Raw genomic sequence first — 131,990 nt, forward strand, 5'->3', positions numbered from 1 at the left:
TGCCCGCGAGCTACCTACGAGTCTCGACCAACTCATTGATCTCGCTATCCGGGTGGAGAAGAGGTTTGATCAACGTCGCCGCGTCAGAGGCGCTGACTCCACCTCCCGTTCTACGGCTGCAGCGACTTCTCCTCCCCGCTCTACTCCGGTTCCAGAGCCGATGCAGCTGGGCGGTCTGCGTATATCAGCGAAGGAGAGAGAACGGCGCCTTATCCATCGACTTTGCCTGTACTGCGGATCGGCCAGTCACTTTGTTTTGAACTGCCCCATAAAAGCCAACGCTTGCCAGTAGAAGAGGGGGTACTGGCGAGCGCTACTTCCTTGATCTCCTCGTCCACGTCCTGCACATCCATTCCTATAACCTTGAGCTGGGCTGGTACCACCGTTTCATGCAAGGCTTTAATAGACTCTGGAGCTGAGGAGAATTTCCTCGACGAAGCTTGGGCACGTAGACAAGGTATTCCGTTGAGGAGCCGTAAGCAGACCACACCCCTTTTTGCTTTAGATGGTAGTCCTCTGCCCAGTATCGACCTTCAGTCTATCCCGTTAGCTCTAACCGTTTCTGGTAACCATCATGAGACCCTTTCCTTCCTAATTTTTCATTCCCCTTACGCCCCGGTAGTTCTAGGTCACCCCTGGTTAGCCAGACACAATCCTCACCTCGATTGGTCTAGTAATAGTATTCTGTCATGGAACCTGTCTTGTCATGTCAATTGTCTGTTATCCGCTAACCCTTCTGTCTCTCCCATCTCTGTCTTTCAGGAGGAGCCGGCCGATTTGACTGGGGTTCCGGAGGAGTATCAAGATCTGAGGGCGGTCTTTAGTCGGTCCCGGGCCACTTCTCTTCCTCCACACCGTCCCTATGATTGTAGTATTGATCTGTTACCCGGTACTTCGCCCCCTCGTGGTAGTTTGTATTCTCTAACGGGTCCAGAACGCAAAGCTCTTGAGAGTTATCTGTCTGACTCGTTAGCCGCGGGAACAATTGTCGCATCGTCTTCGCCTGCAGGTGCGGGGTTTTTCTTTGTAAAGAAAAAAGACGGCTCTCTTCGGCCCTGTATCGATTACCGGGGGCTAAACAAGATTACTGTTAAGAATCGTTATCCCCTGCCGCTTATGGCATCCGCGTTCGAGCTTTTACAGGGGGCTAGGGTCTTCACTAAGTTAGATTTGCGTAGCGCGTATCATCTGATCCGCATAAGGGAGGGGGACGAATGGAAGACCGCTTTCAATACCCCTCTTGGGCACTTTGAATATCGGGTGCTTCCGTTCGGCCTCGTCAACGCACCTGCAGTCTTTCAAGCGTTTATCAACGACGTTCTGAGAGATATGCTTAACGTTTTCGTCTTCGTTTATTTAGACGATATTCTGATTTTCTCGCCGTCTCTCCAGGTTCATGTCCAGCATGTTCGCCGTGTTCTCCAGCGCCTCCTGGAGAACCGTTTGTTCGTTAAGGCCGAGAAATGCACGTTTCATGCCCACACCGTCACCTTTCTTGGTTCCGTAATCTCAGCGGGGGGGATAAGCATGGACCCCGGTAAGGTACAAGCCGTTACAGAGTGGCCCATTCCTGAGTCGCGAGTCGCGTTGCTGCGTTTTCTTGGATTCGCCAATTTCTATCGGCGCTTTATACGCAATTTCAGCCAGATAGCCGCGCCCCTTACCGCTCTCACATCGAATAAGACCAGCTTTAGGTGGACTGAGTCTGCTCAGCGGGCTTTTGATCGTTTAAAGCATCTATTTACCTCCGCGCCCATTCTCATGACTCCTGATGTATCCAAACAGTTCATAGTAGAGGTTGATGCGTCTGAGACGGGCGTTGGGGGCGTTCTCTCTCAACGTTCAGACTCTGATAATAAGATTCATCCGTGCGCGTTTTTTTCTCGTCGCCTCTCGCCTGCGGAACGGAATTATGATGTGGGGGATCGTGAACTCCTGGCCATTCGTTTAGCGTTAGACCAGTGGAGACAATGGTTAGAGGGCTCTACCGTTCCGTTCATAGTCTGGACTGATCATAGAAATCTAGAGTACATTCGTTCTGCCAAGAGACTCAATGCGCGCCAGGCACGCTGGTCGTTATTTTTTGCTCGTTTCGATTTTACTATCTCCTATCGACCTGGCTCTAAGAACGTCAAACCAGACTCCTTGTCTCGTCTATTTGACCCCTCTGGCGACATCCCCACGCCCCGGGAGATAATCCCTCCGGGGCGAGTGATTGGTGCCGCTGTCTGGGGTATAGAGAGGCTCGTTAAGCGCGCACTGTCCCATTCTATTTCTCCGCGTAACGTTCCTAAAGAGCTCCTTTTTGTCCCGGTTTCCGCTCGCTCGGCTGTAATTCAGTGGGCCCACTCTTCCAAATTGACTGCCCACCCCGGCGTTAGGGGCACGTTAGCTACGGTCCGTCAACGATTTTGGTGGCCCACTTTAGAACCCGATGTACGTCGCGTCGTGGCCTCTTGCGCTATTTGCGCTCAGACTAAGTCTGGTCACTCTCCGCCTGCCGGCCTCCTTAGACCACTTCCCATTCCTTCGCGTCCTTGGTCCCACATTGGCCTTGACTTTATTACCGGCCTTCCTCCCTCGGCTGGTAATACTGTTATTCTCACGGTGGTAGACCAGTTTTCCAAGTCCGCTCACTTTATACCGCTCCCTAAGCTCCCCTCTGCCAAGGAGACCGCTCAAGTACTGGTATCTCACGTTTTCAAGAATCACGGGCTTCCCTCTGACGTAGTTTCCGATAGGGGACCCCAGTTCGCGTCTCAATTCTGGAAGGAATTCTGTCGTCTGATTGGTGCGTCCGTCAGCCTCTCGTCAGGTTTTCACCCCCAAACCAACGGGCAAGCGGAGCGCACAAACCAGATAGTCGGCCGGTTGCTGCGCAGCCTGGCGTTTCGGAACCCCTCCTCGTGGGTCGAACAATTACCTTGGGCAGAATATGCTCACAATTCGCTCCCGTCCTCTGCTACTGGTCTATCGCCGTTTCACTGTTGTCTGGGATACCAACCCCCCCTGTTCTCCTCGCAAGAGACCAAGCCCAACGTTCCCTCCATTCAGGCTTTTATTAAACGCTGTAAGGGTACATGGAGACGGGTGAGAGCATCCCTGTGTCGGTCTAGGGCTCGCACTCTAAGCAATGCTAACAAACGTCGCGTCAAGAGTCCTAGGTACGTGTGTGGTCAACGGGTGTGGCTTTCCACTACCAATTTGCCTCTCCAGGCACCGTCTCGTAAATTAGCTCCCCGTTTTATCGGACCTTTTCAGATTTCCAAGGTCATTAATCCTGTCACGGTAAAGTTGAGGCTTCCTCCTAAGCTCCGGCGCATTCACCCGGTTTTTCACGTTTCCTGCATTAAATCAGTCGTTCGCGTTCCTTCTCGTGTTTCCGTTCCTCCTATTCAGGCCGTTGGCACGTCTGTCTACACTGTACGCAAGATTCTTGATATGCGTCGTCGCGGTCGTGGCCATCAATTCTTAGTAGATTGGGAGGGTTACGGTCCTGGGGAGAGAAGCTGGGTACCCTCCCGGGACGTCCTGGATCGCTCTCTCATTGATGATTTCCTCCGGAACCGCCAGACCCCTCCCTCGGGAGCGCCAGGGGGCGCTCGTTGAGGGGGGGGCACTGTTATGAGTCTGGTTCTCCCCATTGTCTCTCCTTTCCTTTTCCTCCCTCTGCTGGTCATTACCTCACTCTTTCCCTTTCCCTCTTCAGCTGTTTCTCATTTGTAGCCTTTTCGCTGATCCGTTCCACCTGTTCCCTCTCTAACTCGCTTGCTATTTAATGTCCTCTGTTTTCTTGCCAGTTGTCGGATTATTTCATCGGAGTATGATGCTGGTGGCTTTCTACAAACCCTGCTGTATCCGTCTTGTCTTGTCACAGTCCTGTCTACAGTCAGGTTCAGGTCAGCTACACCTTATCACTGCCTATTAACCTCTCTTCTACTGTGTCCAGCCCTCCCGCTGTCGAGGATCTACCTGAGCAGCGCTCAGATCATAGCGGCCGCCCAATACGTGGGGACGAGAGGTCAAGGCTCCGCTAGCCGGTCTCCCTGTTAACCTGCTGCATTCCAGTCGTTTACTAAATCAAGAGAGAGCCCCTGACCCATTCATCGAGGACCCTCTACGGAGACCGTCCCGTGATCTATCCTTTGTTCTTAGCTATTTGCCGTTTCTGTTATGAGTGACCTTTTCCCTGCATAACCTACAGCAACCTGTGTTCCCGTTTACAGAGACTTGTGTCGTCGCTCTCTCAATAAACTCTTTCATTGCACTTGGATCCTAGCTCTTCGTTATTACACTCTATTCCTCCGCAAACTGAGGAGAGCCAGAGCCCCGGCCCCCATCATGTACACCTTCTACAGAGGCACCATCGAGAGCATCCTGGCGAACTGCATCACTGTGTGGTAGGGGTGTAACGGTACGCAAAAATCACGGTTCGGTACGTACCTCGGTTTTAAAGTCACGGTTCGGTTCATTTTCGGTACAATAAGGGGAAAAAATGCAAACATTAAACTGCAGGTTGTTTATTACTATAAACTTTTTTTAACAATTTGTTTACACTTTTTTAAATACTTTTTAATAAAATATATATAAAATAAAAAAAGAATAAGAAATAAAATACTGCTGCAAAGTTCTCCACTATATAAAATACTCTCAGTCTCAAACCAATATCATTTAATAAAATATAATGAAAAATATAAATAAATAACTAAGATTACAGTGCAGCATTACCAATCCCAGCTTGTAGGCCTGCTCATATTTAAAATATATATATATAATGTAGTGTTTATTGATCAAACACTCTGAACAAATAAATTGTTTGAACTGGCGTGTAGCCTCTTTATTATCAGAACATACAATTCTAACCTGAGCTTAGCTCTCTGTCACTTCTTTTGTGACCCTTTTAGGTAATTGTTCACTCTATTAGGTATTACTGCCATCTAGAGGACGATCATAGGACACACACCTAATCACCACATCCCCTTTCCTTTAGAAGAAAAATATAAACTAAAATGCATGAAACAATAGAAATAATATAACACAATTATCCATTTGACACTAAACAGAAATTTCAAAACAACACATTTGTTTATCACATTTCAAAGGTAACTGAGCAGAGTTATTTACAAATTAAGTCGATCAGGTTTCTTTATTATGCGTGATGATCTTCTTATTATAGGAGGGTCATTTGTTTTTGCAGAATGACCATTTTCCAGGGGAATGGAAGAAGATGAAGAAGACTGCATGCTGGGTGGTGTTACATCTTCAGGTGAGACCAGAACTTCTTCTCCTTTAATGTCAGTCAGTGTCTGGCTCGTTTCTTGCGTCTTAAGAAGACTTCTGCGATTTCTCCGAAGGACCTGCCCATTCTCTGTTCTGACAACATATGATCTCGGATTCACCTCTTCCAAAACAACAGCTTTCTTGTCCCAGCAGTTGGTATCTTCCACTCTCACAATGTCATTCTTTGATAACACTTTCATCATTTTGGTTTGCTTGTCATAGTTTGTTTTTTGTCTCTTTTGAAGAGCCTTCTGTTTCTGCTTTATTGCTGCACTGTTCATCATGTCTTGTTTTGTGTCAATCCGGCAGGGAAGTGTCGTTCTTATCTTGCGATTCATTAAGAGCTCTGCAGGAGATGCACCATGTTCCAGAGGGGTTGCTCGATAGCTCAGAAGAGCTAGATATGGATCTGACCTTCCTTCAGATGCTTTCTTCAACAATTGCTTTACTATATGCACTCCTTTTTCTGCCTTCCCATTAGACTGAGCATGATGGGGACTTGAGGTCAGGTGTCTGAAATCATAGTGAGCAGCAAAGTCCTGAAATTCCTTTGAGTTGTAACATGGGCCGTTGTCACTCACTACAACCAGAGGAATGCCATGCCTGGCAAAAATCGACTTCATCTGCTGTATCACACATGCACTTGAGGAGCTAGACAGCAGGGCTATTTCTGGAAAATTTGAAAAATAATCCACTACCAGCAAATACTCTTTACCATGGAAATGAAACAGATCAGTACCTACTTTCTGCCAAGGATGCTGAGGTAGGTCTGTTGTGATCATTGGTTCTCTTGCTTGCTTGTTTTGATGCTTCAGAGAAACTTCACAAGTACTGACCATTTTTTCAATGTCAGAATTTATTCCAGGCCAATAAACTGAATCCCTGGATCTCCTCTTGCACTTTTCCATCCCAAGATGTCCCTCGTGTATCCTGGAAAGCATCTCTTTTCTCAGCGCTAGTGGAACAACTATTCTGTCCCGTCTCAGAAGAATGCCATCTGCCACACTGAGCTCATCTCTAACATTGTAGAATTCCGAGCAGGAACTTTTGACCCAGACATTGTTCAGATTTTCAATTACAGCCTGGAGAACTGGATCTTTTGCTGTCTCCTCAGCTATTTGCTTGAGCTTCTGATCAGACACGGGAAGAGATTCAACAACAAGATTCACATGTGTGTTCACATCATCTTCTGTGGAACTCGCATCTGAGGATGTGCATGTTAATGGTGCACGGGACAGCGCATCAGCTAGGACTATGTATTTCCCTGGTGTGTAGACTAATTCGAAATCATAACGTTGCAGTCTCATCATTAGACGCTGAATACGTGGAGACATCTGATTCAGATTCTTTCTGATGATTGCAATTAAAGGCTTGTGGTCCGTCTCTGCTGTGAATGACGATAAGCCATAGACGTATTCGTGAAATTTCTCAAATCCAAAAACAAGTCCAAGACATTCCTTTTCGATCTGAGCATATCTGCACTCAGATTGTGTCATTGTTCTAGAGGCATAGGCTATCGGTTTCCAGCCATCAACATCTGCTTGGAGCAAGACTGCACCTAGACCATCTTTTGATGCGTCCGTGGATATTTTGATACACTTAGAGGAATCAAAGTAGGTTAGCACTGGTGCATTTGTCAAGGTTGACTTGAGCATTTTCCATTCTTGCTCATGCTTACTTGTCCACTTGAACTCAGCTTTATGATTCAACAGTTCCCTGAGGTTCGCAGTTTTTGCGGAGAGGTTTGGTATGAATTTGCCAATGAAATTTACCATTCCCATTATCCTCAGCACACCTTTTTTGTCCACAGGACTCGGCATGTCCAGAATCGCCTGAATTTTGCTTTTGTCAGGTTCAACACCACATCCAGACAACTTGTCACCTAGAAAGGTCATTTCAGTGACACCGAACAGACATTTAGCTCTGTTTAACTTGAGGCCATATTTCCGAACTCTCTGAAGTAGCTGGAAAAGTCTCTGATTGTGTTCCTGCAAAGAGGATCCCCAAACGACTATGTCGTCGACATATGCACGAACTCCCTCCAGTCCTTCTATGATATGCTCCATGGCACGATGAAAGATTTCTGAGGCTGAAATTATGCCAAAGGGTAGACGAAGAAATGAATACCGTCCAAATGGAGTATTGAACGTACAGTACTTGGTACTGTCTTCATGAAGCTTCAATTGCCAGAATCCCTGTGAAGCGTCCAACTTGCTGAAATACTGTGCACCAGTCATTTCACTCGTGATCTCCTCACGTTTGGGAATCTGGTAGTGCTCCCTTTTTATGCTCGCATTCAAGTCTTGAGGATCCATGCATACTCTCAGATCACCATTTTTCTTTTTCACACAGACCATCGAGTTCACCCAGTCTGTGGGTTCCTCCACTTTCTTAATTACTCCTAGAGCTGTCATCTTATCCAGCTCCTTTTTTAGTTTCTCTTTCAGTGGCGCAGAAACCCTTCTCGGAGCGTGAACTACAGGGTGAGCATCTTCTTTGAGATGAATTTTGTAAATGAATGGTAGAGCTCCCAGTCCCTTGAAAACATCATCAAATCTGCGAACAATGTCATCTGTAGTTTCCTGCTGTGTTGCTGTTACACCATGACTATTGATACAGTACACTCTTTTTACCAGTCCTAATTCCTCACAGGCTTTGTCACCAAGGAGAGACTGATGATTATCTGGAACTACAACAAAGAGCAGGTGATGAATTTTGTTCTTGACACATACTCGGAGTCTGCACACACCTTGAGTCTTTATTTCCTGTCCATTGTAGGTTTTGAGCGACACAGTGTTTCTTTTTATCTGAGGCTTGATTTTCATTTCCTTTATGTCACTTATGCTTATGAGATTGGCCTTTGCTCCTGTATCAAGTTTAAGAGGCACAATTGTTCCATTGACTTGTAGTGACACAATCCATTTGTCATCAGATACACAGTTCACATCGGAGTCATTTTTTTTATTTTCTTCTTGTTTTTGCTGAATATTTTCTGTGTCTCCACTGACCATGCCCACAAAGAAAGTGTCAGACAACTCTGTCTCATCCACAACATGAACAAATGACGATTGCTTTGTTTTATTCTTCGAAAAACACTGCTTAGCGAAGTGGTTCATGCCTTTGCATTTTGCACATTGCTTTCCATATGCTGGGCATTGTTTAGGCTGATGCTTTGAGCCACATCTTTTACAGCAAAATGAATCTGTGCCAGCCTTAGGTACTGCTTTTTGACTCTGCCTTTTCATTTTGTGGGTAACAGCACCAACTACTGGACAGTCAGCACCTGTAATGCCTTCTTTACCGGTGAAAGTCCTAGAATGCAACAGAGCGAGCTCACTCGCATGACAAATCTTAATAGCACTTTCTAATGTCAGCTCTGTTTCTCTGAGCAGTCTTTCTCTTATTTTCTTGTCATCGATTCCGAAAACAATTTGATCTCTGATCATTGATTCAGCTAAGACTCCAAAGTTGCATGTTTTTGCCTTTAGCTTCAAGTCCGTCAAGAATGAGTCAAAACTTTCTCCCTGAGATTGAATGCGTGAACGAAACACATACCTTTCGTATGTTTCATTTTTCTTGGGTGAGCAGTGCTCGTCAAATTTCTTTATGACCTCATCATATTTTTCTCCGTCCGCAGCGTCCGCGAACGTAAAAGTATTGTATACTTCAATCGCCTGAGGTCCAGCAACAGTCAAGAGCAACGCTATTTTCCGTGAATCCGCCTTACCATCCAGACCAACAGCCTGCATATATAGCGTGAATTGCTGCTTGAATGTCCGCCAGCTGCTATCAACACTCCCGGTGAGTTTCAGCGATTGCGGGGGTTTGACAGCATCCATCTCTGTTGTATCACAGGACACCCCACTCCTGGTACCATGTAGTGTTTATTGATCAAACACTCTGAACAAATAAATTGTTTGAACTGGCGTGTAGCCTCTTTATTATCAGAACATACAATTCTAACCTGAGCTTAGCTCTCTGTCACTTCTTTTGTGACCCTTTTAGGTAATTGTTCACTCTATTAGGTATTACTGCCATCTAGAGGACGATCATAGGACACACACCTAATCACCACATATAACTTTTCCAAAGTGTAAAATGCAGCATCAACAGTTTCAGTTTTTAGACCTGCTCAGATTTCGTTATTGCGTTGGACCGATCGGAATTAAGAGCAAAGGTCTGTTTAAATGAAACAGTGTGTACGATTCTGGTGTGTAAAGACACAGAAAACGTGAAGCAGCCGTCATGCAACCAGTGTTGGGGAGTAACTAGTTACATGTAACGGCGTTACGTAATTTAATTACAAAATAAATGTAACAGTAATCAGTTACAGTTACTAAGAAAAAATGAGTAGGCCTAATTAAATTACAGTTACTTATGAAAATTGTAACGATTACAAAGAGGATTACATTTGAATATTTACACACATCCACATACAGCTTATTTCTTTCCATATAAGACATATGGCCCATAATCTCCGAGACGGGGAAAACACATTCGTAGAATCCAGTCACAAAAATGGAATTCAGCCTATAACGCGGACGCAATATGCCACATTTTGGACGAATAAATCAAAAGTAGGTCAGTACACTTGAATCAAACCCGATATGGACTGATGTCTGTGAATATTAAGCCGCAAAAAGACTGAATATGAATCATACACGTTCTGCGTGTCTGTGGAAATCAGGCGCTGACTGGACATCGGGAGAACCGGGACTATTCCCGGTGGCCTGGCAGACGATTTGGCCTTCTACTTTAATATTGTTATTGTATAATTGCAGGCCGAATATACTAAAGCGATTATTTCCGAATCCGCCATTCGATAATTAAATCTCTAATAAATCATGAATCGGTTAGTCGTGACTGGCAATGGTTGGGCTCGCGCGCTCTCTGCGCCTCCGCCGAACGGTTTGGATCAGACTCCGAGTAATCAATGCGAGAGAGAGAGACCGGAGTGAGATGTGTAAGCGCACAGCTGGAGCAGAGAAGCGACACTTCTGTTAAGGGTTTCAGGTGCAGGTCAGTTTCATCTGTAAAGATGCTAATGTAGTTTTGTCTTTGTTTACTTAGTCAAGCAGCAGCAGCACATTGCTCGCAATCACTCAAAATACTGTATAAACGACGTCATTATTATCTTTTGTAATGTTACAGTAGTAAGTTAGCAGACAAATCATCATATTTTATCATAGGTTTAGGGGGAGCTAGTGCATACAAAAACACAACGCTTAGGAAAATTAATGTAGCCTATGGTATGGCACTAACCGTGGTTTAACTATGGAATTTGTAGTAAAAATAAATACAAGTGGTAATTAATTTGCCAAAAAAACAAAATTGCACTTACAAAACATGGTAAAAGTCAAATAAAAATCTTCAGTATTAAATTCATGAGAGAGATGGATGGATAATGGAAGTGAAGGTGCAGTTCAGGAGAGAACTCTTAATTATGTTGCAAGTCCCCCAACCTAAGGATTCAAATCTTTTTCATGTCAGGTCCAAAAAAAAATAGGGTTGTCCATGTATCAGAATGGGTTGTGGGTGTATGAGTGTGAGATTTCCCAGCCTATTTTTTTTCCCAGTCCGCCCCTCATGGAAATTAATCTCTAGAACAGTCACTTCATGAGCATTTTTTACTTATTTTGAGAAACTATCATCATATCATACAAAGAGACAGCAGTGTTTCAAAAAGACACCAATGTTTCAGGAGTTTAGTACACAAAATATGACACATGCTTATTAGATAACCGTATTTGAGTTGATGTATATGCTTTTATTTTTTTATTAACTATTTTTCCCCAAACCATTGTTAGATGCAGTTAGATGCCTGTAGTTATGCAAAGATTTGGTTTCAAAAACAGTATCTATAAACTATTTCTTTTGATTTTAGAGAATTAATTAAATTAATTTAGATTTTTTCTTTTTGATTTTCTTCAGATCAATCTCTAAGTAAAAGGCAGTACTAAAGTCTGATTGTGTGGTGGATGTGTTCAAATGTGATCATCTTAATTCAGGTGATGAAGGATGGTGAAAGTCTTACAGTATTGAGCACTACTGTAAGGTTAAACCTGCATGGTGTAAAATGGTTGAAGATGATTAACAGTTGCAAATTAACATTCATTAGAAATTTATAAAAGTAATCAAAATGTACTCAAAAGTAATTAGTTACATTACTTTATTAAAGTAATTAAAAAAGTTACACTACTATTACATTTTAAATAGGGTAACTTGTAATCTGTAACCTATTACATTTCCAAAGTAACCTTCCCAACACTGCATGCAACTGACACGCAGCAGAAACGTCACGCTCACGCCACGCAGCCGGTGTGTCACCGGCCTTAGAATAAGCTGCAGGGCGGGATTTGCGCTGAACGCGGAGACTTCCGCCACTTAATATGTTCGTTTGGAAACACGAAAATGTACCAATGTTCCGCATACAAAATATTGCATTCGGTCATTCGGTACACACGTGCACCGTACCGAAAGCCCTGTACCGAAACGGTCCGGTGCGAATACACGTACCGTTACACCCCTACTGTGTGGTATGGCGCCTGCAACGCGTCCTGCCGAAAGACTCTGCAACGCATAGTGAGAGCAGCTGAGAAGATCATTGGTGTCTCTCTCCCCTCCCTCCAGGACATTTATGGAACCCGTCTCACCCTCAAAGCCCTCTGCATCACAGGTGATCCCACTCACCCATCACACAGCTTCTTCAGTCTGCTGCCATCAGGGAGGAGACTGCGGAGTCTCCAGGCCAGGACCAGCAGACTGAAGGACAGCTTCATCCACCAGGCTGTCAGGAAGCTGAACTCCCTCCTGAACTTGCCCCCCCTCCCCTCTTCTGCCCCAGGCACCACTGAACTATGACCCCCCACAGACACACACACACACACACACTAATTATATGATGGCATGCAGTAGTCACTTTGTGCAGCATTGGTCTGCTCACTACCTAAAAAAAATAGGGAAGTCGTGGCCTAATGGTTAGAGAGTCGGACTCCCAATCGAAAGGTTGTGAGTTCGAGTCCCGGGCTGGCAGGAATTGTGGGTGGGGGGAGTGCATGTACAGTTCTCTCTCCTCCCTCAATACCACGACTTAGGTGCCCTTGAGCAAGGCATCGAACCCCCAACTGCTCCCCGGGCGCCGCAGCATAAATGGCTGCCCACTGCTCCGGGTGTGTGCTCACAGTGTGTGTGTGTGTGTTCACTGCTCTGTGTGTGTGCATTTCGGATGGGTTAAATGCAGAGCACAAATTCTGAGTATGGGTCACCATACTTGGCTGAATGTCATGTCACTTTCACTGTCACTTTCACTTTCACTTTTCACCTCATTCAGCATGGAACTGACGTCATTCCACTACCTCATCAGTCAGTTAAATAAAATAACTGCTCTTGAGCCCTTTGTCACTTGTCACTTTAATCAGACTTAATAAGGTATTTTTAATAAGGGATTTTTTTGCACTAAAAATCTTTTATCTGCACTGTTGTTCACTTCATTGATTTGCACTATATCTGTCATTTGCCTTGCGCTGCTTTATTTAACTTTATTTTAAATTTTATTATATGCCTTTTTTTTTAACATTCCCTTATTTTATAGTTGTATCTACATTTTATATTTGATCTAGATTTTTAGGCTTTGATGTTAATTTTATCTGTATGCACCGGGGTCTGAGAGTAACGCAATTTCGATTCTCTGTATGTATGTACTGTACATGTGGAAATTGACAATAAAGCACACTTGAACTTGAACTTGAACAAATCTGCAGATATTCAAATTCAGATACTTGTAAAGAAGATATATTTATCAGTTACCTTGTTGAAGTCACCATCACTTTCAGTTTCATTATGTTCTAATTTTCTAATATATAATAAACACAACAAGAAAGCAAATATTATATATATATATTATATATAATTGGTCTTCCAGCTGTTCCTTATATGTACATTTAACTTTTACGGCCTATTATTGCAACCTGTCCCAACTTTTTTGGAATGTGTAGCTCTCATGAAATCCAAAATGAGCCAATATTTGGCATGACATTTAAAAATGTTACACTTTCAACATTTTATATGTTATGTATATTCTATTGTAAATAAAATATAAGTTTATGAGATTTGTAAATTATTCCATTCCTTTTCTACTCACAATTTGTGCAGTGTCCCAAATTTTTTGGAATCGGGTATGTTTCTATATATATATATATATATATATATATATATATATATTAGGGCTGGATGATTAACCGAGATTCAGAACCTCTAACTGACTTAATTTTCCCATGTCGGTTATTTCGGTTTTTTAATCCTGTTAATACTTCCCCCTTAAAAGCATACTACCGCGTGTGTAGCCACATGACTCTGCCCCGTCCAAGTCAGTGGCATAAAAGCAAAACACGGAGGTGAACGCCGGTCCAACACATAGTGATGGCGCGCGAGCGGTGAGTCTTGCGTCTTCACTAAACTTTGTCAGTTGTATTTGTTTCATGGTTTGGACGTTCAAGCGATTAGACGATCGGATGTGTGTTATTATTTCGAGCTCCCATGTTCGCGCAGCTGCATTGTGGCACGAACACTCATATAAACAGTAACGTTAGCTGTGAAGATCGCGCACACAGAGGAACGCAAAAACTAGTTGTCAGCGCTGTCCTGTAATTTATTACTAAAATAGCTTAGAATCTCGGAAACAAAACGGAAACAAAATAATCGTTCATTAATTGCAATTGAGGTAAAATGTTCAATTAATCGAGGTTTTGATTTTAGGCCATAGACGTCCAGCCCTAATAGAGGTCCTTCTCAAAAAATTAGCATATTGTGATAAAGTTCATTATTTTCCATAATGTAATGATAAAAATTAAACTTTCATATATTTTAGATTCATTGCACACCAACTGAAATATTTCAGGTCTTTTATTGTTTTAATACTGATGATTTTGGCATACAGCTCATGAAAACCCAAAATTCCAATCTCAAAAAATTAGCCTATTCCTTATCTCAAAAAAAGACTTGTCAGACAAGAGGTGAGTTAATCACAGACTGAAGACCCAGGTAAAGAATTAATTAATCTTTTCTGTATCTTATAGCATTTTAGTTTTGTATTGTTTGTAGTGTGATCAACGTTTACGTAAGTACTAGATGTGTTGGCGAAATGCTAAAATGAACGAAATGACTCGAAAAAAGTATCCTTCATTTTGCTGAACGCGACTCAAAAGTCCAAGTCGGTATAATGATCCGAACTTCCCATCACTAGTGTCTCGACTTCCCACACTTGATAAGTAGCCTAAAGTCCGCGACGAGCGTTGTTTCTCTGACGATGCTGCACGTCTTTGAATCGCGAACTTCAGTAGAGTCTATAAAATTATTTGCCATAAAATGAACCAATCACAAGACATCTTATAGGGGGGGCACCTGGGGTGGCCGATCGAATTTCACAGGGGGCCATTGCCCCCCCCCCCCCCCCCCAGTTTTGTCTGTGCTTTTTCTGTCCCTTTAGAACTGCTCACTTGACACAGGTACCAGCCTGCATTCTTTGGTCCAACTAAAGAGGGATTTCCTTTACCAAGCTCTGAAATATACTATGAGGTCTGAATGTGGTATAGCCTCTTGTCAGTAAATTAATTGGAACGCCACTGAATCTGATGGAAAAATAATAATTTTTAACATTTAAAAAAAAAAGGTAAAACATTTACATCACTTGCTTTTCAGTAGCTTATTTGATTTGAGACCATATAGGAATAGTTCAATAGTTCATACAAAACTGTGGGTTCGAGTCTCGGGCCGGCGATACCATGGCTGCATCCGAAAACTTAGGCAGGTGACTTGCTGCCTTGCTGTCTAATCAGTCAATGACTTTGCAGGCAGCGTTTTTGCCCAAAGGCACCTCATGAAACGGATTTCGGACAGGCTTCTGAGGCAGAGTAATGGTTTAATGATCTACAGCAAAATATAGAGAGCTTTAGTAATAACTAAGTGGATATTTCATTACTGCAATATTAATTTCTCGCTAGAAATTACATAAAAAGTGGAAAACGTTCAGAAACATACATTTACACACAAACTGACCACCGACCGCAACTTTCAGATGCCATCTTTATTTTTTGGCTTGACTGTCGCAGAATGGAACGCACAGGATTGTGGGATATCAAAGGCAGCGAAGTATACATCTATGCTGCCTTCAAAAAACCGGCCAGATCAAGTCATCTCAGGAGACAGGAAATGAAGCTGACATGATTTCGGATGTGCCTTGATGCCTTCCTACCTTGGAATGCGACCTCCGAAGGCAGCATTTTTCAGTTTTCGGATGCACCCCATGACTTAGGTGCCCTTGAGCAAGGCACCGGACCCCCAACTGCTCCCCGGGCGCTGCAGCATAAATGGCTGCCCACTGCTCCGGGTGTGTGTTCACGGTGTGTGTGTGTTCACTGCTGTGTGTGTGCACTTTGGATGGGTTAAATGCCATACTTGGCTGAATGTCACGTCACTTTCACTCACTCACTCTTTAAGTTTAAGTTTAGTAACAGCAGCACCCTCTGTACTTCACATTAAATTTTACACCATTTACGAAAACTAAATGTAGACTTTAATTTGTAGCAGACAAACGTGGGATTATTATATCCAAATTGATTTGGTTAACAGACATTGAGACAAAATATGTTACAGCCCCTTGGTCTCCACATGTTGTAACAAAAGATCAAGTGTGTGCCAAGAAACACATTTACAAATATTGGCAAATGAATGCAACCTCGGTTCCCTGAGATAAGTAGTGATGGGTCGTCCTTGAACGATTCATTCATTTTGAACAAATCTTTAATGTGACTTAAGAAGAACGAGTCGTCTCGTGGAGCGATTCGTTCAGTCGCACATGCACAAAATTCTATAGGTTCTGTACTGGATTTAGTTTAGTAGTTCACCTGTATCAGCCAGTGCAGTCTTGAGCCGGAAAGATAATTTATTAGTTCATCTCTTGAGTCTCTGGGTTTTTCGAGGCGTTCATTCATCCTGGGACCGACCTATAAGCTTTAACCTATGCAGTCTGAGTCGGAAAGAGATTTAATATTACCAACTCTTTATTACCTTTGTTACAACATTCAGTGTATGGAAAATAACCACCATGACAGAAATTCACACATTTATAAATTGTAAGAAGTAAAAAGCTACAATTTGAGACCAAAAATGCAGTAACTGTAACAGTAAATAATAATATAATAATTAGTAAATAATGATGATGATAATAATAATAACTATGAACCCATTTGTAACGAAGCTTGTGAATTAATTTCTCTATTCAATGCTGTCATGCCACAAGACAAAAGAACAAACATAGGTTAAAGCCTTTTTTGCAGTCTTTTTTTAATTTATTTTTATTAAACAATACAAACATTATAACGTTAAGACAGTATGCTTAAAATCATAAAGACAAAAACATAAAAAAAAGAATATACACACAGATTTGTTGCCAGAGTAACTCCTTTTTATACAGTCTATGGTCAAAGCTTAAGGGGCTGTCACGTGATGAAGGAACGACTCAAACTAGATTAATAATTAATAATATCCATCTGTGGATATTAGATTAATAATATCCATCTTGATGTGACATAAACTCAAACACTTCTGGTTTAACATATTTAACCAAAGTATCAAGATTTGCACTTGTTTTCTCAGTGGTTTGGCGAACTGTGGAGGTAAAGCTGAGCTCTTTCCCTCTGATGAAAGTTAATGAGGGTGGTGTTGCTATGTGTAAAGCTTTGCATGCATGTTTCATCTTGTTACATGGTTATATATCCAATGGAATGGCATAGCATTAGATTTTAGCAGGGGGTGCCACACTGAGCCAGTTGATTTGGTCAGTCACACTTTTAAACACATTTTAGCGTTTCCATAGTAAGTGTATTGGAGCATTTATGTTTTGTAACAAACAAGAAAGGGCTTAGAAAATAATTGGTCATGCCATCCATGCATTACAAATCTAAGCCAAACCGCCCACATTCCAACTGTTGCACTCTGTCATTACACCTATTTCAAATAAGCGTCCTTCTAGATTATCTTAGAAACTACAGTATTATCTGTTGACCGTTTAAGGGCTTTTTTTTCCTGGAGCCGTCTGTGTTGACACAGTAAATGCATAAATTCTATGTTCTCTAGGAACTTGTCCTCAACTAGAAATGAATAGTGACGAGACTGCAATGATGACAGCATAAGCAACGACTTTGATGAATTTTACAAAAAATATATCATGGATGATAAATAATATTTGTGTGTATTTAAGGGTTTATGAAAAATTTCTACTACTTTATTTTGATTTAATATTTAAATGAGCAATGCCCCAAGTAATGCCAGAAGTTTTATTTTGGAGTAATGATGGATCGACATGCCAGAAACGGCCATGGTGATGACAGAAAGAGATTGGAGGTTCATAGCGAATACTTTATTTGTTTTCTTAACAGTAAAAACATCACAACAGCAAAAAGAATGACAACCAGTATTGAAAGAATAATGACTGTAGTGCTTCCATCATCTCCATCTGAAACTGAAAAAGACAAATTGTTAGTTATAAGCTGTACATCAAAGCTTGCGTCAATTCTACCTCAAGCCATAATAATTGTTGAACTGGGTTTAAATCATTTAACCCCAAATTGAAATCAAGCTGCAGATAAAAAAAAAAAAAAAGTTATTACTTGAAGAGAGAATCATAATTCCCGGAAAACTACTAACTGAAAATCAAAGACCCTGCAGAGACATTAAAATTAAAATTAAAAAAAGAAACACTAAGATAATCTGCCACAACTAGCTTATGTATTGAACAGCTAAAATCACCCTTGAATAGCAAGTGAGCTTATAGTTTTTATTCTCCCAAGAATCCAGAAGTGAAAAAGGTAGTGATAGATTTCATAAGTATAATTTGATCATTCAGTCAAAAAAAAAAAAAAAAGAAAAGAAAATTCAGTAACCTGAGAGAATATTTGTTTTCAGTTGACCTTCTCAGGATTCAAATTAGAGACACAATGTAACCTAAATGGAGGTTACTACACAAACTAGGTTTTCAAACCAATATGACTTACATGTAACATAATCATTCACAGTAACCTGATACTAATAAGAGTTACCCCACCCCTTGTGTTTTTAATTTTACATAATGTATTTCTAGCTGTTTGTTGAGCTTGTGTCAAGCCCTTAATTTATGTTTCCAGTGTGGTTGTCTTTATTAAGCCAACAGATAAAAGTTTTTTTTTTTTAAATGTAGCAAGTTCTTTTATCATCTTTTCTTTTTGTAATTGTAATCTTATAAGCCTGCTTTTCCGTTTAAGTGGTAATGTGGTATGAGTCTGAATTAACCAGCAAAACTGGTTAAAAACATACCAAGAATGAAAAGATTCATTCTTTTCTTCTAGAATCTGTGCCTGCAAAAAATTTGCTCACATGAAAAGTCCCTCACATGTTTGGGCAATTCTGTTGCCTCAGCTGCATTTAGCTCTTTTTAAGTAATTTTACCATATTTAAAGGGATAGTTCACCCAAATAGAAAAATTAAGTCATTAGTAACTTACCCTCATGTCGTTCCAAACCCATGACACCTCCGTTTATCTTCGGAACACAGTTTAAGATATTTTAGATTTAGTCCGAGAGCTCTCAGTCCCTCCATTGAAGCTGTGTGTACGGTATACTGTCCATGTCCAGAAAGGTAAGAAAAACATCATCAAAGTAGTCCATGTGACATCAGAGGGTCAGTTCGAATTTTTTGAAGCATCAAAAATACATTTTGGTCCAAAAATAGCAAAAACTACGACTTTATTCAGCATTGTCTTCTCTTCCGGGTCTGTTGTGAGAGAGAGTTCAAAACAAAGCAGTTTGTGATATCCGGTTTGCGAACGAATCATTCGATGTAACCGGATCTTTTTGAAACAGTTCACCAAATCGAACTGAATCGTTTTAAACAGTTCGCGTCTCACATTAATCCACATATGACTTAAGCTGTTAACTTTTTTAATGTGGCTGACACTCCCTCTGAGTTAAAACAAACCAATGTCCCAGGGTAATTAATTTACTCAAACAGTACACTGACTGAACTGCTGTGAAGAGAGAACTGAAGATGAACACCGAGCCGAGCCAGATAACAAAGAACAGACTGACTCGTTCATGAGTCAAGAACCGTTTCTGTCAGACGTGTCCGATTGGAGAACCGAGGAGCTGATGATACTGCGCATGTGTGATTCAGCCTGTAGCAGACTGACACACAGAGCGTCTGAACTGAACTGATTCTTTTGGTGATTGATTCTGAACTGATTCTGTGCTAATGTTATGAGCCCAGGTAAACCGAAGGCTTGAATCAAGGGCAATCATCGCCAATGAAGCCATTACGTCGAGCGCAAAAAAAAGAACCGGTGAACCGTTTCAAACTGCTTTGTTTTGAACTCTCTCACAACAGACACGGAAGAGAAGACAATACTGAATAAAGTCTTAGTTTTTGCTATTTTTGTACCAAAATGTATTTTCGCTGCTTCAAAAAATTCGAACTGACCCTCTGATGTCACATGGACTACTTTGATGATGTTTTTCTTACCTTTCTGGACATGGACAGTATACCGTACACACAGCTTCAATGGAGGGACTGAGAGCTCTCGGACTAAATCTAAAATATCTTAAACTGTGTTCCGAAGATGAACGGAGGTCTTACGGGTTTGGAACAACATGAGGGTAAGTTATTAATGACATCATTTTGCTATTTGGGTGAAGTATCCCTTTAAATCCATTCAGTCATATAGCACCTATTCAGTGTTATTTTCACAGACTTTGAACATCTAATTCTATACAGCATGCATTCATTTGAGAAAAACCACACATTACAATGGCTGTTATACTTCCATAATTATGGTGTATAGATTTGATTTTAAATATCACAATTTTACATTGCTGACCTCGTTCTATAGTGAATGCCTTCTGACATGCACTTAGTTCAGAGTGAAAGAAGGTCTTTACCAAAGCTGAGGCACACTGTTCTCTGCAGGTTCTGGTTCAGGAGGTGATTCTTTAATGTAAATGTGACATTAACCACTGGCTTCTGGGCCTCATAACTGCTCTTTATGTAATAAAGTCCATCTTCTGTTTGGTCGTGGATCTCCAGGTGATAGGTGAGATTCTGGTTATTTTCCCCCAGCCAGATCACCTCAGGTTTAGGGAAACCTTCTGTCTCAAACTCCACTGTCACAGTAGTAGAGTTCACATAAATGTTGAGCCTAGGCTCTGAATAAAGGGCTAGAAAACACACAAACATGCACACATTCAGAGAGTAAGTATACAGTTGTACTGTAAATAACAGTGAATTCTACACAACTCTGTACCGAATAAGCTGTCGGTGTTGGATACTTTATTATTTTGTGAGCTATCCACAGATGCAAATATTTGTATGGAAGATAGGCCTATATATGATTAATTAAGTTACCTTCACTTCAGGTTCATCTATGTTCTTGTTCAAGCTATAATATAAAACACATGTATTTTTATATATATATTCTGTTTATTTTAAGCTTATAACATACCCCCATAGTCCAGCTCTATCAGAGCCTTTCCAGTCCCTTTAGCATTGCTCACTTGACACAGGTACAGGCCTGCATCCTTTGGTCCAACTGGATTTATTCTTAGAGAGGCATTACCTTTACCAAGCTCTGACATATACAATGAGGTCCGGTTGTGGTATTCTGGACTCTGTCTGTCCAAATTGTCCTGTTGATAATAGAAACTGTGGACGACTTGTGAGTCCTCCTGACGTTGCCAGGTAACAACCAGACTGGACAGGTCAGGATCAGATGTGAACTCACAGCCCAGTAGAGCTGGACGACCTTTGATTGCCACCAGACACCTTTCAGGAACATTCACCTTAAAAGAGGCTATAAAAATGTGATCAAGCAGTTAAAGTTTATGAACAATAGTCTTTTAATTCAAACAAGTTACAGTGTATCATCTTTCATTATATCATCAGTTTTTTGTTTTGTTTTTATGGTTTCAGTGTGTTTCTTCTAAACAGTGTTTTCTTCTAAAACACCTCTTACACAGTGAGTGAAAACATTCTTGTATAAGAGGGCTATAAGAGGTCACACAAAATGATATTCAAACTCAAATTAAACCCTTTTAACATTAAATAAAGCACATAACCAGTGCCTGGGATTATCATTGTCATATGTTGTTGTTCCAGCCGTGACGTTGCAGAGATAGAAACCGAATAGGCTACTGAACACTCATGTTCGAAAAAATAGGTGTTTAGACACAGGTATAGCCTACTCAAGATACAAGGGTTCACTTACTTCTACATACATGTAAGCCATAGAATGTTTGAAACAGAATTAGTCAATCTAATAGGCAATCTAGTCTAATAGAACACATGATTAAAAAGCTGTAGGATACTATAGACAGTTTGAGAAAATAACATTCAAATCAGACTCTCCACCCATCAGGTGCTTTACCACCGTGCCCGGGAGATGACATGGTCGGTTCACTTAGTTTTGTCATGGCCACAACATAATAACTCGTGGGAACGTAATAATATGTCATGGCCACGAGATATTCATTTTTCATTTACAAATGAAGCTACGTGAATGATTGATTCTTCAACGACACACTACAGTATTTATATAATTATGGTCTAATGATTAGCTGATATATAAAATTAAATATATGTTACATTTAAACTGCAGTCCAGCAAAAATTCCAGTCAACATATTCAATGCTTGATTTGCATGTTAAGTATTTACAGTAGGCTAATATTTACAAAAGTATTCAGAACGTTAAGTAAAGAAATGAAAATGAAGCAAAAAATTTATATAAATGGATATAAATATAAACAATAATAATAGTCTAATAATAATAATATACAAATATTATGGGGGAAAAACGATCAGTTAATGGACTACTCTTGTAGGCCTATTTTATATTATGCACTTTATGTAACATTTATTCATGATACACTTCATTTGAATGCTGACTATTGCATGTAATAAAGTCCAGTAGCCAAGGCATATGGTTAATATAATAATTTAATAATGAAATATTTAATATAATAAATAATATAATTTCTTAATTCAAAATAAAATATTAATGAATAAATCTCTGATAATCCCGAGTTGCTATGGTCATGCAGGTTTGTTTACAAATTAAACTCGTGGCCACGAGAAAAACATGTCATTCCCTCAAAGTAAGAAATCATGGCCATGAGAAATGGATGTCCCTCAACATAGCATCTCGAGGCCACAACATAAAGATGTCTTTACCTTAACAAAATTATCTCATGGCCACAATATAATATGAGATTCCCATGGATTAATATCTCGTGGCCATGACATATTATCACGTTCTCACAAGTTATTATGTCACTGCCATGACAATACTAATGAACCGACCATAGCACCGTAAAAGACTGAAGAAAATAGGAGAAAACATAATCTTGCACCAGCCCATATTCAACTACTCATGACCACCTTTACTAGAAGAATTTATCACGTTTTATTGAAGACTTATTTATTGTGGTGCATTTTGTTGAACTTGATGTAGAATTTATAATAGGTAATCTGTTAAGGGACTCGACTTCCCTGTTGTTTCTAAATGTGCAGGCTGTTGTTTTTCATAACAAAGGCTATATAGATTAACAACAACAAAAAGTAATTATTGGCCTGGTAATGAATAATAGGCTAGCCTTATTATAACGAATGCTGTTAAGAACTATGGTACATTTTCATAAGAGCAAGCACAAGTCAGAATCATTAAGAGCCTGATGAACTGTTAATGAGTAAGAAATAAACTACCGGTATATTAATATAAGAAAATGATAAGATTGACTTCCTTTTGCATGTTGAAGTAGAACATTCTGTCAAACTATGAGTGCCTATAGGCTTTCTGTAAACAAGTAGCCAACTGTTAACTAGGTTATTACTTTATTGCAGTTATGTTATTAACCAACTTTGCATGTGTGGATGAAAGCACAAAAAATGTGGGGCTACTTCATTTCGAAACTTAATTACTAAACTACTTTAATTTGTAGCAGACAAATATAGGATTGTTATATCCAAGTTTATTTGGTTAACAAACAAAACGTGTTATAGCCCTCAGTCTGTAGCTAAATTACTGATAACAGTGACTGTATTATTCATATTAAATGAACTATATAAATTATACCTAAAACATTTAAATCACAAAAAGCTTTTAAAAAGATTTATATAAAAAAATATATCATGGAAAAAAAAAACTTCTTTCACCTCACCAACACTGATGATCCACAAGCAACACAAAGAAACCTCTCTAAGATTCGGAGCCATGAATGGACAAGGGTTTTATATGCGAAGTGAGTTTAAACTGTCTCTGGTAAAAGCCAGCTGTCTTGATAAAGGCTACCTGTTTGTGGTGTGTGATACAGGTCGAGCGGGAAACTCAAACTGCCAACGGACATTGGCAGGTGGTAAAAACAGGTTTAAATTGTTGATTGTTCAAGGAAATAAGTAAAATGAATAGAACTAGCCTACCTTATTTCCCCAACACCTTCCGGGCCAAAGTGGATATTTTTTTTCAGTTAAAGGTGTTTCCTAATTTATAATTAAGTTAAAATTATATAAAACTAACTTGCAACTATACAACATGCATCCGGAATTTCAGGAAATGTAATGTAACGTTAGCCTAATTTAGTATCTGGTCCAATTTTATTAACATCTTTTCCGAACTCTTGTTTTAAATGTTTTTCTTGGTATGCGGATGTTTTGTGTTCCAATCAACGGAACTAAAGTATTTTATTTTAAAGCAGATCTTAAGCTACAGTGGACTGACAAGAGCTGCTTGAGACGAAGGGCGGTCGTGTGGTTTTAACCGATCTGTCTGAGTTAGATATCAACAGGAAGAAGAAAGAAAGAAAGCCCCAGTTTACTGTCGGATGCATAGAGAAATGGTGTCTACAAGTAAGCCTGCCGTCTATTATTATGTGTTGTTCAAATGTTTGGGCATTGTCGACTACAACTGTGTCAAATAAATGAGCTCACCACCTCACACAGTGTTGAAGATAAGTTGTAGTCGTTGATAAACTGCAAGTGATGCTTTGCTCGCGTGCCTGTACAAAATCAGTTATTTTACATTTAATAAGCGAGACAATTTGGTGCGTGTAGCCTATCGAGTAAATGATAATTATAATAATTGTGTGATCGGCTGATCTGCATAGGTTAATGTAGAAGGACCATGTTCTTTAAAAAAAAAATAGCCTACTTGACTGTTTGTAGGCTAATGTAGCCTATGTAATAGAAATGTCCTAATAATAGAATGTTCTCTGAAGGTGAGGTGTTTTGTCTGTTGTTGGTCGCGATCATGTGGGGAGGCACAAACCCTTTCCTGAAAAAAGGCACCGAGGGCATTGAAGGGGTTCAGAAGGACAATAAATTCCTCCAGTTTCTGGCTGAGATAAAATTTCTGTTTCTCAATATCAAGGTGTGTTTTATAATCCTTTTATGCGCATACATCAACTGCTTATGATAATATTTGTGTGTCTAATTAATTATAATTTATTAATCTTTTTTTTAAAATTTAATATAGTATTTGGTCCCATTCCTGTTGAACCAAAGTGGATCATTTGTGTTCTACTTCACTCTTGCTTCTACAGGTGAGAAGTTTCTTTTTCTCCACAAGTTTCTAGGTGACTGCCTGTTCTTAGTAGCATAGTATCATATTTCAGCAGTATATGAGGCTGAAGCTGGATTGCCTACTAAAAATGCAACATCACAACCACTGGATAGCTGGCCAATCAGAACACACCTCGCTTTTCAGAACAATGAGCTTTGTAAAAATCCATGCATTTCAGAAAGGCGGGGCATAGAGGTGCAACCATAATGTACAGTATGTAAAAAAAAAAAAAAAATATATATATATATATATATATATATATTTTTTTTTTTTTTTACCTTAAATCGTATAAACAGATTGCATTACACCAAATACACAAAATGATTAGCAACATCATATGACCCCTTTAAGTGAATGTAAACAGTCGTGAAAGAGAAAAGTTTCCAAAACGACATTCAGATCCTGCATTTAACTGAGTAAAATAAATATTCAGTGATATGTTTGTAGTCTGGCACAGTTGCAGGTTGTACTTAAATCAAGAAAGTAAACAAGTGGCATTAATAGTCATTATTTTAGTTGACATATGCTGAAAATTAGAAAATATTTTATTTTTATTGTAAAATAATTGATTAGATTAGAATTTGATTAGATTGTGAATATTGTCTCAAAAGTCATGGAAAATTATTGGTAAAAATGTGTACGAACCCTGTAAACTGTAGGCAGCATATGCTTGCAGTTTATTATGAAGTTAGTAATCTGGTATTCTTTTCCGAACATAACCACTGTGCAGCCATGAAAAACATTTAATGCAAATATTAAGGCTTAAACTGTTTGAGCATACACACATATTGGCAAGCATTGGTGTTGCATTTTTAAGTGCTGTTTATGTTGTAGATCTGTCTCTGGCTGTTCCCATGGTGAACTCCCTCACATTTCTGTTCACGTTACTAATGGGTAAATTGCTTGGAGAAGAGGTTGAAGGAAAGAGTAAGTAGCTTCTGTTCTACTAACATCTCTCTCCATCTCTCTCTGTGTGGCTACACAGGTCTATGACTCTGTCTCTCTGCTCATGTAGGAGCTGTGCTGGGTATGTTGCTCATCATGTCTGGAGTGACAGCGTGCGTGCTGAGTTCAGTCTCTGAGATGGACAGCGCAGGAGCCCGCAACACAAGTGACCACTACATTCCACTGGACTAGGAGGAGGACTGTAGATCTGCTCCAGCCATGTTATCACACTTCACACACACACACACTCATCCAACACAATATATGTGCTGCTCCATTTTCAGTATGTGCTGCTTTATATCTGTACTTGAACCATGCTGGTTAAAAATCCAAATATTTTGCACTTTAATTGCAACTGTGGAAAGAGTAACTTTTAAGTGTGTGGATTGTGGAACATACAAAATAGTTGTATATATTGTACTATTAACTGATATTTATATGGATTCATATTAATATAATGTGAAAGTGCCCAGTGTTTAAATACTTTTATTTTAAATGTCTTTTACATCGAGGTATTATTTTTGTTAAACAGAAGAAATAAAAAAATTAAAACATTTCTCAGTGAATCTCTGCATGCTGTAAGATCACTGTTACTTTGCTAGGGTACATTATTTTAAAAGCTATTCATTCACCAAAACAGTGCTAATTTCATAGCAAACTCCACGTTCAGAGAATCTGCTAGATTAGTAAGGTGCGTCTCTGTCTCCTGCATCATCCTCAGCCTGGAGAGGTCGCTCCGCATCCCTGTCTGTCTGTTCCTCATGGGAAACCCCATTCTGATACACACACACACACACACACAGATCAACACAATGTGTTTAGATGGTTAATATTTACACAGAATTTACAATAATAGCTAAATATGTACATCTACCACATCTAATTATCTGTAACAGGTCTGATAATGGACTATGAAAGGGATGTATTAATAAAGATATTTAATTGCTTTAGTTAGAAAAAAGGTACAAAGATGTCACAGAGGCAGTTTCTTAAGGTGCAAGCTATGAAAGGTAAATTTTTGTACCTTATTTAGTCCTAAATGATACATATTAGTATATTTTGAAAGGGTACTGCAACAGTGACAGTTTGGTATATTTTAATTTAAATTAATGACACTATAAAATACTACAGCATAATTTGCATATATGATTGAATGCATCAAATATATTGAATAAATCTCATAAACTGACAGGTTTGTGTTGTGTTACTTCACTTCGTGGGGAATGTTTAGAGACTTTGGGTGATGAAGATGATGAAGAAGATCTGGAATGCCGTTTGGGTGACTCCTAATATATATATAAAATAGAAAAAAACTATTATATTTATATATTATTATACTATAAGGTTTTATTACTATACAGATGGCAGGCCTGAAAAACAAATCAGCATGATTGTATATTATATAATAATACTATAACCATTCTATATATACATATAAAAACATTTTAAGCCAATTCAATTCCATGTAAGCCTAAGTGAAACCCAAAGATGTTAATATGCACAAAAAAGTTAAGTGCTCAATGCTTAGTGTCTTACAACATCTTGTTTGTTTGTATCATGCTGAGACTCTTTGCTGGATGTGTATCCCTGCTGTGCTTCTCTCTGTGGAGCTGACGTGTCCTCCCATGTCTCCCTCTCAGACACTATGAGCTCAGATGATGGCCTGTGCAGTTCAGCTGAATTTCTCTTTAATACAACAAACGAAATGAGTTATTTCATTATCAAGTCATTATTACATTCAGGTGTATTTCACACACTCACATGATTTGTGTTGGCTGTATTAAAATGGTTACTTTCAATAAGCTCCTCATCCTCCACAACCCCTGCTTCTCTCTGAAATGATAACCATTTTTATAGTAAATGAGATGAGTTGAGACAAAAGAAGATTAGACATCCACCTGGTCAATGGGAAGCTCTACAGCTGTGTTTTCATCCTCTGTGACCTCCTCGGCACCTCGAACCTCCTCCCTCATCCTGCTCTTGGAGGCCTTAAACACACTGGGCTCATCTAACACAAGTAAACAATATCACACAAGAAAGATTTCAACACTTTAACAAATAGTTACATTTTAGACAAAGTATGGCATACTATTTTTTTTTGTTCATTCAGCATTCACCTATTGCGGTTCTAGGAGGGGGTCTGTTTGTGGGAGGGTGTCTACGGACTCTAACAGGTCTGGCGTAGAAAACAGAGTTTTCCTCTCTTTCTCCTCTTCTTCCTCTCCTCTTAACCGGCTGAGGGGAGCTCTCTCGCTCAACCTCATCTCCTGTGGACTTCACACGCCTGCCTTCCCTCTAAAGCAGTAAAGAAGGCAAGAGATCTATCTATATATATATTTATTGTGTGTGTGTGTGTGTGTATGTGTGTGAAAAAAAGTATCTGTTTTTTACCTCAGGTAAATTCATTAGGGTGGAGTCACTGTGGCTCTCCTGGGGAAACATCTTTCTACTCTGAGTTGGATCGTCATGAGAGAATAATAAAGAACTTCAACAGAACAAATGTCTAATTGAAATATATTTGTCTTTACATATTAAAAATAACTATGCAGTGAAGTCCATAAGTCTGAGACCTCATTAAAAGTTCTGGGAGTAAAAATATAATTTAGACCTGAAAATAAATGTTTTACAAAAAAAAAAATAAAGAAATGTTCACTTTAATAAATGTACATCTTTTTAATGATTTCTAATGTTTTTAGATACAACATTTATAATTTTCTCAGATATATTTCAACTCCACTGTATATTAATTGTAAATACTACCTCAATTCTTCTCTGTAATCCTCTGTCTCCTGTATAATGTCTACAGTGAAGACAGAGAGATCCTGTTTAAAAGGGTTTAATTTATACTTACACTACCGTTCAAAGTTTGGGGTCTGTACTTTTTTTTATATTTCTGAAAGAAGTCTTTTTTGCTCACCAAGGCTGCATTTATTTGCTTCAGAGTTAAGCAGTAATATTGCAAAATATTATTACAATTCAAAACAAATCTTTTCTATTTTAATATATTATAAAATGTAATTTATTCCTGTGATGGTAAACCTGAATTTTCAGCAGCATTTACTCAAGTCTTCAGTGTCGCATGGTCCTACTATAATTCTAATGCACTGTTTTAGTGCTCAAGAAACATTTATTATTATCAATGTTGAAAACAGTTGCGCTGCTTAAAATCTTTGTGTAAATTTTGATACTTTTTTCAGGATTCTTTTCAGATTCTTCTTTAGTGATTAGAGAGATAATAGAAAATACATTTATATTCAAAACAATTTAGATTTTGTAACATTTTAAATGTCTTTACTGTCACTTTTGATCAATTTAATATTAATGCATTCTTGTTTAAATAAAAGTAATCATTTCTTTAAAAAAAAAAAACACTCACAGACCCCAGACTTTTGAATATTATTGTATGTGCATAATAAATACATCATAAATACATACATAAATACCATCTATTGCAATTATCTACCAACATCACCTGTCTGCACTGTTGCCTGTTGCTTTGTTCAGCAGTATCTCCACATATGGAAGTTTCTTGAACCTCTCTGTTCCCACAGCTACATAGCTTTGCCCACTCTCCAGTTCTTCTGTGGAGGTCACTGTGAAGCCCTCCAGAGTACAAAGCCTGAGAGGTAAAAGGAGAAATGATTATGGAAATGAAAACAACCTTAAAAATGTCTAAGGATATAAATATGACATGCTTCATAAGTTCACTATAAAATAGAATGTGTGACTGAATAAAAAACCTGCGCACGGCTCCTGTGCGAAGCATGGCTTTTTCAGAAATGAGGCTCAGGATCTGCTCTAGATTTTTCTGCATGTTGCGGGGAATGATAAGACGCATGGCAGGACTGAGGATGTCTCCATTCCTAAATACACTACGTGTGAGTGTGAGAAAAGGAATGAAGAATAGATCTCTTGTGAAAGGATGAAAAAAAAACGGTTTAACAGAGGTCAAACTTTGAATGTGCAGTTCTCACTGTATGATGCAGGGCAGAGTGATGGCTTTCCTCCATTTTGCAGACACATTAGGCCTGACAAGTGCTTTAGCCTGTAAAAAGAGTTATATATTATTTAATGCCAATTATATATCAGAACAGTTGATTCTGATTAGTCAATCACAGCATTCTGAGGTCATGTCTCTCAATTTACTTTGCGGCCACTTTATTGTCACATAATAAATTTAATGGAAATCAATATTTCATGTCCATTTATTTATTTGGCAACTGGCTGTGTAATAAGCAGGTTAATGTGCAGCCAGTGATTTTCCATCAGCGTAAATCAAAAATGCAGTGTGTGCTGACGCTGAGTCAGTGTCCCCTGCTCTCAAGGTTATTATCATCAGTGGTTTTAGCAGCTCTGTGTGCAGCATTAAAGGGTCGGGCACTTAAACATGCCCTAACAAGCTTTCTAATCTGATAACACAAACTCCCCTGGCCTTCTATTGTTGGAAGGGACAATAACACCCCTCACTCCCTCTCCTTCTCTTTATAACACACTTCAGCTAAGCATCCACAGCAACATAAAAACACAGACACAACATAACACCCCAATAGACAGAAAAAACAAGGCACACTGACTCTATCTGGTATGATTTTTGATACCTAAATTCAAACTTTAGAATACCATGACTTATAGGTTAATATAGGTAAATAAACAGAAAGTATTGAACTCTCACATGTATACCTGGGCTGGTTCCACAGCTCTGCACAGTGGACCTTTCTTCTGTCCCGAAGTCAGATAACTAAATATTTACAGAAAAGACGAGCCAAATATGATGCATCTTTTAGCCATCATCATGTATATAGCCTGATAAACCAGAAAAAAATAAATCTAGAATATAATTTCATGATGAAAATTTAATTAACACCTCTCTAAAAGGTTATTTCAATGCACACATTTAGAAAGATAGGATAAGTATACTTCTCAATATAAAACATATATTATACTTATATACAGTTCGAAATGTGAGCTGAGGGGAACTGACTTTATACATCTACTAAAAATAACTGAGGCAGTTGGATACAAATTTTTCATAAACAGTAGTATTTTTTTTTTTTTTACTTTTTAAATTTCTTTGTAGATGCCACATGGTTTATTTTATGGTGTTATTTTAGTATTATTTATATACTATTATAATACATAATAATATTTTGATATATGAATATATTATCTATTATATATTTTCAGAGTTGGAGTAGGTTTCATCTTAATTTCAGCTTTACTAATTTTGTATAAGTTTGAGATTTTTTTTTAGCTTTTATCATTTAGTTTTTTTTAAAGTTTAAATACTTATAATTTTTTCAGTTTCTGAAAACAATTTTCAGTTTTAGTTTTAATTAACAATAACAATACAGACTGATATTTAATGTAATTCATACAAACCAGGTACCACTGATTCTCAGCATCTAGTTCAGACCATTGAACACTGATGGAAAGTATTTTTGTTTAGCTTATTGTCATTATGAATGTATTAACACTTACTCTAGTTTCTTAAAGCGCTCAAACCCTGCGGCTACATACTGTGCCCCTTGCTGTAGGTCAGTAAGGTCTGTGACCCGATGGCCGTAGTGTGGCGTATAAAGAGTTCGAACCGCTAATGGAGCTCCAATACTGAGAGTGATGTCATTAAGAAACGCATCCATGGTGGAGATTTGCCTCTGGTTTACCACAAATCTCCTTCCTGATCCAGAAAGACATTCATATAGAGACATATATTTAAAACACACACAAAGTTTCATTTCAGACATATGCATGTCTTTGAGAGAGCGGTGAAAGTGATACATGTTGCACACATCACTGCAGTAAAATTTTAAAGCCCTGTGTGTGCAACAAACAACCCAACAAAACGGTTTCAGAACCAGATCTAACCTGAAAAGAAGGGGTCTCCATTTCTGTAGACCATCACACTCTTGACTGGAGGCAGGTGACTGGTGACACCAGTGGATGCCATGACCCAAAACTAGCCACATTAACATACACATGTAAAATAAACACAAACTCAGAGCAACTCCTTCATTGGATAACTTCTGTCATCAAATTTAACTAAAGGTGTGTTAATAACACTGAAAAAGTACAAATCCAAACCTTTATTTACACCTTAAATGCCCCAAAACTCACAAATTGATTCACTCACAGCTCAGAGAAGCATTCACATGTTTAAGCAAATCCACACACACTCACAAAATACTTACAGAGAAAGCTTGTTATCCAGTTGATCACCTGGAGAAAACCCCGGAGTTCATCTGTTATTTATGCTGATTATTTTTCAGCGTTTATTTCTAATATTAAAGCACTGAGCGTGAGAGAGTCAGACACCTCATCCAGACTCCCTCCCTCTCGCACACACTGGAGTGTTTCCTGGTTGCCATGGCAGCATTGCTAACAATGGCGGCGGCCTTTGTGAGATTTTACAACCAGCAACAACAAGACGGAGAGAGAGGGCCGCAGAAATACTTACAATTATAAATTACATAATCTAATCTTTTTTTAATTTACCACTTTATTCTACTTAGAAGTAGGTTTGAAAGTCTGACATTCAGAACGGAAATTTGAAGGGATTTGTTTGTGGAGGTTCGTGTCTTTAGTGAATTATGCCCCTTATCATCACCCACAGACAACAGAAACATTCAAACACAGGGACGAAAAACCTGTGGAGTGATAAAGAAGAAAAACAGCCTCCTGTTTACCATTTGCAAATAAATATAAATCAACTAGTCAGAAATACTGTATAACATTGTTCAGTCAAAACATTTTTTTTTATTTTTTAATCTTTAAATCTTTTTTAAATATTCTAATGTAACTGGACAGGGATTCTTGTGATTCAGTTATAATTATTCTATACTGTTTTGTGGGTTGTATGTTGTCAAGTTGAATCTATTTATTTCTATAGCTCTTTACAATTCTTTCAAAAAAGTACAGAGGTGTATAATCAGAGCTGGGTAGTAATTGATAACATGTAATCTGGATTACATAAATAATTGTTATTAGATTGAATTACATTTTTAAATACTCCAAATCAGACTACAGGTAACTATCTATTGATTACATATTATTCAATCAATGGCAATAGATTATTTTTCATATCTATATTCATAATTTTCCTTTCTACAATAGCCTACTGCTACAGTAAAAAAATATTCTAGTTTTGCAGACATTCACAAAAAGACCAGACACTAGTCAGGTGGATATAATTACACAGAAATTTGAGAGGCCACACAGCATAGAGCACTGGATTTACAATAATCATTTCAGTTTTAAGAAGTGATTTCTTAGCATTTCAACATTACATCAACTACTGATGAACATGCATTACTTTGATTTAATTATTTGCTTTTCATTAAACTCACAAATCTCCTGCAGTTCCTTTACGAACCCCCGTTCGGGAAACCTTGACATAATGTAATGTTTAATGCACTTCATTTAGTCAAAAACAACAAATGGAATATACTTTCTTTTTCTTTGCATTTTTAAATTGATATGGTACAAGATTATCATTTTTAAATCAACATGATAAACAAGTTATGTTACTACCACAACTTTTGTCATGTAATTTGGAATCAATAACTCATTACAGTTTGTAAGTAATCTACCCAACTCTGTTTATAATATTTTAATATCTTCAGACGATTTGGTGGATTTGATCTGAGTGATAATATAGCCAATATATACACCAGTATAAACAAATAAATAGCTGGGATTTGCTATATAGCATATATTGCTTCGTGAGTGTATTGTAGGCTCTGCATTTAGATAAAGTTGGATATACTTCCTGTATATATCCAACTGCACATATATACAGTGCCTGTACTATATGTGAACAAGGTGGAGCTACTACTAGGTTACATCCATCTTTAAATATATCACCAGACAATAATATATATATAGGTCACTCATAAACAATTAAACTAAAGATTTAATTGAAAGTAATGGCATGATACTACTTATAGATAAAACATTGTATGTAGTAGCCTATCTAATATATTTAGTACCCTAGTGTACATGTCAAAGGCAACTGTGGCAAGGCAAGAAAAACTTGATTTTGGATAATGGCAGAAAAAAAAACATTAGAGAAACCAGGCCAGGGAACATCAAGAGATCATTTCTCATGTGGTTATATAGTCTCAATACAAGTCAATAATTAAATAGATATTACACTACATTGACTTATCTGTAAGATTAAGTTGTGGGAGCCTTCTAGGATTGAACTGTACTGGCTTTGCGTGATACAGAAAGATTTGTTGCTCTTCCATCTCCATCATGTGCATATTATATTTATTTTTGAAATACCATTTGTACAAAAATAAAAATATTATTTAACACAAACCCGTTTAAAGACAAAAGAAGCTCATAAATAAATATATGATACAGAAAAATTAGCTGCTCTTCCATCTCCATCATGTGCATATTATATTTATTTCTGAAATGCCATTTGTACAAAAATAAAAATATTCTTTAACACAAACCCGTTTAAAGACAAAAGAAGCTCATTAATAAATATAGTTTACAACATTTCTCAAACATTCTGTGCTGTAAATGATACAATAATACATAAATAATGAGAAAACATCTCTAAAAATGTTGGTCCACTTCTGAACTGCTTCAGTATGAGTGTGGTACATCCATTCTCTGTTTGAGTGTAAGATACTACAAAAGAAGCAGAGCAGATTTATAGATTTATAAATTTTATAGACTAAAACACACATATACATACAAATAAACATTTTCTCACTTTCTTTCTGCTGCTTATGGCTTGCTGGATCCACAGCAGCTCCATGGCTAAAGTGCTCCGCTGCTTCAGAGAGTCGAGAGTGTGTGCGGTGTCTTTAAAAACTGAATGCCAATTTGTTCCTACCAAAACAAAACACAAACACATAAGTGTCTCAAATAAGTCCTGTCTGTTTTTTAAAACCTCTGTATCCTTTTTAGAGAGGTTTTCTCTCTGAAAGTACCTGTCTGAAATAAGCTGCTGTGGTTGACATCTGAATTCACAGTACTGTAACGTGTAGTAAAATCATCCATCAGGTTTTGTATGACCACATTCTCTCTTCTCTTGTCCACAATACCATCCACCGTTGTGACTGAATCTCTGCTGGCTGTTGCAGCAGCTTCGTCTCTCTCCGGTACCTGGATTTCAGACTGTGGGAGAGATTTTTCACTGCCCTCATTCACTGTTTTCTGTTCCCTCTCTGAATTATCCAGACGGTCATGGGACTGAAACCTGGAGCAGTCATACTGCAACAATTGGTTTTCCTATGGATTACATTATTCACATTTATCATTATGCAACATGAAGACAAAACATTATATGAAAATCTTAAAAGTGACAATGAAACTTTAAAGCATACTTTCTATGAGTAACAAATAAACAGCTTATAAATAACAGTAGAAAGAAAGAGAAATGGGCAACGACAGAGAGGCTCACAGTGTCAGTGAAGTGAGGTTTGGGAATTATGTTTCCTGTCCACTGCAGGTGATCCAATCCTCCATCAATCTCTCGGACGATCTCTTCAAACTGAGTCCGAATCAAACTCAGTCCTTTCCTCATCACATAACCTCGACACTGAGCCTGTAGTGCCCATAACTATAATAATTAGCGTTACTTTCCTGACACTGCGACTAAACTAAACGTTTTAAGAACTTCATTCTGTTGATAAAAACATCAGACTGGCTGTAAGACTAAAAACCAAATTTTATAGTAATTTATCAAATATACACACAAAATCAACTCAATAAAAAAATAAAAGATATATAAACACTTGGAAATAATGAACTTAGCGACTGTAAACAAACAGATAACGTTACTCATCCGACACAGGGCAAAATAAGTTACTTGTAAATTACTGACAAAAAAACACACATGCACACTAACTTTAGAAACGGAATCTCTAATGATAATATTAAGAAACAAAACCTGCAACCGAGTTAATGCCTGAATCCATTTCTGTTCTTTCATAGCTCCGCTTTCTGTTTGCACCAGGTTTCTTTAAACAGCTGATTGTCTATTTCTTCTCCTGTAGACAGATCGAGGAACAGAATCGCCTGCAGCTCCGTACCGCCACCTGCTGTTTGGAAGAGATTTTAATAATAAGGTTTCTTCCGTAGCACTCCCCAAAATAAGCTATTTTAGTTTGATCTTTTTTTTTAAAGCATAATTTGGTGAAAATTGATGTCAGAAAATAAAACAAAAATCAATACTTTGGTTTGAGGGTATTGTTTCATTTTCTTAGGTTGCTTCTAAACTTGTAATATGGAAACTGACAAATCATTACGAAATATTTCAGATGTTTCCTTTATCCAACCAAAATGCTTTAAATAAAACTAATATCATCTTTTTAGTCTTTTGCAATATCCTTTATTATCATTAATTTTTTTTGTTTTATAAATATATATACATATTTATATATATATGTGTGTGTGTGTTATGGTGGCTATTTATAACATTTGTTTTTAACACATTTTATAGCTTCTGTGATTTTTATTTAACAAGCTGCTTACCTATAACTCAATGACCCATAACCTCAATAAAAGTCCAAAGTCAGTGATTGAATTGTTGCATTGTTTTATTACTTAAAGCACACAAATAGAAAATAGCTTATATGCATTGTTAAACGAAACCAGAATATGGACAAAAAGCAAAGCACACAAATATTTTCTTTTCGAAATTTTGAAATTCACAGAAAGAATACAAACGTCATTTATTTTTACATGATTCTTTCAATGCTTTAGAGTCAGGCAGTGAGGGAAGAGAAAATAGCCTGTACATGCTGATGCAGGATCAGATCCTGACATGAAACAATCTGATATCGATTTAAACAGACCTCCCTCAAGGAAACAGTATTGAGTCTCTATTGAAATAGTTGGAGATAGCAGGCGTAGAAGAGGTCGGCTGTAAAGTGATATTACTGCATCATGAAATATAATAGTCAAACTGGTGTAGATCATTAGCTTTTCCTTAAACCTGTCCATATGTTGTGCTGATGGATTATCACTGAAACTGGTGTAAAATGGGAAGACTCTCTTGGGACGTTAGTGAGATTGTACAATGTATTATGGACTATGTCAGTTTTTTGCAGTAGTTTTGTCCTACATCCACTGTAGCTTGTCAGAACCTCCTGACCTGTATTAGATGTTACGGTACTCTGTTATTTTGTGCTTTGGAGTACAGACTGCTGATCTACAAGGTTCAAAAACTATTTTGTGCTCCAAGAAATGAACAAATTCCACTGGTCAACTCATCTATAATTCTAGAATTACCCAAATAGTACTGGATGTCAACTTTTTAGAATCTGAAATTTGAAATGCCTGACTCCATTATGTTTTTACTTTAGTTTATGCAAAGATAACATACACATACTGTACATTTCCATCAGTGCCATCAAGAATAACAAATAACTTCTATCATAATTGTTCCTAAATCAACATTAAAACTCTAGTTTACAAACAAGGTGTATGAGGTTTATACAATGTATATATTTTAATGTACAAACATCTACAAGATCCAGAGATACAAAGATCCAGTTCCACATTTGGAGAGTCCCATGAAAACTATATGGTAAAACAATCAATGTAATCTAAACAGTGAGAAGAGGCACTAAGATCACTGATCTAAAAACAGTCCTGAGTGAGTTTATAGCTACTCCGCAGCCATTTACGACATAATTTCTGAGAACACTGATGAACTACAAAATGAAGATCAATCGTGTATGTGCTGATTGACTGATAACGTAAATGTTCATCTTCTCATTCACTTTTGACATTGTTGATCTAATAATTCTGGATCTAAATTTTTTATGAAAAAACTGAGTCAAACTTTACCAGTAATGAATGAAATCAACTCATGCCATCTCTAAATTATGGACAATTATTATTTATCCAAATAAACCACTTAAAGGCATAGTTCACCCACAAATTAAGATATTTTTGGTGAAATCCGAGAGCTCTCTGACCCTCCATAGACAGCAAGGGAACTACCACGCTCAAGAGCCAGAAAGCTGGTAAGGAAATCACTAAAATGGTCCACAGGACATCAATTTCCACAGTTCCTCAGACCAGAGTTCAACCTCAATTTTATGAAGCTGAATACAGCACCACAAGTATGCATCATGGTACTCTTGTGAATAGCGGTGGAGACTGAGCTGAAGAAATTGTTGAATACATGTTTTATTTATTTTTTCTTTGCACTCAAAAGTTTTCTCGTAGCTTCACAAAATTAATGTTTAACCACTGATGCCCCATGGACTATTTTTCTGGGCCTTGACATCTTTCTGGGCCTTGAGGATGGTAGTTCCCTTGCTGTCTACGCAGGGTAAGAAAGCTCTCAGATTTCATCAAAATATCTTAATATGTGTTATGAAGATGAAAAAAGGTCTTATGTGTTTGGAACGACATGAGGGTGAGTAATTAATGACAGAATTTTCATTTTTGGGTGAACTATCCCTTTAAACACGGCATATGCACGGCTAATTAGCATATGACGTCATCTAGTGGCATTTAGCAACTTTTCAGGCAGGGTTTAGCTACTTTCCATTGAAAGAAGTTGGCAACACTGGTCCGAATGTCGTGTGCAGTGGAAAGGGGTTTCAGAGAGTGTTCGCGAGTGAAAATATCTGTGCTAAACTTAGCCTCCAACTAACACACTGGCGAGTAAAATCAGATAATTGATTAGCCATTGGCTAATATTAGACATCATTTAGTAGCCAGAAGGAAGATTTACTCGCAATGTAAAGGGTTGACTTACTAGCCACAGAGCTAACTTCTGAAAAAGTACTTGAAGACTGGAAATAAAATGCATCCCCCGGACAGCAGTTATTAGACATGCGACTGATAATACTGTTTGTTAGTTTGCTTATTATGCCGTTAAAAACAATAAGATAAACACAAGCTCTCCATATAATCTAAAATGTTGCAGAATGCTGGAGGAGAATGAACTTAACGGGGTTTAACAGAGACGTAACAGTATGCGGAAACTTGTGCTCGATAACAAATTCAACTCTTCACGCGATCTTGTATATCATGAGCGCGTGCTATAAATCGTACTGTAAATAACCAACAAATATATCACTCCGCCGGCGGCACTAACTTCAGCTGCAAACACTGTACTGGGAACAACGCCGCCGTTTCGATCCCGGTTTACACCGCGTTTCTCCACGGAGCTGCTTCGGATGATATTACACTTTATTGCGTGTTGTACACACACCAGGGATGAAAATTAACTTTATGTCCACCGGCCGGGTGAAACCGTATGCTATTTTTATTTACCCGCCACGGTGGCCGGTAGGTGAAGGGAGTTTACCCGCCACAACACAAAAACACCCGCATTTGGCTGGTGGCGGGTGCTAATTTCCATCCCTCAGTTGTAGCCATGGCAACTTGGGCTTTGGTCGGCACAGTGATTTGATAGTCAGCTGGATTTGGTTTCCCGCTTCAGGTGCTGGAGGTCTTGGGTAAGTCTTGATTTTCTGCCAAGTGGAGTTTCTGTCTGGATAAACTGCATTAAGGGATATGCATTACTAATGTACATCTAATGTACACGCTCTGGAGCTCCTATTACATATAAAAATGCTGACTTTATCATTCTTCCTGCACATATGTTGGATATATCCATTAGGTTTCTATTAGGACACAAATGATCTTCAGCTAAGATGTTCTGAGAAACACAATCCCCCCTTTTGCTGAAACTAAAACGAAATGCTTAGCTGAGAGCAGTGAGAGCTTTCAGTGTAACACAAACCCTTTCTGGATAAACAGAAAATACCAGAAAAACACAATATAACATTTTAATAAAATATTTACTTGACAAAAGCTGATTAAGTTTACTGTATTTCACTGATTAAATGTCAGAAGTAAAGTAAAACACCATATTTAAACACATTCAAAACATAATATGGAAGGATACATTGAGCTGCTCAATTCTTCCAGCTGAGAGGAGGAAAAAACAGAGATGCATTAAAAAAAATATATAATTGCTGCTGCTTTAAAAAGACAAACAAAGGGTTCTTTTGGAATTCAGCCTATATGTTAAAAAAACTGAGATGATTTGTGTTGAACAGGTAAGGAAAAGCATTTCTGCAGTGCAGTTTGTAATTTCTGAAAACAGAAGGCCTGTAGGCCAAATTGTTCATTTCTGTTTTTATTTTTGCTTTTTATAAACACCTATTTTCTATCATCTAGCTTCTCCTGGACATAAATTTTATAATAAATGAGTGAATTTCATAAACATGTCTAGGTCACATTTTACAAACAAACAAACAATAAATAAAATGTTTTTTTTTTTATTAATTTAATATATATAAAAAAATTTTGCATCCCAATATTAATGACTCTAGTACAATAATATCTAAACAAACATTGTATTAATACAACATTAGTATTGTCATAAATATGTATTATTTACATTTAGAATTTTTGGGAGGAATGTTTTTTTAATAGTCCTAAAATAAGCTTTAAATAGTTAAGTAAAACATGACCTTTCTTATGATTCAGCTATATATACTCTGTTATACTAATTGAAACATCCATAATGAAACTCTCACACACATGTACACTCTCACACACTCCAATCTGCTGGGTTCTCTACCACATACCACTGAGCTGACAGCTAGAAGGGAAATACTATCTATAGCAACTGTCCAGCCCTTCACAGGCTGATGAAAGAATTCAGTCAGACAGCGACATTTGGATTTGGAGGATAATACAAGATTCAGCCAGAGGCCTGTATTCAGATACAGGGTACTATTGTGTCCAGTCCTTTAGTATCTGTGTGTGAGAGAGTGCTTGAATAGTGGATAGAGAACAAGTAGACTGGTGTTCTATATCCATTAGATCCAGATTCCACTAATGTGTTTGTGTCTACTGTAATGAACAAATATAAACTGGTGAGAAAAATGAATGTCTGTAGTTTAAGGTTCAGTATGAATATATAAGAGATTAGGGCTAAACGATTTGGGGAATTTTTTAAGATTCTGATATTCTGACTAAAATTGTGATTAAGATTTAAAATAAGTTTTTTTTAAGTTCTGGGATTGCTTTGCTTTGTTTGTAGGGGCTGCACAATTTGGCCAAAAATGCAGTGATTATTTATCAAAATGAGTAAAAAAAAAACACAATAGGCCATATCACAATTCAGTTTTATTTAGATTAATTGTGCAACCCAACAAGAGATGCATTATAAAAGAAGATTAAACAATATCTTACATTAGAAAGCAAATGTTCTAGATTGCGGTCCGAAGCGTTCTTTCTCTGGTCTTCAGACAGCTCCTCCACATGACTGTCCAGACTGAAATGCAGCCGGGCCAGACGTTCCTGCATCTCCCTCACATGCTCTAGCTGCTCAAAGGAGCACACCTTACCTGCAAACACACGGTTTTACACACATGGAACGTGAGACTTACCTTTCTAGACTTACTTTACCAAAACAAATCCCAATCAACCCGCTGATGAATTAGGTGGTGAAAAGGTGCCACCCTTACACACCTTTGCATTCCTTAAAAATTTCTCAATGGTTAAGACTGCAAAATAATTCTCATGACAGCCCAAACTACTAAGGCTTCTGAAAAAAACCCTAGCACATACCAAAAGCCTGTAGTTTTCCAGAGTGAAAGTCATTGAGCAAGTTGAGCAGTCCTCCCTCCATCTCTCTCACATCAGAGACGTCGGTGAGGAATGAGTGCTGGAGTGGTGAGGATGACTGGGACACTCGGCTGGGTCCAGCAGGCTGAGGAGCTCTGGGTTTCTCTCTGTGAGGCCTACAAATGGAACCAGAATCACAATTTGTGGCTCAATTTGGAAATGCCAATTACAAACTCGAACCAAATAAACATGTATCTATGATCTATAATGACACACAAACCTTGTGTTTTTGGGGGGAACCACAGGAACAGCGAGAGCTTCTTTAGACGGACCCATTGCCCCCACCGATCTCTTGTACTTGCCTCTGGGTTTGGGCGAGGGGGGCTGGGGTAAACCCAATGAGAATGTGGCACTTTTACTCGCTGGGAGAACAGTGAGCTTTCGAGGGTTGATTGGTGGAGGAGGAGGCTGGGGAAGGGACACTTTGGGACTCCTTTTCTTCCTCTTGTCTTCCATGAGGGCAGTGGCACTTTCTAAGACACACAGACAAAAGCTCTAAGCTATTGAGACACTATGAAGAGAAACTGAGAGACTATGAAAAAAACAATATGAGCTGATCCTTAACTAGTGGAATACAAAGAGTGTCATTTCTTTCAAAAGGCACCACATGAAATTGCAAAAATATTGTTATATGAACTAGCGTTACCCAAACACTGCTTTGGCTGTGGTGGAAAGGCAACCAGGCGCATAATATATATATATATTTAATAAGGGCCCCAACAGAGATTTATATGGGGCTCTAAATGTGAAGGTTTGTCCCATGCTTCAGTTCTGTTGGTATCACTGCACTAATGTCAATTTTAGCTTTTACTATTACATCAGGTCAGTGAGAGCCTGTGCTAAACATTCACAAGATATCCAGCAATTATCTGACCTTGAGCTGCTAACAGATGGAACGGAATATTCAATGTTTTGTGCAACTGCATGAAGCCATGTTAACAACATCAGAGGTACTATGCTTAATAAATGAAACTAGTGAAAGTAAAAAGATATGCCTTCTTATCGTCCTATTTAAGATGGAGTTTGATTCACACTCCTCCAAAAGCAATCCTCTCTGCCATTTTCTGGTTTATTTATTCTCCTGTTCTGTTTTGTTTCTAACTCTGCCTAAAGAAACACAGTGTTATCAAGCCATGCTCTAGTGCTGAATATTTTTAGATGCTTCAGATCTCTCTGGGACTCTCCGATGATTGCTGTCCACCCGCCAGGGATCCAATGATATATTTCAAAGTAACAAAGTAATATCTGTAAGTATTTAACTAAGGTTTTTTGAAATTCTGACATTTTAAAGAAAAGCAATGTTTTAAATAAAATCATTCAACTGTATGCTTATTAATTAAGTCCTTAGGCTATATGTTGGGGAAAAAAGATGTATGATAAATTGAGGGAAAAAGATGTTGGAGAAAAAAGATGTATGATAAATTAGATTCTATAGAAAGATTATGTGTGTGTGTTTTATAATCTAGCCTAATTGTAAATTAATATGTGAATCCTACACGTATGTAGCCTACTGTATATCATAATAGACATTCCTGCGTAAGATTGTTAATTGCAAAAGGGCGCTGAACAATCTGGGTCAATCATGAAGTTTTTAGATGAATAATCGGCCCCAAAATCTAAATTTTTAATTAATACACTTTAGTTTGCAAAATTAAACACCAAGATTGCTTCTTTTTGTATTGTTATTCTATGCTAGACTATTACTAGATAGTAATAGACTAGACTACTGATATTGTGTATCAGTGCAAGATATAATACGTTTTTTGAGAGGTTTTACATATAATGGCAGGGATTAGCAAAGGGGGTTGAAAGGCACGATGCGCACATCGTCATATGTCTGAACAAAACGATTTACTCACCGCGGACAAGGATGCGGCTCGAACTTTTGAACATAAATTTAAGGCGCCTGTGTTGATTTTTCCATTCCAAAAACGCAGGATTTATACGCAGTCCGTTTTATCAGCAGAGACAGAGCGCTTAACGTTTCCAGCGTGAACTCTCCTGCTTCCCGACCGCGATTCTGATGATTAGTACTATGGTGAAGCTTAGGTGTTAATATTAATAAGACTCGCTTTTGTTATTGGACGGCATCGAAGAAGCGTCACGATTATCTAATTTATATTCAAGAGCCAAGCCTCAGCACAGTCGGCATCTAGTCATAGCTGGGGGCGTGGCGAGGGCGGAGTCGGCGTGGGGGAAAACACTTCGAACATCGTGTGTATTTGAATGACAAAAATGAACATATTGAGCGCTCATTCCCAGAGACGCGTAGAACAATTTTAGTTTCTTTTAACTTTAATATTCATATACACAAGTCCATATCGATATTTGATTCATTTTACAGTCAACCGTTGACCGAAATCTTGGTTGCTCATGGTAGTACCTGATGATAAACGTAAGAAATATTATGATGACAAAACTTGTACTTACCACTGATCTATATAATGTATATATTCTTTATTATAAATGAGTTATTTGTTTTTAAATGGTATTTGATTCAAAATAAAGAAACATTATATTGAACTATAAAGAAAGAAATATATTTTGTTTTGAATTCATGAATGTCCTTTAAAAGAAAACTTCAGAGATCCAGACATAGTACAAAAATATGTTTCCTTTTTATTTCATGGCAAGTCAGAACAGACCGAAATGCACTTGTAGAAAAAATAAACAGCCCTCATGCATATTTTCTGCTCATCTGTAATGACTGACAATAATTTATCCATGTTTAACTGACTTTCTGATTGGAGGCACTGGCTGAATACGAATACGCTTTTCCCAGAACTATTCTGTCTCTGAGCAGTTTGAAAAAGGCATAATAATTACTGAATAAAATTAGAGCTAATGATATTGTCTGATGCCACTTCTCTGAACACATCAGTGAATATAGCTGGTAGAATATCATTGCACCTTCCAGTATTATAAGAATGTTCAATATTCGAAGAGGTTTGTTGAAGAAAAACTGTTAAAAGAAAGGGGGGGAAAAAAAGAGGGTATCAGTGGTTATGGCAATTCCCGCGAATACATTATTAATTATTTGTAATAATATTTCTAAAAACATTTCCATTCAAACATGTTCTGAAAAACAAAGCACTTTGTGTTTCAGAGTTCGTCTACAGCATATACTTACATAAAAACGATAATGCGAGACATCTGAGGGAACTGCTACGTTATAATGGCCCATGGCCTTATAAACATTTTTACTGTGTTTGACCAAAACTCCTTGTGGCCACATATACTCTTCTGTCCATCTGTAGGAAACAGAAAAAAGAAAGATATTACATCTTACAAAAAAACAAAAAATGTATTACATAAAAAAGCCCTAGAAACAAAGCATTTTGACAGTTTAAGAAGAAAATTATATGTAAAAATAAATAAAAAATTCAATGAGGTAATATTATTTAGCAAAAACAGGTTAAATAAAAAATCTGTTCTAGTGACTGTGAACAAGATTTGAAATGAGGCTCTTTTCGAAATGCATTTAGAATCATACAGTATCTGCTATACTTGCATTTTAGCACTTAAAAGAATATTAACCAAAACCCAGCACAGACACATACTAAAACCCTAACACAACCTATATTTAAGCTATTTCTATGTCCCCAGGTCAGACGTACATGTGTTGGAGGACGTTTGAGCAGAGGGAAGGGTCCACCTTCTGCCAGCAGCCCAGATGAGCAGCAGCTTTGTGGAGCAGGTCACAGTAGCGCGGAGGTAACAGGTGCCGCATCAGAATGATAGAAGTACTGACGGACACCAGGATGAACAGCTCACACGACCAACGCTTATCTACATATTGTGTGCTCTATATACATAAAGAAAAATTAAGAAAGCGTAATATGCATGAATGTAAAGCAATTCTTCAGGTCTAAGACAAAATCTTTCGGTCTATGTCAAAATGTGCTGTGCCATGTACAACAGTGGCACACAAATGTAAAAAAAAAAAAAAAAAAAAAAAAAAAAATATGTTTAATAAATTATTTTTTTAGACTATGACTTATTTGATAAAAAGTGACAGCAAAGCAATTTATAACATTACAAAAGATCTCTATTTCAAATAAATACTGTTCTTTTGAACTTTCTATTCACGAAAAAGACCTGAAAAAATGCATTATTGTTTCCATAAAATATGAAACAGCACAACTGTTAATATCGATTGATATTACAGCATATAACATTGATAATAATGAGAAATGTTTATTGAGCACCACATCAGCATGTTTTCAGAATGATTTATGAAGGATCATGTGACACTGAAGTCTGGAGTAATGATGCTGAAAATTCATTTGTTCATTGCCAAGACAGGCAGAAATTACATTTTAAAATGTAAAAAAAAAACAAAAAAAAAAACGTTATACTTCAATTATAATAATATTTTACAAAAATACTATTTGCACTATACATTTGATCAAATAAATAAAGCCTCGGTGAGGATAAGACTTCTTCAAAAACAATATCTTACTGAACTTAAATATTTGAACAGTAGTGCATTATAAGCAATAAATATTCTAAGAAAATATAACTGCCATATAACTGATGATTCACTGTTTTGTAGCAGTTTGCATGGAATAATATGTTTTCAAAGATACAATAATTTTTTTAATACAATAAACTATTACACAAACTACATCCAGAGGAATTTCAACAAAACCCATGATGCTAAAACCAAAGTTTTGCATTGAGGGCAGATAGAAAGCCATAAAAATAATATCTGGAAAAATAATTTGCATGTGTTGGTTTAAACGCCAAGAATGATTTTTGCCTACAGCCAATCTGATCTGAATTTACAGACTCATTACACATGAATCACCATTTCCTCATCAACCAAACCTGGGAGGTATTCCAGAAAGCTGGTTATGTGACATAGCCGGGTATGTTTAATGGCAAGTAAGCAGATAAACTCAGCTTTCGGATCCAAAAACAGATGTAATTCTCAGGGTACTCGTAAGGGACTGCTGTTGCACACATATAATGCAACCTTTTTTATTCTGAAAATGTATGATTTATATTAACATTACAGAATAGAACATGATCAGTATGAACTTTTAAGATTCAATGTAATTGCACAAACTATGTAGTCTACAATTTCAGTTGGATTATTCTGAAATAAATACGTTTTTTTCTGATTTATGTTATTCTGGGCTGCCATTCCCAAAAGCATCAATGCTTTCGTATGATACTTTTGGGGAACGCAGACCTGTTTGAATGCACTGTCAGAAGTGAGTGAACACTGTTTCCGATTGGTTCTGTCTTGTACGGGTGTGCAATAAATATCGTCCGATAATTAATGTGCATCTCGTCAGTAAAGCCGGTTATCTAATCAGCGGTAAATTCCATCAGGTGCGTGATTTCACATAGAGCAGCTGTTACTACACAGAGCCGTTGTTAACTGACTAGCTGCGCAAATAAACGCTGATAATGAACGTGGATTTGCGCAGCTAGTCAGTTAACAACGGCTGTGTAGTAACAGCTGCTCTATGTGAAATCATACACCTGATGGAATTTACCGCTGATTAGAGAACCGGCTTTACTGACGAGATGCACATTAATTATCGGAAGATATTTATCGCGCACCCCTACTGTCTTGCAACATTTGCGTTTTGATTAGTAGGAAAATAGTTCTATCCTACACAATTATTCACGAACACAGGTTATTCATCCAATTCAATGCATATTGCATTAATTTTTTTGTTAAATAAACAAAATCACTGGTAAATAAAACACCTTAGTGTCAATATTTTTCATATACATATTAGTATCAATCCTTTCAATACTGACATCAGTATCAATATATCAATACTTAAGGATTTATACGACCATACCCTGAGCTGAATTAACTTACTCCCAGATGCGTTTTTGGAACCAGCAAACCTCGAGTCAGAAAGGTTTGGGTTAATCAGCTGAGAGTTCAGGGTATGTGTAAGGTCATTTAACCTTGCTTTCTGGAATATCCACCTGCAGTCCACACACTATATGTGTGTTTATGCACAAAAGACCACATGTCAATGCACTCACCTTGACGAACCAAACAGGTACAAATGCAACATAGTAGGCGCTGAGCATGGAGCTAACCAACACCTCCTTCATCCTCCAGTTGAAGTCCATCTTCAGGTACTCCACTTCTTTGCGGATGAGGTCAGGAGAGAGACAGCAGGCGTGGGTGGGCATGGGTTGAGCACTGTACAGCTGACTCGTGTGCTGTTTCCATGTTTCCTTCAGGACAGACAGATAGTCCCGTCCCCCACGGCCCAAAGCAGCACTGTTCACCTCTTTAGAACTCATGCTGCCTAATGGGGACATGGATCCAGCCCTCCGGAAGTCACAGCCGAGTCGGAAGAAAGGGATGTACATTCCAAACCTGAGAGAGAAAGATAGATGAGCATGTTGAAACATTCTAATTCATATAAATTATCTATCTATCTATCTATCTATCTATCTATCTATCTATCTATCTATCTATCTATCATGTTGTAAAGTATTGTAAAGCACCTGACCTAAAAAATAACATAATATATATCACAAAAGCACAATAATTCCATATTATAAGTAACTAGTCAACCATCATGACCCATCATATATGCATTATGAAAGCAGTAAAGGTGGAGTCACATTAGCAAAATTTTATGGGCAAAAAGGTCCATTATTCACAGCTCACACACAGACGTTACTTTCAAACCAACCAGCTTTCTGTTGGCCAACATAGCAAATTTGGGTGACTGATGCAAAATCTGTGTTGGAAACCTTACACCTTCACAAGAAATTCTAGATCACATGGATCTCACCCATGAAATTTCACCCACGAAATCTCACAAAGCAATGGTAAACATGACAGCACTTGAAAACATTAGATTCAATAGCAGCAGAGTTGTAGATTATTACTCACGGATAGCAGAGGAAGAGCAGGCTGAGTACGGAATACGTCTTGAAGAGATAAATAAGTGAACGACACAGACTCCATCCTGCAAGAGTCAGGACAGCAAAACGAGCTGTCACCAGGAAGACAGAGTGAGGGAAGGACAACTTCCCACTTTGTGATGCCTTTGAAGCAAAGAAAGAATGGGAAATGATTGATGCACAACATTTTTAAAGCTAATAAAATGAAATAAAGAGCCAGGAGATAAGGCACATTACCTCTTTTACAATGGCAGCAATTAGCCTGCGAGCCAGCACTATGATGGTGAACACCAACATATTATAATCAATGAGGTGGAAGTTCTGCAGAAACAAAGACAAATGTATTTTTTGAAAAAATAAAGATTGGATGCTTCTGTGTTGTTAAATTTAAGACTTATGACGTGACTTACTAGAGACGTGTGTGAAGGTGGGTGCGAGGGGGGGTACCACCACACGGTTTTGTAGATATTGACGTAATGTACAAACAGAGCTGTAAGATGGCACACAAACAGGTGCAGCTCAAACAGGACGTTCTGGTCCACAGAGAGCTCCGGAATCTTACAGTGCTTCAGTGGCACCACCGTCTGAGTGGCCAACGGAGGGCTGGACATTCCCGTCCCTGATCCATTCCTGATGACCGCACAGAGTTGAAAACAGCATGTTATTGGAAGAGGATGTTTTCATAGGAACAGAACATTCGTTTATGTGTAACATTATGCTTAAATGTGCCCCCCACCTGGTTCGTGACCTCACACCTGTCACGGGTGAGCTTGTGGAGTGGTTACCGTTGCCAACAGAACCGGACTCACTGCTCAGCGGAGAACGACAATATGTCGTTCTATTCGCTCCTCTTCTTCCTCCGGCCATTCCAGATCTACTCTTGCCCCTCCTCTCAATTTTTTTGCACTTGTAGTTGGTTACGCTATAGATACCTGCAGGAAAACAAACAAGTAGTTCCAAACACACTACAACACTCTGTGGTTCAGTTCAGGTCTATTCAAATCCTTGTTGTTTTAGATAATTACCGGCACATCTCAAAATGACCATTTTATCGAAAGTGATGGAAAAGGCTGTCTTCCACCAATTTACTGTATTTTACACTTTGTAAGTGAGAATAATTTGTTAGACAAATTTCAGTGGGGTTTTAGACAACATCATAGTACAGAGTCAGCTTTGTTAAAGGTGCTGAATGATCTTTTGTTAGCTGTGGACTCTGCTCTTTCTCTCAGGAAATTCTGCAATTCTAGTACTCTTGGACCTCAGTGCTGCTTTTGACACAAATGATCATGCCATTTCACTTGAAAGGATGAGCGATTGTGTAGGATTTCAAGGTACTGCATTGAAATGGCTTAAATCCTAAATTTGTTATAGAACATTTTTGGTGGAGGTTGGGAATTTTTCTTCTTCTTCTGTACCATTAACTTGCGGTGTGCCTCAGGAATCAACTTTGGGCCCGCTTTTGTTTTCACTTTATTTGCTCCCTTGTTTTAATACACAAGAATTCATTGGCAAAGGTTTTTGTTTGTCAATTCCTGTTTACAAGTAATTTAATGCTTATTACAGATACATTATTCTACATCTCTTGTTTACTGTTAATCATCATCACATGTTGTTCAGAAGCTCAGAATGTTTGCAATAGCTGGTACCATACTTATCTTGCTTTTTCTGTAGTATGAATGCCACCTCTGCACAGTGTGCAAACTGTCTTAGTGGATGGAATATGTTAACAACCAACTACATTTGACCTTGGACATGATGTATTAAGCACATATCTAATAAGATTATATGATAATAGGTTTCTTAGTAATACTGTCCAAACAGATCCAGAACACTGGGTACTGAATAAATTCATATACCACGATATTATTTTAAGACACTACACTATGTTATTACAAGTAAAATCACGTTTAGTTTATTGTCATTTAGCAATATGGTGACACAAAATGTAGCTTTACCAGGTCTGCAGGACAAATTATAGCCAGAGAGGAGAAAATGTTGCAGATTCTTTTGGTGTTGGGTTTAAAGAAACTTAGTTTGTTTTTAAATCCTTGCCAGTTCTAAAAGGATATGAATGTATGTTACCAATTCCACTCGTCTTGCACTGAATGAATTGACATTGTATGTTTGTAAACTCTTCCTCAAATGGCTCATATTGTTACTTTAAGCTACTTCCACTTGTGCCTTGGGCCTACAGTTGGTAACTTTCTTTTAAGATGCATTGGAAAGCCTTTTATGGCAGAAATTGTTAAACCAGTGAGAAGAACTTACTGTACTGTCACATGCTATGAAGGCTCAGATACCTTTTACTATGCATGAAGTTTGTATTAACATGATGATGCCTAAAATTTATTTTTAAACTTACTGAATCAAACCATTTTGAATTGAATCTGTCTAGATTATGTTTTGTCATGTTAGGGGTCATTGCATTGTTAGATTTATCCCCATGCATCACCACTGGTCTCATGCACAGGACATTTGACGAAGACTCGCATGCATGCAGCACTACTGGCTTGCCAATTCACGTGCCACAAACGGGTCTCACTATAGCAAGCCAAAATAATGTATGTGTTATGGTTAGTTTTTTAAAAAATGTATCCTGCTTGAAACGAGGAATAAGCTTTCCTGTTCGCTCTGTTGTTTTGCAGCCCTGCCTTTATTGATAACTTAGACAACTTTTTGAGGAAGCGTTGCTGTTAAAAACATTGAAAGATGTTGTTTTTTTATTTTGAAACCAAATTACCTTAAAATGCAACAAAAATGTATCGGGTCTGTTTGAATCTTAACGCCGATAGCAATAAATGCATGTTCGAATATAAGACTGCGGCCTAGCACATAACCAAATTTCAAGAAATAGCTAAAAATCTCTTACCACCTTCAACAGCGGAGTTTAGTCCGGATAAGGCGACTGTGAGAATTAGGTTGAAACGCACTCGATACTTAAATACAGTGAATTACTTGGAAGCGTAAAGGGTTTGTTGAATTTCTGACAGTAAATGCGAAGGGCTCATTCTGTTGATGTTGTACCGCAGACGCACGCACGCGCAGGGGGGAGGAGGCAAGCGTGCGTGCTTGCGTGTCCTGTGTGTGTGTGTGTGTGTGAGAGAGAGAGAGAGACATCAAAGCACACATCATGTTTTTGCTCTTCAGGCACATACATTACACAGAACCGGTTCGGAAAGGTTAATGCATTCAGTGTATAACACATTCATTGAACATATTTTATTGCATATAAAAAACAGCACGGAGTCAAGCCATAAAACAGGCTAACAGTTTTATTCCGTTTAGCTATTCCACACATTGTATATTTTTAATACATTGTATATCATTAATACTGTCAATCATTTATTCAGACTGTAATCTATCCCCATTTATATATGCAAAACAATAAACAAACCTCCACAAAAGATACTCATGTGCCAGATTCTTGTATTTAAATATATTTTAAATATTCTCATAACACTTGTAGATAAATTCCATTCACATACACCAATGTTTGGGGTCAATAAGATGTATATATATCATCCCACAACCTTTACAAAAACTCTGTTTCAAATAAATGCATTTCTTTTTAAACATTTCTATTGATAAAAAATATATCTGTTTTCAACTTTAATTAGTATAAGAAACATTTCTTATACATTTCTTAGCCTATTAGAATGATTTCTGAAGGATCATGACTGGAGCAATGGCTGCTGAAAATTCAGCTTTGCCATCACAGGAATAAATTACATTTTAAAAGTGAAAACAGTTATAATTACTGGTTTTATTGTATAGTTTTTTTTTTTGATCAGATAAATTCAGCCTTGGTGAGCATAAAAGACTTTAAAGCTATCGAAAGTTTCAATATTTGGAAGTTTTCCCCAAATATTCATGAACAAAATATTAAGAATGTGATTTTTTTTTCTGTCTTCTTATTGTGTTTTTCCTTTTCTTCCTTTCTCTTCGTTGTTATTTATAATGCTGCCGTTTGTTTTTCATTTATATATAAATGAATGCCTACATATTAAAAACATGTCTCTTCACCTGTACCTTTGACCTGTACCCTGTGTCTGTACAAAAGGGCGGGTGTTGTTCTTCTGAAGGATCGCTCGGCTGCCAAATCAGAGCGCAGGGTGCGCGCCGGAAGATCGCTGCTGCAGCAACAGAACAGAAGCAGCAGCACACGGGACCGAAATGGCGTAGCGCGCAGTCCACTGCTGCAGCAGCGGGGCCAGGCTCGCCGATCATCCCAGAGCCTGGCCCGTCGTCCTCCAACCGACGAGTATGATGGAGGTGACTTTTAGTTCCAGTTCGTTTGCTTCGAAACCAGCACGAGATTACCGGAGACGGTAAGTGCACGATGAGTATTGACATGTACTACAGGGGCATGTCTTTGTCTAATCTTTGCCTTGCAGTTTCGCATTCCAGCACTTGCGTCACTCGTATATGGTCATGTACTGTACAGGACTAGAGATGCACTCATTTGGTTATGTATTAATATTAATTTTCACTGTTCTTTCAAGCACTTTGTCCTTTCCTTCCATACGTGCTCTAGAACTATTGACTGCATTGCTAAATGGGAAGCAGATCTTAATCAACCTGCTTTGTCTCATCAGAACAGTGCCCTTCATTTGTCATATCAAGAAGAGAAAGCAACAGTCCTGGAAGGAACTCATGACCAGGTAAGTCAGTTTGTGCAGCAGAAATAAGACAAGATACTCTCCTTGTAGGGCTTGGTATTGTCATTGATTTCATGAATTGCTTTGACTCAGATTAACAAGCTCTTGTTTCGATTCTGATTTCAATTCATTTGGATAAATGTCTTTTTACAACTAATGTTTGTAAACTATACAGGGAACCCTGTCATTTGGTTCATTTCCATAATATTAGAGGTTCAATGAACAAGTCCAAACTTTTTTATTCAATTGCTGTTAATTTTTAGCTATAATAACACTTTAATAAACATTTTATACAAGCATTTAAATTGCATATAGTACATGCAAGTTGTGCTGTTTCTTTCCATGCTTAATATTAAAGATAGTCAGAAAAAAAAGCATTTATTGTTTTTATTTTGTGATAAAATTGTACGAATTTGAAAGCTGAGACAGTTTTAGACCAGTAACAGGGCTTATTGTAATTATTGGATGGCAGGTGTGCTACAAATAATGTTTAGTAAAGTTTTGTTCACGCATTAACTCAAAACAGCATAGAGTAAAAGATTGATCTTGGGTGTTAAAAACTGATATTGGTTTATCAAAATAAAGATTTATTTAAATTATTTGTTTGCTAATTAATCACTCTTTTTTCCTGAAATTAACTGTGTGATTAATCCCACCTATCATTTCTTTAAATATACTTTTATATTGAAATAATTCCACAATCTTCAAAATAAGAAACAACACAGTATATTTTTAATATTTGTTTAATAGCATCTTTTTTTATGACTGAAGGCAAGTTTCACTGATACTGATCTCTACTGTATCTATAAAATAGTTTCTGTTCTTTGATATTTAACCATTGACTATAGCTATTCAACATTACAGTATAATTAAGAGCTATCAGTTTTAACATTTATTAGACTTTAAAAAGTAACTTCAGATTTTGTCACGCTGTCTGGTCTCTGTTTCCCTGAGTTTCCACTAGTGGTCTCACTTCCCCATAGGCACCTCACCGTAGGCACTACAATTCCCACAAAGCCTTGTCCCTTCATCACAGTAATTGCACTCCTGTTAATTGCACTCAGGTGTCTTCACTTGTTAGTCATTATCCTCCCTATATTAACCAGTCCTTTTCTGTTTGTCTGCATGGAGTCCTTTCATTCCGTCACCCAGTTTCCTCGCCTTCTGAGTTTCCTCACATTCCGAGTTTCTAGGTTCTGTTCCTGTTCCTATTCCTTTTCCTGTTTATTTGTTTGGATCTCTCGTCTCCTGCGTTTCACTGGGTCTCCGATCGTAACAGATTTAAGTGAACTTAAAACAATCTTCACATAATGTCATATTTAGCTACCTGTGCCCTTCATCAAGTAAGAAATATACAGATTTTGAATTAAGTTATCAAACACTAAATTTTTTTTTTAAATCTAGATGAATCCTCAAAGCTATAAAAGTTATTCATTTCCTCTTTTGTTGTTGTTGTTGTTGTTGTTGTTGTTCTTTGATTAACAGACATCACAGCAGCTGGGTTATTAGGTTATTTTGGCTGCTTTAACAGCTTCTGCTGCTGAACATGACCCGGATCTGACACGCATTGTATTTTCTCACAGCTTTACCTCTTCTGTCTCACTTCAGGTCTTAAAGGGATAGTTCATCTTCAGTTGCTGGTCCCCATTGACTTGAAGAGTTTTTTTCCCCTATAATATGGAACTCAATGGGGACTAGCAAATGAAGGTGAACTATCCATTTAAGTCTCTACTAATGAGCTGGGGGGTATTCCAAAAAGCAGGTTATGTGACATACCTGGGTAAGTAAGCATATAAACCATAGACTGTATTAAAACATGTACGTAGTGTTAGCAACATCACCCATAGGTTCCCGAGGAGCATTTTTGAAGCCAAAAGAAGGTGGAGCCGGCCATCGCCATCTTGGTAGCGTGTCACAGTGCGTCACAGGCGTGAGCTGGTTGCTGAAACCACACCCACCTAGCTCACCTGTAGTGATAGCAGCAGCAATCCACCTATCACTCAAGTGGTAACGCCCTTAATTATGCAAAACTTTGAGGCTTAATATAATTTAAAAGGATTCAGCCCCCTCACAGTTGTCAGGAAGGACAAAATTAGCTATATAGACCAAAATAATTTTTTGAACCAGGCTGTAAACATGTTTTTTTCTGCTGTAAAGTTGGGCATTTTAACATGGGGAGTCTAGAGATTGACTCCCTTTTGAGTTATCAGAGCATGCAGTATTGTGTGCATTTTCTTTAGCGTCTGTTACAATGGTGACTTGTCGCTCTGTTGAGTATGTATTGTGTGTTAACCGTGAACATACTCTGAGTTGACTAAACTTACTCATGGATGCATTTTTGGAGCAAGCATAACTCAAGCAAAGTTTGGGTTAATCAACTGAGAGTTTAGGGTAAATGTAAGTTACCCTTGCTTTCTGGAATTACCCCCCGACGAGTTGAATCGGTGTGTTAGATGAGGGAGTCAGTGTTGGGCTGCTCAAGCACAGTTTTGAAAACCACTGCATTTCAGAGACATGTTCTTAAATGTGACTCATATATGTAACCCATTTGCATTTACAGTTCAATGTTAATCTCCTTTTTGGCAACTTCATGACCACTTCATGATCAATATTGGCAACCTAGCCCTACCTCCTTGCCTTATCTGATCTGATTCAAATGTCCATTCTGTGCAGATAAGATCGTCATGACTTTGTTCTTCAAGATGCTCTCCATCCCAATAAGTTGACTTTCCTCCAGCGTTATTTCAAGGAAGTGTTTGTTCAGCATACCAACTGTCACTGGTCTATGAAAATATCATCTCTGCACTTTGGAGACGACAACTGAAGTTGTTTTTATCCATGAAACAACCATAAACTCTTCATGTGTCCAGAAAAGTTAAGTAACAAAATTGTGCCACAGTAAAGAGTCATCATCTGGTCATATTTGTTATAAATAAATCCAGTGGAGTAGGCCTATTTATATGTTGCAGGTTGTTAAAAAGAAGTGAAAAGGGAAATGGTGAAAGTGCACTTGCTTTGCATGTAAAACAAATGCATATTTAAAAATGAAATCATGCAAGCAAGACAAAGTAGCTTCATCCAACAGTTTTATTATATGCAGATTAAGTGCCTAGACTTAGTCTTTTATTAAGTCTTGAAAATGTCTGAAAGTTTCATTTCTGAGACAATAAACTGTAGACAGATGTTCTCTTAATTCAGAACTCATATTGGTGCTTTCGCAAAACCATGAACCATGCTTTCATTTCATTTTTCACTTGACAAACCAAGACAGACAGTGTGGAACACTGACCCGCGCATTAGCTTTATAAATACCACAGTTAAACTTTCTTGTGGGAGTGGGGTGCTAATGAGATGCAGGACATAATGAATTATAATTATTTTACTACCTCAGAAGTTACTACAGCTCAGACCCACACAGCGAACACTCTGATCAACCTATATTCACATGCTTTTCTTACAGTAATGTCAATCGAGTCATTGTTTGTCAAATGGTTTGGGGATCAGTTGAAAGAGGAGTAAGCATGATTCTTTTCACTTCTTGTACATTAGTTTATTAATAGGTTTGGGAATATCACACAAATCATAAAGAGACCTTGTAGTTCACTGGTTGTACACTGGCGGCCAAAAGTTTGGAATAATTACATTTTTTTTTAACCATTTTTGAAAAGAATATAAGAAAATCTTAAAATAACTGGTTTCTATTTGAATAAAAATAATAATAATAATTTATTCATGTGATGGCAAAGCTGAATTTTCACCAGGCATTACTTGGTGTCACATTATCCTTCATTATTGTTATCAATATTTAAGATTTTTGTGGAGATCATGAGATATTATATATTATAATATACATTATTTGAGTAATAGAAAGTTAACTGAACAGCATTTATTAGAAATATTTTTTTGTAACTTTAGTGTCTTTATTGTCACTTTTGATCAATTTAATGCATTCTTGCTGAATAAAAGTATTCATATTTTCTTTTTTTTTAATCTTACTTATCCTAGCTTTTAAATTAAAGGGGTCATATGATGCGATTTCAAATTTTCCTTTCTCTTTGTATTGTTACAACCTCTTGGTGCATGTAGATCTGTTAAGTTGCAAAGACCAAAGTTTCAAATCCAAAGAGATATTGTTTATCAAAGTTCAGACTCTGCCACGCCTCCCTTAAAACGACTCATTCAAACACGACCCCACATGTCTACGTCACTTTGTGGGAATATTTGTGTAATGCCGTCCAAATGTTCACATAAATAAAGAAGGCGTGGTTTCAGTAACTGTAGTTAGTGTTGAAGCAGCCATGTCAGGGAGATGCTGTGTGTATCTAGGCAAAAGCAAAAACTAAAAGCACACTTTATTTGGCCTTCTGAAAGTAGATGCATTTAGGAATCTTTAAGATTTTCTGATTTGAGAAAATTCTGATTTTGCTACGACAATCTAGTCCTTCTGAATCAGCTACTGTAAGTATGTTATGTTATTAGTTTAAGTATTTGCTATCGAATGTTTAAATGAAGAGTTTTGCATGTCGTGTGTGTGTGTGTGTGTGTGTGTGCCCTTGCATTGAGAGAGCGAGAGAGACACAGGGTCACTCACATCATAGTGGAGTCAGCTGTTTTAACCATGGCTTGTGTACTGCAAACACATACGAGCTTCATCACTGTATCGGCCACACGACTCTGTTCCCCTTTCGGGCTTGAACTGATGGTAAAACTAAGGACATTATTAATGTCTTTACATTTATTTTGAAAGATAAAGCTCGTGATTATGGAAAGGGGCCTTACATTTCCAATGAGTGCTTGCGGTGTTCGGCCAGTCAGAGCAGACTGCGCTTGTCAGAAGGAGTGACTTTGTAGAAAACGACGTGTTTGAGAGAGGCGGGGCATAGAGGACCTACAATAATGTACAGTACTTGAAAAATGATTTTTTTCATAAAAATATATGTGTTGATAAAAATAAGAAATTCAATTAAATTCAGATCAGCATATTAGATTGTGTCCTGAAGGATCATGTGACACTGAAGACTGGAACAATGTATGCTGAAAACTGAGCTTTGCCATTACTGGAATAAATTGCATTTTGAAATATATTAAAATAGAAAACAGTTATTTAAAATTGTAATAATATTTTACAATAGTACTGTTTTTACTAATTTTTTGATAAAATAAATGAAGCCTTGGTGAGTATAAAAATGTAAAATCAAATACATAAAAACACATTTTTTAAAAATCTGAATTATTCCAAAGGTTTGGCTGCCAGTCTTTATGTGTCCTACATGTTTTCCAAGAGATCATGTAGAGTGAGATAAATGTGATTTTCATCCAGCAACATTCTCATGGTTATTATCCTCATTACACCTGAAGAAAGGCAGTAGAATGGTTAAATGTTAGACCCTGGTAAAAAACGTTTTGAAATAGTTGTTAACAGTTTAGTATGTTTTAATGGATCGCCTCAAATAGTCTATCAAATGGATTGGTAGAATTAAGGGTCTCATGTACAGAGCATGAATTTTCATTAGAGAAGAAAGAGTAATGAGGCCTCAGTGTGGGAAATGTGCAATATTTGTTTCTTTCCTTTGTCTTGTTTTGAGATGAATATGTATATTGTACAAACAAGTGACAAGTTGTTCGCAAAAACAACAAAATCACCAATGTCTTCCATTAAATGATGTATAGCTTCATCCGCATGCTTTAGGGTTGGCGGGATTTGTAGTGCCAGCATAAACATGGCCATGCATGTACGGTAGCGAATACTAGCAATGCTTGCAGTTTAATAGTTGTGGTGACATTCAGTATATGCTATAATAAAGCTGTTTAGAAAATAAAATTAGGCCAATAATGATTTTGTTAATAACAAACCATGGATGGCGCATCCACATCTCGATCGATTTTATTAAGAGGTCACCAGGTGAGTCATTTTCACCTGTGCACTGCTGAGTTCATCCATTTTAGTTTTTAATCAATAAACAACATTTATTCACAGGTAATCACTATTAGTTAATAATAATGTGTGGTAGCATGCTGAGGATTAGAAAAACGGCGGTTGGTATTGACGTACGGCTAGCCATGCTGAAATTCATATGTTTCATAAGCACTGTGTGAGTTTGTCCTAGTTGGTACTGTGCAAAATTAAGTTCTCAGCCCAGAATAGTTGACTCAGATCAAAATGAAAGTCCCTAATGGGCAGGAAATATGGCTTGGTGACTTAGAAGATATTACAGGTGTTGAAGTGAGGGGTTTCATTTGATACCCGTTTTATGATAATTACATATTACAGAAACAAAATGGTAAATCCTGAAATATTATTTGGTCTGTAATAATCAGACACAAAGAAGGCTACAGTATTCTCATCCTGATTAGAAAGGGTAACCTAGAACTGTGTTTGTATTCATACCTCTAATATTGCATTCTCCATCAGGTTATGTTGTCTTAGACTAGAGCTGTGGGTAGATTATTCCTAGTAGCAGAAACTCTAGATTTTCAAGTAACATGTAGTATATTAAGTGACAAAGCAATTATCAAAGCATTGTAATGTAGATAAATACCTCAATGACTGGAATGCAAACTATATTTTTTACATATACTCAAAGATATGCAAGCCATGATGTGTATTAAGTTCAAAGTTTAGAAGCAATAATCAGTTTATGCATGAATTATAGTGTCGGAATAGTTCAGTAGTGTTTGTGAAATAGAAATCTGTAGCATATTTGTGACAGTGGTAAGTTTCTGATCCAGAGCATCCCATTGCTCATATTTCGTAGGACAGAACTAGCTCTTAACAGGCCCATTATTCATTGACACCAAATAAATATATGAAGGTAGCACCAAGGGTCTGGCAAATTTTAAAGAACTTTTATATTTTGGACAGGTGGAAGTTAGTTGATAGGTAGTAAGTATATATATATGCAGGGATTATGCCCTTCTGTTGACTTTGCATGTTTGCATACAAACCATTGTGGATTGCACATAAGATGTATGTATATTTACAGCTTATTTTCATTAACAGCAATATGAGCAGTGTTTTTGTAGCAGTTTGTGACACTCTGATGATTCATTATCTCAGTGAATCTTGGGTAAACATATCACAAAACTAAAAAGATCCATTGGGAATTAACTGGTATTTTTAATAAGAGTGCAAAAAAAAAAACATTTGCTGATGCTTGGTAGAAATGGATAAGAAATGTTTTGTGCTGCATGCAATAATTAAACTTTGCTTGAACATATTTATGCAGAAATGTGATAAATCTATGAGTGGACAAATGTTGTCTTTTTCTTTTCAAACGCATGAAATCCCAAAGGTTTATCGCTACTGTAAATTATTCGCAGATGTATTCATATTTTTTTTTTAACTTTTTTGGATTTGTGTATTGTATTGAAAATGTGACAAGTCTGTGTTTCAAGAGGCAAGATACAGTAGGTTTTAGCAAAACCAACAACTGAGTTTAAATGGGATAAAATGAGAAGTTCTTTTTCATGTTCAATGCAAACAGTGTAGACCATAAGTTTATACGCTTTGACCTGATTTGTGTTGCTTATTTGGCCTATGAATGTGAAACTCTATGCTTAGTCTGATCTATGCACTGCAGATGCACCCTGCATGATTTTGTACAAAAAATATAGAATTTTTGCAATAAAAAAGCAGCATGGTGCCAATCATAACAATGTTGATTTTTTTTTCTTTATTGTTATCCAGTAGTGTAAGGGATTAGATTAGTCATTTCCTTCAATACAACTTTATATACAATTATTTAATGTTATAAAATCTCTTTCTTTGCACATATGTAAATATATAATATGGTAACAAAGTTAATTTCACATTTTAAACACTTTCAAAAAATGAAACTTATTCCATACAGAATACAAAAATATATATATACTTTATTTGAACAGTTACAACAAAACAACTGTACATATTCCGTGCCTGGCCTTTCTTTAGCTTACACTGTGTGTGCACAATGTTTTCATCATTCCCTCCAGAATCTTCACCTGCTTCAGCTGAGCTTCTAAATCCTGCTTCAGCTTGAAAGTGGAGAAAGAAAATTCACAACGTTCAACCCAAATGAGTTGAGCAGCCTATAATATAATTTAATAGAATATAATGTTGATCCTCTTCTGTAAAACAAACATTATATAGGCATAAATACTCACCTCTTTAATATCTTTGTCCATGAGTCTGTATTTGAAGTTGACTGTGGAGGCTTTGACACATTTGCCACTTCTTAGCATGTAGCTAAAATGTAAAACAAACATTTGTCAAAAAAAAAAAAATAGACTTAATGGGATTCTCCACCTCAAAATTAACATTTTGTCATTAATCACTTACCCCTATATAAGCTTTGTTTGTCTTCGGAACACAATTTAAGTTTTTTTTGGATGAAAACCAGGAGGCTTGTGACAGTCCCATAAACTGCCAAGTAATTAACACTGCCAAAGTCCAGAAAAGTATGAAAGATATCGTCAGAATAGTCCATCTGCCATCAGTGATTCAACCGTTATGTTATGAAGCGACAAGAATACTGTTTGTATGTGAAGAAAACAAAATGACTTTATTCAACATTATTTATTCAACAACATTCTCCTCTTTGTCTCAAACTGCCTATGCTCTTCTTTGTCAATTTGAGTGATGTGGAGAGATGGTTGCCAAAGACATTGTTGATGCAATTGTTGTTTGTGTATGCTTTTCATACTTTTCTGGACTTTGACAGTCTAACTTACTTGGGACTCTAGAAGGACAGTCATAAAACTCCTGGTTTTCATCCAAAATATCTTAAATTGTGTTCCAAAGACGATCAAAGCTTTTACGTGTTAGGAACGACATGGGGGTAAGTGATTAATGATAAAATTGTCATTTTGGGGTGGAGTATCCTTTTAAAAATCCATCATAAAAGCTATGTTAAATGAATGGTTCACCAAAAAATACAAATTTACATTTAAAAAAAAAGGCCATCCAGAGTGTAGAGGAATTTGTTTCTTCATCAGAACAGACTTTGACTAATTTAGCATCACATCACTTGCTCATCATTAGTGAATGGATGCCATCAGATCGAGAGTCCAAATTGCTGATAAACATCTCAGTAAACCACAAGTAATCCAGACGACTCCAGACACATAAACGCGAATCTTTTCTCTTCACAAGACATTAATTGATGGACTTGAGTAATATGAATATTGTGATGTTTTTATCTGCCATTTGGACCCTCATTGTGACTGCACCCATAATGTAATACTACATTTCTCCAAATGTGTACTTGAGAGGAAACAAACATCTACATATTGGATGGCCTGAGGGTAATTTTTAGCAAATTTTCATTTTGGGTAAACGGTTCCTTTAAAGAAATGCACTTCTTTTAGTGTGGACATTATTATTTCAGACTTCACCCACCAGTTTATCAGATCTTTTTGTAAACAGAAGAGATTTCTTAAAGCAGACAGGTGTCCTGGGGTTGAGTGAAGAACCAGGCCAACAGCACCTTGGCAACCAGCACAGTTAAGGACTTGGTAGGTGCTACAGAGAGAGAAATCACAAGATGATGGGACATCCAGCACATGGTGGACATGAACTGCAGTAATTTAAATCAACAGACAGCAATACTTACGAGAAAGCCAGATGACCAGTCAAACTCATCTCCAGCTTTTTATTCACCCTCACATCCTCAGTAACTTCTGCAAAGGTAAAGTTTCAAATGGAGCGGTTATAACATCAGTCACACGTGTTTGGTGCCTTTTTCAAGAAGTTTTCATGACTGCATCCATATCTGCACAATTTTGAGTCTGTATACTTTCAAAAGTATCCCCAAACCAACTTACTCAGACAAATAATATTCTGAAGGCTCTGGACTTCCCCACAGATGCCGAGCGAATCTCCAAGCACTGTGTTGCATGTCATGCATTGCAGGACGCTGCAATTCCTATAGTCTACCACACAGATTTCTCCGTCCTTTACTGCTCTTAGCTGATCTGCAATTGAACTAGTCTGTGTCGAGTCACACGGACTGATATCATAAGAGCTTTCGTGAAAACTTAGAGTGCTGTCCGACATTATTAAATACGGAAGATCTGTCGTTCCTGCTCACACGAGTTTAGTAGCTCGAACTTTAGGCGGCGTGTCGCCCTAAACCGCTCACTCATAACCCGCCTTTGTCGAACCCTTTAAGCCAATCAAAACCAACGAGACATAAACGCTACTTCTTATTGGATGTAGTGCATCGTCGTCATAGGCTTCTCAACCAATCGTCAAACGGTAATTGCTGTTTTTGAAACACGTTAATTTTCAAACGGCAATCCCACCTAAACAAACCGGGTCGTAGATCTGTTTCGTTCATCGTCAATTTTAACATTACCGTTATATATAACTTACATATTTTTTTTTACATTGAGTTTATCCACAATATGGATTTGGATTCGCTTAAATATGCGGAATTACAGCGCCTCGCGAAAGAGGCTGGACTGAAAGCAAATATGAAGGTAAATCGCGTTTACTACGGTTAAACTGATGCGGTAGTGCTGCTTGCCTGCAGCCAGTCCATGTGTAACGTTACTAAACGACCCGTATTGTGTAAACTGCATGAGTAAAAGTAGATTTATCACGTATATATTTAAACGGACGCTGTACTGAGTAAACTATGGTCACTTCGTAAGGTTTTGGGTTACATTGTTGAGGTTTTTTGCGCTAAATCACAACCCTTTCATTTAATTTGTTGCTTTTTTTGTTTTCTGGTTTTATTAAATACTCAGTTTTAACTTGTTTCTAGGCTGAAAAGCTGTTGAAAGCTTTAAAAGAACACTTTTCGCAACAGCAGACATCAGAGAACGTGAGTTTTTTTTTTTTTTTGCATTGTCAGAATAGTCTTTATGAAATTAGAATAATTGTTGTAACAGAATTACATTGCGTTGTTTGCAGGGAAATGATGCAGCCACCGCGGACGCGCACGATGCTGTTTCAGCCGTGGACGAGCAGGGCGCGCACACTGTAACCTTTGTGACCGAGCGCCGAGGAAAACGCCGCACCGCCAAGAGAAAGCTCAGTGACTCCACACCTGTCACTGCTCAGGTATTCATGAGCATATGTACATTTTAATTTTCATCTTTTAGATATGCATATTATATACACATCTTGGGTTTTGTAATACATTTTTTAATATCTAAATTTAGACTAAAGAAAAGACGGCAAAAGAGGACAGCCGAAGGGGATCCAAGAGGAGGAAAGTGTCCTCAGCTGAGGACACACAAACTCCAGTTCCACCTGAAACTTCGACCAAAGAAAATCCTGTGGAGAAAGGTCTAGAATCTGGGGAAACCAATCCAGACTCTAAAGATGCTCCTGTAGAGCCAAGTGTTGCAGGTTAAAACCGCCTTGATTTTAAGTTGTTCATGTAGATGTTATTAATTAACCTTATAATTAAGATCTAGTAGGTGAGAGAGATTAATAGTGTGTTTGGTGTTTACTATTAAAATCTATATCTTGCAGGTGTGGGGAGAAAAACCGCTGGTAAAATCCCCCGTCTTGAGGGTCTGATGAAGAGAAATGCTTCGCTGCGGCCGACAACTCCTAGTAATAAGATCCTTCCTACTTTATGCACTAAAATGAAATGTATTTTCCAGTTCCTGTACTATTCAAAAGACAGTTTCTTGGTCTTGTTTAGTTCGCTGTTTCACTTGAGCTTATTTAACATATGTAACCAAATATTTTGACCTCTGACCTTGAGTAATGTGTTTGCAAATCACTCTTCCCCAGACTTCAAGAAACTCCATGAGGCTCATTTCAAAAAGATGGAGTCCATCGATTCTTACGTCCAAAGGAAGAATAAACAAATGGAGGTGTTAAGGAATTCTGTCAAGGAGCTGAAGGTAAAAATCAGAGTGAAACCCTGGCCTGGCAAATAATAATAACCAGTGTTATTGTCCTTAAGGAATGGTTGACCATTCCATTAAAATAACATATTTTGAACAATGTTGGTAACCAAAAAATTTTAGTTCCCATTGACTTCCAATGTATGTAAAAAAATAAATAAATAGTAATAATGGAACAATATTTTCAAGTTCTACAGAAGAAAATATGTTTGAAATGACATGAGGATGAGCAAATATGACAAATATTTACATCTTAAGATGGACAATCACTTTAATTAAACTATTTAAACTTTTTTGTTAATTGCAGTAAAGCAAAATATAAATATTAGATGAAAACTTAAACTAAAATTAATATAAATGTTGCCTTGGCAATAAACTGAAAAAAGTTATGATTAAAATTACAAACTGGAAATATATATATATAACTGACACATACACACAAAAAAATGTATAAAAGTTAATTGAAAATATTATATATATTAAAAAATAATAATCTACGGTAAAACTGGTTTGAACCGTGAAGTTTGAGTTCCAAATGTTTTTTTAAGTGGTTTATTTATTTCTGTAATTTCAGACTCTGTCAGAAAAGACGTTGATGAAATCGGCTGAAACAAAGACTCAAATGGTAAGTTACCAAACAGCTTGAATATCAGCTGTACTATCAGTCTGTGTGTCTTCATGATTCACTGTGAATTCACATACACCATATAAAATGTATATGTCAAATAGTGACCTCTTTATAAAACTGGAAAAAAAAAGTTTTATCTTTTTAAATGAGAATAGTGTATATTAAAGACTTTGCCCTGAGGTATAAGCAAACTTTGGTATTTTCCCTTTAGAAGGTGCCTGCTAGCCGAGTGTCTCTCTTCAGTCCTGGAGTGCAAGAGAAAAAAACATTGGCAGAAAAACCCAGGCTCACTCAGCAAACTGCCAGCAAGTCTGCTTTTAAGGACAGCGCCACCTTCAGGCCAACTGTCCTCACCACTAATAAAATCAATGTTCGGTAAATATTTCAGTGGGCTCTAATTCACTTACATTTATAATGCTTTTAGTATTGAAATTGATGTGCTAAAGCCAAGCATTATGGTGTTTGAATAGAAAATAATAATTATGTAACATTCTACAGCTGTACTTTGTTGACTTTACTTAACTGCTGCGTTTCCATCTCTAGGTTCTCACAGACCACTCACGATAACGAATACAAGCGTTCATTTGTAAAGACTCCAGCTCGTATGTCTCCTCTCATCCCTCTTACTTCCACTCCAGGGAGGAAATCTGCTGTTCATAACAAACCTGAACTTAATAGAAGTGTTGGTGCCATTAATACACCTGGTAAGAGGAATGCCATTACACTGTGCTAGTCATTTATCCCCCCAAAATTATGAAGCATTTGTTTATTTTTGTTTTTGAAGGAGTTACTCCATTTGTTTTTAATGGGAACAACAGTGAGTCAGTCACCCCTAATATGAGCAAGAAGAGCGCATTTGATCTTAAGGCCAGTCTCTCTCGTCCACTCTCCTACAAACCGCACAAAGGTATGTCCACATTCAGACAAAAATATGAATTAAATGCCCAGAACTAACATGTCAGGCAGTGCTTCCTTGAATTGAATTGTAGCTGCTTGCTATTCATTGTCGTCTTTTATCTCTGTAGGAAAACTGAAGCCCTTTGGAGCTCCACAGGAGAACACAGCACTTAATAAATCTCAGACTGTTCCTTCACACCAGAAAAACTATAAACAGCACCAGGTTCAAACCAGGTGAGGGCCTTATTTTAGTTGTGCATTGATTGTTCACTGCTGTTAAAAAGGTTGGGGTTAATATATATGTGTTTGTGTGTGTGTGTGTGTGTGTGTGTGTGTATATATATATATTTATTGATTTATTTTTGACTGTATTTTGGTCAAATAAATGCAACTTTGGTGAGCATAAGAGATTTAAAGAACATTTAAATAAAAATCTTAACAACCTCAAACTTTTAAATTGTAAGTGAACATTTGAATTTATTGTGTCTCATTGTCTTAAATGAAACTTGTACACATTGAATATTTTTGTTCCTTTTAACTTTCAGAGAGGAGCGACGTGCCAAGCACACAGAAGACCGGAAAACGAAGAAAGAGATGATGTTGGGTTCCAGACGAGGTCTGGTCATGGCCTAACTCCAGTGTTTTTACTGTTTTGTTATCTTAGACACTCACTTTACATGTTTAGCTTTCGTCTTTTGTTTTATTCAAAACGTTAGTACATTTTTTCCTTTTCTCTAAATGCTTGTTTTTTTTTTGCTTAGTTAAAATGAGGTGAGGTCATCCAACAAAAAAATACATTTTTTTTTTCTTACCAATTTATAAATATAGATTTTATACGTTTTAAATTGTTTTTGATTTATGTGTGAAAAAGTTTTTTCCATTTATATTTAGTATTTGTACTGTGCTTCAATTTATTGTAAACCAAGACGAAAACAGTAAAGTCACTCAAAACATTGGTCACACAAAATGTTTATTTGAACTTGAGTGATATTCATAAATGATACTTAGTCTTAAATGTCATTTTGTGTGTGTGTGTGTGTGTGTGTGTGTGTGTGTGTGTGTGTGTGTGTGTATATATATATGTATAACATTTTTGCCTTTAGAAAATACGTCCAATTAAGTTTTTATAAATAAAGCTGTGTCTGTCTGTTTTTTTACAATTGGTGAATGTTGTTTAATCCAACTAGACCTCTGGGTTTCTCTTGTAAAGCTCATATGCAAACTCCTCTGTGTGGGCAAGGTCATTGCACAGACCAATGAAGTCAATCTCAAGCTGAAATGGGCCGTCTGCCTTATCCCCCAATGTAAAACCAATACTCTTTACCTAAGGGCACACACAAGTTTTGATTTAAGAGTCTGAGGTATGTTATGATGAATTTCCATCACAATGCTCTCATATATGTATCATCAGAGAAAAGATAATAAACATTAAATGCTCATATAAATTTCTGAGGACATGAAAGCTGTGCTGACCTTATCTAACCAGAGGACATGCTGGTCATCCTGTATTCTTCCTCGGCTGGAAAGGAAAAACTTGGAGAATGGAATCTGTAAAAGTGTTTTACAGTTAACATAAGAAGTTTGGACAACATGGTAACGCTGTTCAAATGTTTTTTTTGTTTTTTATAAATTCAAATTAATGAAAATTTAGAATAACAATTGATTTGAAACCGTAATTCTCAGTGTCTCTGTGCTAAATAATTAAATACATTGCTTTCTTTGAAAAAACCTAAACTTTTAAATGGTAGTTTGAAACTGATTAATTGGGATGCACTTTCAAATGAAGTGTTGATGTTCAGTTTCTTAAGACCTGCCTTGACATCCTGCCAGTAGGGCCCCCCTCTAGTGTAGAGGAAGTAACTGTAGATGTCATCTCGCTGATGGGAAAAGAAGGTCTCAGCAGACACATTTACCATCCACGGTCTTCCATCTCCCCGGATACGCATATGTAACGTGTTGAAACTTGACCAGTCATACTGCTTTTTTCTGTCAAATGAGGCCTGCAACCGAAAATAATTCTTTTAAAGGCCAAATTGCATGTTATTGCTTCATTACTGCTCACTTTAAATGCATGTAAATTGATGCAAACAACCTCTAAAGCTGTGTTTCTCTTTATTGTGTAACATGCAACTCATGAATTATAGTGTCTCAATGTTCTTTCTTATATAATAATATAATAATTTATTGAAAACACCTATAGACTACTAAAAGTTTGACTTTAAGAGTTTTATAAAGATATTATTACAAGGACCAATTAAATTGATCAAATGTGACCGACAATTATGTTACAAAAGTTTCTTTCAAATAACAAATCATCAAAGAACAAAACATTTCGAACAATCAAGGTTTTCACAAAAATACTAAGGAGCACAACTATTTTAAACACTGATAATAATAAGAAATGTTTCTTAATATGTACTAAATCGACATATTAATGATTTCTGAAGGATCATGTGACAATGCAGTAATGGCTACTGAAAATTTAGCTTTTCCATCACAGGAATAAATGACATTAAAATTTATTCAAATAGAAACGTTTATTTTAAATTGTAATAATATTTCTGTTTTTATTTGTTTTTAATCAAAGCCTTAGTGAGGATAACAGATTTTGAATCTTTTGAACTTTTGAATGCTAGTGCAAATCCAAGATTCAGTTTAAACCTTGTTTTTAATGCAATATTTACAGATCGTATGGAGTTTAATAAAGGAAATTTTTATTTTAAATGGAATAAGTCATCATATTACAGTTTAATCTACATTCTTCCATAATATTTACAAATAAATTGGTGGCTATCAATGTCCTATAGAGAGATTAGTCATTAACCCGTGCAGAAATAAGAAAATAGGAATAATTACAGATGACGTCTAAAAGATGAAGAAAAAGGAATTGATTTATAGATCAGATGTTGGATCTCAGCACTGACCAGCGGTTGTTTGGAGCGTATAGTGCAGTATCCACTGTATCGAGTCTCTCCATCACGGGGAGGCGTGGAGCACAAGGTCCCGTACAGCAAACATGTGGTGTTGTTCTTCCCCAGTTTGATGTATGCCTCGCTGCGACCCCCAATCTCCTGATCAGATGACACCACCCACTGATTGAGACTCTCCGGTCCACGGAACTCCCACTGGACACGTGTCTGTTCCAGTATGTGCTCTAGTAATGGCCTTCCTTCAGGTCCAGTCCAGCGCTGGACAAACTCATCCTTCAACAACCCAATGTGCTTCTTGATACCCTCCACACCTTTGGAGAAATCAAATCGTATCTTTTGCCAGGGCCAACGGGTGTCAGGAGGCTGGCCTGGTCTGCGGTAATCACGCTCATTGATGCTCCTGGTGCTCATTATACCTGAGCATCTCAGAGTAGATGGCAATAACAGAGTCTGTTTGTGAATGACACCATGAACTCCAAACAGAGTTTTTAATGTTGTCTTTGACAAAGCCATGTGTTAGTCGTAGCTCTTGCGATCAGATCAGGCATCCAGTAGAATCCTGAAAAAAATGCAACTTTTTTTATTTACCATCATAAATGTTAGTTGAACTTTTGGATTAAATTGAATCCAAATGAAAATGTGACAATGAAGTGACAGGTGGTCCATGTTCATTTAATAATTAGTAGTCTTTTTGGCAAATCATTACACTGCAAGGTGGAATAAGAAATTATTTCTACAAGTATTCAGTTTTGGATTAATAATCCAAAATAGCAAGAATAAATAATTGAAAACATCAGTTGCTCTGTCTGTGGCAGGGGTCTCCTAAACATCCTCATGCAAGGGACTCCCACCCCAAAATTTAAAAGGAAACTAATAGTTTCTAAATGTCTATATAGTCTAAAATAATTAGATAAATAGTACGATATAATCTTAAAAACAACAACACATATTAAAATAAGTTAATAATAAAAATGTATTTAAATGAATTATCAAAATCAATTTAACAGCAGTACTAAAGTTTTAGTAACTTAAACTTAAAAACTAAATATTTTCCAAATAATATTTTAAATTCGTTTATGACATCAATTTAAATCATCATTAAATTATTAATATAAATGTGTTTAAATTAGGTCTTTATAAATTAACATTGGATTCCTTTTATATTTTAGGATTAGTTTCTCCTGCATGAGGTTGATCATACAGGTGCTGGTCATATAATTAGAATATCATCAAAAAGTTTATTTATTTTACTAATTCCATTCAAAAAGTGAAACGTGTATATTATATTCATTCATTATACACAGACTGATATATTTCAAATGTTTATTTCTTTTAATTTTGATTTTTATAACTGACAATTAAGGAAAATCACAAATTCAGTATGGTGACCCATACTCGGAATTCGTGCTCTGCTTTTTAACCCATCCAAAGTGCACCACCCTTGAATTGCAAGTCCTACTGACCTACTCTCTAACCATTAGGCCACGACTTCCAACACGACCAGGTGTTGAAGACCTGGTGCCACACTCTAATCAGCTAATTAACTCAAAACACCTGCAAAGGCCTTTAAATGGTCTCTCAGTGTAGTTCTGTAGGCTACACAATCATGGGGAAGACTGCTGACTTGACAGTTGTCTAAAAGACGACCACTCACACCTTGCACAAGGAGGGCAAGACACAAAAGGTCATTGCAAAAGAGACTGGCTGTTCACAGAGCTCTGTGTCCAAGCACATTAATAGAGAGGTGAAGGGAAGGAAAAGATGTGGTAGAAAAAGGTGTAGAATCAATAGGGATAACCGCACCCTGGAGAGGATTGTGAAACAAAACCCATTAAAAAATGTGGGGGACATTCACAAAGAGTGGACTGCAGCTGGAGTCAGTGCTTCAAGAACCACTACGCACAGACATATGCAAGACATGGGTTTCAGCTGTCGCATTCCTTGTGTCAAGGCACTACTGAACAACAGACAGCGTCAGAAGTGTCTCGCTTTAAAAAGGACTGGACTGCTGCTGAGTGGGCCAAAGTTATGTTCTCGGATTAAAAAGTAAATTTTGCATTTCCTTTGGAAATCAGGGTCCCAGAGTGTGGGGGAAGAGAGGACAGTCACACAATCCATGTTGCTTGAGGTCCAGTGTAAAGTTTCCACAGTCAGTGATGGTTTGTGGTGCCATGTCATCTGCTGGTGTTGGTCCACTGTGTTTTCTGAGGTCCAAGGTCAACACACCCTGCATTGTTGCAGTAATTCAGGCAAAAGGAACCCCAACAAAGTATTGAGTGCTGTAAATGCTCATACTTTTCAGTTGGCCAAAATTTCTAAAAATCCTTTCTTTGTATTGGTCTTAAGTAATATTCTAATTTTCTGAGATACTGAATTTGGGACTGTCCTTAGTTGTCAGCTATAATCATCAAAATGAAAAGAAATAAACATTTGAAATATATAAGTGCATGTAATAAATGAATATAAAATATAAGTTTTACTTTTTGAATTAAATTAGAGAAATAAACTTTTTGATGACATTCTAATTATATGACCAGCACCTATTTGGGGGCATCTACGTTAAAGGATTGAACCCCCTGGTCTAAAGAGCACCACTACGGCACTTAATAAATGTAAAAAGCCCCTGGAAATCTTCCAGTCATCTCTTTTCGTTACAAACACTTACACGATGACTTGAAATAGCAATAGGAATAAATCTTTTGACTTTATATGACATTCAGAAGTCAGCACACACAAGAGCATGTTGTTTCAGTGACAGTTAACGTACAGCGATGTTAAAAAACCGAGTGTAACCACGTTTATCATAGTTAAAAATATATAAATGAAAGAATAAACTAAAAACATAGCTTAAAAGCAATTACGCTTTACTACTCATTTGTGAGAGTCAAAGATGCCATTACGGTCCGTCATATAATCTGACCTTACCTGGAACATGCACATGTGCTTAGGGTCCTACCGACAACAAATATCTGTCGCAGTTAATTGCCGCGCACTTCAAATTTAGCGATTAACAAATATCATTATGATTTTCTCCAATTGGGTGCATAATTTAAAGTATAGTTATGATATACAATACATTTGTTATCCTGTATATGTAGTCGATGTCTATGAGAAACGTGTGCGCATGCGTATTGCGTAGTGCAGCTCTAGCGCCTTTGTGTGGAGGAGTGCGGCGCTGCTGTTTAAACACACACACAGGGGAGCCAGGCAGCTAACCATGGTGAATGTAAAGAAACGGAAAGGTCGGGTCGTGATTGACTCTGACTCGGAGGATAGTGCAAGCGATGATAATTTGGATCAGGTAGGAATATCATTCATGTGAACGTGATCCAAAAACATCGCTGTTTACCGATCTCTGAGACGCTAAGGTGTCAGAACTGTATGTGTGTGTTGAAGTCCCATGCTAAGTGATGTGGAAAAGCTAGCTGGCTAGCAGGGGCCTGTACTGTGGCGTCGTGTTGTTTCTGAGACAACTACACCTGAATTTTACATATGTGACGTGCTTTTCATTGTCGCCTGTAGCACGCGGGTAATTCGGCTTTACAAAAGTAGCCGCGTGCGTTTAGAACCTTTTCTGCTTCTTGACGTCACGGCACCGCGGCTAAACTTCTATTTCGGTTGTAGCTGTAGAAATATCACGAGAGACTAGAGCGGACTGAAGGCTCTAAAACACTTCCCAGAAGGCAGCTTTTTAATTGGGCAGTTAAAGTCACATGATAGGTTTTGTCAAAAGAGATCAAACCAGATGTTTTAGAATGTGCTACAAACAGCTAATGGCAATTTGGCCTTGTTTTTTTTGCTGCTTTTTCTTTAATATTTTAAACATTCAATTAGACAAAGGATAAATAATACATTGATTTGTGCCATTTCAATCAAAACTAAAATGTTTTTATGTAGGCATGCCGGTATCAGGGTTGAGAGTTTTACAGTTCATTTCGTCATTAGAAGCATTTATTTTTGGTATTTATTTATTTATTTTTACAAATACTCTGTTTTGAAGTAATGATCAAGCAAGTAACATACTGTAATGGAAAATTTCAGTTGCTCTGTGACTGGAGTTTTCAATCTTTTAGACATGGAACACAAAATACAATCATGCGTGTTGTGAGGAACCCCATCCTAAAATTTAAAAGTCATCTATATTCTTTCTTGTATAAAGACCCAATTTATTCTGTGAAAATAAATAAATAAATAAATGTCTAAAATATTATTTGGAAAATATTTGGTTTCTATTCATTTACGTCATTGCATTTTCTACTACCTATAGTACTGAACTGTTTATTTTTGTCTGTTTATTTATTTGATAGCATTTTATTCACTTTTTTCATTTATTGGTATCTAATTTATTTTAGTTCTAAATCTAATTGTTATTCTATATTTTAAATTTAGTTATTTAGCTTTTTTTATAGAATAATTTGTTTATTTTCATTCTGTTATGTATTTAGTGTTAGGTTTTATGCAGTTTTTCATTAAAACGTTAGCCTAGCATTCCCTTTCCTTTTCCTTTTGAAACCCCTGCTCTATTGTGAAAACGTTAATTTGAACCATGATACGCCCCCTATAGGCAGCACTCCCTAGTGAACATCTCAACAACCTGTGCACTTCATTTTAATTTCACTGGTGTTGTTGACAAATTACAGCGCTAGCCAGCTAGCAGCCAAACAGATCAACACAAACACTAACAGCAGTGTGATAACTGACATCTATACAGAAACGCAAGTGTTTTTGGAGTCACATGAATATGATATGCTGAGAAGAATGCTAACAGATCAAATAAGTACCATTGCCCTCAATCAGAGATCATAATTGAACTAAAAACCCCATTCTCAGTGGAGTTTGACATCTGTCTGTACATTAGTCCCTATTTAGCCATATAGTTGTTGTCAGAGCATTGACAGTGTTGTGTTATGTGTTTTAGTACTTTAGGATAAAATATAAGCAGACACCCTGACAGGCACACTCACAGATCACTATTGAGGTTCATTAAAAAGATAGGACAACTGCTTTTGTTCTTCATGTTCTTCAATACAGGTGTAGAGTATTGTTTTTGCCACCACACCTGCCCTGCAAGCATTAAACATTAAGCAGCATTTTGTGATCATGACATCTTGTTGTTGTTATTTTTTAATGAACAACAAGAGGGCATTCCTCAAGTACAAAGAATCTAACTTTGTGCTTGAGAAAAAGTGTAACTGTAAATCTTCTTCTGCTTTTTGCAGGAACTGCTGTCTCTTGCCAAGAGAAAGCGTGTGGATTCTGATGAACAGGAAGAGCCTGTTAGTAAACCTGCCGCCTCAACAGACTCAGAGACATCAGACAGCGATGATGAGGTATAAAGCTTTTCTATTATTAAATGTTGGTGCTGCCTTTTTGGATGTTCTCAGTGCAATTAGACATTTTGGATATTTAATACATTTGCTTGAACTGTCTTAAAATATCAGTCAGAAAGTTCAGAGTTGGGCAAACACATTTTTTCGTATTCTTCTCAACTGGCCTGTCTTATCTGATGTAATTTCATCACATAGGGCTGCAACAAACTATTATTTTGATAATCGATTAATTTAACAATTATTAGAATGGATAATCGACTACTCATCTATTATTTCACTGATTAATCATTAGACATTGATTGTTTATTCAGCATTTGCAATTAGCTAAAATATTTAGTTGTACATAATCTAACAAATAAATGATGGTGTTCACGTCAGCTTTTGAAAGTCATATTATGTGATTACAATTATACAATTAATTACTACAAAGAAATGTTTGGAAAACAAAAATTGATGACAGGGAAACTTTCTTATTCACCATTTAATTAGCTATATGAAAAAGTAACTGAATGACACATCTTTAACAGAATGTAAGAAGCAATATTTGAGAAAAGATCATACTAATATAACAGCAGCAGACCTGTAGCAGAATTAACTTTACCCAGCAGTAATGTAATTTCTGATTCTTGTAAAACTTTCTTATTGCCATCACAGTTTTGCTGCATTAGTTACTGTAAGTAAACTTGATTTCCCTGAAGACTGATAGTATTTAGGAAGCGTTCTAAATCATTAAATAAGCACCTTATCATCAGTGTCTGAAATTTCATACTGTCTGAATAGATACTGCATTTGACCAACCGTTAAAAAGTATGTTCTATATAGTATCTGTATGCTGTTTTTTTGCATGCTATAATATATATTAGCGAAGTATAGAATTTAAGTGGTGCCAGCTTGTTGCCTATATGTTCCTGCTCATATTTTGAGTGGCTCATAGTATGTTATCCCAAATAAAATAATGCTATACCAATAACCAGATAGTTTTGGAACTGAATTAAGCTGAATCATGCTAGTCTGTAGGGATGCACGATCATGATTTTTCATGGCCGAATCCGATACTGATTTTTTACAAGCAAACTGGCCGATACCGATTTCCGATTTGTTTTCTTTTTTTTTATTTATCTTTAAGCAACAGACAAGAAAGAAGGAAAGAGAGCATAAACAAGATTTTTATTTGGTATTTAATAGGCCAAGCTGGCTTTTGTCTATTGAAAACAATAACCGTAACCATCTGAAATTAACGGCAGTAACTGCACAGTAAGTAGCCTACATCCAATACAAACATAGATGTTACAGACATCAGCATTTAGCTTTTGTTTTTGAATTGGGTTGAAACTACAGAGAACTGACCTTAAATTAAAAGTTTAACTGTAACCATGTGAAATTAAAGTCAATAACTGCATAGTTCTACAATCCAAACACCACAATCAACACACATTCAATAAGAGGTTTCTTAATCAGCATTCAGTATTTGTTTTAGTTTTTAAATTTGGTTTCAAATTTAAAAAAAAAAAGTCTTTACCAGTGAGACTAAATAAAAGTATGCTATATAAATACATTATTCCAAAATGTTAAAATAAAATAATGGCTGTCTTTATAGCCAATGAAAAATAAATAACTTATTGTCTCAAGTAAAAAAATATAGATGTGAATCATTACCCTAATTTTTTTTTAATGTGTGTGCTACAACAGGTGATTTTTAAAATCAAATTAAGTCTATGTAATTTTAAAGAAAAATAAAAATAATCATCCTAATGCATAACTGACGTTTACTTCTTTTTTTTCAAACGTGTATGCAAGTTCTAATTTACAAAAAAAATCCACCGAAATTACCAGGAACTTTTTTTCCCAGGAACTTTTTTCCCCCCAGACCTGTTGCTTTCTGCGTTTCCACCGCGGTGTAAAGTACCGAGAAGATTAGGCAAATAGACTGGTGACGTAGCTCTGCGCGCGTTTCTCAATACAAAGTACTTTGATTTTGGACATGCATTTTTGGTAGTGCGGACTTTGTGCATTCGACTCGGGAGTGTGATGTCCGCGACGACGCAAATCTAGTAAATCTGCAAACAGCAGCATATACTTGATAACTTCAGTCAGCTGACCATGGCTACTATTTTCCTCTCTGTATATTTACAATAAAACGAAATAGGATATCAAATACCACTGCCTCCTTTCATTTTCATTTCAGCATAATAACAGCTGCAGAAATGTACTTAGTTCAGGGATATACAGCCATTACAATGAAACGAAATATTATATAGATTTGCCTTTTTTATTTTCATTTTAACATATAGATCAATTGAATACAGACCAAAGATAACCTGTTAGATTTACCCAAAACGAATTATATTTTATGTTTAACCACTAAAGAGACATCAGAACCAGTGGCACATATCAGAAGGTCTAGCCGAGGTGAGGCTGCTTCTCGGCGGATCGATGAGGACTGAGCTCCCGCTGATCGCGTGGAGTTCACCGTCTCTGAGATCGGCGAAACACATTTTTAAATAGGTGCTGTCTTTATAAATAAACCACAGATTTAAGTTTTAAACAACTACATTCTCGCCTGAAATACTTTTAAAATTACATTTCATGACACAATAAAACAGTAATATTTTGAACATGATCCGAATAAATGGTGGTTGAACTCAATGCTGCGTGAACTCAACTCGCTTTGGCTACTGCAATTTTCCTCTCAGTATATTTACAATAAAACGAAATAGGATATCAAATACCACTGCCTCCTTTCGTTTTCATTTAAACATAATAACAGCTGCATAAATGTACTTAGTTCAGGGATATACAGCCATTACAATGAAACGAAATATTATATAGATTTGCCTTTTTTTATTTTCATTTTAACATATAGATAAATTGAATACAGACCAAAGAAAACCTGTTAGATTTACCCCGCAGCTGAATTATATTTAATGTTTAACCACTAAAGAGACATCAGAGCCAGCAGCACATATCAGAAGGTCTAGCCGAGGAGAGGCTGCTTCTCGGCGGATCGATGAGGACTGAGCTCCCGCTGATCGCGTGGAGTTCACCGTCTCTGAGATCGGCGAAACACATTTTTAAATAGGCGCTGTCTTTATAAATAAACCACATATTTGAGTTTTAAACAACTACATTCTCGCCAGAAATACTTTTAAAATTACATTTCATGACACAATAACAGTAATATTTTGAAAATGTTGATCCGAATAAATGGTGGTTGAACTCAACCAATGCTGCGTGAACTCAACCAATCAGGATGTTTAGCGGCCAAGTCCCGCCCCCGAAAGTTCAGGAACTTTAAAAAAGTACCACCTCGCCAGCAGGGACTTTCTGAGGGGCATTTTTTTACCCGGAACTTTATTTAGTTCCTGGTTCCTGCGGTGGATTATTTGTGCGCCAGTACAACAACGGCTGATCGCTTCCTGCTATCTGTGCCTCAGACATGAAACTCTGCACTTCCAGTGCTGAACGGCTGCCCGTGTCCTGCGCACAGATTTCGAAATACTTACACACGAATGACATAGCGAACGATTACAATGTAGTCTGTGCACGCGGGCCCACTTCCGGAAAAACCGGCCGAAAAAATACCAAAAACCGGCCGATTGCCGATCGCGTATTTTAAGCAAAAACGGGCCATTTCCGATTTATGGCCGGTCAACCGGTGCATCCCTACTAGTCTGGTAGTTAATGTAGAAATGTTATAAATGTTACAGCAATAATAGAAAATTATACTTTGCGACGGTTTTAAAAAACGTGTTACAATTGAGATATGTCAGTGTGCTCTGGACGGTTAATTTGTTTCACAACCTGAAGCTTGCTATTTTAATTTTTTTCACTGAAGGCTATGTCATGTATAAGCCAGTATAATGAGAGTGCAAATCTCACTTTTTTCTGAACTGAAAGTGAAATATAGGAGTATGCTTTATGGTTGCAAAAAAAAATTAGGTTTTAGTTTATTTAAATAGTAGTTTCTTTACAAATAAAGCAGGTAAAGTGTAGTTTAGGTCTTGATCATTTCAGTGGCAGAACATACAGTGGCTCCTAGAAATCCAACAATACTGAATGCATTCAATCAGCTGTAGTCTTGTGTCTGACTGTTGGAGTGAAGTGTATGCTTTTGCTTATTTGAAATACTTTTATCATGGCTCTGAAAGAAATCCTCAGTGTCCGTGTGAAAAGGTGCCAGTATATTAAATGATATGATATGCTCTGTTGATCTGTTAGTGGACTGTTGGAGGCACTAAAACCAAAAAGAAAGGGAAGCCTAGTAAAGGGCCCGAAAAGAAGAATGCAGTCAAGAAAAGAAAGGGCAAGGCGGCTTCTTCCGGCAGCTCAAATGGAGACAGTTCAGGAGAGAGTTCGGCTCCAGAGGAGGGTAAGGCAGCATTTGGATTTTGTAATGTTTTACAGCACTGGAACAGGAACAGAAAAGTTGTTTCTCCCTGATTTACGTTTTTAAGGTGAGGTGTCGGACTCTGACAGTAACAGCTCATCCTCCAGCTCAGATTCTGACTCGTCATCGGAGGATGAGGTTTTCCGGGACGGTTATGGAGACGATTTAATGGGGGATGAGGAGGACAGGGCCCGTTTGGAGCAGATGACAGAAAAAGAACGAGAACAGGAGCTGTTTAACCGTATAGAGAAGAGAGAAGTCCTCAAGAGGAGGTGAGAACAATTTCAGAGCTCATATCTGAGCAACTAAGGTCTGAATTTGTCTTACCATTTTCGAACTTGCTAAAAAAGGCAGAACTGCGAAATTAGTCTAAATGACATGGTCTTTTAGGAAAGGGTTATCACAAAATTAAAACTGCTAAATTATTGCAATATTCACAATGTTGTATTCGGTGTTATTTTATTATTTATTTACTATTATTAAATAGTATTTGTTATTTTTTGAATTAGCTTTTTTTTCTACATTGGTTTTAGTAGTTGTTATCTGTGTTCTTTTTTTATATAGCTGAAAATAATTTTTAATAGTGTTTTTTACAATAACAACGCTGGTTGTATTGTGCAGAAATCATTTCAATCTAGCTATGATTGAGGACAGAAATAAAATAAAAAATTGTAAATATACAATGCTTATCAATTAGTGACCATTGCATTTCTCCCAATAAGGTTTGAAATCAAGCAAAAACTGAAGACTGCTAAGAAAAAGGAAAAGGAAGAAAAGAAGAAGAAACAGGAGGAGGAGCAGGAGAAGCGAAAACTGTCTCAGGTCCCTGACACTCAGGTGGTAAGTAAACTGTGTGGCCAACAAGTCCTTAAAATATAAATGCAAATATGGTCTGACCCTTGTTTTCTCTGTCTGTTCATGCAGGTCATGTCCCATAACAAAGAGAGACGGATCAAGAGAGATGAGAAGCTGGACAAGAAGTCACAGGCCATGGAAGAGCTGAAAGCAGAAAGAGAGAAGAGGAAAAACAGAACTGGTAAGTTTTTAATTACTTTGTTGTTAATTAAAACAATATTGAATAACAAACTGGAAATGAAAATAAGCATGTATGATAACTGGATGACACTCACATGCAACATGATGCAACTACAATTTGGTATTCTAATGTTTGAAACATTTCTTGGGCATAGTTCCTTCTCTTTCAGCGTTCTACACAAAAAAAAACAGTAAGCAGATTAAAGTGTAATGTGCAAAAAATTTGTATTCCATAGAGAGCGTTTCCACTGTCTGATTTATAACCTTTGACCTTTCAGCTGAGCTCCTTGCCAAAAGGCAACCACTGAAGACAAGTGAGGTCTACTCAGATGATGAAGAGGAGGAGGAAGATGACGATGACAAGTCTTCAGTAAAGAGTGACCGCAGCTCAAGGTCATCATCTTTTGATGAAGAGGAGGAGTAAGTATTAGATGACACATTAATCTTCTTCGTATTAAGCAGCAAATTGGATAGCTAAACTTGTTGCATTATCAGTTTAAAAAATGAAAAAATAATTTAATGGTAATTTTAAAAAATGCTTATAGAGATATACACCTACCATTCAATACTAATGTTTTCAAACAGTAATATTGTGAAATGTTATTATAATTTAAAATGCAATTTATTCCTGTGATAGCAAAGTTACAATTTTATGTTATATAAATATTTATTTTTTAAAACCATGAGGCATTTTTTTCAGGTTAGAGCAGCTTTTATTTGAAAGTCTTATTTAGCATTAAAAATATAGTTTAATGCATCAACAAGATTTGTATTTCTTTAAAAAGAAAACGGACACCAAACTTTTTGGTAGTGTATGTGTGTATATATATTATGTAAATTTATTTGTTTTTATACATATAGATTTTAAGCTTACAGATTCTTTAGGAAAATTTCAGATTCCAGAATGTTAGAAAAATATTTATGACAGGTCTGTCCTTCTGTAACAAGCATGTTCATCAAGTATTTATCCGTATTTCAGGAAAGAAGAGGCTCCGCCCAAGTCCCAGCCAGTGTCATTACCAGATGAACTGAATCGGATCCGGCTGTCCCGGCACAAGCTAGAGCGATGGTGTCACATGCCATTCTTTGCTAAAACTGTTACCGGTTGTTTTGTAAGAATTGGGATTGGAAACAGTAGCAGCAAGCCTGTGTATCGGGTCAGTGAAACATTTCTCATCTTTTTCATGTTATAAACGTCTTTCAGCAATTGCAAACTGAACGCACACATTTTAAAATATAAGATGCAATATACTGAGTTATAGATGGACAATTTCTGAAATTAAATCCTGCAGGTGGCTGAAATCATTGATGTGGTCGAGACAGCTAAAGTTTATCAATTGGGGTCCACACGGACAAATAAAGGCCTTCAGCTCCGGTACATTTGCATAGGAAAGCTGATTATATATGTATTTATTTCTTTGGGTTTCTTCCACCAATTATGTAATGTGTCATGTTTTCAGACATGGAAATGACACACGAGTCTTCAGACTTGAGTTTGTGTCCAATCAGGAGTTCACTGAAAACGAATTCATGAAATGGAAAGAGGCAGTAAGTGTTTTTTTTTTTTTTTCATTTTTATTTATTTATTTTATTTTTTTAATTTTAGTTGCATTTTAGGTTAGTCGTAGAACTGCAGTCAACCTGTACCATTATAGGATGTGGATGATCTCTAGTAACCTTGTTGCTGCCACATAGATGATATCAGCAGGAATGCAGTTTCCTACTCTGGATGAGATCAGCAAAAAAGAGCAGTCCATCAAGGAGGCGGTCAACTACAAATTCAATGACAAAGACATTGAGGATGTACGTCTCTTTGATGTCATTTCCTATTGTCTTCAATACAGGATATTCTGATTGTTGTTAGTTTTATCGGTGTATAATAATATGGGTATTTATTTTTTATTAATACAGATTGTCAAAGAAAAAGACCGATTCCGAAAGGCTCCACCAAACTATGCCATGAAGAAAACGCAACTTTTCAAAGAGAAGGTTGTAATTTTTCAGATATATCACAAGTAGATGTGCCCTTGGTTGGTGTATGATTCTGTCTAGGTGCATACTTGTCTTGGCCTAGTCGTGGGAAGTCGTGGCCTAGTGATTATAGAGTAGTGTTGGGCGATATGGTCATTTTTCAAATCTTCATATCGTCAGCCCGTGAGATCGACGCTACACAATATTATCGAGCATGGATGGAGCAAGAGAGAGACTCTTTGTTCTTGTCATAGCATAACTATTTGGTGTTTTAAACCGCGCAGGTGCGCGAGAGAGAGCCTATGGAGTCACCAATAATCAAAAAAAATTACTTTCAAACATACTGACTGATTTAACTAACGTTAAATATAAAAATACTATTTAAAACCGCTAGTTCATACATAGTCGGACGCAACTGTCATATCGCACGTCCGCTTCTGCGCAGGGAAGTTATCAGTCGAAATGTTCTGCAAAATCAGTCAACGGTGAAAATCAATAGCAGATTTCATTTAAAGTCCAACAGTTAAACACTAATATTGGGCATAAACATAAATTTTAAATTTAAATTTAAAGTATTTAAAACAGGTAAGTTGATATATTTGTAGTAAAGTTGAATTGAACTGATGCATCAGTCATACAGCGCTCCGGACCGCGCGCCTCATGACGAGTCTGACGCACCGTCACAGAAACAAGAATGAGATGCATTCTAAAATAACTGTGGCATTAAACTCAGTGAGGGCTCGTTTAATATATTGCACATACAGTATATAGGCCGTTTAGATTACTTGTTAAAGTGCAATGAAATACCTTATATCTGCAGACAATGTACGTCTGTTTGTGGATGGAGACTTCGTAACGGCCAACACTATGTATTTTGCATACATCACATTATAGTGCGGTGTGCATGAAAATAATAACAAGGCGGCAGATTGAACTTATTATCCATAGTGGTTCTCACGTAGTCCTTCTACGTCATCACCACATAGTGTGTTTTATAAGTTAAGTGATCAGTCTTTAAGAAAAGGACTACGTGAGAACCACTATGGATGATAAATTCGCTCTGCCGCCTTGTTAATTATTTTGTCTTTACTTTATTTGTGACACCAAGAAAGAGTTAATCTCTCATGTATAAGAAGAGCGCGTTGCCGTATACCAGCCATTAAATGTGTGGGACACCAACTCATCGTTTTCTGTCTCTTTCATTTCATGGATTTAACGAATTATCCGAGTCAAAGCGTTACAACTTCACCGACTACATGCTCTAATCCTCCTGCGCGTGCGAGGTGTGTGTGTGAAATCAGGGCAGTGAAATTACGTGAAATAGCTGGGCAGTTTAAAAGCCGAATTATAATAAGCAGCCTAATAAAAATACAAATAATAGTTATTATTATTATAATCTAATACATTAATAGGAAAATGAGCCTAATATCGTCTTGATTATCGACAGAGAATTCTGCATATGTAGATATCTCTGACGATCGTCGATACACGATACTATCGTCTATCGGCACAACCCTATTAGAGAGTTTGACTCCTAACCCTAGGGTTGTGGGTTCGAGTCTCGGGCTGGCAATACCACGACTTAGGTGCCCTTGAGCAAAGCACTGAACCCCCAATTGCTCCCTGGTGCCGCAGCATAAATGGCTCATAACTTCTCTGTGTGTGTGTTCACGGGTTTGTGTGTCTTCACTGCTCTGTGTGTGTGCACTTTGGATGGGTTGGGGGGCACGAATTCTGAGTATGGGTCACCATACTTGGCTGAATGTCACTTCACTGGTGATCCCATGCTAATCTTGCATATCTTGTGTACAGGCCATGGCTGAGGAGAGTGGTGATGGAGAGAAGGTGAAAGTACTGCAAGATCAGTTGAATGAGCTGGAGGAGAGGGCAGAAGCGCTTGACCGACAGAGAACCAAAAATATCTCTGCCATCAGGTCAGAAACACAATACACTACTACGATTATTTATGAATTCATTTTAAAATGTAAATAAATTTTTTGATGAAAAGCTGAATTCAGGGTGTCCGCATGCAAGTTTTCGGATCAATTTTCGCAAAAGATCGCAAATTTTCATTGCAATGCGCAATCAGTCAAAGAAAGGCCTTGCGTTTTCATCATGACCGATTTACAAGAGCTCCGAAAGCAGAACGAATCCGTGCTACTAGTTCGGGCTGCGCAGACCGTTTATCTGCTTGAGCCGGAGCCGCGCGCTGATCTCGATCACACGACACCGTTATACACAGCGCTGGGAGATACAGTGAAGAAAGCAGTCAAAATTCCCCACAGAATCAATAACCTCTGTGAAATCTTGTGAGAAGCATTCAAATTCAGTGAAGAATTCTGTTAAAGCTGATATCAGAACAAACGCCACTGATGTGGAAACTAGGAAAAACATTGTTCAGTAAACACAAAATCTCCACCATTGACCATGGATTTAACAGTAAAGCTACAGGGACAACTTGTGGCAGAAATGGTCTAATGTTTTCTAGTGAAATTTTGTGAAAATATATTGTTTTGCTGCTGTTCAAAGTATTTTCTGAATTATGGAGTGACAAAAAGAGATACACAGAATTCCCTCTGTAAAAACATTTGACTTAGCCTGGTTAAAACCAGACCCTTTTCAGTTGAAACTGAGTTAGGGTCTGGCAAAGCCTATTAGACGTCTTGTTTCTAAAGGGGCGTCACAGACATACCTCGTTCAAATGCCTCTGGGCGCAATTGGATAGACCTAAAACCAATCAGAGCGATGAAGGAGATGACGTATGCAGAGCGAATCCAGTCGGTAAGACAGCGATAACATCTTTTTTTAGATATGAAGGCTTCAAGTGTTGTTCTTTGCTCGGGTTTTAACGCAAAGTTAAAGTTTAAATCACTTAAAACAGACGCGATAGCAGTTTCGAACGAGTGTTCCTCTGCAGCATCCATCTTTGTAATGTACAAAATCTGCTTTACCGTCGCTGCGCTGTCGTCATCGTGTAAACCCCGCCTCAACGTTTCTGATTGGTGCCGCGATTTCGGCGGCACAGAAACGAGCTAGATAGTCCTCTTTCTCCAGACTATTCTGTAGAGAGAATTGAAATTCGCCGGAAGTAGTCTGGGTTTTCCCAGGCTACATTTGACTCTTAATATGTCAAAAAAATGAAACAAGAGTTTTGAAATTTACTTCATCCAGTGTTCAGATTTTTGTACTAGAAATGTATGCAAATTAGTGCATATTTCATTAAATAATGCCTCATTTGCATATTTAATCATAACATTTTAGAAAACTTTAGAAATACAAAAAAAAGTAGCAATTATCAATGTAATCAATCAACTTAGTAAGGGGATAACTTTTAGTATGTTTTTTTTTTTCTTTTTTCCCTATTCACTTGCAGTGTCTCGCCTTAATCTGAAGGTTTAGCATGGCTCTGATAAAGCCAAACATAAATTATAGGGTTCTTGTTTAAATTATTTTATTGTATGTTTAATCGTATCCTGAGTACCACCAATAGTGAGCCACAGCTGGAGAACCAATGATCTAACTTTGACAAAACAGTCCTGACATATCTATCACTGTCAAATGTAGCCCAACACTTGGCTCGTGTTTTACTTTAGGTTAATATTGCTATATTTATAGGCTAAGGTTGTCTAATAAAGCAATAAGCCCTGCAAAGCTTTGTCCTAAACTATACTTCACGGCCACCTCTTTTTTTAGATTGCTCACACATCAGATTTACTGACTAATGATCTATGAAGATGTCTCCTTCCTCTTCTGTCTTTATTTCTATTCTTATCTCTGTGAGCAGTTTTTGAGTCCAGTGTTGATGTTATTTAGTTATTTATTAAGTTATAATGACTTCGTTACATTGTGATTAAATATTATATTCCATTTGGAAAGATATTTAATTTATGCCACTACAGTTGCAGCTTGAAGTCGCGCTGGTATTAAAAAATATTTTGAAGGTATTAAAAAGGTAGTAAAAGGTATTAAATTCAACTTAAGAAGTTCTGTACATACCCTGGAATTTTTAAGCAGCCATTACTCCAGTCTTTAGTGCCACATGATCATTCAGAAAGCATTCTAATGTGATGTGCATTTGGTGCTCAAGAAATATTTATTATTATTATCAATGTTGAAATCAATTAATATTAGTATTAACTGTCTTAAATTAAATCTAATTGATCCCAAACCTCTTACTTCTTCATAATAATTTTTTTTCTTTCCTTTTCAGTTATATCAACCAGAGAAATCGGAGTTGGAACATTGTGGAGTCTGAGAAGGCATTAGTGGTAGGTGTTCCTGTTACCTTTGGAGCTGTTACTCTCCCAAAGAGCATTCTGGAATCTGAAATGTGATGGTTGTGTTTCAGGCAGAGGGTCAGAACGCAAAGAACCAGCAGATGGATCCGTTCACCAGACGGCAATGCAAACCGACTATGGTGTCCAATGTGAGGAATCTTTGTCTCAGCTCTATTGTTCTCCTTTGCTTTTAAGTGCTTCATTTTTTGGGTGGGGTACTTCTAAAACACTTAATTTTCTCTCTTGTTTTCTTAGGCTAGAGATCCCTCAGTCCACGCCGCTATTTTGGCTCATCTCAATCAGAAATACGGTTCAGGCTCAGGCCAAGACAACAGCCAGCAGGCTAATAAACAGGTAACGCACAGACACCCACAGCAACATGAGTCTGTTCTGACCTAGAATTCACTTGATTCATTTGTTATTATGCAGGGCCAGGCTAGCCAGAAAGACAAAGATGTTAACAAGCCAACCAGTGACCTCTCAGAGGACCTTTTTAAAGTCCATGACTTTGATGTCAAAATTGACCTTCAGGTTCCAAATGCTGGTAAGTTTGTCACAGATCTAATAGCTATATTTGAATTAGCTTGATGTGCAGCAGGAAAGCACAATAAAGCAGTGCAGAAATTAGAAATGAGTACTTTTGTTCAGCAAGGACACATTGAATTGATCAAAAGTGACAGTACATTTCTATTTCTAATAAGTACATTTCTATTTCTAATGAAGGCTGTTCTTTTTAGAGATCAACGGATATGGGTTTTTCTATATCCGATGCCGATGTTTAGAGGTCAGGGTCGGCCGATATGTGCTGCCGATTTTTAGGGCCGATATCTTGAAGTTTTCCCCTTTATTTGCATGCTAAAATGTCAAACTAATAATAAGTGGATGCACAACATTTCTAAACTGATCATCATTTATTGAGCACTGACTTGAACCATCTCTCGAATCTTAATTTTGTGCACTGCATGGTATTAAAATAAAAAATGTATCCAAAGTTAACCAAACAAATCAATAAACTGATCAAGTATTAAATATATAAAACAGGTAATATATATAAATATGTCAATCATTTACATAAAAGTTTAAGAGCATTTATCAAGCAGAACTTTTCAAGTTTGTTGGAACATAAATGTAAACTTAAATATACATTTAAATAAAATAAATATAAAAATCTATTAAACTGAAAAATACAAAAAATTAATCATATAAAAAATAAATAATAGTAGTGCTGCAAACACACCAGCAACCAGCAACATTTGTGTTTGGTATAAATGATAGAGAACATCTAAAATGCATTATAATTTCAAACTTAAGTCAACCAAACATATAAAAGGTTACACTGGTCAGTTTAAATAGACCGTAGTATACCGGTCCACCCTGCTGTAATGCCAAGGACGTTTTTTTCCAAGTGGCTTTTGCACATAATAATAATAATACCGCTGCAGACGCATTTTGCAGCATTAAGGTTATTAATTGATCGTTAATTTAAACGACGATATATCATTGAAATGATCGAATACTGACATCCCTAAATGCAAATGAGTTGGATGGAAACCTGGCTATTGTCTGCATCAAACCATGCTTCTGAACAAATTTCATTCACTGTTCTGGGCAGCTCCAGGACAGCTCTCTCTCCGAGCACGGTGCTGTCTGTGAGCGGGGCGGAGTAACGGAGCCCTCAATCACCTTGCAGTGTTTGTAAGATCTGCCAACTTCTCCACCCCATTTACAGAGTGAAATTCTCTGACTTCCTTTATCTCCCAGGACTGTTGTTGAATCTTCCAAAAGTTTTGGCTTGGGGTCCTTCACATGCGGCAGCAGCACTTTCCACCGCTAAAACAGGGCTGCCCGCCAACGTGCCGGACTTTAAATTGGCGCTACTAAACACGGATATCGGCTGATGCCGATATATTAAAAAATTACAAATATCGGCCGACTGATATATCGGTCGACCTCTAGTTCTTTTGGACTTTCTTTTCATCAAAGAATCTTGATAACAACAAAAAAAGATCACAGTTTCCACAGAAATGTTACGTTTGTTTGAGCATCAAATCAGCATATTAGAATGTTTTCTGTAGGATCATGTGACACTGAAGACTGGAGTAATGATGCTGAAAATTCAGCTTTGCATCGCAAGAGTAAATTACGTTTATATTATATATAAAAAATATTTGAAATAGTAATAATATAGTACACTATTACTGTTTTTAAGAGATTTTTTGCAAAAACATCAAACCCCAAAGTTTAGAACAGTTGTGTACATGATTCTGATCCTGTGATCTGATGACTTAAATTTTACAATTTATTTAAATCATCCACAGAAGCAAAGTCTTTGGCAGTGAGTTCGAATGCATTGCCTGTTAAAGATGGGGCACCCCGCCGATCTCTCAACCTGGAGGACTACAAGAAGAGACGGGGACTCATCTGACCTATGGTTTTTAAATCCTCTCCTGCATGATTGGACTCCTGTGCCGGGGTATACAGCTGCGGCCACCCCTGTGTGTGTGTGTGTGTGTGTGTGTGTGTGTGTGTGTGTGTGAGTGTGTTTGGGAAAGTATGTGAACGTACGCGTGTATGTGTGCGTGTGAGAGAGGGAGAGAGTGTATGATAAAGAGAAAGAATAAGTGCATACCTTTAAGACTGAGCGTGTCTGAGACTGTGAGTGTGTGTATTTCACCTGTTTGTAAGAGGAAATATTGATGAATAATGAAAACTTTCAGGTCTTTCCTGCAAAGGGTCACTTTTTAAGAGATGAAAAGTCCTCTGCGTTATTTACGGCGTCTGCAGACATGAGAACAGAAATGCATTACCTCTGATTCTCCTTTTCGTACCAATGTATCCAGCATATTTTGTCCCTCTCAGACGCTCTCAGAAACTACCCTTTTGTATACAAGCTTGTGAAAGACTCAAAGGACACTATTAAAAAAGACAACTCAAATCTTGGGTTTTTTTTTGAAAGTGGTAATTAGTTGTTAACAATGTGATCGGGTCTGCCTCGCTCCCTTGTTCCTCCAGAAAACGCTCATAAAGTTTTTTAAACAAGCATTTTCTTTTCTTCCCCCGAACCCATTTGTAATGGGTTTCTAGGACAGTCCTGCTTAACTCTGCTTGCTGGTTTAGAGGCTGAGGAGCCGACCAATCAGAGAGGGAGTCTGACAATGACATCACACTCCTTAAATATAAGCGTTTGTTTCATGTAAGACAATGATCAAATAAACATGTCTGCCATGGACAAGAAAACGTTGAGAATTGATGTATCCTTTTTTTTCATATCCCTGTCTCCCTCAGAGCTGATGTAAGTGTTATTGATCATTAATTATTGAAGTCTTTTAGTCCGTTCTCATATCGTTGTGGCATGCCTTGTAAATAAGCGATCTTGAGTGAGTGCGGCTAAATAAAGGAACTGTTTCATAATTAATTTCTTTGTGTATTTATTGTTAAGATGGCTCTTTTAGTTTTAATTTAAATGTTTAAAATGATGTCATTAAGGAACTAACTTGTGTTAGAAAAGGGCTATAATAAAAAAAGACTAATTGGATAGAAAGTGATTTTGAGAATACAGTAAAATATAAATATTTACCAATTCAAATATCCCCAGAGAAAATAAATGTTGTTTAAAATATTTTGATAAGTGAAAGCAAATCCTGAAACATTTTTTTCAATTCTAATATATATATTAGAAGTTTTGAAGATTAAATGTCAAAGTAGTAAAATAATTTACTAAAAATTCATCATAATTCAATTAATATCAAAATTAGGTAAAATATTTTAAATAACCGTGAATTAATATGATTTTCAAATTGTGAGTTTAATGTTTTATATATCACCACATATTTAATGGGGCAATGAAAAATTGCCAAAAGAATAGAGGCGTTATTATATTTTTACAATCAGGCACAGCAACGTCATTCAACCTTTTCTAGTCAGGCACTGTGCAGGGCGGACTGTTATGGGTCCTCTGTGTAGTTCCTTGTCCACGTCGGTCTGGATCCGAATGAGTGGATAAAAACAGTCAACGATAAGCGATCAAGAGACCAGTAGACACAGCTTCCCCAGATATTCTCCAAAACATGCCCCTGCCAGGTTTGCTTACCGCTTTCTAAGAGATCGGAGCCCCTTCAGGTACAAAAATCTGACCTTAACTGCAGTTATTGGGCAGAAGACCATGTAATGCTTAGCACTTCTCTGTCATGTTTACAGGATTTACACTGCAAACGAACAAGTGTATTTTCATCGAAAACCAGACAAAATGTGGTGGAATGTGACAGCTGACCGTTTTGTGTAAATACACCGTGTTAAGTGGATTTGGACGCAAAATGTAAACGCTTTGTTAAGTGAGGAATAGTAAGCAATTAAAACAATTGCAGATGAATAATTACTGCTTGAATATGCTAATAATAAATTGACGGATTTTGTAATAATTGATACATTTGACAGGCAAGCGTTTTCTCGCTAGAGACTAAGCATTGGTTTAAATGAGAGGAGGTTAAAATACTGGATGCGAAGTATACTTTAAGGAATGGTTTTTTATTTTAAGCTAATGTTTGTATTGAAGAAGTCAAACATTACTGATCTGACTCTTCAGTGTTGGTCTCTCAGGTTCAAAAACCTACAAGCAAAACAATGTAAGAAACTGTGGTGATATCAATTAAATAGCATGACAGGCTAGCAGGCATATAACATCTCTTGCATGCATGTTTTTATTTCCAGAGGATCTCAGGATGTCTTGGTTTGTTGATCTTGCTGGGAAGGCAGAGAACTTCCTCAATAAAGTGGACCAGGGTGCAGCCAGCGCTTTGACAAAAAACACTCAGATGTCTTCCCTGTCCTACAACAGCCCTGACACCACAGATTCGATCCAGTACGACATTGCAGCTTACAGCTCCACCCAACAGCACAGGGACTCCATCTCCTCCTCATCCCAAGGAGCTTCACCTTTCATCTCCACAGCTGCTGGGAACATAAAGAAATCCAATGACACGGTTTTGGCTGGTACAGCTAATGTCTCCAGCACCACGCCGCTGGGTCCTAGCAGCAAGATATCATCCAACTTTGTGCGACCCAAAAAGCCAGAAGTGAACGATGATTTGCTCTTTGACTTCTTGAATAGTTCGGACCCGCCGCAGAGCGAAAGAAAGGAGGTCAGAAGAGAAATGGTGTCTAAAGTTTTGGGTCCAACAGTTGGGCCAGCTCCGACCCAGATGTCCCCTATTTCTGTGACCGGCGACCCCTCTGTTACTGCAACCCCATCCTCCTCTCAGGGCCTGTCCAGAAATTCCAGCCTCGGCTCTCTCTCGAACAGTTCACACAGCGTTAAAACCGAGGATGGCTCCACTCGAGACCAAAGCCAAGGTACAAAATCTACATCATTTGGTTAATTGAATTTATCTGAGAGCAAGACATTTTTGTATTTTTATCATTGAGGTTAATAAAATTTGCTGTTTCTCCCAAAAACTGATAGATATGTATATTAATTTGTCTCACAAGTACAATAAAAAAATAGTTTATAGAGTTATGTGTATACAAAATATCTTGGTCTCTTTTATTTTATTAAATGTTTGCATTTGTTTATTGAGTCTGTATCTGCAATGAAATGTATTTTGCCCGTGAAGATGAAATGTCAGCAAACTTAAATATTATGTTATTAAACATATTATTTTTTTGTCTAAATAAAATGTATACTTTACAAGGTTATTCTAGTTTACTAAAACAACAACCGAAGAAACTTAAGCTTAATTTATTTATAAAGGAAACATTTTTCCTTTAGTCTGATGTAAAGTACCAAAATAACTAAATCTAATAAGTTATTATAAAAAAAACTATACAGAAATACAAAGAATTATATAAAAAAAGACTAAAACTAAATTACTAATTAAGATATAAAATAAAATAAAACAAGAAGCAAATTGAAAACAAATAATAAAAACACAGTCTTATTCAAAATATAATCAAAATCTATAATAGTTTATCAATTATACTAAAATGGCATGCATACTATTTTAACTGATTTGTCAAATATATGTTTAAAGTAAAAACTAAAATTAAATACTTAACTATACTTAACTATACTTAAATACTTAAAGACATTGCAGTGTTATAATGTACATTATCAAAAATGAATATTTATTTAAAGATCTTTTAAAGTTTGTATTTAACAGTGTTATTAAATAATTAGTGTTTAAACACCTTTACTACTGTTTTGATAACATGTAATTCATCCTCTTTGAACTTTTATGTTTTCTATGTTTTGTCTAGCTGATGTTCAGGAGAATTTGAATCCAGGGCTGCATGTTCCCACAGAGGCTCAGCCAGCACCGGAGATCTCACCTCAAGAGCTTCAGCAGCAGGGCCAAGAGCAGGTGATCTCCAACCTTCGTCTCGAGAACCAGCTTTTACGCAATGAAGTATCTTCTCTCAACCAGGAAATGGCCTCTCTGATCCAGAAAGCCAAAAACATGCAAGAGGGTGAGCCAGTGAGCCTGTTTGTTGAACTGTATGCTATAAAGGTTTTTCTTTTTTTTCTAGTATAATTTATATACTGTTATAGTATTTCTTAATATTTAGAAAAAAATTATTTTGCTTTTAGATGTATTTTTCAGTTTTCATTTTAATTAAATTTTTGTGGGGGTTTTTTTCTTTTCTTTTTTTTATTAGTTTCTTTTTTTATTGTTATTATTATATTTCAATTTAATTAAATTAATTTTTATTTCAGGTTTAATTTAAGTTCTTAAACCTGGACAATTTATTTCAGTTAGTTGCCAAAAGAATAATTCTTTTTTTTTTTTTTTTTAGTTTTTTTTTAGTTTTTAGTAATATAGCTTTTCATCTAATATTTATTTTATTTCAGATTTGTATTTTAATTAACAAAATCTTTTTTTAATAAGTTAATTTTAATGAACAGTAACAACACTCCTGTGAGTATAATGGTAAAATGAATATAAAAGCTTAGGAAGCCATTAAATTATAATTTCCTCTTCTTTTAAAGAGGTGAACCTTGCCAGGGCTCGTGCTGAAAAGTGGAACTCGGACCACTCTCGCGTTGATCGCACGGTTCGAGAGCTGAGGGCACAGGTTGATGACCTCACAGAAGCCCTGTCTGCAAAAGATGGTCAGCTGGCGGTCCTTAAAGTACGACTTGATGAGGCAGATCAGCTACTGAAGGCCCGAAACTCCGCCCTGGAGGAAGCTCAGAATGAGAGGATCAGGTGAGTTTCTTTGACAATTCACGGAAGCAGAAGAATACTTTTATCTGAACTTTCTCTTATCTGAATCAACCTCTTTTGCTGTTTTTTATATTTTAGGATTCTTCAGGATCACAGTGAGGGAAGTAGTCTTCAGTCTCAGAATTTACAGACACTACACGACAGAATAAGAGACGCAGAAGCAGCAGTGAAGAGAGAACAGGAGAGCTACAGGCAGATACAGGCGAGTTAACCGGTGTTACTGAAACAAACAGAACCTGGATTTATCTTAATTACATGTTTTTTTCTCACAGAGTGAGTTTGCAGCACGACTGGCAAAGGTGGAGAGCGAGCGTCAGCAATTGGCGGAGTCATTAACAAACGCAGAGCGTCGGGTGACCGAAGAGAAACAGAGAGCTGAGGAACTACTTCAACAGGTCAAGAGCGCCCGATCCGCAGCAGAGTACACCAAACAGGAGCTGCAGGACTACAAAAACAAAGCTTCACGCATCTTACAGGTCTCATTCTGTCGTTCTTTTCATGCCACTTTTTATCTCTATTTGATAAGTATATGAAGGATCATGGTCATTGTTCCTCCAGTCTAAGGAGAAGCTGATCAGCAGTTTGAAGGAGGGCTCAGGTCTGGAGGTGCTGGAGGGGGCTGGGGCTGGGGTTGAACTCGAAGAGCTCCGTCATGAGAAAGAGCTGCAAAGAGAAGAGATTCAAAATCTACAGACCCAAATACAGAGCTTACGAACAGAGATACAGGTACACACGCAAAATTCCCAAAATATACAATCTCAATGTTGAGATAAAGGCTGGGTGATATAGTGTGTATGTGTTCATATTTTTTGCCTTTACTGAAGGCTGAAGGATTAAAGTTTAGTGTTTTTTACCATGAGTGGTAAAACTGGTAATTCTACAGCACTAAATCAACACAGGTCAAAATTTGATTTAATAAATGTTTGATATGCTATTAAAATAACTAGAAACTAGAAAACATGCGTTGATTATTCTCTAGTAAATAAACACAATTAAAAGTCAGATCTAGTTATTTTCAATTATATGCTCCACTATAATAATAAAAGAAACAAATAGCATTATTTACTTACATGATGCTAAAATATTTTATTATGAATGACATCAGATATGTGTTTTATTTTTCTTAATAAAAATATTAATCAAATCAAAATATTAACAGCAAAAATCATTGGAAAATATCATGAATATTATATATATATATATATATATATATATATATATATATATATATATTAGCCAGCTGTAACACAGATACAAACACACTCTGCTTATTTGATTTTCTTCATGTTTCCTCTAGGATCTGGAAACCCAGGCACTCACAGAGACAGAAAACTGGAGAGAACAGCTGGCAGAAGTACAGGAACAACATGCCCAGCAGATCAGAGCCAAACAGGAAATGGAGGCAGAACTGGAGAGATCCAAACAGGTACATAATTGAGAGATGGCACATCCAGGTTTTTAGAGGGGGTATATTGTGGGTTGTTGCATTGTTTTATTTTAAAAAGAAGAATGTTCTAAATAATGAGTGAATGTTGATACATGTTAATGCAGGAACTGCAGTACATTGAGGAAGAGCATCATCGCACTAAAACCACCCTTCAGGGTCGCGTCAAAGACAGAGAAGATGAGATCCAAAAGCTTAGAAACCAGGTATCCCGAAGACACAAATTTATGAGGAATAGCAATTGAGGTCTTATAGTAAATTTTTTTTTAAATAAACTTCTGTGCACCTGCTCCAAGTTTTTAGAATTTTTATGGTGTATTTTAAAATTCTTCTGTAAGCTGACCAATAAGGCTCTGAGCAACAGCGGTCAGGCGGAGCTGGAGGGCCGTTTGCACCAGCTGACAGAGACACTGATTCAGAAGCAGACCATGTTAGAAGCCCTGGGCACAGAGAAAAACTCCCTGGTCTTTCAGCTGGAGAGGCTGGAACAGCAACTAAAGAGCCTGCAAGGTGGTCAGAACAGCAGCTCCCACATCAGCATGGCTGCCATGGAGGGACCAGGTCAGTGCACTGCATGATGGGAAATTCCAGAAGGACTGATTTTATGGTTATTGTTTTAATAAAAAAAACTGGCTTATAATCGTTAACTGAACTGAAATTAAAACTAAAATTATAAAACAGCAAAATTTGTTAAAACTGTCCAATTATAATGAAAACCAAAAATTAGGGATGCACCGATACTGGTAAATGTTGCAATACCAAAAGCCGATACTACAGAAAAAGAAACATTGACAACAGAAAAACAGAGAGTAGAATGAAGTTATTAGAGATTAAGGATGTCTATGAAGTACATGTAAATTAGGGCTGTCACTTTTTATTCGATATTCGAATATGCATTCGAACATGACGTGAAATATCCGTAATCTAACTATAAATAATATATCCGGTTTGTTTTTTATTTTATTATTTGCCATCTTATCCAGTAGATGGCACTCTAGACATATTGTAGCGTAGGCCCATGACCAAATCAAGCGAATAATAGCTAGTAGCCAGGCACGTCTGTGCTTTCCGAACGTGTGTTCTCCACCGTGGGGAACATTGTAAATAAAAAGAGAGCCGCCCTTAATCCAGATCAAGTTGATAGACTTGTGTTTCTTGCAAACAATATTAAGAAATGAATTAGGCTAGGCTATATGCCTTACTCCTGCTGCTGTTGAAGTTGTCACGTTATTGATTGTGCCTGTTCTGAATCGTTTTTTTTTTTTTTTTCATTTAGCCTAATGTTGTGGGATATGCATAGTGGTACTTCATATAAGTTGATATTCATACAAGTTGATAACCTGCTGTTTCAAACATTAAGTAAAAAAATAATAATCCCGACAGTCCTGTTTATGACTCACTGTTAATACATTTGTGATTAATTCTCCATTAGGCTACGGTGTTTTTTTTTTTTAATGCGTGGGGAGATATTCGAATACATTGCATGATAGTCGATATCCGTTCGAATTAGATTTTTCTCAAAAGTGACAGCCCTAATATAAGTAATTAATATAATGATAAACATTAAATTTTCATGCCTGTATTGCGTATGTGCACGAGCTGATAAGCAGAGTGGATTGTGCATGCGGATGCACAGATGTGTGAGCTTATCGAGTGAATATCTCAAAGACATCACTGGAATGTTTATAGTTCGGTCAGCTATGTCAAAAATCAAGCAAGCAAAACGTACAGTTTCCTCTCGAGGCGGTAACTCGGCATTATGTCAGCTAAGACGTATATGGGAACTCCTCCCTTCTCCACTTTCACTGAAATCTTATTGGCTAACGCCAGCTGGGGGCAGCTGGCCAATTGACGCGAAGCATGCAAATACTGACAGGTTCGCGGGCAGTATAAATTGCATGGGCGCGAAAATTACGTCAGATTCTCTTTCTTCACGCTAGAAGTTTTATCTTCACGCTTAGAAGTCTTATAACCATCGTAGAAGGTCTTATAACCACCGCATCCTGCCCTCCAAGCCGTGCAGGTTCACAGCCCACCAGGCGGACAAAGCCTATGCTGCTGCAGGGGAGGTAGCTTCTGCCCTTCACGCCATGGCTATATTCCAGGTGTTCCAGGCGAAGCTACTTCAATCCATCGATGACGGCGCGGTTGATGCTGACGTCATCAGGGATCTGCGCGCAGCAACTGATCTCGCGCTGATGGCTACCAAGCGCTCCGCTTAAGCCATCGGCCGTTCCATGGGGTTCATGGTCGTCCTTAATAGGCACCTATGGCTTACCCTAGCTGACCTGAAGGACGCGGACCGCAGGACGCTTCTAAACGCTCCAGTCACTCCCTCCGGCCTCTTTGGTGACGCCGTGGAGTCGGTCATGGAGCGTTTCTCCGAGACGCAGAAGTGCGCCAAAGCAATGAGCCACATGATGCCTCGTCGCTCTCTCCAGTCTTCATCCGCGAGGTCCCGCTCTTCATCGGCACCTCGCCAGGCCCAAGGACCGGTTGGACAGCCCGCCGTGGCGCCCCGCCCCAAACCGAACAAGCAGTGGTCAGGGCCTGGAAAGAGACATCAGAGTCGGAAGAGGAGCCCGCGCCGCGAGAGAGCCAGCGCGTCATCCTCGGCTACCAAGCCGTCTTCCTGACGGGCCGCTGAAGAGGAAGAGCGAGTGCGCTGGTTGCCCCGCCCCCAAGCGCCATGTTCAAGAGCTTCGTGTCCCCCAGGTTCCTTTGGGCAACAATCGAAATGTGTGTTTAAATGCTGTTTGTGTGAGTTCCATAATAAAAACATGTATCTTTTCTCAAAAAGAGCTTTCTCTTCCTCGTGCACCCAACACTGTGTCACTCGCCCTGTCTCAGGACAGCGCAGAGCCACAAGACATGATTATAATGGCCTCTCGAGGGCGCGAGAGTGCCAACAACACACAATGCCCGCCGCGGGCCGCCCTCCAGCCAGTGCTTCTAGCCTCGCGGGGGTGGGGCCCTGGTCAAAAGAAGCCATCAGTGGCTACGGTGGCCGTAGAGCTAACGCGTCCGCTGTGTCATTTCCTGGATGCGTGGAAGGCTATCCCAGGCGTTTCACCGTGGGTACTGGGAATTATTCAGCACGGATATTCTCTCCAGTTCAAACGCAGACCTCCCCGATTCAACGGCGTGGTCCCATCACTGACTTTGCCCCAAAACCTTTCAATTCTGAGACAGGAAGTTTTCAGTCTGCTCGAGAAAGGAGCGATAGAGCGTGTCCCTCCAAGCGAGCAGAAAAGCGTTTTTTTTTTTACAGCCGCTACTTCGTGGTGCCAAAGAAGGCTGGAGGACTCCATCCGATTCTGGATCTGAGACCCATCAACCGAGCACTTCACAAATGCGCATTCAGAATGACAACACTGAAACAGATCTTGACACAGATACGGCCCGGGGACTGGTTCGCCTCAGTGGATCTAAAAGACACGTACTTTCATATTCAAATAGCAACGCACCACCGGCGCTTCCTCAGGTTTGCTTTCGAAAGCACGGATTATCAGTATTCGGTGCTTCCATTTGGCTTGACCCTGGCCCCCCGCACATTTTCAAAGTGTGTGGAAAGTGTGTGGACGCAGCGCTTTCTCACCTCAGATCGAGCGGAATGCGCATCTTGAATTATCTGGACGATTGGCTGATTTTAGCCCACTCAAGAGATGTGCTAATCAGACACGTGGAAACGCTGCTCCGCCATCTGGATACGCTGGGACTGCATGTTAATATGCAGAAGAGCGTGTTTTTACCGAGTCGGACTATAACATATCTGGGAGTATGTTTGGACTCGATGGCGATGCGAGTGTATCTTTCTCAGGAGTGCATGGAGACAATCTCATCGACTCTGCGCCGTTTCAGACCGGGCAGGTCGGTTTCACTGAGGGATTTTCAGAGGCTTTTGGGTCTTATGGCGGCGGCTTCTTCAGTGTGCCATCTGGGTCTGTTGCATATGCAACCGCTACAGCTTTGGCTAAAAGCTCGAGTTCTGCCGAGGGCGTGGTCGTCGGGCCACAAACGAATTACGGTTGCGTCAGCACTCTGAGACCGTGGAACAGCACGGATATGTTCAGCCCAGGAGTTCCTTTGGGTTTAGTGATGCAGCGCACCGTGGTCTCGACAGACGCGTCAACTTCAGGCTGGGGAGCAGTGTGCCTGGGCATACCGGTCTCAGGACTGTGGTCGGAGCCACAGAGAACGTGGCACATAAACCGTTTGGAATTGGAAGTGGTTTCCTTAGCCCTGCAAGCCTTTCGGTCGAAATTGGAGCGGCAACATGTACTAATTCGAACCGACAACACGTCTGTGGTCTCGTACATAAATCGCCAGGGAGGCGTGCGCTCTATAGCTCTATTCAAACAGGCAGTGAGTCTCCTGTTGTGGGCGGACCGACACTTTCTCTCCATAAGAGCGGTGCACATCCCCGGTATCCTGAACCGCGGAGTGGACATGCTTTCGAGAAACGGGATTCCTCAAGGAGAGTGGAGGCTTCACCCAGGATCAGTTAATATGATTTGGGATCGATTCGGGAGGGCGGAAGTGGATTTGTTTGCCACAAGCGAGAACACGCACTGTCAGACGTTCTTCTCGCTATCTCACTCCCCACTACCGGGAGATGCTCTGACAATTGCACTGGCCGGAGTCCAGACTTTACGCGTTTCCTCCGGTGAAGATTCTGCCTATGGTTTTGTGCAAAATCAGGCAGGAGAGAGCATCAGTTATACTCGTGGCCCCGAACTGGCCAAACTGGCCTGGTTCGCGGACCTGAGAGAGTTAGTGATGGCTCCCCCATGCCAAATCCCCCTCAGGAAGGACCTGCTGTCTCAAGCGAACGGCACGATATGGCACCCCATCCCCGAGCTATGGAACCTTCATGTGTGGCCGCTGCGGGGACCATAAACGAGCAGGACGCTCTGCACTCACGGGTGCTGAGTACGCTTACGGACGCTCGTGCACCATCTACGAGACGCCTCTACGCTCAGAAGTGGGTTGTTTTCACAAAATGGTGCGAGGACATTCAAATTAACCCGGGGACCTGTGTCAGATGTTTTACGCTTTCTACAGCACAGAATGGACTGCGTGAGTTTGCCGTCCACGCTGAAGGTGTATGTGGCTGCTATTGCCGCTTTTCATTCCCCGGTTGACGGGCAATCGATCGGTAAGCGTGCTCTGGTAATCAGTTTTCTCAGGGGAGCGAGGAGATTGTGTCCTTCACGGCCGCCCTCCGTGCCGCCGTGGGATTTAGCTCTAGTTTTGAGGGCTCTAGCTCTACCGCCGTTCGAGCCCTTAGCTTCGATTGGGGTTAAGGAGCTTTCCCTGAAGACTGCCTTGCTTCTTGCTCTCGCCTCGACGAAGCACACTGGAGACCTACATGCGTTTTCGGTGAACGATGATTGCGTTTCGGACCTGGCGACTGTAATGTCACTCTCCGGCCGAGATCCAGGTTATGTTCCGAAGTCACTCAATACACCATTTAGAGCACAGGTTGTTTCACTGCCCGCCTTATCTGCTGATCCGTCAGCCTCGCGCTATCGTAACTTCGGTTCCCTGAGAGGCGGGAACGAGACATTACGTTAGCTGCCGTGGTCGCTGTTTGATCAGCTGTGCTAGCGTTCAGTCGTGATTCTGACGTAATTTTTGCGCCCATGCAATTTATACTGCCCGCGAACCTGTCAGTATTTGCATGCTTCGCGTCAATTGGTCAGCTGCCCCCAGCTGGCGTTAGCCAATAAGATTTCAGTGAAAGTGGAGAAGGGAGGAGTTCTCATATACGTCTTAGCTGACGGAATGTCTCGTTCCCGCCTCTCAGGGAACCGAGGTTACGACAGCTAAAGAGAAACTAGCAGACTATATGAAATGCGCTAGGCTGGAAGTGTCTTTTGCGAATGTTTAGCTTTTTTTATTCGTACGCAATGGTCTGCGTACAGTGCGTGTGACACAAATTACATCACCAAAATAGTACAGGCATACTCGTATAATGTAGTATAACGAGTGGTTCCCTGTATTATTTAAGGAAAATATTTTTTGATTACAGTATGCACCATTAAAATGAACATTGGAAGTAACAAAAGCTTATACAATACATTTTAACAAGTATAATTAATACTAATAATTAATAATAAGTGTGGAAAAAACTGAAGGAAATATCTGTGTGCTAACTGAAGCCAATTAAAATGATTGTTGTTCTTATTGTTATTATTTTGTCTCTGTACCCAGTATTTGTAAACAAAAAAATAATAATTACATGCTGTGAAAATACATTTATCGGTATCGGCAAATACCAAAAATGAAAGGATCAGTTTCTGACTTTTTCTGAAAAAAGTGGTATCGGTGCATTCCTAATAAAAATAAGAGCTAATTCAAATTAGTAATAAAAACAACATTTTTTTACATAACAAAAACTATTATAGTGTATCAATGATACTAAAATGAACATTGAATCACACCATTCAACTCAAGCTTTTTGTGTGTGGAATAATTCAACTTTTTTTTATACTTTGAAGCCCAACATGAATATGTGTGACTGTTTTGGTGTGTATAGGTGCTAGGCAGAGGAACACACCAATACTCTTTAATGATGCAGACGGACCGGGTACAGGAGTGTATGGGAAGGTTCGTGAAGCGGCCAGCACCATCGACCGCTTCAGGTAATTGAGTCCCTGGTGTGTGTGCTAAATGTGTTTTGCAGTGTCCCAATTGTATTAAACTGTGTGTGTTTTTTTTTATGTTTTCTCCAGTATACGTCTAGGAATCTTTCTCAGACGTTATCCCATAGCCAGGGTTTTTGTTATTATTTATATGGTGAGTACAAAGCACATTAAGGACTATTTGAACGTTAAAATGAAGAATTTAAAGTTTTGCGAAAAAGCTGGATGCGTTTGTTTTTCTTTATGTGTCTTAATCTATGTTTGTCTATCCAGGCACTACTACACCTTTGGGTGCTGATTGTCCTTTTGACATACACACCAGAGATGCATCAAACTCATCCTGATGGGAGATAAAGGACTTTCTACCTATAATAAAATGTACGACCTGTTAGGGTTAATAAAGGTTAAACTTTCAGGCTGCTGTTCAGTGGCTCAGTATGCATTCATCTTCAATCTGCACAGACATGCTGTTGGGGCGGTTCTCTCTCTCTTTCTGTTATTCTGCTTCTCTCACATTTCCCCTTTATCCACCTCATTTATTTTCCTGGCCCATACATGATTGAATGCCTTCAGCAAAATTTGGCATGAGTGCAGTATAAAGTTAAATATTTAAGGTGTAATTTAAAATTGTGGTTTTATTCAATTGAGAACCTCTTTTATTCATCTCTGTTTCACGCAAATGTAATCATGACTATTTTTGTTACAGCAAATAACAGATTGAATTCCTCACACTGTAAAGCAGATTTATCTCAATAAATCTTAACACAGACATCATCTTAATTCTCCCAGCTGTTTTTGTGACTTTCTTATCTCTAGAAGTACTGAGGGGTGATAATGAGGAAAATGTAGAAGTTGCTACAATGTATTATATATTATATTTTATAATTCATTATTAAAATAAAAATAACACATTTGAATATATAATAAATTATACATGCATACATAATTATATACTACACAAAAGTTTTGGCTTGGTAAGATTTTTGAATTTTTTATTAAAAATAATAATATATAGAGTAAAAATAGTAATATTGTAAAATATTTTTACAATTTAACATGACTGAATTTAACATTTATGTTTACATTTTTTTTTTATGTAATTTATTCCTGTGATGGCAAAGCTGTATTTCCATCAGCCATTACCCCAGTCTTCAGTATCACACGATCCTTCAGAAATAAATCTGCTGATTTGGTGCTTGAGAAACATTTGTTATTATGAGTGTTGAAAACAGTTGTGCTGCTCAATATTTTAGTGGAAATGTGACATGTTTTTAGTATTTAAAAAAAAAGTGTCCCTTACTGTTATTTTTGATCAAATAAATGCTTCCTTGCTTAATTAAAAATATTTATTTCAAAAAATATTATTGGCCCCAAACTTTTGAATAGAAGCCTATGTTATAGAAGTATAAAATATAATTGAATTAAAACAACAATTTGTCTCAAATTATGCCCTCAGAGATATTAAAAGAAATCACATGATTGCAGGACTCATTCAGTCCAGTGACGTCGCTGTTAAGGCGTGGTGTGTGGATTATGTTGGTCCTCCACCGTCCCATAATCCCTCTGTGCTGTCCACGTCCCCATGGCCGCGATCGAGCTGGCACTTCATCCGCGTGAAAAACACAGCAAACCGATAACAAAAACCTGCTCGTCCATATGTGGATATAATCCGGCAACCAGGTCTTCGTGATTCCTGTGGATTTAACACGTATAACCCGGCGTTTTTCTTTGTTTATGTCTTGAAATTTTGAGCCATCCGGAATCCAGATCCGCCGCTGATTAATTATTATGAACGTTACGTCTGTTAAAACAAACCAATATAAATAACGCTAGTTGTTCTTAGCTTGAATACATGAAGCCCTCTGTGCTGTTAGAGCGTTTTCTGTGTGTCTGAAAGGCCCGTGTCGTTGATCAAGGGTTAGATCCGGATCGGCTCATCATGTCGTCCTGGCTGGGAGGGTTAGGCTCTGGCCTGGGGCAGAGTTTGGGGCAGGTCGGGGGAAGCTTTTCTTCTTTTACCGGACAGATCTCTAATTTTACCAAAGATATTCTACTGGAAAGCGCCGAGGAAGTGGAAGGTGAGTGGACAACAGTCATCTAGATCATATGACTTCCTATAGACATTTAACACTTTTACAGTATTTGTACAGTATGGTCTGCTGTTTTGTTATATAACTGGCTTTAACAACAACTGAAAGTGTTTGATCGTTTTGTTTATTAGGCGTTTATTTTTTTGTAGGCTAGACTAATGAATGTGACAGTTTTATGTTGATTAGTTTATGAATACAGTCAGTCAAGTTGTTCTTGATATTTAGCCTAAATATCTAAGTTAAACTCACTGTGAAATGTGCTACTTGTGACTATGAATAGTTTGGCAGTTTTTTAAAGATGCGATTTGTTTACATTGGCATCTCGTCAAAGTAATTAAAGGGAAAGTGCATTCAAAAATGAAAATGATTATACTTTCCAAACCTAAATGGCTTGCTTACAAAAAGAAAAGTTTGGGACCTGCAGCCTCCAGACAGAGCCTGCTTTTGAGAAGAAAGTCATACAAGTTTGGAACAAGAGGTTAGGGTGAGTTAATGGCTTTCATTTTTGAGTGAACATTCCCTTTAGGATTTCTATCGTCATTCTCTGCAATTGGCATATGATTGCATATATAATGGGCTAAAGTAATTCTAGTAAAACAGAGTAAGAGGTTTGTTACATACAGCTGCTGAATCCCTATCAGAGGTGTATCTTCGGCTGGAGTTTAGGAACTTGATCTTAATCCAGAAAGTGATGGATGTGTCTCAGTTCTGTTGCTTTCTTTTGTCAATGAGGACTTAATTATGTATTACTTTGGTGTGTATCTCTGGCGTGTCTATTGTTGTATTCTGCCTTATTAAAACACAGAAATACAGTTGTTTACCAATAAAAACCTTGCTGGTATTAAAAGTAAATATGCCCGGTTTGACCATCGGAGGAGTGGACAGAAACACACAGCACACTGAGAACTTTGATCAGCAGCTTCCAGCAAAGCAGACAGACCTTGAGTCAATATGTCATGTCTCAAGAAGCTTTGACCTTCGTGTTTCAAAGCTATTTCAGACTTACTTAAACTTACCTGCTTTTGTTGTCTTTTGAAACAACAACACCAAAGTACATTAATAAATGCTGTAAGTATTGTTCATTGTTATTTCATGCCATGTATTGCAATAAATACTTTTAACATATAGAAACTTATTATACATTTTTACCAGTGTACATTAGCCATTTTTTAGGCTGGCTGCTCAGAAGAGGCAGGTGTGACACCTGGAAGGGTTTGTCCTCTTCCACAACAACAGAGACCACCTACAGTGATATGTCACTACTTATTTTGCACATCTAGACATTGGAATATTTGCCCACTCTTCTTTGCAGAACTGTTCAAGTTTAGTTAAATTTGATGGTGACTGTTTGTGGACTGCAGTCTTCAAGTCACTCCACAGATTTCAGCGGGGTTTAAGTCTGGGCTCTGACTAGACCATGCAAGGACATTCATTATTGTCTCATTCAACCACTGTGTGGTGAGTTTGCTGTGTGCTTTGGGTCATAGTTATGTTGGAAGGTAAACCTTCTTCCCAATGACAACTTTCTGACAGAGGGCAGCACTTTTTTTTGGTGCTTAAAAAAAAAAACTTTTGTTATTTTCTCCAGACAGAGTCTATATTCATTTAAGTGTACTTGTCGATTATAGATATGTAATATTCTGCTGGGGCTGTGCAGCTGCTGGAATAAAATAACTGAACTTGATCCTCCTGGAATGTTGGTATTTAAAGGGACAGTCACCCAACAATTGTCTAAATGTGTCCTTGACTTTGAATGATTCCTGTGTAGAGTGCAAATGTAGTAGTCTATTTTTACTCTCTGTACACTTGTGTTACCCTTTAGCCTTCTCATTCAGTGAGGTCTTGTGGTCAGTCAGTGTACCATCTCTTCCAGTGACTTGGTAATGTTGGACAGTTTACAGAAGAACAGAAGTTCCCATCACCAATTTCCTGTTTTATTTTTAATTCGATAAATGGAAAGAACTTGTCACTCTATGATTCACACTTGAGACAATTGCTGTATAATAAAGCTGCATGCACAGATGTAGTCTCAGCTATTTCATTACTTCATTAAATGTCAGTGTGTTTTTCTTTCTTCCAGACGCTGCCTCTGAGCTGCAGGTGTCCAGCTCTAGATTGCAGGAACTGGAGACTTTATATGCAGCACAAAAATCAGAGGTGATTTATTGAGCACAAAAAGTCCTAGTCTTGATGATGAAGTCTTGCCGATATTTCATAGTTCTTTCATGAGGGCTTATGTGTTGTGTGCTTTAAAATTTAAGACTTTTCTTCTTTCTATTTGCACGCGTTGTTTTAAAAAAAAAAAAAGCCCAATTATGAACCATAATTCAGTTACAGGATGAGTTGTTTCAAAATATTTTGTCAGTACATTAACATCTATAATTGTTTTTTTTTATTTTTTTTGTTTCTTTGCATTTGATTTTGTGTGGTTTAGTATGAGCGCTTGCGGAGAATAAACTCTGAGTTGGAGGAGAAGCTAGAGGCGGCAGAGATTCAGGTCAAACAGCAGTCAGTGGAATACAGAACCCTCCTGCAACAGAAAGAGGTGGGTTCAAAACGAACTCCACTACTATTTTGGAGAAGAATTACAATATACCTAATTATAGTGGGAGAATTTTCTGAAATTTCAAATAATACTGTTAATATTGTGTGTATGTTTATTGTTGTAAAGGTGGAGATTAGTCACCTCAAGGCCCGTCAGAGTGGTCTGCAGGAGGATATTCAGAAACTCCAACATTCCGCTCAGGCTGCAGCCCGCTCATTCTCCTCCGATTCCGCTGCTGTACTTCCTATTACCACTGCTGCCACTACTACTACTTCGTCTTCCTTTCTGCACCGGTCTTCAGCTGTCCATCAAGGCTTCCATGGCGATGAGGTGGACCTCAGTGATGTCCTGTGGTCACAGCAGGAAATTAACCATCTTTCCAATGAGGTGCATCGTCTAGAAGCTGATGTAGCCCACTGGAGGAGAGTTGCACAGGTCACTTTTAAATTATACCTCGGACACAGTTTTACAATTGTATCATGAGAGAGCGATGACATAAAATTAGACAAATTAGATTTTTTTTTTTATTTAACAGGCATCCAAGCTACCAGGAGTTGATGGTAACGGACACCAAGGTGAAGTTGTGAAAATGCAAAGAATGATCAAGGTGAAAAACCTTATGAACTGTAACAGAGTAGGTCAGCGCTTGGAATCAGGTTCTGTTTTTAACCTAAATGACATTCTGACCCATTCAGGAGCTGAGAGAGGAAATGGCACGGGAGGTGGATGAGCACCAGCATGAACTGGCAGCATTGCAGGATGCCCAGAGGCTGAAAATGGCTGAAATCTCAAAACGGCACAGAGAGGAGCTGGCAGAGTATGAGGAAAGAATTGAGGAGCTTGAGGAGCAGCTTCAAAGTGGTGAGGAGGAATATTATCGGAATATTATTATAGGAGGCTTTAGTACTTTTTACATGCAGATGAAGTGTTTGATTTTTAATTGGGAGGTAATTTTCAAATGAGCAGTTGATCTTTGAGTACAATGCTGTGTTTATCTCCCTCTTCTTCAGAAGGTGGAAATGTTGCCCAAAAATCAACCACTGTACAAGACTCTGCCAAACTTCAGGAATTGCAATCGACCATACAGTCTTTACAGGAGGAGGCTGAGCTTCAGCGCAAACAGCACAGAGATCTGTTGGCCAGCTTGGAGGAGGCAGAGCATCAGAAGACCAAGCTAGAGAGGGAAAAGGAGGAGGCTGCAGTAGAAAATACAGAATTGTTGCAGAATTACAGTCGCCTTCAGAAGTCTGTAAACGAACTCCAGGCTCGAGTACAGGAACAGGAGGGGAAGTCTATGCTGAAAACCCAGCATGAAAATGAGATACAAACCCTGAAAAAAGCTCTGGCAGGTATAGAGAACACACAAAATTGTGTGTGATCAAATATGTTCCTGGATGGCGAAATCCGTTAAACTTTATATTTGTTATATATTTGTATATTATTTTCTAGGTGCAGAGAAAGAGATGGCTAGATTGAGGACTCTCAGTGAGGTAAATTTGCTAAAAACCTTCCTCTGCAAAGTTTAGATATTTGTAGACCAAAAATATTCAGGTCTTTTAGACATGATGAGGATTCTAAATATAAAACAATTGATATAAATGTTTACAATTAAGAAAAAGTATTTGGACACTTTCTGGTTGCCTCTGCAAATAATGTAAGTGTGGCTTGAGTGTCAATACATTTTACACTTTTCTTTTTTTTTAAATTAATTCAGAGCAGTCCTACAGAAGAGGTAAAACATGCTGACATCCTGGAGCTCAACACCATCATTGATACCCTCAGGAAAGAGAAGGAAGAGCTGGAGAGAGAAAAGGTTTGTATATGTTGACAAAGTAATGTTACACAATAATACCCGTTTCTTCTTGTTTTTAGACAGACGTTCAGTATCTGTCAAATCTAAAAAATCTTTGAAGAAGATATGGTGATCAATACTTCAATAGCTTTTTGAAAGAACACTTGCATGTTATCATGGAAATGGTCATTTTTGCTTAACTGACATTAGTTTCATACACTTTTTCTTTCTTTCTTTCTTTTATCAGCTTGCATTAGTTGAGAGACTGACTCTGGCCAAGGAGAGACACGAGGGTTTAGAGTCAGAAAGTGCTGTGGAAATATCCCAGGAAGTTTCCGACTTAAAGAGCCAGCTGCATCAACGGGAGCAAGCACTAAAACAAGCACATCTTGATATAGAGACACTCAGTGCTGAACTGGAAGAACTGGACAGGCAAAACCAGGAAGCCACACAGGTACTCTTTTTGAGATCATGTATGATCATGTAAAATTATTGGATCTGTTGAATGTGTTTCTAATTTGAATCGATATACTAAATACTTGTTCAATGATTTTCCTCCAGCATTTTATTACAGTCAAGGAACAGCTGTCCTTGCAGAAAACCCAGGCTGATGCAGAAAAAGCTGATCTTCAGTCAGATCTCAACTCCTCTCTTGACCAGAGACGGACTCTTCAACTGGAACTGGAAGCTCAGGGGGAGAAGCTAAGTCAAAGTGCTTTCTCCTTGAATGAACTGCACATGGCAAAGCAGCAACTGGAAACCACGGTAAAGGAGCTGAGGGAAAAGTTGTGCAAGTCACAGGATCTGGGCAAAGAGCTGCGGCAGGAGACCTCTGAACTCAAGAGGGCGCTTCAGGAGAGAGAATCAGAACTTACTGCACTTTGTGAGAAGTTAACTCATTCTGGGGAGCAAGGGAATGAGTTAGAGGAACACAGGAAGGTACTTGATGCAAGGGATGAAGAGATCCAGGGCTTGAGAGCAGAGTTAGCAGAAGTAAAGTCCTCCTACGAGAGGGCCATTTCAGAGGACTTTGAATTGAAAATTGAAAATAGGAAGTTAAAAGAAGAGTGCACTCAGGCTTTGGAGAAGATTGACAGTTTGGAAAGGCGGATCCAAGATGGTCAAGCCTCTCTTAACAGGATTTCCCTGGAGAAAGATACTCGCATTGAAGCCTTGAAATTAGAGAAGAGCCAGTTAGAATCTGAGCTAAGTAGGACTGAGAAGCGACTATCAGATCAGACCAAACAGTATCAACATACCATCGATGAACTGACCAGAGCACGCTCTATGGATGCTTCTGCACTGCAGACAGAACATGAGCGAATGGTGAAACTGAATCAGGAAAAAGATCTCTCCATTGCAGAGCTCAGGCGTGAGATGGAGCAGATGGTCTCTGACCACAAAGACACCAGTGAGATGCTAGACATCACTGTGGCAGGCCAAAATCAACTCACTGAGCTTCTGCAGGAAAAGGATGCATTTGCAGAAACCCTAAAAGCTCAAGCTGCAGAAACACAACAGGAATTAGAGCACAAGTTCTTGGGCGCAACTCAGGAATGTGACTCTCTGAGAAGGTCAGTGGAGGAGAAAGACAAACAGCTTGGAGTCATGAAGGAAGAAAACAGCCATCTAAAAGAAGAGATTGACCGTCTGAGGGACCAGCAAAGCAGACCGCAGTTATTGTCAGAGCCGCGGACACTGGACATCATCACAGAGCTTGAGACTGAGGTGGCCCAGCTCAAAGCTGCCAGAGATCAACTTGAAAAAGAGGTCCAATCTTTGAGGAAGCTATCAGAGGAACAGCAGGCTACACAGCGTTCTCTGCAGGTGCTACAGAGTGAATTAGAGCAAGCAAGGACAAGACATGAACAAAGCTCACTCAATTATGAAAGACTCATCAGTGCTAAAGATGAGGAGATTGCCCAGCTTCAGTCAGAAGTGGAAGGCCTGAGCACACAAGGACAAAGTCATATACAGTCCGTAGAAATCCTACAGGAAGACAAGACCCAGTCACTGAATGGTGAAAACGGTAATGAGAAACATGACCTTTCAAAGGTTGAGATTGAGAAACTTGTGAAAGGAATCAGTGAGAAAGAGACTGAGATTAACCAACTAAATGAGAAGAACCTGTCTCTAACCAAGCAGCTCGACCAACTTGTGGTCTCTCAGAATGAACTGGGAAAGCTCTCGCAGATGGTGCTTCAAAAAGATTTAGAAATCCAGGCGCTCCATGCTCGTGTGGCTGGTGGCCATGGTCAAGATATGGTGTTCCTGCAGCAGCAGTTGCAGGCATATGCGGTGGAACGTGAACAGGTGTTGGCTGTGCTCAACGAGAAAACGAGAGAAAACAGCCAGCTACGCTCAGACTACCATCGCATTATGGACATTGTTGCATCCAAGGAAGCCGCCTTGTTGAAGCTCCAGCAAGAAAACCAGCGGCTCTCCACAATGAGCGACCCTTCAGGCAGTCAAGAGATGTTTCGAGAGACCATTCAGAACCTTTCCCGCATCATTCGTGAGAAGGATATTGAGATTGACGCCTTGACTCAGAAATGTCAGACCCTGGTCACTGTCCTCCAGGCATCTGGTGGCGGTGATTCTGTTAGTGGTGGCTCCCGAGGTGTTAGCAGTAACCAGTTTGAGGAGATCCTACAAGAACGTGACAGTCTCAAACAGCAAGTGAAGAAGATGGAGGAGTGGAAGCAGCAGGTGATCACGACTGTGAGGAACATGCAGCATGAATCTGCTCAGCTACAAGAGGAGCTGCTCAAGCTCCAGGGGCAGTTTTCTGAAGATAGTGACTGTAGCTCACAGCTCTCGGTGGATTACACCAGACTTATTCAGAGCTATGAGCAGAAAGAGAAAAGGCTGGGATTTTTGAGTCAAGAGCTGGCACAGGTGCAGCAGACCATCAGCCAGCTGAGCAGTACCAAAGATGTCCTGCTTGGGAAGCTTGGCAATGTCAAGCACTCTCCAGAAGCTTCTGCTACCCAGGCTTTTGCCCCTCCAAACCTGAAGGGGGCAGCACCACCTGGCCAAGATGAGAGCCATCATCAGGAGTTGCAGTCAATGCAGAGAATTTTAGCAGAGAAGGAGAGCATAATAAGAATTCTGCAGGAAAACAATCATCGCTTGTCAAATTCTGCATCTCTGTCTGAAAGTGATCAGAGAAGCCATGCAGAGGAGCTCAAGCAGGCAAGAGAGAAGCAAGAATCGCTACAGCGCTCCCTCAGAGAGAAAGATCTGCTCATTAAGACCAAGGGAGACCAACTCAGTCAGGTGACGTACAATTCTGATGTGTTGAATGGCTGTTTTTAAATACACTTAAATAAATCTCTAAATGATTTTGTTAATCTTAAACTTATGTGACATTTTTTCTGTGCTATCTAGGTGAGTGAAAATTTACGTAATCGCGAAAACGACAATGAGGTCTTGAAGCAGGCTGTGACAAACCTGAAGGAGCGTGCGTTGATCCTGGAACTCGATGTGAAGAAGCTAAAAGAGGAGAATGAAGCGATAGCAGCAAAAGCTCGTGAGAAAGAGACAGAGTTCCGTGCCCTTCAGGAGACCAACATGCAGGTGTCACTGCTGCTTCGGGAACGAGAGTTTCAGTTCAGCGCTGTGAATGAGAAGGCTTCTGCCATTGAGAAGATGCTAAAAGATAAAGAGCAGGTTTGTCTGTTTGTGTGTCTTTTAAATATAAAAAATGTGTAAAAATTACTCTATTTTGATCAAATAAATGTAGCTTCGACAAGATTAGGAGACTTATTTCAAATACATAAAAATCCTACATCCTACAGTTTTGAACAGTAGTAACTGTTGAATTTTATTTTATTATTATTATTAATTTTTAAATCTCTCCTGTTCACCCACCCTCCTAAATAACTGCAGTGAACACAATGCACTTTTATAATGTTAATGCCAATGAAGGCATTTAATTTTTTCTTGACTTTTCTGGTTCTATATGTTGTGAAATTGATCCCTTCTGCCATTGTCCATACTGCAGGGTAAATCTGGTGAGCTGAACCAATTGTTGAATGAAGTTAAGTCCATGCAGGAGAAGGCAGTGTTGTTTCAGCAAGAAAGAGATCAAGTGATGATGGCTCTCAAACAAAAACAAATGGAGACATCCGCTCTTCAGAGTGAGGTAGCAAAGCCCAATATTACACATTATTAATTTGCTTTGTTGCCTTACTAAAAGATAACATTTCATATCAATTTAATATCCAGTTGCATCCATCAAAAATATATTTTTATGGGGGAATTACTGTACTTTCATGTTTTTCCTTTATGTAGCTGCAGCACACACGCGATAAAGAGCAGCGTCTGAAGCAGGAGGTGGAGCGTTTGCGCAATCACCTGTTAGAGATTGAGGATTCGTACACTCGTGAGGCTTTGATAGCTGAGGACAGAGAGGGAGAGCTGAGACGCAGAGTGGCACTCCTGGAGGAGCGGTTAGCATCTTCCTCCAATGCCGTGGAGAGCGCAAGGTGGGTCTGTTTTAGTCTGTTGGTGTGATTGCTTGGTTTCAAACCATAGTTTGCATCCAACGTGTTCCTCCTGCCCTCACTAGTCTCTTTTTATACTGTTATTTGTTTCCGTAATCATATATGCTTATAAAATTAGGGGCCAAGCAATGAAGGTATTTTATGCATTAGTCTTCTCCTCCTCCTCTTTTTCCTACTCTTTAGTCATCGTCTTCCACTCTTGAGCCTATGGCAGCCCATAGACCCATTTACAGAAGTTATCAAAATTTGGCATACGGATAGAGAACAGTGTCAACAATAGCCACAGTAAATTTGGAGTCTCTACCTTAAACCCTTCATCAACTCAAATTTGCATTGATGCTTATGTTATTAACTTATGAGCCATAAGGGCCAGAAACAAAATGATTCCAGAATTCCTTGGCTCATGCTGAATCAATCTCACCATTTAACATAATTTTCTGTCATGAAAGTTTTCCCGTCATTTAGATTTTTTTCAAAACCTTGTTTTTCAAACTCATCTGAGACAGTGTGTCCGATTTTCACCAGGCAGGGCAAGACTTTTTTTTTTTGATCAAACCTTTTTTAAATAACTCGTCATAAAATGTCACCCAACACTTACCAAATCAGTTTTGTTGCAGTGCCATTACTTACTACTAGTCAAAAGTAACTGGTCATTTTTTAATTATACATTACAAGTGATTGTATCTATGAGGTTCTTAAAATAACTGTGTGTGTGTGTGTGTGTGTGTGTGTAGTCAGCAGGCTAGCCTGCAGGTCGAGTCTCTTCAGGAGCAGCTGAACGGAGCAGTCAGACAGAGAGATGAAGTGCTCATTCAGCTCCGTGCTGCTCAGGATCAGATCAACCAGTATGCGGTGTCCCTCTCTAACCTGCAGATGGTGCTAGAACAATTTCAACAAGGCAAGCATGCACATTATTTTTGCTATTCAATTTCTATTGTAATTTATGAAGAGAATCATCTTTCTTTTATGGAATGATGACGTGTATCTCTCTTTACAGAAGAAAAGGCCATGTACTCAGCAGAACTGGAAAAACACAAGAGAGAGAAAGAAGAGTGGAGAACTAAAGCAGAAAGATTTCAGGATCAGGCGGCCTCTCTGCAAGTCAGTTCAAACAGACATATACAAACCTCTGTTCTTTCAGCACAGTGTTTGACACAAGGATTTATGTTAAGGTTCGATGTCTGTGTGTGTAATCTTAGATAAACCTGGATGAAGCTACCGCAGCTCTAGAATCTGCCTCCCGCCTCACTGACCAGCTGGACCTCAAAGAGGAACAGATAGAAGATCTGAAGAAACAAGGTGAGGCCCAATGTTTGTTAATGACTTTGTGGAAATCAAAGCATAAGAACTTTACTAGGAAATCTCATTGTTTAACAAGGACCGTGGTTCTCAACCTTTTTGTCTTTGAGACGCTCATTGTCCAATAACCCCCCCCCACACACACACACAAACACACACCCATATTAGCTCATTTCTATGGTATTTCTGCTGGAATTATTACAACATTGGTTGTTTTCAAACTTTATTAACAGAAACTTGAAGTGTATATATATATATATAGGGGTGTAACGGTTCACAAAATTCACGGTTCGGTTCGATACAATACACTGGTGTCACGGTTCGGTACGTTTTAGATACAGCAAAAAGAAAAAATTGGCAGATAAATTTCCTTGATTTTTAAAAAATGTTTTATTTATTAAAACTAACAAAGTATGTTTTTTTTTTTTTACATTGAACAATGATGGAGCTATTCTTTACCCATCTTCTATGGTGTTTTCTTAGCAGCATACTGTATAAAACAAAAACAGCTCCTTATAAAAAAAAGAAAATGTTATATTAGTTATATTAGAACAAATACAAAGATGTAACTTTTTATATGGAACTCTATAAATCTTTATATTGAGTGTGTTTTTACTCAATTGGTTCTCTATAGGGCATATGTTTTTTGGAACAAAGCAGGAATTACGGTCTGTCTGAAATGGGCTCGTGAAGGAATATTGTAACAGGGCTCAATTACATTAAGCATGTTCTTAAAACCTACGTTTTCCATTACAGAGTAAGGCGCTCGCTCACTCAGTACGCGCTGAAGGCTCGTTGCAAAATGGCTAATGCGTTTAATAGACCAGAAATAGAAGATCCTCCAATAACCAACAGGTCTGGTGTTTGGGTGCACTTTGGATTCCCTGTAAGCTATAATGGTGATGATAGAATCAATGGTAAATAGTAAGGTCTCATATTCGCGGCTATAACGTAAATGTAGACTACCAATCGCCGTGGTGATGTCTTTTGCCCTGTTTGAATCCGTTGGAAATGTCTGTCTAAATGCTGCGGGGATAGTTTGTTGCGTGTATGTTTCTCCTTTTTTCCGTCTTTTCCCAGATACTGACACACTAAGGTGATGTCGGCGTAAATGAGTTGACATGTTTCAAGTATTCCCGCTGGTGTTTTTTTTTTTTTTGGTGTAGATGCGACATATCGTTGTTGTTTTTTATCCACCACTCTCTTGCCATCACCATTATAGCTTACAGGGAATCCAAAGTGCACCCAAACACCAGATCTGTTGGTTATTGGAGGATCTTCTATTTCTGGTCTGTTAAACGCATTGGCCATTTTGCAACGAGCCTTCAGCGTGTACTGAGTGAGCGAGCGCCTGACTGAGTAGCCTAACATAAACATATAAGTTGGTGTTTTTTTCTTCTTCGGGGGTGTCAGGGGCGTTGCCTGTTACGTCGTTTGGGTTATTGGGCTACTTTGTTGAACGCATATAATTATATTTCACAATTTTTATTGGAATTTTTATTTTCCAAATATAATTAATTAGTCCAACGAACCGTTCGGCCCTTAATGCGTACCACGTACCGAACCGAAAGCCTCGTACCGAACGGTTCAATATGAATACGCGTATCGTTACACCCCTAATATAAATATATATATATATATATAAGTTAATTAAACAATTTATTTTGTGATTCTATAAGATTCAAGATACTGATTCTGCTAATAGATGATTGTAGATAATGGTTAAGGCCACTTTTTTATTTATATCTTAATTTTTTTCTGTTAGTTGGTAGTATTTTAATGAATTTTGTCCCATTGGACGTGTGCTGAGGCCCCAGCTCCCTGGTTGAGAACCACTGAGCTAGGATCAAGGAAGAGTACAGAAGCACAATTCAAATTAAGGACTAATGAACCATAGCAAAAACTAAGGCTGGGTATCAGCATTTATTTCCTTATTCAGTTTGGTTCTGATTCAGAAGCTGTCAATTTAGTTTGATGAAGAATTAGAAAAGGAACACAATCCATTTAGGACTAATCAACTGCTGACAAAACTAAGGCTGAGTATTAGCATTTATTTCATATATTTATTATAGTGTTCCTGTAGCTCAATTGGTAGAGCACTGCGTTATCAAGCGCAATGTTGGGGGTTCGACTCCCCAGGAACACATGATATGTAAAAATTGATAGCCTGAATGCACTGTAAGTCGCTTTGGATAAAAGCGTCTGCTAATGCATAAATTTAATTTAATTTAATTTCCCGATTCCCTTTCGAAACAACTAAATCACTCTCAATTTAGTTCAATTCATATTTCAGTAATTTATTTGATTCAATTGAATAACATAATGTGCATTGTGACTGAGTTCATTTCTTGGTTCTTGATTTATAAAAATAATTATGATTTTAAATCAGTCAAAAAGCATTTTTTATGACTTTGTTCATTTAATTACCCCTATGAACCTGTGTTGCACAGCACTTATAATATAATATCCTTTCAATGACACAATCCTATAAAAATGTTTTGCAAAAAGACTTGCTCTCAAGCTCAGTTGACACATTGTTTGAAATATTCTCAGATTTATAGCACTGTGAACCATTTTTCTGAAGAGACTTGTGACATCAACAGGACCAGCAACATCAGGAACCAATAAATTATGTTCGACTCTTTGAGACTGTGCTTTATGTAGTTGTTTGAATTTGATTCATATCAGTGCAGACATTAAGAGACGTGTGTGAGAGAGATGCAGAGAGCAGCCAGGTCTGTAGATTGTATAGATGTTTAGCATTCGCTCTGTCAGAAAAATAATATTTATAGCATGTCAGCCAAACTGTGTAGACAAAGCTTCTCTTTTTCCATCCACCCTGTCTTTCTATCTCGGCTTATCCATTTCTTCTCTGTCCGTATCAAGCCCCAAATCAACAATACGGAGCTGTCGGTCTGAGAGGGAGAGGAGGGTGAGGGATGAGCGGTGGGATTTTTACAGCATCTGTCAAAGAACGACTGAAGAGACCATAGACAGAATGATCCAGAATGGTTCATTTTTGCATAGCGAAGAACAAGTGTAGCCGACAGACATTTCAGGGTGTTTATCACAGACAGGAACTCTCGCACCCTTTCTTATCGCTCAGTTCGTGTGGTCTCAGGAGGTGAAGGCTCAGAGGAAAAGGGTTCTGAGGAGCCAAATGGTCTGGATCAGCAAGGGGTGTTTGTGATAAAGGCATTTACAGCACGCCATATTCATAGACTTCTTTGTTTCTACTCCATGAGACATTCCCAGACACACTGACTGAACCCCATACCACTGTTATTACTGTTTATATTAAGGTGGAGACACACATACTTATTAGTTCAGTGCAAACACTTGTTCTCTACTGTTTGCATTTATGCATAACAAAGTCATATACCACCTCCTGCTGAAAGCTGTGTTTGTGAGATGCATCCAAAATGAACACTCACCAAGTGCAAGTAAAATTGGCTTCGTCTAGAAACTAAACTTACTTGTCAGTGGCTTATGACTTTATAAGTCATTGACTTTATAAATGTATAAAAAAAAGTTTGTGGTCGGTATAATATTTTTTTTTAATGTTCTCAACAAGGCTGAATTTATTTGATATTATTCAATTTCATTGCCAGCATTGAAAATAATCATGTTTGTAGAAAAAAAAAACCTTAGACACAACCATATCTGACAGAAACCAGACATTAGCAAAGTAAATAATTTTTTATTCATGTGTTGGTTTTATGAATTAGCCCATAACTCGTAAACTTAACTGTGACAGCAGTGCATGAATGAATACCACAAAATACTCAAACTTGTACCTGTGTGTGTTTGCAGTGGATGTGAGACAGGAGATGTTGGAAGAGGCTCAGAGAAAACTGATGAACCTCGTGAACAGCACCGAAGGCAAAGTGGACAAGTGAGTCCAAAACACGTCGGTCTTAGAAACATATTTCATATATATGTAGATCCAAATATTTTCAAAAGGGTGTTCCTGTGAAATATCACCTAACATGATTAACTTCTGACACAGGGTTCTGATGAAGAATCTTTACCTGGGCTATTTTCATACCCCCCGAAACAAGCGCTCTGAGGTGCTGAGGCTTATGGGTAATGTGCTTGGTTTGGACCGAGATGAGGTGACAGAGGTGGGTCAGTGCTTTCTGCTTCTCGTACTATAGATTTCTCTATATCCTCTCTTCTGGATTCACTTTTTAAAATGAAAGTATTCCTCTTCATCAATGCAAATGTGCTCGTGTCCAATTTACCAAAGAGAAGGAACAACAGTCTCGTTTACTATTTACTATTTGTCATTTCCTTCACCATTCTGTCTCACCTGTTTTGTAAAAATCCCTCCTAATTTTCATCACTCTCAAATGTGGCTCTGCTCCAGTCCTTGTCTCACTCTTGAAACATGACTGTTAAACATGTGTTGATTTAATGTTTGACCTCCTGAATCCTGATGTCCGGTTCTCCGCCCAGCCTCTTACTACATTTTTTTCCAATGATCTCTTGTTTGATGTCAGCGTGAAGGTTTTTTAATCAGATGTTAAAAAGATTTTTCCACTCATCTTACCTCATGTGTTTAATTTGGCACAAATCTCAAGCTGCCCATGACGGACTTGTTGAAAAGGTCCTAGTTTTGAATCCTTTTGAAGGATGACTTCAATGTGTTTGGTCCTTGCTGGTATTCTGGGTATAGAGATTCCTGCTCTTGTTCAGACGGCCTGCACTAAATGACACTTCATCACTCCCGGAAACTGTGCACACATATGATCCCATTCATTTGGCTGTCAGCTAATAGAGCTGATTTGTTTTCTGTTCGAATTGCTGTTTCTCCGTTTTGATGCTGGTGGGGCTGATTTTCTCAATAACAGGAATAGATTAGTTCTGATGATAGAGCAGGATGTGGCTTAATTTTTTTCTCGGAAAAGCCATAGTTTTTAGCTATTGTCCTCAAAGGGTCAAAATCAGTATGGGGTTTTTCCTTTTTCAAACAAATTGCACTCCAGTCATTCACAACCGCTTTTTACTTTCATAACGTGTTGTATGTCCAAGTGAACCTGGATATTCAGTGAGGGAAAAATGTGAATTAATTGGATTGTGAAGCATAGATGTTACCAGATTGAGAATGCAAGTTTGCTCAAACCCTAATTGGCTGTTTGTAGATGTATTTGGCTATTGGTTAACATTTATTTAATATCTAGGTCTAAGTAACTTTAGCAGAAAGGGAAATTTATTTCCGAGGAAGAGTGAGTTATTTTATTTTTTGTATTAGCATGCATAAGGAATCGTTCACATTATGTCAAGAAACGTGCATTAAGAATATAAATAGTACCTTACATAACCTTGTTATAGAATTTAATACCTAGCCTCACACCAGCATACATTTTTGATCTGAATTAAGTTACTGAGGCATTTTCTAGATGAAACTCACTTAAATGGCAAATAAAGTTTTTTTTCTTTAACTTTTTCATTACGGAGTATGCTGTTTATATATTAAAATGTTGTTATTAAATTTGTTGACAGATAAAGCAAGCAAACATTATGAGAATATAGACAGACAGCAGACAGAAATCAAGAGTTAGAGACTCGCAGGAAGAAAGAAATAGACTGCTAGACAGACAAAGACTGAATTAGATGACGGGCCCATGCCAGTCTTACACCAAAAGCATTTCCTTACCCACAATCCCATAGAAGTAGGATGGGGTCTGGCAAGAGAGACTCCAGCTATTCAGCAAGTTGTGAGCAGAATTACTCAACAGCCTCCAGAGAAGAAAGAGGGAGAGAAGGAAAGTAAATATGAGTATGCGTGTTTCTGCGTCACACAATCCACTTTCCATTTCAACCCATATCTTCTTTCTTCACTCCTCTCCACACCTTTCTCACATTTGTTTATGCTACACATTAAGTTTTCCACTCGAGATCTCTGTTTACAATTTTAAAGACTAAGAATAATCCCAGTCTGCTTTTTGGTAAAAAATAAATAAATAATAATAAGTCTGATTCAGTGGTTTTATATCAAAGGTGTAGCTTTCATTTGGTCTGAGTGCTTTGAGGACACATACCCAAAGACCACACACACACAAACATTCCCTCTGGCCTACTGTCCTACTGACTTTTAATGTTTTCTCTTTCTGCAGTTGTTACAGGAAGAGGGCAAGAGTGGGATGACTGGATGGGTCTCGAGTTGGCTAGGAGGCAGAGCTGTTCAGAGTGTACCCAACACCCCCCAAAGGCCTACACATACACATAACCTCAATTCGGTGGGTGCACTTATGAATGCATGAACACACATTACTATACACATGCATCTTCCTCTTACACTAGTCTCTGTTTTAAAGTCCTTCTCTGAGATGTTTGTGAAGTTCCTGGAGGTGGAGTCTACTCCTGCTCTTCCTGCCCCTAAATTGCCCGTTTATGACATCAAGCCACTGAGTGCGCCCCCACCTGGCCGGAGTACAGCAAGCACACCTGCATCAGGTATAATGTCACATAAAAACTAGTGATGCACAATATATTGTTATTGTTATGTTTTAATTTATTGTTGTTAGCAATTTTTATAGGTATAGGCCCACATTGGGTTTTTAAATATATGCATGATAATTTTATAGTTTTTATAAGCTTATATACAAAGCAATTTAATGTAATATTTAGTGCATCTCAAAATAAATTGTTTACAATTATTTATTTTTTACGAATTTAGTTAAAATATTTATATTATTATTTATAATATAAAATATTATTTAAAAAAAGTTGTTATTCTTTAATTTATTTAGACAAAATAGTATAGAATTTAATATTAAATGCTTGTCAATTATAGGTTATAACATGAAAATAATTTTCAGCTTATTCTTATTGGCCAGAATTTTAATATTGGTGCATCCATGATTAAAAAACTTTATATTTTATGGGCCAGAACCATTTATACCAAGGATGTTAACTATAAGGTTTTAATAATCGTTTTTATTCTTTGAAAATGTGGAAGTCCCCACCAATGCTATAACAGTAATGACACAGAGGAACAATATCGTTGGAATGACTTTCAGAAAGATTTCCTCCTGATAAATGATACAAACATTAACAACAAATTAGGATCCATCTCACGTCAAAAAGTTCCAGCAGCATTTAAAGCTGCAGACAACATAACTGAAGTGCCTGCTAGGTACAAACAGTACATTATCGCCTGTTGGTCTGGACACTAGTAATATAGCTATCATCATAGTTATCATTCTTGGTCCTGTATATCTGTGATGACTTCTAACATTGCTTGTGTTCTTTCAGGTGTTTCAGGTCCAGGTAAGCGCACCGGGGATTCAAACCCCTTCCTGGCACCCCGGTCTGCAGCCGTACCCCTCCTCAATCCTGCAGGTGCAGGCAGCACTGCAGGTTCTGGGGGCCACCTGCTTATGAAGCCAATCTCAGCCGCCCTGCCCACCTTTACACCTGTACCTGTGTCGGCTGAAGCAAGCGGTGGAGCTGTGCTGAAAGATTTACTCAAGCAGTGATATCAGCCACCTGTACTGCCACTCAAAGCACTTTAGCTTATCAGGCCACTACGTTCCAGCAGATGGAAACAGAAAACTGGGCCATGTCATGGATTCAAATATTTACTAAAACGGCTGATTGCCATTGGAATAAAAAATAAAATAAAAAAAATAAAAAATTAAATTTGACTAAACTGAGACCTTAGTTTGACAGAATCGACTTCTGTTTGCAAACTGTGGAAGATTATATTATCGAATATTCTTGTGACCTTCTCCCAACATTTATTTAATGTTGTGCAAACACTGAGCTTGTCATTTTCAGACAAAGAGAGGTGTTTAATGTTTTTCTAGTGTGTTGAGAGACTGTCTGATGCCGTCTGACATCCACTGCACAAATGGATTAAGCCTTTTCCTCTTCTGCAAAAACGCTACAGATAGTCTTTCAAAATCCTCATGTTTTGAGTGCTATGAATGGTTGAATGTATAGTATGGCAGGTGCAATACCAGTTAATCAAGAAGTGACATTTGATCTTGGATTTAGACTTCGGCTCATGCTCCCATGCAGTACAAGTGTGCAGTTATTTATTTGTAAATCAGTTATATTTTTCACTTTTTATGCAGTGGGCATAAGCTAAAAAGTGTATCTGCAATATTCAGACCTTTCTAAGGTAGAAAGAAATATTGTGTATATACAGTTTGGAAAACATTCACACAAAAAGGAAGATGAAAGGATTAAAGTGGAAATTCAGTCTAAAAATTACCTGTATATATAAAAATTGTTTAATAAACCTCTATAATAAACATTATTATAACAGAGGACACCTAATTCAATGGGTTCCAACCAAATATTTAAATATAGCATTTCCTTGAGGTCTAATATGAAGACTTTTTTTTTTTTTGAGAGAGAGAGAAAATGGCCTTAGTAATTCTCTTTGGTTATACCTTTCATAAAAGTTGGGTGCACTTGATTATATAGATTTAGGGTACAATTATAAATTTTAGGGTATATATTTTGCTCTGGTGTTTATTTAAGGTCGATCAGTCTTTTTGAAGTTTGAAAGACTGCTCATGAAAGTGATGGTCAACAACAGTATTTCTCTTTTCTACTGAATAAACTATACTCTCATATGCATATTTGTGTTTTCCCCTTATATTTTAATTCATTTATTCATTCATTTAAGCTACTTAAGTGCTGTTTTAGTTTGAAGATGTTAAAGTTCCATTCTAATAACTAGTGTTTTTATTTAGAAATACATCTCTTCAGGATAACTATGAAAAAGGAACTGCTGCTGTTTGATAGTAAGTAAATAGTGAGTAAATTAGCTCTGGACACGAACAGTGCTATGGACACTCTTTGCTCCACTTTAACATCTTGCTTGGACAACTTTTGCCCTTTTGCCAAAATGTTTCTAAGTCACAACAACTTGCTACTGGGGCTCCTCAAGGCTCAGTACTTGGACCACTTCTCTTCTCCATCTACATGACATCATTAGGATCTGTCATTCAGAAGCAGGCTTTTCTTATCACTGCTACGCTGATGACACCCAACTCTACTTCTCATTCCAACCAGATGACCCAACGGTAAGTGCTCGCATTTCAACCTGTCTGAATGACATTTCTAGCTGGATGAATGACCATCACCTTCAGCTTAACCTTACGAAGACAGAACTCCTGGTGATTCCAGCTAACCCATTGCTTCATCAACTTCTCTATACAGCTGGGTTCGTCAACCATAATTCCCTCCAGGACAGCCAGAAACCTAGGAGTTGTGATGGATCATCAGTTAAGCTTCACAGACCACATTGCTACAACTACCCGGTCCTGCAGGTTTGTCTTATACAACATTAGGAAGATTAGACCCTTCCTATCAGAGCAAGCCACCCAACTTCTTGTCCAAGCTCTTGTTCTCTTCAGACTGGACTATTGTAATGCTCTCCTGGCGGGCCTTTCTGCATGTACTGTCAAGCCTCTGCAATTGATCCAGAATGCAGCAGTGAGGGTTGTCTTCAATGAACCAAAAAAAGCTCAGGTTACTCCTCTCCTCATCAGGTTACACTGGCTACCAGTAGCCGCTCGCATCAAATTCAAGGTACTGATGCTTGCCTACAAGACGACCACTGGCACGGCACTAACATACCTAAACTCACTGGTTAAATCTTATATGCCCTCCAGAAGTTTGCACTCTGCAAGTGAACGACACCTTATGGTGCCATCCCAAAGAAGTTCAAAATCACTCTCACGGTCCTTCTCCTGGACTGCGCCCAGCTGGTGGAATGACCTCCCAAACTCAATTCGTACAGCTGAGTCTTTACTCATCTTCAAGAAACATCTAAAGACTCATCTTTTTCGCCAGCACTTAACCAACTAATACTAGCACTTTTCCTTCTTTTCTTGTATTTTGATTTATATTAAAAAAAAAAAAAAAAAAACCTGCCAATGCATTCTGTACTAGACTAACTGAAACTTGTCATGGCACTTGTATACTGTTGTTGTTCTCGTTGACCTGACTGCTTCTATTGTTCTCATTTGTAAGTCACTTTGGATAAAAGCGTCTGCTAAATGATTAAATGTAAATCTAATCCTTAAATTGTACAGTTCCTTTACATATATTATACAAGATATGTATAATGAAACATTTTGCATTCATGTCATGCATTTGCTGATCTTTTGCATCTTATAATATAAAATATTATTTTAAAAACTATTTTTTTTAAATAATAAAAAAGTGTTTTAATCATCCAAGATTAAAAAACTTTATATTTTATGGGACAGAGCCATTCATACCAAGGATGTTAACTATAAAGTTTTAATAATTGTTTTTTATTCTTTGAAAATGCCCCTATGTAATCTGCAAGGCTGTAATTTAAAATTGCTTATGGAGGCAGTGGTCATGAGCATTATCAGACCAGATAAACCACAGAAGGGAATGTCCTTCTTTTCCAATATGTCGCTAGGGAAAACCCTGTCTGGAACTCCAACAATCTTACAGACCCTAAACTTTTGAATGGTAGTGCAAATAATGACATGACATTATTATCAAGATGTATTATGTTGCAATGCATTAAATTCAGCACGGGCAGCATAACGTACTCGGTTACTAACGTAACCTCGGTTCCCTGAGATGAGGGAACGAGTACTGCGTAAGCTAGCTTACGCTATGGGAAAAGGTCCCCTTTTCTCGAGAATATGAAGCCAAAAGTTATCCTTAATTTTTAAATAATGTAAAACGCAGTGCTGCAGCACAGCAGACCCAAGCGAAGCGGCTCGCGCGCTTATTGGCTGTGCTGCGGCAACTGCAGCAACCTATGGTGAGGCGGCGGAGAGTAACGAACCAATGGGGGCGCTTCGCGCCCATTGGACGTCAGAGGGCGCCAAAATAGGCGTGGCTGGAACTATATAAGCCACCGCTTCACCATGGGGATCAGGTTTTAAATCGACTGAAGCGATCACCCGGTCCGAGCACATAGCACGGCAGGTTACGCAGTACTCGTTCCCTCATCTCAGGGAACCGAGGTTACGTTAGTAACCGAGTACGTTCCCTTTCGAGAGTACTCTCGTACTGCGTAAGCTATGGGAACACAATGTAAAACGCCGTGCGTGCTCGGGAACTTCGACCTGTCACAGCCCAAGGCGAGAGCTCGGGGCTTTATAGCAGGAGAAATCCCAGTCCCAACAGCCAACCTTAGTGAGCTTTATATAGGGAACGAAAAATTCGTTACTCGGTTACTAACGTAACCTCGGTTCCCTGAGATGAGGGAACGAGTACTGCGTAAGCTAGCTTACGCTATGGGAAAAGGTCCCCTTTTCTCGAGAATATGAAGCCAAAAATTATCCTTAATTTTTAAATAATGTAAAACGCAGTGCTGCAGCACAGCAGACCCAAGCGAAGCGGCTCGCGCGCTTATTGGCTGTGCTGCGGCAACTGCAGCAACCTATGGTGAGGCGGCGGAGAGTAACGAACCAATGGGGGCGCTTCGCGCCCATTGGACGTCAGAGCGCGCCAAAATAGGCGTGGCTGGAACTATATAAGCCACCGCTTCACCATAGGGATCAGGTTTTAAATCGACTGAAGCGATCACCCGGTCCGAGCACATAGCACGGCAGGTTACGCAGTACTCGTTCCCTCATCTCAGGGAACCGAGGTTACGTTAGTAACCGAGTACGTTCCCTTTCAAGAGTACTCTCGTACTGCGTAAGCTAGCTTACGCTATGGGAACACAATGTAAAACGCCGTGCGTGCTCGGGAACTTCGACCTGTCACAGCCCAAGGCGAGAGCTCGGGGCTTTATAGCAGGAGAAATCCCAGTCCCAACAGCCAACCTTAGTGAGCTTTATATAGGGAACGAAAAAAAAAAAAAGGGGGACGTGATAAGGCTTAGCACGTCTATATAGAAAGTACCCTGGCCTGCAGGGCAGGGACTTGCAGATTATAGAATCTAATAAATGTGGACGGAGAGGCCCAGCCCGCCGCCGCACAGATATCATCCAGTGGTATCCCGCAGGACCACGCCCATGACGAGGCCATACCTCGGGTGGAATGGGCTCTGATGCTGAACGGGCAGTGAAGGCCCTTAGATTTGTAGGCCAGCGAGATAGTGTCTACTATCCATCGCGATAGGCTTTGCTTCGTGGTGGCGAGACCTCGGGTGCGCCCACCAAAGCATATGAAGAGCTGGTCCGACCTCCTGAATAAGGCGGAGCGCGCAATATAGGTTTTAAGAGCCCTGACGGGGCAGATGAAGCTCGCGTTGCTTTCGTCGCTTTGCGAGGAAAGGGCTGACAGCGAGATGACCTGCGCTCTGAACGGTGTTGAGAGCACCTTGGGGACATAGCCGTGTCTTGGTCTGAGAATGACTCTGGAGTCATTAGGCCCAAACTCGAGACAGTCAGCGCTTACAGATAGCGCATTTAAATCCCCCACTCGCTTGACTGAGGCCAGAGCCAGTAGAAAAGCGGTTTTGAACGAAAGAAGCTTCATATCGACAGACTGAAGCGGTTCAAAAGGGGGGCCCTTTAAGGCCTCTAGGACCGTAGACAGGTCCCAGGAAGGGATTGAAGGGGGTCGGGGAGGGTTCATCCGACGAGCTCCCTTAAGGAAACGAATGACCAGTTCGTTTTTTCCCAGTGATAGGCTGGCCACCGGAGCATGAGAAGCTGCAATGGCTACCACATACACTTTGAGCGTAGACGGGGATCTGCCCGCATCTAAACGCTCCTGTAGGAAGGAGAGTATCTCCGACACGTCACATAAGTGAGGGTCTAGGTTCCGTGTCCCGCACCAGGTGGAGAACACTGACCATTTCTGCGCGTATAGGCGCCTGGTTGAGGGCGCTCTGGCTTCCGTAATGGTCTTTAACACTCCCTCAGGGAGGTTCCCGGGTACCCGTTGAGGGGCCATACATGAAGGGCCCAAAGTTCGGGGTGGGGATGCCAGAGCGCGCCCTTCAGCTGCGTGAGGAGATCTTTCCGCAGCGGTATTGGCCATGGGGCTGTACTGGACAGCTGCATCAGCTCGGAGAACCAAGGTTGGGTCGTCCAGAGTGGGGCTACTAGCAACATAGCACATCTGCTCTTCCTGACCCGATCAATGACCTGCGGCAGCATCGCGACCGATGGGAAGGCATGAAGCGGGCGTCTGGGCCAATCGAGGGCCAGCGCGTCCCTGCTCTTTGAAAAATATATTGGGCAATGAGCGTTGTCTTCTGAGGCGAAGAGGTCGACCTCTGCCCTGCCGAAGATGCTCCACATCAACTGAACCGTCTGTGGGTGAAGAGACCACTCCCCAGGGGGAACATTCGCCCTGGAAAGCATGTCCGGGCCCCGGTTCAGGATGCCAGGTACATGTGCTGCCTTTAGCGAGCGCAGATTGCAATGTGCCCATGTCAGAAGACGCTCGGTCAGGGTGTGCAAGGTTTCTGACCTGACACCACCCTGGCGATTTATGTAGGCCACCACTGACATGCTGTCTGATCTGACTAGAACGTGATGGCCCTTTAAAAATGGGAGGAAAGCTTTCAGGGATAGTTCGACCGCTATCATCTCCAGACAGTTTATGTGTAACAGTCGCTCCGGGCTCGACCAGAGGCCGGAGGCAGACCTGCCCTCGTACAGGGCGCCCCAACCGAGGTTGGATGCATCTGTCGAGACTACTTTCCATTTCGAGACAGCGCCCGTGCTTACGCCTAACTGATACCAGTTGGCTATTTTCCAAGGGGCCAGAGCTGCGATGCAGCCGTGGGTCACCCTGATGCGTGCGCGGCCGGAAATCCAGGCGCGCGCTGGAACACGGTCTCTCAGCCAGCGCTGTAGTGGGCGCATGCGCAGCAGGCCCAGTTTGAGAACCGCAGAGGCTGATGCCATCAGACCTAGCATTTCCTGAAATCGTTTGAGCGGGTAAAGAGACCCGGCTTTGAACGACACGGCTAAATGCTGAATAGTGAGAGCGCGCTGTGACGTCAGACGCGCTGTACATGTCACAGAGTCTATGTCTATCCCCAAAAAGGAAATCATCTGGCTGGGAGACAGAGCGCTCTTGACAGTGTTGATCGTGAGACCCAGGCATTCTAAATGGCTGAGGATCCAGGATCTGTGTGTCGTCAGTAGTTCCTCGGAATGGGCTAAAACTAGCCAGTCGTCGAGGTAGTTCAATACTCGCACTCCCCGCATTCTCAGGGGTGCGAGAGCGGCATCCATGCACCGCGTAAACGTACGGGGCGCTACGGAGAGGCCGAATGGAAGAACCATGTACTGATAAGTCTGCCCCTCGAAGGCGAATCTCAAGAATGGCCTGTGATGGGGTGCTATTTGAATGTGAAAGTAAGCGTCTTTCAGATCCACTGAGAAAAACCAATCCCTCGGGCGAATTTGCGCGAGTATTTGTTTGGTAGTTAACATTTTGAACGATCGCGTCATAAGCGCTTTGTTCAAACGTCTGAGATCTAGGATGGGCCTGAGACCGCCATCCTTTTTTGGTACGAGGAAGTAGCGGCTGTAAAAGCCTGACTCGCGCTGCGCAGGGGGGACAGTTTCTATCGCCCCTTTTGCAAGGAGGTTTATCAGTTCGGCGCGAAGGACGTGTGTCATTTCGCTTTTCACTTTCGTTTCGACCACGGCGCGAAAGCGCGGCGGTCTGCAGGCGAACTGGAGCGAGTAACCTCGTTTTATTATATTCAAAACCCAATCTGATATGCCGGGGATGGCCTGCCATGCAGCGGCTCGTGCGGCTATGGGTTGAATGTGCTTCGGGCACTGGCCGCCTGTTATGAGGGGACCAGTAGCTCGAGTATGCTGTGCTTGTGACACTGTGGTGACAGCGCTTATTTGTAGGGTTGCGCACTGAGAAGTGGGCACGCGCGCTACATTTAGAGCACCTCCGGCGCGAGCGGGAAGGTGGGCATGAAAGGAGACCCGAGTGAGTCCTTGTGACACTTGGGGGAGTGTGTATACATGTAGGGGTGCGTACTGTGTAGTGGGCACACTGCCTACATAGAAAAAGCTCTTTTTGTGCTTTATTGAGGTCGCCGTAAAAACGGCGTTTGTGTGCAGGCGTGCGTGCATTGTAACAGGCTCGTTTACTGCAGTATAGACATCTCCAACCGCCTTTAGTGAGGGGATTGGAGGAAGCATGTGAGGTTTCTTGTGTGGTGGTCCGGCCGCAGCGGGACTTAACCACGGTCTTTTCAGCCCGAAGGTCAGGAGGGCTTCGGAGGCTCGGGGTTCAGCACAATCCTGGGCCGAGGTCCCCGTCTCTCTGGCAGTTTGCGGCTCGTAGAGCGAGAGCGGTGCTGGGTTTTGGTCGCTGGGCGAGACTGTAAGTCTGGCTGCGATGGCTTCGAGGTCTGAGGGGGCGGCGCGTTTCTACGGCGTCCCGCAGCAGAGCTAGAGCGTTTCGGCAGGAAGTGTCTCATTGCCTGCGACGTTTTCTGAGCCTCAGTGAAGCGTTCAGCGAAACCCTTAACCGACTGGCCAAAGAGGCCGAAAGGCAAGATAGGAGAGTCGAGAAAGGCGGATTTGTCGGCGTCTTTCATCTCCGTGAGCGTGAGCCAGAGGTGTCGCTCTAAAACAGCGAGGCTTGCCATGCTTCGGCCGATCGCTTGTGCTGTGGTCTTTGTCGCACGCAGGGCTAGATCAGTAGCGCTGCGGAGATCTTTAAAGTCATAGGTATCTGGGGCAGACTCGTCCAGGTTACGGAGAAGTCTGGCCTGAAAAACCTGCAGCACAGCCATGGTGTGTAGAGCCGAAGCGGCTTGACCAGCGGAGGTGTAAGCTCGGCCAGCGAGAGCTGAGGTGGTGCGGCACGGCTTGGATGGATGCACAGGCTTCGACCGCCATCCAGCGGCAGAGGGCAGGCAGAGGTGTGCAGCAATAGCCTCCTCGAGAGGGGGGAGGCGCTCGTAACCGTGGTCTCGGGCGCCGTCGACAGAGGAGAGCGCTGACGAGACAGAAGTCTTCAAGCGTGCGGAGAATGGGGCTTTCCACGACTTCGTGAGTTCATTGTGAACTTCCGGGAAGAAGGGGGCGTTTCTTTGCGGAGGGGCCGAAGGGCGCCCCTGCAGGAACCATTCATCCAGCCTGCTTTTAGCGGGCTCGTCTGGAGGAGACCAGTCGAGCTGAAGGTCGCTGACAGCCCTTGTAAGCACGCGAGTAAGCTCCGCGTCGATATCGGCGCGTTGTCCGGTGCAGCTGGGTGCTGTAGAGGGGGGGGGGGGGTCCGCAATGGAGCCCGACCATTCCTCACTACTGGACGCGGCGAGAGAAAGGCTGTCGTGTCTGTCCTCTTCCGCCTCAGGCGCTCCGAAGGAGAAGGGGGCGCTGGTGAGCAGGGACTGGCGCTGCTCGTCCACGAAGAGGACAGGCGAAGGAGCGAGAGCGGGCGAGGCACGCGGGGAGTGTTCCGGCGTGAGCTCACGTGTAACAGTATGCTCAGGCATTCTCTGATCGCGGCGTTTCTTACGCGGCACTTGAGAGAGAAGAGGCGGAGCGGGTGGAGCATCGTGGCTGGTTTGAGCTAATCGAGCCCGCAGGATCGATATAGCCATGTCGTCGCACTCAGAGCAGCCGCCCTTGAAGAGTGCGCTCTCAGCATGCTCGCGGCCCAGGCAGGAGACACAGATGATGTGGCGGTCCTCGCTGGGCAGAGGGCCTCGGCAGGAAGCGCAGGCCCGAGGCATTTGAAACAACGCCTCGAATTCTGGAGGAAAAAAGTGTGATGCAGCGGCAAACACACTAGCTTTGAAAAGGATATAGTCACGCCGGATGGCGCAGCAGGAAGCGAGTGCTGAAGGCGGCGTCGAGATGAAGCACGAGCCGGCGTCCTCAGATCTGCGTTGCAGTGCTATCCTGCTGAGAGGCTTTTCGACGGCGTGTAGAGGCTTCTCCGGAGAAGACAGCGAAGTGCAGGTGAGATCGCTGAAGGAGATGAAATCTGATCCCTATGGTGAAGCGGTGGCTTATATAGTTCCAGCCACGCCTATTTTGGCGCGCTCTGACGTCCAATGGGCGCGAAGCGCCCCCATTGGTTCGTTACTCTCCGCCGCCTCACCATAGGTTGCTGCAGTTGCCGCAGCACAGCCAATAAGCGCGCGAGCCGCTTCGCTTGGGTCTGCTGTGCTGCAGCACTGCGTTTTACATTATTTAAAAATTAAGGATAATTTTTGGCTTCATATTCTCGAGAAAAGGGGACCTTTTCCCATAGCGTAAGCTAGCTTACGCAGTACGAGAGTACTCTCGAAAGGGAACTGTTAATTCTTCATATACAAACAAACATTTCAGTTATCGTGCTGTATTGGCACATTTGAATCCTAGCAAGTATTTGTGGTGCTTTGAAGCAAATCCATTGCACTTAATGGTGGAAGCACTTTGAGGCTGTTGGATATAGTGAATGTAAGCAGGTGTCAGATTTTAATGTGAACTCTCCTCACACAGCACTCACAGAGCCAGATAAAATAACCCTGCCCTCACCAGGGAACACCTGCTTCAGCCTCCCGCATTCCTCAAAGCCATTTTTCCTGCTGTTAGATTGTGTACATTTGGCCTATCATAACTCTGCTGTCTGTTTTATCAGCGTCAGATCTAAACCTTTTTTTATATTTCCAGATATTAATCCAAATGGACTTTTGCCTAGAGGGTGTGTTAATCTGGCAAACTTTGATCACCCTGGACCTGGAAATATTTGTATTTAAGAGTCTAATGAATGTCTGAGTGATAATAATAATAATAAAAAAAAGTTCTGTAACATATTACTGATGCTTTCAGAGGCTCACTGTAGCCTACTCTTAACTGATGCATCTCTCAAAAAACTTGCTCTTAAGTAGTCCATAAGTGCACACCGTTGCCACTGAATGGTTGGGTTATTTCAGGTGAGCAGCAGAGAGAGAGTGTGACAGTGTGCTGCCTGGGGATGTGACCACTGACTCCGTCTTCTAGCCTGATCCATGCCAAAAAGCTCTGATAAAATTCTTCCCTGCTGATTTCCGTCCACATCTGGCCTGTTAGATGCTGCCAAACCTATTCTAAAACCAATGAATCAAAAGACGAAAGCAAAACCAAAGTTATTTGACATAAAAGGATACAATAAAAACAAATTCTGCCTGTGTATGTGCACCTTCCAGTAAAGTGTGTGGGCCGAGTGTGTCAACAGCTCAGAGGTTAG

General features: G+C 38.9%; 12 protein-coding genes and 1 long non-coding RNA gene across 23 annotated transcripts; 6 read left to right on the forward strand and 7 right to left on the reverse strand.

Moving 5' to 3' along the window:
* Window positions 1–17,680: 17,680 nt before the first annotated feature.
* Window positions 17,681–24,023, reverse strand: LOC132110564 (CD276 antigen-like). 3 transcript variants are annotated; one of them, XM_059517277.1, is made up of 4 exons: window positions 23,515–24,023; window positions 20,918–21,151; window positions 20,244–20,519; window positions 17,681–17,797 (listed from the first exon to the last, which is right to left on the reverse strand). In XM_059517277.1, the coding sequence occupies exons 1-4, from the start codon at window positions 23,567–23,569 to the stop codon at window positions 17,682–17,684; spliced, it is 681 nt and encodes a 226-aa protein (XP_059373260.1). In that variant the 5' UTR covers window positions 23,570–24,023; the 3' UTR covers window position 17,681. The 3 variants fall into 3 exon arrangements, with proteins under 3 accessions (XP_059373260.1, XP_059373258.1, XP_059373259.1); XM_059517275.1 differs by having other exon boundaries at window positions 20,804–21,151; XM_059517276.1 differs by having other exon boundaries at window positions 20,183–20,519; window positions 20,804–21,151.
* A 493-nt stretch (window positions 24,024–24,516) lies between these two features.
* On the forward strand, window positions 24,517–26,054 carry LOC132110568 (transmembrane protein 234-like). Its single transcript, XM_059517283.1, has 4 exons — window positions 24,517–24,719; window positions 24,825–24,891; window positions 25,746–25,838; window positions 25,927–26,054. Exons 1-4 carry the CDS (start codon window positions 24,555–24,557, stop codon window positions 26,046–26,048), a joined length of 447 nt encoding a protein of 148 aa, XP_059373266.1. The 5' UTR covers window positions 24,517–24,554; the 3' UTR covers window positions 26,049–26,054.
* Window positions 26,055–26,104: 50 nt separating this feature from the next.
* Window positions 26,105–31,848, reverse strand: LOC132110552 (doublecortin domain-containing protein 2-like). 3 transcript variants are annotated; one of them, XM_059517259.1, is made up of 14 exons: window positions 31,722–31,848; window positions 31,335–31,533; window positions 30,537–30,594; window positions 29,831–29,901; window positions 29,597–29,719; window positions 29,329–29,475; window positions 28,617–28,656; window positions 28,248–28,307; window positions 27,974–28,151; window positions 27,755–27,864; window positions 27,618–27,689; window positions 27,393–27,542; window positions 27,047–27,142; window positions 26,105–26,632 (listed from the first exon to the last, which is right to left on the reverse strand). In XM_059517259.1, exons 1-14 carry the CDS (start codon window positions 31,801–31,803, stop codon window positions 26,540–26,542), a joined length of 1,479 nt encoding a protein of 492 aa, XP_059373242.1. In that variant the 5' UTR covers window positions 31,804–31,848; the 3' UTR covers window positions 26,105–26,539. The 3 variants fall into 3 exon arrangements, with proteins under 3 accessions (XP_059373242.1, XP_059373243.1, XP_059373241.1); XM_059517260.1 differs by having other exon boundaries at window positions 26,106–26,632; window positions 28,248–28,286; window positions 29,597–29,728; XM_059517258.1 differs by having other exon boundaries at window positions 26,301–26,632; window positions 29,597–29,728.
* Window positions 31,849–34,240: 2,392 nt separating this feature from the next.
* Window positions 34,241–35,831, reverse strand: LOC132110566 (IQ domain-containing protein C-like). The gene is made up of 5 exons (XM_059517280.1): window positions 35,764–35,831; window positions 35,275–35,418; window positions 34,802–35,102; window positions 34,582–34,700; window positions 34,241–34,496 (listed from the first exon to the last, which is right to left on the reverse strand). Exons 1-5 carry the CDS (start codon window positions 35,803–35,805, stop codon window positions 34,452–34,454), a joined length of 651 nt encoding a protein of 216 aa, XP_059373263.1. The 5' UTR covers window positions 35,806–35,831; the 3' UTR covers window positions 34,241–34,451.
* A 3,372-nt stretch (window positions 35,832–39,203) lies between these two features.
* On the reverse strand, window positions 39,204–43,492 carry LOC132110565 (coiled-coil domain-containing protein 28B-like). 2 transcript variants are annotated; one of them, XM_059517278.1, is made up of 6 exons: window positions 43,347–43,492; window positions 41,701–41,975; window positions 41,424–41,596; window positions 41,046–41,200; window positions 39,748–39,770; window positions 39,204–39,330 (listed from the first exon to the last, which is right to left on the reverse strand). In XM_059517278.1, exons 1-6 carry the CDS (start codon window positions 43,371–43,373, stop codon window positions 39,276–39,278), a joined length of 708 nt encoding a protein of 235 aa, XP_059373261.1. In that variant the 5' UTR covers window positions 43,374–43,492; the 3' UTR covers window positions 39,204–39,275. The 2 variants fall into 2 exon arrangements, with proteins under 2 accessions (XP_059373261.1, XP_059373262.1); XM_059517279.1 differs by lacking the exon at window positions 43,347–43,492 and having other exon boundaries at window positions 41,701–42,130.
* Window positions 43,493–44,076: 584 nt separating this feature from the next.
* Window positions 44,077–51,446, reverse strand: LOC132110553 (transmembrane protein 39B). Of its 2 annotated transcripts, none has more exons than XM_059517263.1 (9): window positions 51,244–51,446; window positions 49,111–49,306; window positions 48,785–49,004; window positions 48,612–48,695; window positions 48,364–48,518; window positions 47,496–47,838; window positions 45,098–45,285; window positions 44,611–44,731; window positions 44,077–44,442 (listed from the first exon to the last, which is right to left on the reverse strand). In XM_059517263.1, exons 2-9 carry the CDS (start codon window positions 49,239–49,241, stop codon window positions 44,209–44,211), a joined length of 1,476 nt encoding a protein of 491 aa, XP_059373246.1. In that variant the 5' UTR covers window positions 49,242–49,306; window positions 51,244–51,446; the 3' UTR covers window positions 44,077–44,208. The 2 variants fall into 2 exon arrangements, with proteins under 2 accessions (XP_059373246.1, XP_059373244.1); XM_059517261.1 differs by having other exon boundaries at window positions 51,247–51,445.
* A 993-nt stretch (window positions 51,447–52,439) lies between these two features.
* LOC132110571 (uncharacterized) lies at window positions 52,440–56,986 on the forward strand. Its single transcript, XR_009424660.1, has 3 exons — window positions 52,440–52,702; window positions 52,970–53,035; window positions 55,706–56,986. It is a non-coding gene; the product is annotated as an uncharacterized LOC132110571 (long non-coding RNA).
* A 3,901-nt stretch (window positions 56,987–60,887) lies between these two features.
* On the reverse strand, window positions 60,888–63,157 carry LOC132110567 (protein Mis18-beta-like). Its single transcript, XM_059517282.1, has 5 exons — window positions 62,834–63,157; window positions 62,623–62,689; window positions 62,409–62,531; window positions 61,175–61,256; window positions 60,888–61,045 (listed from the first exon to the last, which is right to left on the reverse strand). The coding sequence occupies exons 1-5, from the start codon at window positions 63,063–63,065 to the stop codon at window positions 60,959–60,961; spliced, it is 591 nt and encodes a 196-aa protein (XP_059373265.1). The 5' UTR covers window positions 63,066–63,157; the 3' UTR covers window positions 60,888–60,958.
* A 125-nt stretch (window positions 63,158–63,282) lies between these two features.
* On the forward strand, window positions 63,283–67,447 carry LOC132110555 (nucleolar and spindle-associated protein 1-like). 2 transcript variants are annotated; one of them, XM_059517265.1, is made up of 12 exons: window positions 63,284–63,490; window positions 63,778–63,837; window positions 63,927–64,076; window positions 64,178–64,367; window positions 64,494–64,577; window positions 64,761–64,873; window positions 65,451–65,501; window positions 65,716–65,879; window positions 66,048–66,208; window positions 66,289–66,411; window positions 66,530–66,635; window positions 66,947–67,447. In XM_059517265.1, the coding sequence occupies exons 1-12, from the start codon at window positions 63,416–63,418 to the stop codon at window positions 67,032–67,034; spliced, it is 1,365 nt and encodes a 454-aa protein (XP_059373248.1). In that variant the 5' UTR covers window positions 63,284–63,415; the 3' UTR covers window positions 67,035–67,447. The 2 variants fall into 2 exon arrangements, with proteins under 2 accessions (XP_059373249.1, XP_059373248.1); XM_059517266.1 differs by lacking the exon at window positions 65,451–65,501 and having other exon boundaries at window positions 63,283–63,490.
* Window positions 67,448–67,576: 129 nt separating this feature from the next.
* On the reverse strand, window positions 67,577–72,468 carry LOC132110562 (complex I intermediate-associated protein 30, mitochondrial-like). The gene is made up of 5 exons (XM_059517272.1): window positions 72,257–72,468; window positions 69,326–69,890; window positions 68,216–68,401; window positions 67,875–67,949; window positions 67,577–67,725 (listed from the first exon to the last, which is right to left on the reverse strand). The coding sequence occupies exons 2-5, from the start codon at window positions 69,842–69,844 to the stop codon at window positions 67,585–67,587; spliced, it is 921 nt and encodes a 306-aa protein (XP_059373255.1). The 5' UTR covers window positions 69,845–69,890; window positions 72,257–72,468; the 3' UTR covers window positions 67,577–67,584.
* A 5-nt stretch (window positions 72,469–72,473) lies between these two features.
* LOC132110545 (RNA polymerase-associated protein RTF1 homolog) lies at window positions 72,474–89,568 on the forward strand. 2 transcript variants are annotated; one of them, XM_059517246.1, is made up of 19 exons: window positions 72,474–72,632; window positions 74,551–74,661; window positions 78,880–79,030; window positions 79,116–79,320; window positions 79,771–79,888; window positions 79,973–80,084; window positions 80,239–80,274; window positions 80,362–80,503; window positions 81,063–81,240; window positions 81,376–81,458; window positions 81,544–81,631; window positions 81,779–81,886; window positions 81,995–82,072; window positions 83,867–83,988; window positions 86,265–86,322; window positions 86,403–86,480; window positions 86,587–86,685; window positions 86,761–86,875; window positions 88,650–89,568. In XM_059517246.1, the coding sequence occupies exons 1-19, from the start codon at window positions 72,549–72,551 to the stop codon at window positions 88,754–88,756; spliced, it is 2,073 nt and encodes a 690-aa protein (XP_059373229.1). In that variant the 5' UTR covers window positions 72,474–72,548; the 3' UTR covers window positions 88,757–89,568. The 2 variants fall into 2 exon arrangements, with proteins under 2 accessions (XP_059373229.1, XP_059373230.1); XM_059517247.1 differs by lacking the exon at window positions 80,239–80,274.
* A 693-nt stretch (window positions 89,569–90,261) lies between these two features.
* LOC132110544 (golgin subfamily A member 5-like) lies at window positions 90,262–102,427 on the forward strand. Its single transcript, XM_059517244.1, has 13 exons — window positions 90,262–90,450; window positions 91,039–91,680; window positions 92,584–92,793; window positions 93,314–93,533; window positions 93,630–93,753; window positions 93,824–94,027; window positions 94,110–94,277; window positions 94,849–94,977; window positions 95,103–95,201; window positions 95,334–95,556; window positions 101,537–101,642; window positions 101,733–101,796; window positions 101,916–102,427. Exons 2-13 carry the CDS (start codon window positions 91,050–91,052, stop codon window positions 101,994–101,996), a joined length of 2,259 nt encoding a protein of 752 aa, XP_059373227.1. The 5' UTR covers window positions 90,262–90,450; window positions 91,039–91,049; the 3' UTR covers window positions 101,997–102,427.
* Window positions 102,428–103,179: 752 nt separating this feature from the next.
* LOC132110541 (thyroid receptor-interacting protein 11-like) lies at window positions 103,180–121,504 on the forward strand. 3 transcript variants are annotated; one of them, XM_059517238.1, is made up of 23 exons: window positions 103,181–103,720; window positions 105,813–105,889; window positions 106,167–106,277; window positions 106,404–106,712; window positions 106,813–106,884; window positions 106,973–107,138; window positions 107,288–107,626; window positions 107,727–107,767; window positions 107,992–108,090; window positions 108,317–108,523; window positions 108,631–109,885; window positions 110,030–111,348; window positions 111,460–111,741; window positions 112,076–112,216; window positions 112,366–112,559; window positions 113,312–113,475; window positions 113,575–113,678; window positions 113,777–113,876; window positions 117,690–117,771; window positions 117,886–118,000; window positions 119,996–120,118; window positions 120,197–120,335; window positions 121,137–121,504. In XM_059517238.1, exons 1-23 carry the CDS (start codon window positions 103,582–103,584, stop codon window positions 121,358–121,360), a joined length of 5,802 nt encoding a protein of 1,933 aa, XP_059373221.1. In that variant the 5' UTR covers window positions 103,181–103,581; the 3' UTR covers window positions 121,361–121,504. The 3 variants fall into 3 exon arrangements, with proteins under 3 accessions (XP_059373219.1, XP_059373221.1, XP_059373220.1); XM_059517237.1 differs by having other exon boundaries at window positions 103,184–103,322; window positions 103,559–103,720; window positions 108,631–111,348; XM_059517236.1 differs by having other exon boundaries at window positions 103,180–103,720; window positions 108,631–111,348.
* The last annotated feature ends 10,486 nt before the right edge of the window (window positions 121,505–131,990 follow it).

Source organism: Carassius carassius, chromosome 30, assembly GCF_963082965.1.
Source record: "Carassius carassius chromosome 30, fCarCar2.1, whole genome shotgun sequence".
NCBI classification, from domain to species: Eukaryota; Metazoa; Chordata; class Actinopteri; order Cypriniformes; family Cyprinidae; genus Carassius; species Carassius carassius.

Bases quoted from the DNA above. Each gene is read 5' to 3' on its own strand.
- LOC132110545 (XM_059517246.1), top strand. From the start codon at position 72,549: ATGGTGAATGTAAAGAAACGGAAAGGTCGGGTCGTGATTGACTCTGAC. The intron at 81,241-81,375 runs GTCAGTGAAACA...TAAATCCTGCAG, and splicing joins GCAGCAAGCCTGTGTATCGG to GTGGCTGAAATCATTGATGT. The intron at 83,989-86,264 runs GTCAGAAACACA...TTTCCTTTTCAG, and splicing joins AAAAATATCTCTGCCATCAG to TTATATCAACCAGAGAAATC.
- LOC132110555 (XM_059517265.1), top strand. From the start codon at position 63,416: ATGGATTTGGATTCGCTTAAATATGCGGAATTACAGCGCCTCGCGAAA. The intron at 64,077-64,177 runs GTATTCATGAGC...ATCTAAATTTAG, and splicing joins CCACACCTGTCACTGCTCAG to ACTAAAGAAAAGACGGCAAA. The intron at 66,209-66,288 runs GTAAGAGGAATG...TTGTTTTTGAAG, and splicing joins TGGTGCCATTAATACACCTG to GAGTTACTCCATTTGTTTTT.
- LOC132110541 (XM_059517236.1), top strand. From the start codon at position 103,582: ATGTCGTCCTGGCTGGGAGGGTTAGGCTCTGGCCTGGGGCAGAGTTTG. The intron at 112,560-113,311 runs GTGGGTCTGTTT...GTGTGTGTGTAG, and splicing joins AATGCCGTGGAGAGCGCAAG to TCAGCAGGCTAGCCTGCAGG. The intron at 113,476-113,574 runs GCAAGCATGCAC...CTCTCTTTACAG, and splicing joins GCTAGAACAATTTCAACAAG to AAGAAAAGGCCATGTACTCA.
- LOC132110566 (XM_059517280.1), bottom strand. From the start codon at position 35,805: ATGAAAGAACAGAAATGGATTCAGGCATTAACTCGGTTGCAG. The intron at 34,701-34,801 runs GTACTTTCAGAG...TTGTTTTGGTAG, and splicing joins CAGCAGCTTATTTCAGACAG to GAACAAATTGGCATTCAGTT. The intron at 34,497-34,581 runs GTGAGAAAATGT...CTTCTTTTGTAG, and splicing joins CCATAAGCAGCAGAAAGAAA to TATCTTACACTCAAACAGAG.
- LOC132110562 (XM_059517272.1), bottom strand. From the start codon at position 69,844: ATGGCTTTGTCAAAGACAACATTAAAAACTCTGTTTGGAGTTCATGGT. The intron at 67,950-68,215 runs GCAGGTCTTAAG...ACACTTTTACAG, and splicing joins CCTACTGGCAGGATGTCAAG to ATTCCATTCTCCAAGTTTTT. The intron at 67,726-67,874 runs GTCAGCACAGCT...GTGTGCCCTTAG, and splicing joins ATGTCCTCTGGTTAGATAAG to GTAAAGAGTATTGGTTTTAC.
- LOC132110567 (XM_059517282.1), bottom strand. From the start codon at position 63,065: ATGTCGGACAGCACTCTAAGTTTTCACGAAAGCTCTTATGATATCAGT. The intron at 62,690-62,833 runs GTAAGTTGGTTT...TTACCTTTGCAG, and splicing joins TCAGAATATTATTTGTCTGA to AAGTTACTGAGGATGTGAGG. The intron at 62,532-62,622 runs GTAAGTATTGCT...CTCTCTCTGTAG, and splicing joins ACTGGTCATCTGGCTTTCTC to CACCTACCAAGTCCTTAACT.
- LOC132110568 (XM_059517283.1), top strand. From the start codon at position 24,555: ATGTTCTCTGAAGGTGAGGTGTTTTGTCTGTTGTTGGTCGCGATCATG. The intron at 24,720-24,824 runs GTGTGTTTTATA...AATTTAATATAG, and splicing joins TTCTGTTTCTCAATATCAAG to TATTTGGTCCCATTCCTGTT. The intron at 25,839-25,926 runs GTAAGTAGCTTC...CTGCTCATGTAG, and splicing joins AGAAGAGGTTGAAGGAAAGA to GAGCTGTGCTGGGTATGTTG.
- LOC132110565 (XM_059517278.1), bottom strand. From the start codon at position 43,373: ATGTTCAAAAGTTCGAGCCGCATCCTT. The intron at 41,201-41,423 runs GTATGTGCTAGG...GTGTGTTTGCAG, and splicing joins TGGAAAACTACAGGCTTTTG to GTAAGGTGTGCTCCTTTGAG. The intron at 39,331-39,747 runs GTATCCTTCCAT...CAGTTTATCCAG, and splicing joins GAAGAATTGAGCAGCTCAAT to ACAGAAACTCCACTTGGCAG.
- LOC132110544 (XM_059517244.1), top strand. From the start codon at position 91,050: ATGTCTTGGTTTGTTGATCTTGCTGGGAAGGCAGAGAACTTCCTCAAT. The intron at 94,978-95,102 runs GTACATAATTGA...ATGTTAATGCAG, and splicing joins AACTGGAGAGATCCAAACAG to GAACTGCAGTACATTGAGGA. The intron at 101,643-101,732 runs GTAATTGAGTCC...TGTTTTCTCCAG, and splicing joins AGCACCATCGACCGCTTCAG to TATACGTCTAGGAATCTTTC.
- LOC132110552 (XM_059517258.1), bottom strand. From the start codon at position 31,803: ATGGCATCCACTGGTGTCACCAGTCACCTGCCTCCAGTCAAGAGTGTG. The intron at 29,729-29,830 runs GTGAGAACTGCA...ACTCACACGTAG, and splicing joins ACTCTGCCCTGCATCATACA to TGTATTTAGGAATGGAGACA. The intron at 29,476-29,596 runs GTTTTTTATTCA...TTTACCTCTCAG, and splicing joins CGCACAGGAGCCGTGCGCAG to GCTTTGTACTCTGGAGGGCT.
- LOC132110564 (XM_059517275.1), bottom strand. From the start codon at position 23,569: ATGGCTCCGAATCTTAGAGAGGTTTCTTTGTGTTGCTTGTGGATCATC. The intron at 20,520-20,803 runs GTATGTTATAAG...TGTGTTTTCTAG, and splicing joins GATAGAGCTGGACTATGGGG to CCCTTTATTCAGAGCCTAGG. The intron at 17,798-20,243 runs GTAAAGACCTTC...TGTCTTTTTCAG, and splicing joins AACAGTGTGCCTCAGCTTTG to TTTCAGATGGAGATGATGGA.
- LOC132110553 (XM_059517263.1), bottom strand. From the start codon at position 49,241: ATGGCCGGAGGAAGAAGAGGAGCGAATAGAACGACATATTGTCGTTCT. The intron at 47,839-48,363 runs GTGAGTAATAAT...TTTCTCTCTCAG, and splicing joins CTGCTCTTCCTCTGCTATCC to GTTTGGAATGTACATCCCTT. The intron at 45,286-47,495 runs GTGAGTGCATTG...TTATGTATATAG, and splicing joins TACCTGTTTGGTTCGTCAAG to AGCACACAATATGTAGATAA.